The sequence below is a fragment of the Dysidea avara genome, chromosome 4 (genome assembly GCF_963678975.1).
Source record: "Dysidea avara chromosome 4, odDysAvar1.4, whole genome shotgun sequence".
NCBI classification, from domain to species: Eukaryota; Metazoa; Porifera; class Demospongiae; order Dictyoceratida; family Dysideidae; genus Dysidea; species Dysidea avara.
This window is the reverse complement of record NC_089275.1, coordinates 8,085,922-8,214,878: the sequence shown is the minus strand read 5'-3', so window position 1 is coordinate 8,214,878 and position 128,957 is coordinate 8,085,922. Positions and strand designations below refer to the sequence as shown.

The 128,957-nt window shown below is 38.1% G+C and overlaps 5 protein-coding genes, 1 long non-coding RNA gene and 1 other non-coding gene across 8 annotated transcripts; 1 reads left to right on the top strand and 6 right to left on the bottom strand.

Annotated features, from left to right (window-relative positions):
• Positions 1 to 14,576: 14,576 nt before the first annotated feature.
• On the bottom strand, positions 14,577 to 23,630 carry LOC136252136 (uncharacterized). 2 transcript variants are annotated; one of them, XM_066044523.1, is made up of 9 exons: positions 23,469 to 23,630; positions 22,493 to 23,413; positions 17,982 to 18,592; positions 17,481 to 17,516; positions 16,815 to 16,885; positions 16,702 to 16,759; positions 15,895 to 16,023; positions 15,743 to 15,847; positions 14,577 to 15,152 (listed from the first exon to the last, which is right to left on the bottom strand). In XM_066044523.1, the coding sequence occupies exons 2-9, from the start codon at positions 23,322 to 23,324 to the stop codon at positions 14,661 to 14,663; spliced, it is 2,334 nt and encodes a 777-aa protein (XP_065900595.1). In that variant the 5' UTR covers positions 23,325 to 23,413; positions 23,469 to 23,630; the 3' UTR covers positions 14,577 to 14,660. The 2 variants fall into 2 exon arrangements, with proteins under 2 accessions (XP_065900595.1, XP_065900596.1); XM_066044524.1 differs by having other exon boundaries at positions 17,982 to 18,580.
• Positions 23,631 to 34,437: 10,807 nt separating this feature from the next.
• On the bottom strand, positions 34,438 to 34,509 carry Trnam-cau (transfer RNA methionine (anticodon CAU)). The gene has a single exon. It is a non-coding gene; the product is annotated as a tRNA-Met (tRNA).
• Positions 34,510 to 41,278: 6,769 nt separating this feature from the next.
• On the bottom strand, positions 41,279 to 43,252 carry LOC136253955 (TNF receptor-associated factor 4-like). The gene is made up of 2 exons (XM_066046612.1): positions 43,178 to 43,252; positions 41,279 to 43,125 (listed from the first exon to the last, which is right to left on the bottom strand). The coding sequence occupies exon 2, from the start codon at positions 43,036 to 43,038 to the stop codon at positions 41,362 to 41,364; it is 1,677 nt and encodes a 558-aa protein (XP_065902684.1). The 5' UTR covers positions 43,039 to 43,125; positions 43,178 to 43,252; the 3' UTR covers positions 41,279 to 41,361.
• Positions 43,253 to 57,146: 13,894 nt separating this feature from the next.
• Positions 57,147 to 93,538, bottom strand: LOC136253511 (inositol 1,4,5-trisphosphate receptor type 2-like). The gene is made up of 45 exons (XM_066046181.1): positions 93,473 to 93,538; positions 93,105 to 93,422; positions 92,961 to 93,049; positions 92,812 to 92,917; positions 92,654 to 92,761; positions 92,465 to 92,601; positions 92,352 to 92,419; positions 92,134 to 92,296; positions 91,988 to 92,084; positions 91,803 to 91,934; positions 91,538 to 91,659; positions 91,320 to 91,470; positions 91,140 to 91,264; positions 90,820 to 91,087; positions 90,649 to 90,771; positions 90,473 to 90,598; positions 83,104 to 83,166; positions 82,921 to 83,050; positions 82,778 to 82,874; positions 82,369 to 82,473; positions 82,151 to 82,318; positions 82,042 to 82,105; positions 81,896 to 81,991; positions 81,698 to 81,844; positions 81,587 to 81,646; positions 81,383 to 81,523; positions 79,840 to 79,983; positions 79,727 to 79,789; positions 79,299 to 79,574; positions 75,625 to 75,726; positions 75,405 to 75,569; positions 59,719 to 59,821; positions 59,446 to 59,612; positions 59,272 to 59,394; positions 59,178 to 59,224; positions 59,045 to 59,131; positions 58,659 to 58,988; positions 58,535 to 58,604; positions 58,360 to 58,483; positions 58,114 to 58,310; positions 57,879 to 58,025; positions 57,743 to 57,820; positions 57,564 to 57,683; positions 57,382 to 57,516; positions 57,147 to 57,337 (listed from the first exon to the last, which is right to left on the bottom strand). Exons 1-45 carry the CDS (start codon positions 93,536 to 93,538, stop codon positions 57,260 to 57,262), a joined length of 5,826 nt encoding a protein of 1,941 aa, XP_065902253.1. The 3' UTR covers positions 57,147 to 57,259.
• A 130-nt stretch (positions 93,539 to 93,668) lies between these two features.
• LOC136253458 (uncharacterized) lies at positions 93,669 to 94,039 on the bottom strand. Its single transcript, XR_010700141.1, has 3 exons — positions 93,949 to 94,039; positions 93,848 to 93,892; positions 93,669 to 93,796 (listed from the first exon to the last, which is right to left on the bottom strand). It is a non-coding gene; the product is annotated as an uncharacterized lncRNA (long non-coding RNA).
• A 4,926-nt stretch (positions 94,040 to 98,965) lies between these two features.
• On the bottom strand, positions 98,966 to 115,837 carry LOC136253509 (inositol 1,4,5-trisphosphate receptor type 2-like). Its single transcript, XM_066046180.1, has 19 exons — positions 115,733 to 115,837; positions 115,586 to 115,685; positions 115,435 to 115,536; positions 101,238 to 101,329; positions 101,107 to 101,178; positions 100,979 to 101,057; positions 100,796 to 100,929; positions 100,669 to 100,743; positions 100,566 to 100,619; positions 100,377 to 100,516; positions 100,258 to 100,323; positions 100,099 to 100,203; positions 99,981 to 100,047; positions 99,864 to 99,933; positions 99,774 to 99,811; positions 99,588 to 99,716; positions 99,460 to 99,531; positions 99,375 to 99,410; positions 98,966 to 99,013 (listed from the first exon to the last, which is right to left on the bottom strand). The coding sequence occupies exons 1-19, from the start codon at positions 115,835 to 115,837 to the stop codon at positions 98,966 to 98,968; spliced, it is 1,584 nt and encodes a 527-aa protein (XP_065902252.1).
• Positions 115,838 to 121,821: 5,984 nt separating this feature from the next.
• LOC136253508 (uncharacterized) lies at positions 121,822 to 122,640 on the top strand. Its single transcript, XM_066046179.1, has one exon. It carries the CDS (start codon positions 121,822 to 121,824, stop codon positions 122,638 to 122,640), a length of 819 nt encoding a protein of 272 aa, XP_065902251.1.
• Positions 122,641 to 128,957: the final 6,317 nt, after the last annotated feature.

Genomic DNA, 128,957 nt, shown 5'->3' with positions numbered 1-128,957 from the left:
TAAGAACTCTGTATGGTTCAATTGTAAATTCATCGTCATACAGCGTAACTACTGTTTTATTTTATTTTGCAGAATTTTTGTATGTGATGTGAATTTAATACTTGCTACGGGTGCTACCATAGCATCAAATGATGCTGTACAAAAGCCGTCATTGTAACATCTAGGAGAGATGCTATTATAGCATCCGTTCATCTACGAGAGGTTCTACTAATAATGTGACTGCTAACACATCTGTTTTAACAGTACAAGCACAGTGGCAATCTCAGGAAACCAGCCATATGTCTACCTGTTTCAGCTAGTAGTGGGCATGCACCTCCATGCAACCATGGTCATTAAGCCAGCTACAACTGTTTCATAGGTATATATTTTTAAGTAGTGAGAGAGTGCCTAACTGTCAGTATAACTTGTTCAAACAGGAAAAAGTTCACATTAATAGCCACATACTTCAACTGGTGAGTGATGTTAAAATGGTAGCTAAAGCGTTTTGTGTTTAAACTGAGGTGTCGCATGGCTCAGTGCTTTTCCTGATGGCTCTCTTACCAAGAGTTCATGATATAAAATAGTGAGGGAGAGTGTCTAACTATGTAGGATTGCTAGGATACATTTCAGCAAAATTACATCCATATCTCAGTAGAGCAAAGGCTTTGACAACACATAATATACTACTTCTCAATCAGTTCTCAATTCCCATTAACAGTGTTAATTTATCAAAGATCAATTAACAGGTTTGTTCAATGATTCCCAGTCAGGCTGCATTGTGGGGCAGTTAGCTAGATGCACTCTCTCTCTGTGTTAATTATATAATAATGAACTCTTGATCAGGGGTGTCAGAGTAAAAGTTAGTGAATGGTGCATGCACACATTTATGCACAAGTACACTGTACATCATAAAGATTTACTCTGCATTGCATTGTAATGGTATCCCATCAAATAGACACAATATAAAGTTTGATCATAACTATAGATCTCAAAAAGTGTAAAGGATCTATGGTTGGGTATAAAAACAGCATAATATGTATATACTATAATTATAGAGTACGGAATACAACACTTTATAAAGTCAAGGTTCTTCAGAACAACAAGGTGAGCACTCCACACATAATATAATGATCATGAAACTAGCAGCAGTGGTCAGTCCAGCTCCTCTACCACGATTACCTTGAGGCTTAACAACACGCAATTATGATACTCCTCCTATATATAGCAATATAGGTTTGAACATGCATATACACTGCTTTCTAAAGATTTTTCATATGTAGCATCAAGAGTATATAATAATTTGTATGGGATAGAGTGTCTAACTGCAGTACATTCAACAAACACACTGCTGCAAGTTATACCTCAGACTTCTTTTAGAAGAAAGGCTAGACTTTATCAATACCAATCATCACTTATCAACAGTTCTTTGCCATCTGTAGAACAGGCTAGAGGTGTACATATGATCAAAAGTGAACTTGCAGCAGTGTTTTTGTACAGGCCATATTGGCAGTTAGACCACTGTGAAAAAAGAGGGATATAAGATGGTATTTCCAGTGGCTTATTGAATACAAAAAAGCTTGGTATAACCTGTATTATACTAACAATTTCATGTAAGGCTTTAGTTAATGTGTTAAACATACTGAAACCATATATGTGATGGTATGGTGTGGACATTATACTAGATATAAGCTAATTCAGGTAATGTGGTAAATAAACTGAAACCATATATGCAATAGTATAGTATGGATTATACTAAAGTATAACATGAGTATAATACAGGGTTTATATTAAGGCTTGTTTGTATTCAATAAGCCACTGGAAATACCATCTTATATCCCACCTTTTTCACAGTGGACACTCTATACCCCATACAAATATGACTTCAAAATATATAGCTATACTATAGCATCCACACTAACTAAAAGTCATAAACATTAAATATCGGCACCATGTATTCACACAGCATGCATGGCATGCTGTGTGATTTTAAAGTACATGAGCCTGCAAGTATTGCAGTACTGCTATAGTAATGTGTATACATATATCTTTACCACACAGATGTGTACATGTACCTGTCCTATATTACGCAGGCTGTAACATCATTCGACAGCTTTTAAACTCACTGACATCAAAAGAAATGACCATTGCATTGGTACCTGCCATACAGCTAATGCAGGACTTGCCATATTGTGCATGCATATGTTACAAATTAAACTTTAAATTGCCCTATGCATACCATCTCCACGTTAACTGTATAATTTTAATATAATGGGAACCAAGCATTAAAATTTTATGTATGCAGCTATGTAGTATGCATGGTGATGTCACATTATACTTGAGACTGCATCCTGAAATGATGTAACCACAATAATGAGCTTTATTTACAGCAGACCTATGTAGTTAAAGAACAGTACCACACAGACAATTTATAATAGTAGTACCTGTCATGCAGGCCATACATGTACAATAGCATTCTACATGGCTAACAGCAAAAAGAAATATGCGACCCGGTCTTGGGAAAACTGGTCTTACTGTCTATTTATAATGCCGGTTTTCAGTATTTTGTATTCGTTGAAGCTATGTGTACCAAATTTTCACACGTTTTACACCAATTCCTTACCCTCCAGAGCATCCAATGGTAGCCAGCAGCTAACCCAGTTTTTAAACCGAGGTTGAATGTATCAGGCGAGCTCTAAAAAGAGGCTGTTTGAAAAGTTGAAGAGGAAGGATACATATAGGGTCATAGGGATGAATTAGGCCAAGTTATGGGCCATCCATGTCTCAAAATTGGCTAAAATGATATGTAAGGAAATTTACAGCACAGGTCCTTATCCAACACTATGGAGTTGTACAGCCACCCTCAGGCTGACCAGAGCTCTATTAAGGCCCCAGACTGCATGTATGGATTGCCACTGTGCTATATAGGGAAAAGCAGCCAGCAAAAGCAGACCATGAAGTCTTGATTGTGAAATTTGATAGTTTGTTCTTGTAACTTTGATTTCTTGGTGAAAAATCAAATCTCCTGTCATGGGCGATAAGACCAGTTTTCCCAGACCCAGTCACATAGAACATAGCATCAGTATACCTGCACTACAGCAATGGTACGTACCTGCCTTGCAGGAGTTTCTCTATTAAGTATGGGGAGTGCAGCCCCCCAGAAGCTAAAGGCACTGTATATGTTTCAGGGCTGAAACTTTTGATGAAGAGCAGTTTGATGCACAAATATGTAAATATTAAATATAAAAGTATGCTTTCTTTCTAGTGATCTGCATTGATCAAGAGTTGTAGGCAGTCATAAGTAGTTCAGTTATGAACCAATTGTCATAATATACAATGGCATACAAAGGACCACATGCTTTTTATCTACAAATTCCTAACTAGCAATTAGTGGCTATATGTGCCCATGGGATGGTGCTACAGATGCCAGCTTTCATATATACTCAGTAACTGTGGAGGATTCTTAATAGTGTTGCATGTGGTGACTGTTCTATTAGAGTATTTGACTGACTGCTTTATTAGAGTATCTCAATCTTTGCTTGTAGTTTTTTGGGAGGAGGGCACATGTTCCCACTTGGGACATTTGGGACAGGCCTAAGGATGTCCACTTTGTCCTATATAGGACCGAAAGGATTGGTTGGATGGCCATGTAGGATTTAGGGAACACATGGGACAAATCTTGTCCCACAGTAGGACATCCTACATAGGATATGTACGGTGGAATCTGATGGCAAACTTGGACATGAATGGAGTAGGGACCCGCCGATTATGCTCATAATTTTACCTATTATGCTATGCTGCACTGCTAAAAAATTCACCTATTATGCTTAAATTAATGCTCAATATTTACCTATTATGCTCGATTATGCTCAATGTTCATGCCTTAGTTCATATTCTTTGCTACTAGTTTAACACTGTATAGAAAGAAAAAAATGAGTGGCTGGAACACAAATAATAAATTCTTGCTGCATGCCTGCATGTAAGAGACAAGATCGATATACTCTAATAGAACAGTCGGTTTGATGATTGTTCTATTAGAGTTACTGACTGCTCTATTAGAGTATATCGATCTTATTTTGCAATTGTCATTTTCCCAGCAAGAGTTTACACTATCGTACAAATATTTAACCTATTATGCTGGCATTATGCTCAATGCTTTTAGGTACCTATTATGCTCAAAATTATGCTAGCATAATCGGCGGGTCCCTAGAATGGAGTGATGAGGTATTCCTACTGTACATTTTCATTGTGGTATCTTAAGCATAGTAGGACTTCTTTGTGATTTAATATCGTGCACTACTCCAGCTTGTTATAGTACTTTTTTAATTTTCTATATTTGAAATTTTTTTGTATGCTTGTCAATTTAAAGTAGCATAAAAATGGGTGAACTTTGTACTCTTCTCCTAATAATCAGAGAAGGTTGAACACATTTAAAGCGCCACTCAAATGAATTACGCAAAAATCATTTTATGGAGGGTAATAATTATGCCAATCTCAGTGTAATACAGTGAATCATCATTGTTCTGCTTATAGAATACGTACATGACAAGTCTGGTGAAGTTGTATACACCAAACCACAGGTCCACAACTTATTAATTTCACCCAGAATTCAAAACAAAGTACATTGTCTTGAAGCTTATGCGAGGATATCTAATGAACCCCAGCGAACCCCATCATTTTTCAGTTTTGCATTGTGACTATTGAGGGTCACGTGAAATACCAAATAAAACAAATCAACTAAGAGTAATACATTTAGGTAGTGCTTAGAGCACGTCCAACCTCCTCTGCCTAATAATTAACCCACAGATAGTTACCAAGTTACAAGACACATTGGATAAATTATAAATTTGATATTTGGCAAAATTGTGGTGGAGGTGGTGGGTAGTCAGTAACTATGGATACGAGTAGAGCTGAGCAACCATTGTGATCTTTTGATTATCATGATAGTGAGTAACAATCATGATTATGATAGTATGCAATCATACTATAATTATAAATTATGCATATCCTGTGGTTAGTCAAAAAAGAAGCATGATATTGTTAAAGTTAAGGCAACTATGAAAGTCCAGTACAACATGCACAACAAAGATTACAACTGTAACAAGTATACACAATTTTTTTTTGTAATTTTCAACTAGAGTAGGGACCATAACACATCAATAAAAAGTACTGAAACAAGCTGGAGTAGAGCACAATATTAAACCACAGTAAAACAATAAGAAGTGTTATATCTCTACTGTGCTCAAGATACCATAATGGAAATGCACAGTAAGGATATAACTTCTTATTGTTTTACTGTGATATCCTCTAGCTAGTTTCAGTATTTTTTACTGATCTGTTATGGTCTCTACTCTAGTTAAAAACTCAAACATTTTGTGTACTTGTGTATTAATTTTTCTGTAAATAAAATTATTATGACTGGTGAACCCATGCATACTGCATCAAAAGAAAGAAAGGGTGCCATGCGATCCAGCTATCAATTATTGTCTGAAAAACGAAGTATCCATTATGCTTCATTGTCAGCCAATTACACAGCATTACAAATCAAGAACTGTTCAAAAAGCACCTCTGCATTCAAAGTAGCCACTATGAAAAATATGGACGATTTCTGTTACGGAGGGAAGCCATCATGTGCTACCACCAAATTGACACTTTTCGCTGTCAGCAAAGATGAATGGGACGCAAAGGAGGACACTGGTAAGTCCATGAAGAATGCATTTTACGTACTGCAGTATGCCAAAAGGCACCTCTCGGGCCAAAGCGACATCGAACAGTGAAAAACTCAAGCCCGTAGCTTTAGCCATTATTGAGTTACGCTTATCTGAAGACATCAGTCAGTTACTCAGCCAGTATAGAAAATTCCGTTAAATAAGATATTTTTAAAATTCTATAGCAACTTGTTGAAAGCATTTCAGGTTGATCTGAAAGCTTGTTTGGGCTTAGTTTACCCAACTAATGCTGCCTCATAGTCGTCAGGGAAAAGTGAGGCTGGTTTTTGTGTCATGTGTTTCATAGGCCATGCCTAAACCTTTGTGGTCCCTACTATACAGTACTATTGTACTGTTTATATACATAACAATTTTTACCAATGTTAGAAAAGCAGATACTTGGTATGTAATTGGATTATTCATGAGTCATATTTGTGAGGTTGAGTGTCTTTGATTACTGCTAGTAATATTGTGGTACTATCGCTATCATGATATAAAAATTACTATCAATCATGAATAGTGATAGTTATACTATCACTCAGCTTTAGATATAACACAAACTTTCATTCCTTGATCTATCAGAGGACAATACTATTTCTTGATGTGGTCCTAGAACTAAAGTTACATACGGTTCCAAAAAGTCACTATATCTACACAGTTTACTAACTTGGAGGAAGATACAATCATCCTTGAGATACTGACATGTGAGAATGACCTTGTGGAGACTTTTATAACCTGGCCTTCCCCAACCTTTAGTGGCTATGCTACCATCAGTGACTCTACCAGCCACAGGTACATGATCACTAAAACACACACTTGATGTATATACAGTGTCCACAGTCACTGATCTGGTTCAACAATTTCACTTCAACCTTTCCCCATGTCAGCTCATCATCATGTGGACCCTTCATAAGGTATAGGGACACTGACACACATCTTGTATCCCTTATCGTGACTGTACAAAGAGTCACTATACCAGTGTACCTGAGTATTCTTTCACTCATACCATTCTCACAACTACTCAGGGCCACCCAGAGAAATTAGGGGGCCCAGGGCAAAGAGTTAAAGAGGGGCCCCAGGGGCAAGAAGGGTTCCACTCTGAATCACAATTTCAGCCTAACTGTAAGTCGAAGACACCCCCCCCCCCCCCCCTCCCCCCCCCAAAAATGTCATTACATGCTAACAATGACAATAGCTACCTCTCACCAACCATATCTCCTTATTTATAAGCCTGCTGCACTCTTCTGAAGAATACTGTGACTGCTCAATTAGAGTATCTAGATCCTGACTGCTCTATTAGAGTATATCGATCTTTTAAACAGGTATTCAAGGGGCCCTCCTGGGGCCCCTTTCAGGCTGGAGCCCAGGAAAAATGCCCCAATTCTCCCCCAACCGTGGGAAGCCCTGCAACTACTGGACATATCTGATCACCAGATTTGGTCAAAATAGACTTTGTAGTTCACTTGGTCCATCTTTTTGTGAATGACAAATTGACAACCAATCCTAAAGATCACTATGGACACCCTTGTCTGCTCTAACAATAGAAACACACAAAGTACTGTCACGTTCATATTATATATATACCTCACCAATTCATATACAGTAAAGATTATCTAGCCTATAGTGGCCTGAACCACAAACACACACAGAGAATTTGAAAAGAATCTCTAACACCATTATCATGCAAGCAACAAACAAAAGATGCATCCATGCATTCAAATAATAAAATAAACATAGCAAGCTTTACTGAGCCTATACATATATTTACCACATTTCCTTGTATAATAGCTATATTCAAATAAACAACAGTCTCAATAATAAACCAGGAGCACATTTGGAAAATAAACAAATGTATGCCTGGATTAAAAATGGAGTCGACTCTACACTGTTTTAGTGCATGGCTCTAATTCTTTTCCTTGTTGCTGCTGTTTCTTCAAATTTATTAAATTTAGAGCCATCTGAGAGATGAAAGTGATTCAAGTAATCGTGCGAGTCAGATATGTAACATACCATATAGAAGGAAATTTTGGCGGGGGAAAACTTTGGTCAATTTGGCAATTTGCAACAAATTCACTGAAGTGTAACCCTCGTAGTGCCTCAGATTAGCATCTTTATAGCTAAACATTGAGCTTGAATTTGCCAAAGTTTATTTCGCCAAATGCAATTTGGCTTGCTATTCACCAAAGTTTACTCCAGTCAAAGTTTCCCTCTATACGGTACAATAGTTTTCCAATCATTTCAGGCCCTGACTACAATTCTTCGTATACAGTCAGCATACTGTATAAAGGTTCTCTAGCTTTTAGAGTAATAACATTCTATCACAATTCAAATTTGAGTGTCACTTCCAAAGGTGTCAAATCAAAGTACTGCTCATTTACAGGCTGGGTCAAAATTTTATAATCCCAGACTTTTCATGAGGAAATGCGGTACTCCTATAAAAGCCCAAAGACTTTGACAGGCTTATAGGTAGGCCACTGAATTAAATCCCTCATTTCTCAGGCCCAATGACCTTTTATTTTGTTAACACAAAATATTTATGTTCATCATGTGATCACCTTGTAAGTAGAGATAACACCATGAAAGGTTTGTAAGTATTCACTAAACCCATCAACTACATCAAACTATTTTGTTAGAATGCCTGCTTTGCGGAAGCATTTCTTGACAGTATCTGATGACACAATTTTCCATGCTTGAGCAATCCACCTGATGGACTTAAGAATGTTTACTGATTGTACAACATCATAAGCTGAGGAGCATTCCTCAACTTGAGAAAGTACATGGCGTAGCAAAAGCTTACGATAATATACTTTGAAAGTTTTGATCAAGAGGCTGAAGAACTACTGTCGTATTTGCAGGTAGAAATGCTATCTTGATCGATGTTGCTGTATTTGCCAACTAAATCCTCAGGATGACAATCAGCACTATCCATAAACAAAATAATCAAACAAGATTCCTGCTTCAAACTGCTAATTAACTTTTTGAGAATGGCTTGCATAATCTCTCCGCTCATCCATGCGTTGTTTTGATTAAAGTAAGTTACTGGTAAGTGTGCTTTGTTGATGTGTTTAAAACGTCGAGGGTTTGCTGATTTCCAGACCATGATAGGCTTTTCTGTATCACTAGCAGTTTCACAAATAAAGCCACAGTTACTCTTAGCTTACTTTTTTTCCTTCCGCGACAAGCTTTTCCTTTCTCAGTTAGTCCTTTTTCAGGAAAGACTCTCCAAAAGCACCATGTTTTATCAATCTTCCAAATATTTTTGGCTGTGTATCCCTCCAATATTTCAGGCAACCGTCCCTTCCATGACTCAATCGTTTTTCCTGACACTTCCCCTGATTCGCTGCAAATAACCATCTTCTTGATGTTATGTTTGGCTTTCCAATTTTCCAACCAACCATAAGATGCTTTAAAGTCAGTAATATTAAGATGCTCTACTTTCTCCATTAGTGTAGGACCATCAAGATAAATATTCTTGTGTACTGCAACTAAGTACCATTCATACAGTGCATCATTGACCTTTGAAAAAGGAGATTTCCTACTTCGCTGCACAGAATGGCAGGCACTAGCAGATGCATTACATTTGTATTGCTGAATAATTTCTTTCAAGATGCTGTACACTTGCGTTTTACCACAATCAAATTTTTCAGTCAGACTTCTTGCAATGCTTCTTGGATTCTTTTCAGCTTCCTTAACTAATTCATATCTAGTTTTCAATGTTAATTCATTTTACTTCTTTCTAACCTTCTTAACGTGTTCCATAGCAACCTTCAGTGACAGCTGTTGGCACACATGATTGAACTATTCTAATCCTAGCTGTGATGAGTCCGGTTCTTACAACAGGATGGCTAGCCAGGTTGATGGTATTGATTGTTATAAATTTTATTCATTTATTAGAGGATACCATGGTTACAAAGACCTTTGGGTCCCTAAAATTGGTGAAGTATTATTACTGAAATGGGAGCCTGAAAACAAAGTGGACAAGAATGCAGTTGCTGTGACCACCAGTAATGGGACACATTCCCTACAATTTAGCTCCGCTTTTGTCACAGTTCATTTGATGAGACTTTAACAAAGGCATATGTGAAATTACAGGTGACAAGCTTAACCAAGGAACTGGATATGGCATTGAGATACATTGCGTATATCGTCTATATGGTCCACCGGGCTTTCATCATTTGCTTAAAAATACGTGTGAAGAACTTACAGAATAAATCACTTGTAACATTGTAATGTAGCTAGTTATGTGTCCATTCTTAGAGGTGCATTTGTGCATTGTGAGAATCTATGAGAAATGCACGTGTGATTGTTTGCAATACAGAATAGAGAGGTTCCACTTTCAGAGGTTCTGTAATGTACAAATTGTATGGGAATAATTCGGGACCAAAGAAATTTGTCTGCATTACGGAGGTTTCCACAATTCAGGGAGTCTGTTAAGAGAGGTTCCACTATACTTTAATAAGTTATACGAGATGACCTTTCCAATAGGCTTTATTACCTATCTGAACACTCTAATACATCTTATTATAAGTCTAATGAACATGCACTATAATTGTTACCTTCTTTGGCCCAAGCAGCAATAACACTGTAGCTTTTTATTTTTAAAGTACAAAATCCAACTCACAAGATGGCATCAGTCAGATAGCCAATGAAAATTTCATGAACATGATTTTTAACACCCTTTTCATATGGTCAGGTTGAACCACCGGGTTAACGCGTTCACATGATCACCTTAACCAGGGTTGAACTCAGTTTATGGCTTCAAAAGCCAGTTGCATTTTTGGTGAATACATAGAAGAACAATTATCATCATGTGATGATTGCTTGTGAGCAGAAACTGGGTTGAATCAGGGTTGTTCAACCCACTTTTGGGTGTCCATGTGAAAATGGTGCAAGTAATATACATAAATGCAAAGTCAAAAGCCATTAATTTTAGTACTCAAACAAGTTGTCAGTGGTAACATAAAACAACACACCTTCCATTCCCCATTATAACATCATTGGCTCCTTCAATGATGATTTCTGGTCTCCTGCCCACTCCAGTCATTTAGCCATAGGAGTGAGTCAGCTCATACATGTTCAGTGATTGTTGTAGAGAGTGTATGTTAGCTGGTAATGAGCGATATAATGACTGGTTCAGCCTACCATGTGATACCTATGGAATAACATGTTATTATGCTAACTGAACCATATGTATATAGGAACATGTTGTATGTATAGTGAAGCCTTCCATCAAGTTCAGGCAATTACTACAAGTGGTTTGAAAAGGCGGTCAAGTTCAGACCACCAAATGTGAAGGATATCACCTTGGCCATTCCTAAGATATAAGATTTGGCTTTTCTTGTCTTTGCCCACTTTGTAAAAATAAACAAACAAGATCATGTTGTCTGATTGCACTGAACATCCAAAAGGGTCCAAAGACAAATTCCAGTAGCTACATAGTTCCATGCAAATGCGATAAACAGTTTTGGAGTTATGAACAATCATTCACATAAAAACTGTTACATCTGCAGGGTAAACGGCTTTAAGAAATGAATTGAAAATCAGATTGTAGCTATTGTTTCAATGACCTTTGATGGTTTGAAAGAAAAAGGTTATGGAGATACAACATGAAAACCAAACATGTGTAAGAGAAAGAGAACCACCATTATTAAATGAGGAAACATGTAAATGCATTTCAGTATGATGAGACCTCGGTCTCATGCGACCACAGCCAGACTCTTAAAAAAGATCTGTGTGGGCATGGCAAGGTTAAACAAACAAACAAACAAAAAACCCTAAACCTACATACAAAAATAGAAATATGTTACATTATTACACGTAAACTACACTGTCCACTCACCGCTATTCCTGGCCAAGAAAATTTTCTGTGAGCAGGATATGCACGCCTTAGTAGCATTGTCAAAAGTCTGTCGAATAGAAGACTTGTTGGTGGTGAAGGGTGGATGAAATCAACAAAATTCTTGAAATTCTGAATACAGCTGGGCTGATAGAGTCCTAGCACACTAATTTCAACTGTTCGTAATAGTTATCAATCTTCAAACGATCAAATTCTGCAAGTAGCTGTAAGTACTCTGTCTTATTTTGCTTCCTAGATCTAGCTGCTTCAATGTGATGTTCAGAGTCCAAGGGACAAGTCAGTTCCAGTAAAACTACAGAAGGTGCTTCAGAATTGTAAACAACAATAAATCATGTGATTAAATATTGTTAGCAATAAATATTTAAACGATAAATGATTAGTTACTAAACATAATAGGCAAGCTGAATGAGCTGAAAATTGGTAGATTAATCCCCATATAAAGGCATATCTGTAAAACCACTCTGTGAGGTATTGTATTATTCACACCCATTTTCACAGCTTGACTGTTTGAAATAGCTGGTCTTGTTTCAGGAATAAGAAAAGAGAAACTCTGAAGATTTGTATAGACCTGCTAAATTGCAAATTAATATGATTCCAGGAGCTCATAAGTACCACAAGGCACAAGGTGCACACCAATGCAGAAATATATGTAATGTTCAGCAGTAGACCCACCATAATGTCCTATCATGTGCAGGCTTGATCAGTCATGCCAGTGTGCATTTAGTAAAGCTTGCTAAAATAAGGCATGTGGGCACATAGCTAAAATCTTCACTCAGAACTTTTCACGACATTATACTACTGTCATGCATGGAGTTTTCAGCCTTTATTAAAAATCGTCTGTCTTTGTACTACTACTACAATGAAAATATTAAATATTCTCTCTAGTACTGTTTGTTATGTGACAGGGTGTAGTTTGTGCCCACATGCCCTGTTTAAGCAGGCCCGATCACATTTACAGAAATCAATTCAAGTTGCTCTATAGAAAAATAGTTCTATCAGAGGGCCTTTACACAAGGAGTAATACACGTACATGATGTCCAGTACGGATAGATAAATACTGGCAAACAAAAATATATTTAAGTGTATATAACTCTTTGCATGCTTGAGTAAAGTAACATAATTTTGATATCTCATAAGCAGTGAATTGCAGACATGTAGTATTATGATCAATAAGGATGTTTTTGTCTGAAGTTGCAACTCCCAGACAGCCATTTTATATCAATTTAAAAACAGATACAATGCGACATAAGAAATGATGGAACATTGGTAAACTCTAGCCTTGATCGACAACACATACATAAATTGCGTGTGAGGTCTTACCAACACATGCTACAGTTTTTTTCCTTAGATACAGAGGTCATCCCCACTACATTGTATCTGAGAATGAACATGTGAAACAGTTACAAATTAAACTTCCTGGCAACAAATGCTCCATTGTACACCATCATAATTCTATAGTCAACTTATATATTGATTGGATTGAAATATAACAGTCGTGTGATCTACAATACAGCTTTGACCAATGAGATTTTATGCTCTTACAAAACCAGAATTTACTGGCCTGCTCAGTGACAAAAGCATACAATGTAGTATACAACTTTATAAAAGCTGTATGTTACAACCACGTATGCATATCATCATGCGCTAAAACATTGACTGCTTGAAACAACTGATTAGCTATAATATTAGAAGAGAATGCCAAATGCAATGCTGGCTCAGTCACATTTTGTTATTTCTGGTTCGTGCAGTGCTTGTCGATAATTAGCTATACAGGTCTTTTAGTACCACCCTATGTTTATATTATAGTTGTTTGTGTAATAATGCTGATAACTACAGTATTAATTAGCTACGTACATGAAACAATTAAACCTGGCAAGACTAGCATATCAGTATAACTTAATAGTAAGTGTCCATAATTCATGATGGGCTTTTGGTAATACTTAAGTTAACTTAACTAGTACTGTTGTTCTAGAAATTGAAGAATAATTCTAAATGTCATGGTTCCTGAACTAGAACTAGAAAGGTTATTATTTTTTTTAGGTTGTATAATTATTATTATTATTAATGCTTTACACCACAAGTGCTGAAGGTCTGTAGGACACCTGGTCCTACAGCCTGCTCAAAGACTTTAGCTACATAAGGTGTGTTTGAAAAGTTGGAGAAAGGAGAGTTATGGTTCCAGAACTGGAACTAGAACTGCAATTCTAAAGGTTATGGTTCCAGAACTAGAACTGTAATTCTAAAGGTTATGGTTCCAGAACTAGAACTGGAACTGTAATTTCAAATAATATTAAGGTCCCAAAACTGGAACTATAGAACTGCAATAACTAGCTGATACTAGAACACTAAACACATACGTGGCACCCATCATACACCCTACAAAGTCCGTACTCCTCGGCATGCTACAGTGAATGAAACTAATTGTCACACTCTGGTGTCTGGAGATGCACCTACTGTTTTGGAGCCAGTCGGTGTGTGTCGTGATGATGATGGTAAAAGGCCGGATGAGATGTCATTGATTCCTTGGTCACGGGGCTGGCCCTTGCTCTGGGACTTTATCAGTTCAGACACTCTAGCCCCATCTAATTTGTCTACTTTTGCAAGTGGTGCCAGCTGACTGGCAAACTCTGCAGAGCCAGCTAAGATCAGGAAGTATTCTTCTCTAACTCCATCATTTTACTTCTCCCCTCTATGTGTTGAGACCCTGGGTGCTTGGGGATCATGTGCTCGTCCATTAGTGAGGCAGATAGGTTCCTGGGTAATGGAGCAGTCTGGTGATATTGAATAGGGCTATCCAGTTTTGATTCAGAAGGTTGCTATTGATGTTCAACGTGGTAATGCTGCATCTGTAATGGCAACAATTCCATCAACACAGGATTGGGCAGAGTTCGCCTCTCTGCCCAGTTTGAATGTGAAGACTTTCTTTTTTTATTGAAACGCTGTAGCTATTGCAACAACAAAAAGAGAAAACCCTACAAAGAGCCTCACTGGGTTGCTTCCGATAGCCATCACGACACCAGCTGCAATTACAAATGTATACTTATATATGCGAGCAGTTACTAACTTTATACACATTTACAATTACATAAAAATACATTATGCACTAAACAGAGAGAGTGTCAGGGTCTGTCCGTTGAAGGATTTGATTGAGGCATTCCCACTGGTTGATTTTGATATTGGCCTTGCTGCAAGCCCATTGGTTGTGCTGTCTGCATCTGTCCAGCTTGCTGAATTCCCATTGGCTGGCTATGGATCTGTATTGTTTGGCTTTGCATCTGCCTTCCTCCACCCATTGGCTGTATCATATTGCCTTGACCAATTATTCCCTTTGGCTGGCTGGCTTGCTGCAATCTCATTGGTTGGACCATAACTCCACCCCCTCCAACTGCAATCTGAGCTTGTTGTTGTTGGAATTGTCTCATTTGCTTCACCTTCTCAAGAATAATCTTCTGGTCTTCAGGTTTGAACCGTTCTAAAAGCTGCTGGATTTTGGGGGGCAAGTTACTGGGTAGTTGTAGTGAGGGGGGCAGCCCAGAGGAATGTGGTACCCCTCCAGAACCTCCTTGTTGTAACTCCTGTAGAATCTGTCTGAACACCATTAGGAACTTGTCCTGTAAACAACAACAACACAATGATAACACACTAGTAGTAGATAATGACACAATACTGCTGAATCCATGACTAAACCAAATTCATTAGATATATCTAACCAGGGCTATACATCATTATAACAAAAATAAATTCCAGGTTTTGGAAAACACCAGGCAGTAATAATTTCTAACAATTCCTTCTGAAGTGAAGAATGTTACAGAATTCATTTAAGGTTGAATCTGTGAAATAAACTTCAGGATAGTACATCGCTGAGGTGTGAAGTTGATTATAATAATGAGAATGTTAAACCTGTTTATAAATACCGATCACTGGTATTTAGCGACCAGTGTGAAAAGATGCTTGAAAGGAATAAACCAGGCCATAATATGAGACAATACAGATAAAGAGCATCTGAAAGCTAATCAGCAAAGTGTTTACCCGTTGAAGACTAACATTTTGTGGCTTGGAATGATTTCAATATTTACCTAGCCACCAACAATTGCTTGTCTAAACAATCTTGAAAGGTTTCATATACACTGGCTTTGTACCTTACTCAGTAAACACAGGTTGGACACATGAGAACAAGTGTATTATTATTATGCACACCTACTTGTTCAGAGGGAACATATCCCACAAATTGTTGATTATTCCATGATAGTACTATTGACTTCACTGGACACATTGGCTGGGTGCCTAGCAACTGCACTATACCTAACTGGAGTTCATGTGATTATCATCACCATGTGATTATGTGATGCTTACCTGTTGTTGTTCTGCTGATGCCAGCATTTTTAGTGTATTAAATGATGCCACAGGCTCTAAGAAATTGAATGTCACCATCGTCGTGGTAATGGGTATAGAACGACTCTTCAGTTGAGCAAGGACTGATTGCTATAAAAAATACACCCAGACACACCTGAATGTAAGATCAAGTTGCATGACATATGCTAAACGTAGAAATGATGGAAAAGGCCAAAGAGATGGGTCAGACAACTTTGGTAATGAAAGTTACACAATAAAGTTTGAAGCATACAAAAGTATGCATGTCATTCTGGGGCTGGGGAGAGGTAGAATCCCTGAGATGGTATTTTAGACTACTTTCACTCTCTTTTTACTGGCAAAATTACCTTCTTCATGAGATAAGTAAACATAACTACTAGAATAGTTGACTATTCTACTGATCTTTTTTCTTTTACAACCAATGACCAGTAACCCCTCCCTCCATCACCTATGACAAAATGTAAGCTACAAAATTAAAGTAAGTTCCTTTTTGACATAAATGTAAGCCATACAACAGAAGTTAACCACTACAAAATTTGTATATATGTAAAATTAAAACTTAATGTAAGCCGCAGAGCCACATAATTATAATCAGCAACTATTGAATGTAAACAATACAGGCAAACAGTACAATATAATGTTACCAATATCATAGTTTATGGTACACAACTTTAATGCACTTACACTAGTTCCCGGAGATTTCAAATATTTCATTTATTGATTTCTATCTCATCCACTAGTAACATACACCCATGCCCCTCCCACACACACACACACACACATACTCACATAAATGGTTCGGGGGTAGGGTTGTATGATTATCTTCGGTGGCCATAGCTCTGGCTTCCTGCAACAAAAGGGTGAATGGCTAGCCAGCCTACAGATGTGTTATCACCACTCACAGTATTGACTTGCTGGAGACTTTTGATACGATGGAACAACGTACTGTTCTCATCTCCCTCAGTCCATCTCTCTGTGGGTGTGTACAATAACACTATTAATGTACCAGCCACATAGCATAGAGAACCCTATGAACATATTGTATACCTCCCGTATGAAACCTGTGACCATCAGGTCAAAACTGTGTAATAAGGTCACTGTGTAATAAGGTCATCAACCAATTTGATAATCCCTAAATGTGTAAGTGACCTGCCTAATATAGCCAACAGTTTAATGCAATGGAATCTTATACACATTTAGTAGGTATTTACGTAGTAACACCACAACATTTATAATTAAAATACCGTGGTATGATATTGATCAATACTGCCCACCCCTACCTAATATGCTAGCATTATGCTGGCACAGCACTCCAGCCCAGAATGCTTTTTATTGTGCTGACATATTTGATGCAGGCCTAGTCAAGAGGATCAAGACTATCATTGATATGTAAGACTGAACCTTCTGAAATAGAAACTGACTAGTAACTATTCCTACAATAACAGTGTGTACCACTTGGAATCTGTTCTACATGATGAACAAAACTTAACTTTTTGCCTATGGTTACAGTAAGGTCAAAATATCAAGCTTACATTCCTTAATCCTATCACATGTGCCTCATCACTCACCATTTCAGACATCTCAATACTGCCAATCCAGATGATCTACATGGTAACCATGGTAACTATGATGTTACACTATTAGCCACATAACTAGTTTCTCATAACAAAGTGTGGGTCATTTTCCACATAGCTGAATTAAATACTGCAATTTTCTTTAGTTTGCTCTGGTTAGCTACTAACTTAAATGTTGCTCAATATTTGCATTCAGCCACTAAAGGCACCAAAAATCAATGAAATGGAAATGAAATGATTGGATGAGAAACTAAATTACACACGTACAATTTTCAAGGGACCTAAGTTTCATGGATTTCACAGCTGCTTGGCTGTCTGTGACTCACAAATTAATGACTTTCAAGATTAGTTCTAAGCTATAAAAATAGGTAACCTGAGTGAAAACAAGTAATTCTTAAAAATTAAACTGAAAATTGCCAATCTACAAAAATTGCATGTCTCAAAAGCTTGTACATATACGTATGGTAATAAATATTTCATGTGACGTGGCCTTACCTGAGTTTGTTGCGCATTCTGACCAACCACAGCAGATAATGGTGCCCCACCCACCCCAGATGAAGTGGGGTATATATCTGGTGGTTGCTGCATGCCTGTTGGCATGGAAATCGACGATGATGGACCCATACCAATTCCAGACATTGATGAAGGCATTCCTATTCCAGGGTTCATACCAGGAACTCTTGACTGAAATCCTCCTGACCCAGTGTTCATTCCAGAGCCCACTCCACCAGGACCAACCACAGAATTTATTCCAGTGTTTATTCCAAGGCCCATTCCACTGGTAGACATTCTTCCAGCATTGGCTCCAGTGTTCAGTCCAGTGTTGATGCCAGAAGGCATTTCAGAACTTGTTCCTGAGCTCATTTCCAAACCAGTTCCAGACATAACAGCTAGAGAAGTGTTCATCTCAGTCTCTACTTCAACACCACCCACACTAGTACTAGCAGCGGCACCACCAGTAGAGCTGGGACTGGTTGAGCCAACTGGACTAGTGTTAGCGATTTCTGTTAGTAGCTTGCTCATGATTGGTTGCATCCCCGGTGTTGTCGTTGACACCTTTCCTGTGATCGGCTGCTGTAGTGATGTCATCGGTCCTAATGATGGAGCTATATAAGATGACATTATATAGCATGTCTTTAGCTACGCATAAAATGAACATAGTATTCTTGGGGCTATAAAAAGTAACAAGTATAAGGAAAAATAAGAATTTTTAGTTTGATTAGATTCATGATTGAAGTAGGAATTAAATGTTACTGGTATATCTGCAGGTGTATTCGACCTCCTTTTAGTTTACTTCTTTTCCATGATACCTAATCGAACTTAAACTTCCTAATTTTTCCTTACACTTGTTTACTTTTTGTAACATTATTATTAAGAATGTTGAACCAGCACATACAGCATCAAAAGAAAGGATGGCGCCAGAGTTAATGTTTTTGTCTGAATGCACGCCTCAGCTATCATTTATTGGATCAAAAGTGAGGTGGTCATTACACTTTACTTTCAGTTATGCTAATCCCATTACATAGTGCTACTACAAGAGAAACCTTCTGTGAACAATCCAGCCAGCACGAAAAATATGGATGATTTGTGCACCCCAACTATCCAATGACGTAGCCAAGCCAGGGCATTGCCCTTCCATCAGACTACTTTGCCCCACCATCAGCCACCCAAGACAATTAAAAATGTGGGCTGGATTAAAGTTTGCTTATAGCCATATAACTTACACAATACTAACCGTGTTATTTTCACCAATGTTTTTCTTTCCAACTATATAGTTGATGGACAGAGGTGGGGTTATCCATGGGATTTTCCCTACGAGTGACTCGATTGTGTACAGATAATAGGAGGTAATAAATAGAAGCGAGATCACGTGATTACAAAAAACTGTGCAGCATTGTGACAAGGAGTGAAGGATAAGAACTGGTATTAACTCTTCCAGTATAATGGAATGGACAGTTATCATTTGGATCAACTTGTGCTATAAGTGTGGGATCAGAGAATAGAGGAGAGGTAATCAAGGTAGTGCTGTACACCGGTGTGCAATTGACCGGTTATTAACTAGGTCGGCCAATAACGGGATGGTATATTTAGTGGAATGGTGGAATTAGCAGAATCATAGCTTACAGATTATGGTCAGCCATCACCACTTAGCTGCTCACTGTTACATATATAAAAGCAGCTACATAGAACCAAGAGTTCATAATATAAAGTAGTAAGAGAGAGGGTCCAACAGGAGTACATCCCAGCAAATACACTGAGTAAGATAGAATATCAACACCTTGGTTTGTACAAAGGTTTCACCATCTCAACACATATCAACACTTGTCTTCCACCAGTAAATGTGTCAATTGGATCAAAACTTTCTGAGTTTACTTTTACTCAGTGTGTTTGTACAGACTATATTGGCAGTTTGACACTCTTCCTTAATATTATATATTATAGACTCTTGATAGAACTCACCACGATTAAAGCATATGGTCTATGTATCACTGATTTTCTGTCTTCTTGCAGCTTAACATCATCTGTAGCAATCAATTCTTAGAGTGTAGTCATATCTCAACCATCACACCCCATATATTATATTGAAGCACATGTTACTAGAAGTGCCTTCAAGGGGGATACTTATAATTGAAAATCTGTAATAGCCACCTCAAGAAAATAGCTAAGCCTGACCATTCAAAACCAGTTAAAGAACATTCTAGAATGCTCTCATCACATGTTTGGTAACTAGCTATAAGGCACTTCTAGTAGCATTCACTTTTAAAAATATGGTGTGTTAATTGGAAGGTGATGATCAATAAATCATTAAATTAACTGATGAGGCTCGAGATAAGACTAAAGTCTAAGAATGGATTGCCACAAATAACAGAAGACAGAAAATCGACGCTACAAAGACCATGCGCTTCAATTGTGGTAAGTTCTATATAGCTGTCTATATAGCTGTTCTATATGCAACAGTGAGGAACTAACTGGTAGTGGATGTTCTAAGACTGTCAATAATCTGTAAACGGCGATTCTGCTGTTTCCGCCATTCTGCTAAATATACCATCCCTAGTGAAGAAACATTTAAACTGGTTATTGCCCACCTACTTGGTAAACCAAAACTTACCCCTGCTGACAAGTGTTAACATCATAACATAACCTCAAAGCATGTGTAAATATGCATGTAATTGTATTAGCTGGCATTGCAAGACAGGATGTTGATGGGCACTTTGGTACCACCCTAAGCTTGTTGAGTACACATTATGTTTGCCAATATACATACAAACCAATAATAAAGGGGCTATACACTCTGTGAAGCCATGTAATATTTTGTGTAACATGAAATCATTGTTTGACCAATACTATTACATAATGTCAGCTTTATTCTGCTTATGTTTGTATTTTGCCAGCTGTAACATAAAGCTACACAATGCAACCACCTGTCCTGATAAGCATTGAGTGGCTTCTGTATACCAAAACATATGCAGCAGGTAAACAGCACATAGCCCCTTTAACCAGTTCAATTATTTGTAGGCAATTAACCAGTGACAAAATTCTTGTAGGTGTACAGCACTAAATCAAGGCATTAGCACCTGCCTAGCCATGTAGATACTACTTAGTGATAGTTTAAACGGTATGGAGTACTTGTTCAGTTAGCAGTTGTTTTCTTTTTTTTGTTTCTAGGCTGAATCTAGTGGCACTGGCAGGGCATAGTCATCATGTGATACAACACTAAAAGCACCTTGTTCTTTAATTCAGGTTTCTTCCTATCTGGTATTACAACACATACAGAGAGGTGTAGGCCGATAGCTAGCTAGCAGAGTAAGGTTGCAGTACATTAGTCATCTTGCATACAGTAGTGTAGATATACATAGTAATGCATACATTTAAAAAAAAAATGCTGTGTTGATGTCCATAATTATGAAGATGGGCACGTGTATGTATGTTGCATGGTTGAATGGCTTGCCTGTCCAATGCCCTGGCATGGCAAAAAGTCTGACTACGCCACTGCAACTATCAATTACTGACTTGTGGCTATTATGCTTCACTTTCACCTATTTTCAGCCCATTACACATAAATTACAAATGATGACACCTCTGCAATCAATCCAGTCACAATGGAAAATAACGTTTACAATGATGCGTGCATTTTACGTGCTGCGGACGAAGCAGTGTTGAACAGTGAAAAAAATCAAGCCTGTAGCCTTGGCCGTTATAGTTACATTTGTCTGAATGCATCAGGTGCAGGCAGGCAATAGAAAATTCCATTGAATAATTTTTCTTTAATTTTGTAGCTACCTATTGGAATCATACTGAAGGCACTTCGGAAGTTGGCTATACCTAACCAATACTGCCAAGGCACCAGGATGGTATTGTGAAGCTGGTTTCTGGGTTATATTTTTGTCATGGCCAGAAAAACCCAAGCCTCCATGATCACTATACAGTACTACCATACTGTATGATATCCAGTCTATAAAAAGGAATACAGCTATAGCCTGTCCCTTTGATTCAGCAAAATTTCAAATGGATGAGACTGAAGTGGACACTTTACCAAACTTATGACATTTTAATAACTGAAAATTCTACTTTTGTGAAAAGGGGTATTTAACGAGCCCATCAACCTGAACCGACTAAAGGTCAAACTCTGACAGGTCCTAATTTCAATTACATTTTTGTGACATTGTCATAATTTATGTTGCGCGCGTGCACACACACACACACACTCTCGCATGCATGCATACAGACACTATAAAAAACTTATTAGAGACCATAAACCAGCTATGTCCATTCACTGAGCAGTAAGTACAAGTACATAAATGTACAGAACCATCACCTATCAATTTAGTATGGCTGGTATCCATATATACAAAAGAGAAGTTTGGTTATCAAACATCCTACAATCTCAAAGCTCAAACTATTCAACCCAGATATGCTAATGTGTAAATTAGTAGCATATGTGACCAAGAACCCTTCCAGCCACCCCAACACAATACATGGCTTTCCAGTCAAGTATATTATCCCACCTGCACCACTGAAGTAACTGGTGAGTCCAAGTGCCTGATGTAATACTAAATTTAATGTATCAATTTTTTCCAAAGCACCAACAAGCTGTAATTTGGTATCAGCCACTTCTTGAGTCAGTGAATGTTTGGTCAATGACAAGTGTTCTTCCATCTTCTCCTCTTCATGTTCCCTCTTCCTCTTACGCATCATCCTCTCCTCACACCCCACATTGTGATACTCACACTGGATCATCTCAAGAGGACACTCCTTCCTGTGCGCTTCCATGTCTTCACGAAGGACACTCCCTATCTCACACTTGTTGGGACAGGATAGCGGAAGCTTGGGACACTGTTCTTTGTGTTCTCCCTCAATAAACTGATGTTCTCCTGTAATGTGGCAGTACTGACAGTCGACCTTACGATGTGCACACTCAGTCTCAACATGACTGGTCAGATATTGTCGTTGTAACATCTTCCCACACTCATTGGAACACTTCACATCCTCAAACTGACAACCATCACTGTTTCCAAGGTGATTGTATATGTCATTCAGTTCACCCTGCCACTCGCAACCTCTTTCTGTGTTAGTACAGGTCACATGAAGATTCCTAATCTCTCTATCAAGTTGCTTGTTGATATAAGCCACAAATTCTTTCTCACGGCAAACTGGACAAACACCTTTACTTACAGTAACTGGACTCTGGACATAGTCCAGACAAGACTTACAGAAAACATGTCCACAACACGTAGTGAGATAAGGATCTCGACTGGGAAGATAACAAATATTACAAACAAGACGATCTGGTGGAGTATTAACGAATTTGTAGTCATACCCGCCACTGAAAGTGGCCATACCGGTCGGGATACCGGTGATCTAATTGCTGCAAAGTGCTCAGGCTTGAAGTGACAACTCAAACCTCGACTCAAACTCAAATACGCCGACTATCAAAGAACAAGACACATTTGAATACGATGGTTGTCATGATAACTATCTAACCTGAAACGAAGCCACGACCCCGGCTTCTCAGCTCTGGTAATCTCGAATTGTGTTCAGTCAGCTCCCGCTCAGAACAGTCCGTTAGTCCCAAACGGTAGCCGTAAAGTAGCTCGCCATAAACTCTGCCATAAAGTAAGGGGGATCTCCAAACACGCTTAACGTCATAATGACGTAACCGGGGATTTCAGTTCCGTTTGAAAACAGTCTGGACTATGTCTTGTATGGACTATGTCCAGAGTCCAGAGACATCCGTACGTTTAGTCTGCAGAGCCGGCACCATCACGTGACTCTAGAAATTGTTATCGAGGGATTCTCGTGATACTTAACGTACGGATGTCTCCTGATACTTTGTCACTATAAGCATACTATCTATGCTATAAGTGATGGAAGAATCTCGCCCCGTTCATAGCACTAGTGGTAGTGACTCTATCGATAGTTTTTGCCTACTTCCAGAGTTGGATTCTTTTGAAGCCGTTTCGTTTTATGCCGGTTGGGCAACAGTTCTCATAATAGACTCTTTCCAAAACCACGCCCACTTTTCGGCCGCCATTTTGAATGGGGCTACTATGCCATCATAGATATTAGAGAGAACTCTAATATCTATGATGCCATGCGCATGGAGTATTCTCCGGCGTATTCAGTCTTTGCAGTGAAGTTGTTTCGTGTATTTTAAAGAAAAGAAGTAGGAAAAGGAAACCACAGATGCTTCTGACGAAATTTAAGACGATGGCCATGATTCTCGGATTCTCTCAAGTATAATTTCAGTCAAATTTCCACTCTCCATGGCTTTGTTTTGAGCATAAATTGTTACTCGTGACAATCATTGTGAGTAAGGACAAGGAGTGGAATGTACAGACCGTAGATACTACATTTTGTGAAGTTTCAATCTGGCTGATCAATTCAGTGCAACCCATCTGATCTTACTATTAAAGGATAGGGACGGAGACCGGGAGCTCACAAAGTCCGGAGCTCCTGATAAGACAGATGTTGAGTTGTGCTGTAAACTGAATTTCTGAGCATCATTAGAGGTGAAACTGCTGCCTCAGCAAACAGTATAGTGGGTACATCATTTCAGATAATATGGCTTGTTAAGTAACTAAGGCATTGTAACTAGTGTGCAGTGGTTAACTGTGCATTTGTAAGAACACATACAGAACTGGTAATCACTTTTCCATGTATGTAGCTTATATAATGTGGCATGATCACCTTATGTGACATCGTTATACATACAGTAATGTATGTTTGTGAAAGTTTCATACGTTAGTATGTATCTTCCAGTACAGTGGTGGCTGACTAACTAGACTCAGTTACTAGTGCTACAGACATAAAGTCCGATTAGACTGAACAGTTTAGATATCTTTTCTCTCTCAGAATGGATACCTGCATTGCACAAATTCTAACCATATAATTATGTTACTCAGTGTGAAGTTTAATCCAAAGAGATATCCAGTGATGTCATCCTTGATACAGTACCATATAGACCTTAAAAACATTTTGATGAGAAAACACTCCACTGGTATTATATTCTTTGATAATATGACTTACTGTGAGCTTGCATGAGTCAGTATGACCAGCATTATATACTTATAGCAGATTTGTAAAGTGTAGTATTTGATAGTTGTATAGCACACATATTTTAATTGGACATGTATCTAGCAGTCACATGTGAATGTTGTACTATACAGTGAAAATACTTGGATCTCATTGGCCGCAATTCTTTTCATATGAAGCACTAGGTGTGATCACATGAACACCTTGGGATGAACTGAATAGAATACAAATGGGACCATGGAAAGGTATCCTTAGTAGAGGGGTATCCTAATTTGTTGAGAGTTTAAATGTGTGTATATACAAATGGGAGTACTGGCAAACATTTTTTAGGTGATTGGTACCATTGTAATAGGTTGTACTTCCGCTTCAACAATTGTCCAGTGGAGTGTGGCGCTTGGCCAGTATCCGAGTGGCCTGCAGATCAAAGTCAGGCTAGGGATAGATTTTTAAAAACCCCTTCTATGTATTTGTCCCGTTTCACATTAATCAAAATTTTTTGTCTAGGTTCCCTGTCTCATGGTAAACACCTCGTACAGGCTTTGCCTCCAGTGCCTAACTGGTAAAGCAGATAAAAACAAACAATTGTTAAAAGTACTGTATAATAAGAAACCAAAGTTGGTTGATTCTGAAACTGTTGTTGCACACCCCTTATAATACTTCTGAAATGAGTGTGAATTAAAATTTTGCATTTTGACTATATGTTCAATAACCACATTACTATGGTCATAGATAGTATACCATAGACTATCTATGCTATGGTAGCTACTTGTATATCAGTAACTAGCTGAAACAGTATAAGCTGAAGACCCAAGTGAATTATATTAACCATTTATACTCCTCACTGACTCTTGTACTGATAATAGTGACTGTAGTGGCAGCTGATCATGCAAACTTGATTGTATGGGCTGACAACACCTCTGACAAAGCAATTACTGTTGTTGACTGCTGTCGATGTCTCATGCCTTGTTCAGCTATGATAACCAGCTGCCTTTAACCAGAAACACTAATTCTGCCACCCCAAAGGTATTGATGGGTTGTTCCTCAACAATACGGCTCTGTTCAAGCTGCTGCTAACACCAGATTTCAATGGAGCGCAATCGAGATTATTTACCGTGGCCCCATTCAAAATGGCGGAAAGGTGTTGCCATAGCAATGACGTACTTTTGGAAAGAGTCTATTCGAGGATATAAAGCAGCATTTAAAACTTTATGAAGAACAACAGTTTGTAAAGTTTTGTAGAGACTCCAGGACCATTGAAGCAGCCCAATAGAGAGTGAATAAGCCTATTAGAGACCAACTCAGTGAAGTGCTATAAAATCACAGCTGCATACATGACCGGCGGGAAGAAAGTTAAGGCAAGGGGAGAAGGAAAACGATGTACTTCGTGAGTCCAATTTTTATTTGTATGGCCACATAACTTAATTATTGGTTTCTCATCCTCCTGTGCTCAAAATAGCAGTGCAGGAGTAGTCTCGTATGGCCAGACCCTTTCCACACAGCCACTTATCTAAACTATAAGCGCCCCTCTACAAGGGTCCGGAATAGTTCGTGAGCTTAAAAATTTTCAACACATTATTAGTGATGAGTGATTGACTGGGTAACACCTAAGATACAAAGGTACAAATGCAATGGATCTTCTCTTGAATCTTCAGTCTGTTCTGATCGGCAAACTGCTCAAAATCTTTTGTCTACTTTCTCTGTGAATCCAAATGAACTCAGCCTGGTCTATATTCAACCATACTTGTTGAAGATTCAGTGGTAGGTAGAAGGCAAAACCCACACTGGTCCATAGTCATCATCCCCAGAGGCCCTCTTCACCTCATTCTTTAGTAATTACACTACTTTGGTGATTAAGAGATAGCCAAAGTAGCTCAAATATATGTCTCAGTGCAGTCATTATTTTTAACATTTTCGAGCGTTGTTATAAATGATGAAGTGAAGAGCATTTTATAGAGTTCCTTGTAAGCTTGAATCTGTGAAATATGCTGAAAGAAACATCAAGGAGAGTCCAGGAGAGTACAACACCAAGGTATGAAGTTGACTCGTGAATGCTGACCAGGTAAATAAAACCACATAATAACGAACTGCATCTAATTCTGGACACTCCTACCCATGCACTGTAGCTACATTGGGTATCTATTTGCAGTGTGGGTGGGAGATAACACCTAATTGTCTAGCTAATAATCATGCATGATGCAGCACTATAGTGTCGACAAGTATAACTTATTAGAGCCTTAGCTCACATAAAAATTGCTTATTAAAAAGCTAAGGCAATGGTTGTACAGATTGGAGTGAGCTGGCAGACCTAAGAAGATTGATTTAGCCAATTGAAGCAAAGAAAACAATACCTGTGACATTTAGGAGCAGGAGTCTTTATAGAATTGCAATCAACCCTGCATGTGATTAGCTAGCTAATGCACTTGTGATTTGAATTTTGTAGCAGCTACTAATAAGTATGCATTATGAAATCTTTCTTATTAAAATGTGTCATTGATGACTTCAAATGCCATAACATACCATTTACCAAAGTTATGCACTGGAATTTGTGCATTTTGTAGCTGGCTATAGTCTGTGTATTGAGGGTTAGCTACTTGGCACCTTTATGACTGCATTAAAGAGGGAGAGAGGGGCTGACTACTCGTTGCCACCTACAGGGGCTGACTACATAGAATGATGTGCATGGACTGCAGCTGACATGTATAATTAGCTAAAAGGATAACGTGTGGAAGTAATTCCTTTGCTGTCCAGCATATGCATCACTCCTTAAGCTTTGTTAATTGATGGTCCGGAAGGCTTCGAAAAGTGCAGCTCTCTAATCCACAGTGGCTGTGCTATGCTCCTGATTTTTATGCAAGAACAAGTAATGCAAGTACTTCAAAGTAGTACATTCAATTGCAGCTAATAGTCTAGTCCAGCTGATATAACGATATGGTGTCTGTTGTGTGACCAGTTACTATAAATGCCGGTCTCGTATAGTTGTCAGTCTCGTTTAGTAGCCGGGGATAAAAAGTTGCTTGAAAGAAATAAACGCCCGGGCTGTAATTCGAGACAATACAGTATAAGTGTTGCTATTGTGTGAGAAACTATGATTTAACAAAGACAAAAGTTCACAGTGTGTCCTGTTCCATGATAGTTCCAGATTTTGGAAACCTGAAGTTTCAATTTCTTGATGCTTCAAGTAGTGTGTAAAATCCAAAGGGGTTTCCTGAAACCCCCCTCGGTATGCCCCTGCCTTGGCAGTTACCTCAGTACTTTAGGTGGTTGTCAAACATAATCCCAAGATCTTTGTGGGATGTTATAGCTAGAACACCATTAACTTCATGATTTGGTTGGTTATATAGCTTTCAAAAGATTGTCATAACTCAGGGGCGTAGCCAGGGGGGGTTCAAAGGGTTCGGACGAACCCCCTTTTCAGAGTTAAGTTTTTTAAATCGTGATACTGGTTAACTAGAACTGAATTAACTTACACAAATCCATTGAAATGGGTAGCTACAGGTCTTCAGGCAGAGGAATTCAAGTACCTCTACTCGCTATTGCGAATGAATTTATAAGAATACACGTGTACACGTGTTTACATGTGCACACCTACGAAATAAATGAAGCGTAAAAGTGCTACCTCAGGTGGCATTCTAAATTTTTTTTCGAAAAGAATCCATGCAGAATCTAGAAGGCCAGATTCTAGTAAGTTGTAGCACATAGGCATATTTCTGTACTTAGGGCAGAATCCCCCTTTTGGAAATCCTGCCTACGCCCCTGTAACTCTGTATGCAGGTGAAGAGGATTTAGTGGTTTTGGGACACTGTATTAGCTGTTTTATAAGGCTAAAGGCAATAAGCACAGTGTATTCAACAGTGTAATAAACTTCTCTATTTTTATAAGGCTATACAGATAGGCACACTCCATTGGCCCAGTGTGAATACAAAATGGTCCACACACCTGCTCTATTTTTCTCATACTAGTTCAGTTTTGTGGAATACACTTTAAATGGTTGGCCAAGTGGTATGCTACTGGTGGAGCGGTATAGATGTCTGGGTTTGGCCAGTTTGGCAGAGATCTAGAGCTTGAATACTTATCAAAACCCTAGCAAACCACATTATGAACCACTACTGTCAGTGGTGTTATATATTTGTACAATGTGCTTTGCAATTTAGCAACGATAATTGGCACCAACCTACAGTATCTTACTGGACACCATCCACTCAGTAAGGCATGGCGTTTCTCACTTATCACAGCAACTTTTGGCTCCATTTTCAAGTTCAAATGCATCTCACATGCAACTTAAGAGAGTTCATGGGTACTTCCAATGGATTTTCCCCTCACAGTCATTATTAATCATGTCAAATAACTTGTTTAAGCCTTGTTGCATGCATATTGAACCAGTAGCTATAAGTTATATGTAATAAATTTGTCACAGTGTTAGGTTGTTTGTGTATTCGCTAGCTACTTTTAGTCTTGCATAGAAATAGGCTGGCACATTTTGGGCAAAACTGTTGGTAATGGTTAATCGATTTATTAATTTATGAATTATCATCTCAGTGGCTGGCAATTGGTTGTAAAGTTCCATATATTTCCATATTCGCAGCATCACGTATGCTACATCCAGCAACCCCACAAGTTTTCAGAGAAATTGAGAAAAGATTCCACGTATTTCCATATACTATGTATCACGTGATGCTACTATTCTGGAATCTTGAAATCTTGCTATAAATTACTTGAAATCTTGCAGATTTTTGAATCTCATACAGGATTTTTCAGAGTTACAGACCCACCGCATTAAACAACTGCCAAGTCTGAGACATGTGTTCTGTGCGTGGGCATTTAACTGATCTGGAGAGTGCATTAATAAAAGTAGTTAACCAGCTAATTAAGAAATTAAGTCAATAAGAAAGAGAGGCATAGCTAGGGTAGGGCATGGGTGTGCGTGGGCACTCAAAATTACTAGTTTCCCAGCCATCCTAATGATTTTAGGGGTCATGTAATATTTTTTTTTCAATCATCTTTAATTTTCCTTCAGTAAAGTTGTCACATTTGTTTTCATGTGTTTTGTTTTATACGTAGTTGTGCCCATGTAATTGCTTTGTATCCATTTGTTAAGTTTTGTATTTGATATTTGTCTGTATATTGTATGCTGCTCTGGCAAGGAAGAACAGTTAGTCATCGCCGTCAACTCAAACAGAGCCTTTCACCACCTGATTCATGAGCATTCAGCACAAAAACCATGACATTGCATTATGGCCATGTCCAGTGACAATAGCAGTTGCTCGAGCGGATATGACTACAAATTTGCTGGTGCTCTGCCAGATCATCTTGTTTGTAATATTTATCACCTTCCCAGTCGGGATCCTTACCTTACTACGTATTGTGGACATGTTTTCTGTAAGTCTTGTCTGGATTTCGTTAAGAAACCCATTGCTGTAAGCAATGTCTGCCTGATTTGCCATGAGAAAGAGTTTGTGGCTTATATCAACAAGCAACTTGTTAGAAAAGTTAGGAGTCTTCATGTGATGTGTACTAACAAGGAGAGAGGTTGTGAGTGGCGGGGTGAACTGAATCACATCAACAATCACCTTGGAAACAGTGATGGTTGTCAGTTTGAGGATGTGAAGTGTTCCAATGAGTGTGGGAAGATGTTACAACGACAATATCTGACCAGTCATGTTGAGACTGAGTGTCCATGTTATAAGATTGACTGTCAATACTGTCACATTACAGGAGAACATCAGTTTATTGAGGGAGAACATAATTAAGAAGCAGTGCCTCAAGTTTCCTTTACGTTATCCTAGCAGTTGTACACTTAGTTGTCCTTATTCATTTCACAAATGACGTGCACATACACACCCTTATGCCAAAGCAGTGATTCGATGTATTCCTCATGAACACATGGCAGAGCACAAGAAAGAGTGTCCTCTTCAGGAAGTTGAGTGCTCACATAAATGTGGGAAGATGTTACAACGACAATATCTGACCAGTCATGTTGAGACTGAGCGTCCATGTTATAAGGTTGACTGTCAGTATTGCCACATTACAGGAGAACATCAGTTTATTGAGGGAGAACACAAGGAACAGTGTCCCAAGCTCCCCATGTCCTGTCTGAACAAGTGTAGAGTTGGAAGTCTCCCTCGTGAAAAAATGGAAGTACACAGGAAGGTGTGTCCTCTTGAGATGGTCCAGTGTGACTATCGCAATGTGGGGTGTGAGGAGAGGATGATGCGTAAGAACTTGGAGTTTCACAAGAAAGAGAAAATGGAGAAACATTTATCACTAACTTCATCTTAACTGACTGCAGTAATGATGGCACTACATCCAATTGTTACACAAGCAAAGTATTATTACAGAGACACGCATTCAGCATCAGTCATTTTAACAGCACAGTGGTCTCTCAATTTAATGGCTGGGAAAGCAGTGGTGAAATCAGATGATCAGGTGTGCCCAGTAATTGTGTGTATTGGTGATATTCATAAAGGGAAGCCCATATTATGCATTTTGTTCTCATGATAAGGGATACAAGATGTGCCTACATGTTAATCCTGCTGGTAATAATGATGGTAAGGATACTCACCTGTCAGTGTTCCTTTACCTCATGAAGGGTCATTATGATGATGAGCTAACATGGCCACTGAGGGGAAAGTTTGAAGTGAAATTTTTGAACCAGATCAGTGACTGTAAGCATCATTCATGGACTATGATCTATGATGATAGTACCACAGATGTTCATGCTGGTAGAATCACCAATGGTTACAAAGGTAGAGAGGTTGAGGAAGACCACAGTTTATTGAAGACTTCTACAAGGTCACTCCCACATGTCAGTATCTCAAAGATGATTGTATCTTCTTCCAAGTTAGTAAACTATAGACATTTTGGAACTATATATATAGCATATAGTTTATTTATTATGCTGTTCAAAGTTGTATTGTATTGTTCTCTCACAGTTCAAGCATGTACACTTCAATCACAATGTTGTTTTATTAAGGTTGTATCCATGGTTACTAAAACCACTGTTATCTTGTCCAGAGAAAATGATTATCGTATGAGTGCATAGTGTTGTGCAAACTTTAATTGCAAACTGTTTGCAGTTTCAAAAGTAAGGTTTTAGATTTAACATGCCAAGTTAACTGCAGTCTAAAGCAACCTGCAGCAGAGATGTCAGCTTTCCAGGGTGAAAACCATACAACAGACAGTTTCATAAGCACGTATTGCATGATTTCTCTAACTTAACAGTCTCTAAATTTACATTGTACTGAAAGTGTTGGACATAAATGCTTAGCTTTCACCTAGCTACAAAGATTGAGTAGTTGGTAGAGAAGATAACTAGTTACTCATGCAGTTTAGAACACACAGGGTTACACTGATTAATAGGCCTGCTGTATGCTACAAGAACATGAGCAAAAATGTTAATACTATGATATATGTATACAGTCTCGTGTGGCCAGACCGCCTTTTTCTTTTTGTCAATGGGTAGGAAGAAAATCTCATCCAGTGTTGTTTTATCTTTCTATATATTTGTGACTTTTAGCTACCTAAACTCTATAAAATCTATACCATAACTTTGAATGGTTTAATTTAAAATACAAATTAAAGCCATAGCTAAGCTTGCTGCAGGAAATTATCTTCACAATCAATTACACACATAGACTATGTGTGTAATTGATTGTGAAGATAATTTCCTGCATCTGAAAAAGTGAGCCTGGTGGTATTACTATGTCATAGTAATACCACCAGGCTCACTTTTTCAGATGAAAATGGTACGTTGTCCCTTTAAACTATAGTTAAATCATGTGCAGATCGTGACGGGTAGACAAGATTTGTACCAAGTTCATGATGACGGTAAAGCTCCTCTCCTAAAATGGGGTTCAGATCATTTCACCTACACATGGTGTGCTCAATAGTATGAATACATTGTGACACGAGAGCTCCATATGGTGACATGTGACTTCACAGCTATATGTGACTGGGCCTGTGAAAACAGGGCATGTGGGCACATAAGATTTGCCTACTTTTCCAAACTTTCATGTTACTTGATGTAGAGCTGGGCAATAGTTGAAAAATATCGAGTATCATGATATTAATTTTCAAGCCATCTATGGGAACAAGTTGTATCATTATAATTATTTAGCCTCTACACTATCGTGATGGATGTAACACTTATAAATGACTACTAGTAGTTCTATTCATGAACCATATTCTTGTCGTTTCACAATAAAGGAGCAATGATTAGGTGTAAACGATGTATACAATTAGCAAGTTTGTTCCCACACAATTCTCAATTGTACAAGCAGCTAACTACTGATCTCTCATTTAGATACTATCATGACACCTATCGTTGTGATATTTTCATTACTACTGATTATCTTGTGAAAATTTTGTAATTGCCCAACACTAACTTGATGCTGAAATCCATGTCCTGTTAGAAGAATTACATACCTGTGGTGAACTAACAATACATTCTTTTAGTTTAGTCAGTTTTTTATTTATTTTCTTTTAGTCAGTTTATAATTTAGTTTTAGGTTCCCATAGATGGCTTAGATGCTTCACTTAGACACCAGTTATCTTAAAAATGTGTAACGATTGCTCTATTAGAGCATTTTAATGTTCCTGTAAAATCACTGGTTGCTCTATTAGAGTAACTTACATTTTTACTTGTGCTTCAAAAAGTTCACTGTGGAGTTTTTACAATTGTACACCAAGTGGCCCCAGAAGTGTAAATTCTTATAATGATGCATTGTAAACCTGAAAAATAACCCAGTTACTGTAACTCATACTGCAGCTGGCATAATATATTATTGCTCGTTCTACAGCTAATCAATGTCAGTAGTGATGGATGAGGCTACTGGGGTTGTGAGGAGTGATGTGAAACTGCCAGAGGGTACCAAGTTGGGGAAGGAGATTTTGGAAAAGTTTGCTACTGAACAAGATTTGCTTCACTTTGTGTCACTGTTAGAGGCAATGGGGGAAGAAGTGGTTGCTGGGATAAAGTCAATCAGTGACTGAAGAAGATCAACTAATGACAGAGAATAGAGAACACAGAAATAGTTTTGTATTGTGTAAAATTTTGTTTTTTTACCTAATTGCTTATATATTTTGATTACTGTTTGAAATGCGTTGTCACTACATCAGGTGCTAAAAATATTAAAGGGATATTACTTGCTTCTATTTCAGATTAGGACCGGTGCTAGCCAGTTCATCATTAGTGGCTTTGTAATTCACTCATCAAGTAGCTAGGGTAGTTTACTCTCACCCAGTAAACAACTCCAATAAAGCAGTCAGGTTCTGTATGAATATACAATACAAACCATAGATAATACGAACTGACAAAACAGCAGATGATGTACATTACAGTCACCTTGTAAACTATCCTAATAAAACAGTAGGATACCTGTAAAAAGGTTTTACAAAAAGTGCTCTAGTACGAAAAAGAAACTAGCAGAGGATGGTTTCGATCCATCGACCTCTGGGTTATGGGCCCAGCACGCTCCCACTGCGCCACTCTGCTACACTTGCATGCTAATGGTGCTTTTAATGTATTAATTAAAAAAAACAACAATCACACAGGTACCTGTAAACTACCCTAATAAAACAGCCAGGTACCTTTCCTGTAAAATGCTTTTACTTTAGTACGAAAAAAAACTGAATTAGCAGAGGATAATTTCGATCCATCGACCTCTGGGATATGGGCCCAACACGCTCCCACTGCGCCACTCTACTACACTTGTATATGCTGTTACAGAGGTTTTCAGGTTGGTTATCAACGAATGAAGTATGACTGTAAATTCGTTTACGAATTACTGTAATTCTACAGGAATTCGTTGCACATGCGCGGACAACCAACCTGAAAACCTCTGTACTAGTAGCACTTTTGTATTTGAAGTCCAGGGCCGGCCGGACCACTTTTCAGCCATTTGAATTTGAAAAAAGATCGAGATACTCTAATAGAGCAATCATCGCAATATACTCTAATAGAACAGTCATCGTGATACTCTAATAGAGCATTCAGTATAGAATATCATTGCTCTTATTACACTGGTTGGTCTAAGCCATTACATTCAGTCTTCAAATTACATCCAGTGAGCCATCTGCATATAGCATAACTGCAATAATTGATAATGAATATCATACATTAGCTAGTAATTACAATCAAAATTATCTCAAAATAACTAAACAAAATTAGTATCATGAAAGTACAATTTATAATTAGTTTCTTGTGTTTGTATTGTTTGAGTAATTAGTTTCTTGTGTCTGTATGTTTTTGTTTTTGTACTCTGTTGTATGTATGTGTGCTCCAGTAGGGAAGAACAGCTCTGCTGACTACTGTGAGGATAAACAATAAATTATATCAATCAAATCAAATCAATTAGCTACTAGCTATACATGAAACTGAATTAATTGGTATACAGTAGCACAAAGTTATCTTGATATATTCTTGATATATTCTTGATATATTCTTGATATATTCTTGATATATTCTTGATATATTCTTGATATATTCTTGGTGTTGACAGAAAAGCAGAAAGAGACTGTGCATATAAAATAGCTTTCAGATGCTATTTCAGAACATGTATTTTCAAAAATTTTCTCCGGGAGCATGCCCCAGACTTCCCTAGCTTAGCATGCTGTAGCTAACACATGCAAATGAAAGTAGTTAGTATTATCATCTCTACACAATAAAACTGATTAAATATCACATCAGATCAATAAAAAGTATTGTGCATGACTATGACTTCCATTGCAGTCCATGGATGGCCTGACCACTCAAAATCTCTGGGCTCCGGCCCTGATTTGAACTATCACCCAGTGAACTAGCTACTCTAATAAAACAGTCAAGTGCTTGTAAAAAAGTCAGGTTTTACAAAAGTACAAAGTACAAGAGATTAAAGTTAGCACAGGATGCTTTCAATCCATTGACCTCTGGGCCGGGTTATGGCCTCAGCACGCTTCCACTGTTCAATTACATGATGCCAGCACTTAAATGTATTTGAACACTCAGATTATCACCCATTATGGACTACCCTAATAAAGCAGTCAAATACTGCGGATATAAAAAGGTAGCCACCAGTATGAAAAACTGAATAACACAGAGGGTGCCTATGATTACGGGTCCAGCTCACTCCCCTTCACTGCCAGCATATATATATAGGCCTATCTATGATTGGATTTTTTATTTCTTATAAAAATGATCAGAGTATTGAATTCCTAGTCTCCTACAGGTACTTATGTTTGTAAGTTCTATTCAGTGTTGTGTTAGCTTTCCTGAAGACTGTCTTATCAAAATTTGACCCATTTTTTGAACTTTGAAGCTTTTTTATCATTGTTTACATCCAAGTAAAAGACTGTCGGTACTTTGATGTAACTATATGATTATGTGACCAAATTTGCAAAAAGGTACACTCAGTGTACCTTGCACACATTTTACAAGCTAACAAACAAAATGGTGCATGTAACACTCCACTCATTATACTTGCTCTTGGTTTGCAAAATGCAGTCAGATACTTTAGCTGCACTCATGGAAAATTTCAGGCAGTTATATATGTCACAGCAGTTGAAGATTCTGAATATCTTAGTTATTAACTCAGCTTTGCTTCAGCTGGACTCGTGTCAATAACTAAGATATTCTACTTCTGCTGTGATATAACTATAACTTATAATAATATTTTACTTAACTGGCCAAAAACTTGGTTATTATCTTTTAATGTACATTATTTGTAATGCATACACTGGCAGCTATATGCTTTAAGAACAAAATCAACTGGAGCTATATAATCTCCAAGATCTTGGTATACAAACTGATTCAAAACTAAAATTTTATATCCACACAGACACAGTAGTTAAAAGGCTTGTTGAGTTCTGCAAGTCATTTGACTGTGAAGACTCTGATCACGATGTCATGGAAAGTTGTACACAATCCTTCTCCACCCAATTGTAGAATATAGTAATGTCTTATGGGGACCTTCTTCCTTACTTGACACAATCAAAAAGATTGAAAAATACAGCCTAACTAGTATATGGATCACATGATCCTTCACACCACACCACACTTCTACTAGACTACATGCTAACACAACTGATAGGATAGTTGTGTCTTTCTACATTGCTAGATTGTGTCTCTTTACCCATCTATTAGCCATTTTCACCATTTACAAAGGGTCATTTGATCTATAGCTAGCTACCTTTATCAGATTCTTAAGTTCAACTATAATATCCAAATATTTTAACAAGAAGTCACACACTGGCTGAAGTATTCAAGCATCACACAAACTCATACACAAGATCTAATTTTTAATCACTGAGTGATGGCACTTCATTAATATACAAAGAGTACAATAACAGCCCAAGCATAAAGCCCTGGTGGACACCACTGAAAATCTGTGCCTATACATAGATAATAAAGTACCATTAACTTTTTCATATTGACATTTACCTATAACTATCAAATCAATTTAAAAGTTGATCATACACTTGAAGTTTCAGTAAAAGTCTGGTGTGAGAGTAAGCTTAGGTGTTATGTGACTGGATTTCCAGTACACTGCTTTTTAATAAAGATTTTTCATATGTAATATCAAGAGTTCATACTCCCACCTCAAATATTCCCAAGACTCCCACCTCAAAGTTGTGTAATTTACTGCAAGCACACCTACACTCCAGCAGAACTATACATCCTGCACCTGTAAGTGTAATAAACCTGCCCTATATACCTAGGATTTCATTGCCTCATATAGTTACATTACTTCAAATGACTACCAATGGTAAGGATGCTAATTCTAAATGTATAATAATGCTAAAACAGTATCTACTCTAGATCTATAGACACAGTATAGTCTCATGCATGCATTTCTATAGCTATAGCTCACCAAAAGTATCCTTATTTTCTAAAATAAATGGCACACATTCCAAAAAGAATGTTGCACAAATAAGATTCAGAATCAGCATTACATGAAAAGTTGTTATGATATAAGAAAAAGATTGCACTAATAAGAAGGTTGCTAAAGTGAAAATACTTCACCACCTGGAATTGAACCTGGACCTTAGGTTTATATTATAAAACATGTGCCTTGACCACTTATAGCTAAACCTCTAAGGGTATTAAAAACTGTCTTGTATGCATTGACTGGTATAGGTGCTTACTTGCAGTTTGCAGAAAGAATTCGAGTAAGTTTTGTCTACACTCTTGGATTAACGGTGTTGTAAACAACAAATGATGGTAGTTAGAAGCTTCATTTAAAAGTGAGGTGATTTTAAATAATGAACACTTCAATTGGCACAAAAACTGTTTTGTGTGTGGCAGCTGGCAAGAAAAGTGGGTGACACAGAAAGAATGTAGACAGTCAGACAGCTTTATAACTACATAGATGATTGGAACTATAACTGCATTAGAGTGTTTGGCTAAGTATATAAAGTCAATGTATGCATGCATTTTAACTCTCTTTTACAGTGTATTACAGCAAAAGTACATACTTAATCTCTTCAGATAGCCATTTTCTATTATTTTTGTGGTTCAGTATTGATTAAAAATTGATAACCGATAGTTACAACCACTATTTAATTTTCTTTTTAAATAAAATCTGACAAAACAATAGTTTATTTGAAAAATTGGCTTGTTGCTTGAAGACCAAGGCAAGGAGAAGACGCTACCACACGAGGAAGGGAAGGACAGGGGCCCAGGGAGAGGAAGAGGGTGTGCCATGATCCAAAGGGGTAGAGACTTCAAACATAATGAGCAGCACCATGACACACATTTTACACTATAATTATGTATAAATTTTTACTACCTTGCATGGCCAGACCACTTTTTCTCAGCACGACACTTATAATTGATAAGCGGCGTGCCAAGAAAAAGTGGTCTGGCCACGTGAGACTAACTGTCACAAATGCATTTTGCATACCAATTGATTGAAAGAAGCATGCAAATCATATCATACTGTTACACAAACTGCTCTAAAGATAACTGAAAATTACTGTATAGTGTTAACTTGCATACATTAATACCAAGGGCCATTGCATGATCACTGACTGAGTTAAATAGCTAGCTACCTCACAGTTGTTTAAAGAATACATCAAGTCTGTCACATGAAGTGTCATAATAGTGATTTTCCATAGTTTGAAACTTTGTATTTTGTGCTTTAATATAAGAAAAGTTCTCAAGAATCACAGTACTACACATTGTGGACTCATTATTTACGGGTAGGCTAAATCACAATTACCTTCAATTCCTGATTGGACTGAGTAGCAGTTAAAGTGAAGTAGAACGTCTGTAGCCACTATCACAAATGAAGGCATTAGTGTGATCAATACAATTATCTCTTGTATGTATGCATGTTACATCATGCCTTTTACTAGTCTCCACCATGTCCTATATGAGACCACACGAATAGGATGGACAATTGAGGTGTATTGGTGGGACAGTCCTTAGGAAGGACGTCCACATATCTGGACATATGGGACAGTCCTAAGGATGTCCACCATGTCCTATGTAGGACCGAAAGGATAGGACAGACAAGTAGGACTGAGCTGTCGACACCTTGTCCTATATGGGGCCAAAAGGATAGAATTGACAACTAGTATTGATTAAGATGTATTGCAGGGACGGAGCCAGGGTTCAACAAGAGGTGGTGCACTAGGTAGTAAACATATAGAGTATGGGGTCTGGGGGGAGGGGGAGGAGTGCAGCCCCTCAGAAGCTAAAGGCACTTTATATGTTTCAGGACTAAACTTTTTGATGTAGAGCAGTAATATATAAATAATACGCTTCTTTCTAGTGATCTGCATTAATCAAGATGTTGTAGACAGTCATAAGTAGTTCAGCTATGAACCAATTGTCATAATATACAATAACATACGAAGGACCACATGCTTTTTATCTACAAAATTCTTAGCTAGCTATTAGTGGCTATATGTGCCCATGGGATGGTGCTACAGATGCCAGTTTTATACATATATACTGAACAACTGTGGAAGATTCATAGTAGTGTTACAAGTGGTAACTGCTCTATCAGAGTATTTGACTGACTGTTTTATCAGAGTACCTCGATCTTTGCTTGTACTGTTTTTGGGAGGAGGGCACGTGTTCCCACTTGGATCCACCACTCTATTGGTGGGACATTTGGGTCAGGCCTAAGGATGACCACTCTGTCCTATATAAGACTAAAAAGATTGATTGGATTGACATGTTGGATTTAGTGAACACATGGGACAAATCTTAGGATCACGGTAAACTTGGACATGAATGGAGCATTGCACTGTGCATTTTCATTATGGTATCTTAGGTACAGTAGGGGTTCTTATTGTATAACTGTGATTTAATATTGTGCACTTGTTTCAGTACTTTTTATTGATTTACTATAGTTAAAATTTTCTAATGTTGTATTCTTGTCAATTTTAAGGAGCATATAAAATGAGTGAGCTTTGTAGTTGTCTCCTAATAATCAGAGGAGGTTGGACATGATTCAAGCACCACTAAAACAAATTATTTTATTTAGGAGGGTAATACGTTGATCTCAGTGTAATACAGTGAATCATTATTGCTCCCTCGTTTACAGAATACATATGTGACAAGTCTGGTGAAGTTGTATACACCAAACTACAACTTATTCCAGAATTCAAACGCTTTTTACAAAACAAAATACATTGCCTTGAAGCTTATGTGAAGCCCGTTCTGAATATCTAATGAACCCCAGCGAACCCCATAATTTACCAGTTTTGTATTGTGACTATTGAAGGTCACGTGATATAACAAATAAATAAATGCAACTAAGAGTAATATATTTAGGTAGCACTTAGAGCATGTCCAATCTCCTCTGCCTAATAACTAACCTATAGATAGTTACCAAGTTACAAGACACATTGGATAAATTATAAATTTGACAAAATTGTGGTGGTGGTGGGCAGTCAGTAACTATGGATATGACACAAACCTTCATTCCCTGTATAAGAGAACAATTCTATTACTTGATGTGGTCCTAGAACTAAAACTACATATACAGGGGAGTAGTTCCAAAGTAGTGATGTGCAATATAATTGGTTATATCGATTATCATGATAATTATATCAATTTTTATATCGTGATCATGATAAAAAATTAATATCGTTATATCGTGATATATCATGGTGTAGCAATTTCATCAGAAAATGATGTTTAAGACAGTATTAATTTCTTTATATACAGATTTACTTCCAGAGGAAAGTGCATGTTAGGGACTATTTTACATGGTTGCTAGCAAATTATTACCATGACTTCATGCAATTTGTGTATTGTGATAATTTATCGTATCGTGATAAAAGAAAGACCAATAATTGTGATAGGCAATATACAAAATTTGCCATATCGCACAACACTATTCCGAAGTCACTACATCTACAGTTTACTAACTTGGAGGAAGATACAATCATCTCTGAGATACTGACATGTGGGTGTGACATCGTGGAGACTCTTGCTAGAAATAAATTTTTGTCTTCCCCGACCTTTAGTAGCTATAGTACCATCAGTGACTCTACCAGCCACAGTTACATGATCACTAAAACACACAGTTGATTTACGGTGTTCACAGTCACTGATCTGGTTCAACAGTTTCACTTCAAACTTTTCCCTCAGTGGCCATGTTAGCTCATCATCATGTGGACCCTTCATGAGGAACAGGGACATTGACAGGTGAGTACCTTTTCCATGATTATGACCAGCAGCATCAACACGCATACACATTTTGTATCCCTTATCGTGACTATAGAAAGAGTGACTGTACCAGTGTACCTGATTATTCTTCTTTTCCCTCATAGCAGTTATTCTCACAACTACTGGGCATATCTGATCACCAGACTTGGTCAACATAGACTTTGTAGTTAACTCGGTCCATCTTTTTGTGAATGAAAAATTTGATACTGCACCACTGAAGTAACTGGTGAGTCCAAGTGCCTGATGTAATACTAAATTTAATGTATCAATTTTCTCCAAAGCACCAGCAAGCTGTAATTTGGTATCAGCCACTTCTTGAGTCAGTGAATGTTTAGTCAACGACAAGTGCTCTTCCATCTTCTCCTCTTCATGTTCCCTCTTCCTCTTACGCATCATCCTCTCCTCACACCCCACATTGTGATACTCACACTGGACCACCTCAAGAGGACACTCTTTCCTGTGTGCTTCCATGTCTTCACGAAGGACACTCTCTACCTCACATCTATTGGGACAGGATAAGGGAAATTTGGGACACTGTTCCTTGTGCTCTCCCTCAATAAACTGATGTTCTCCTTTAATGTGGCAGTACTGACAGTCAACTTTACGACAGGGACACTCAGTTTCAACATGACTGGTCAGATTTTGTCGCTGCAAAACCTTTCCACATTTATGTGGGCATTTAACTTCCTGAAGAGGACACTCTTTCTTATGCCCTTCCATATTTTCACGAGGAATGCATTGAATAACGCTTCTAGCAGCACGTGCATGTCTTCTATTACGATTGCGGATTGAATAAGGACAACTAGCTGCATCACTAACCATACAACTGTTAGGACAAGGTAAAGGAAGCTTGGGACACTGCTCCTTGTGTTCTCCCTCAATAAACCAATTTCCTCCCGTAATGTGACAGTATTGACAGTCAATCTTATAACATGGACATTCAGTCTCAACATGACTGGCCAGATATCGTCGTTGTAACATTTTCCCACACTCATTGGAACACTTCACATCCTCAAATTGACAACCATCACTGTTTCCAAGGTGATTGTTGATGTGATTCAGTTCACCCTGCCACTCGCAACCTCTTTCCGTATTAGTACAGGTCACATGAAGATTCCTAATCTCTCTATCAAGTTGCTTGTTGACATAAGCCGAAAATTCTTCCTCACGGCAAACTGGACAAACACTTTTACTTACAGTAACCGGATTCTTGACACAGTCCAGACAAAACTTACAGAAAACATGTCCACAACACGTAGTGAGGTAAGGGTCTCGACTAGGAAGGTGACAAATATTACAAACAAGACGATCTGGTGGTGTATTAACGAATTTGTAGTCATACCCGCCCCTGGAAGTGGCCATACCGGTAATCTGATTGCTGCGAAGTCACGTGCTCAGGGGTCTACTGAAACGACTCCTGAAAACTCAACTCTAACTCAAATACGCCGACTATCAAGAACAAGACACATTACGCTGGTTGTCATGATAATAACCATCTAACCTGAAACGAATCCACGATCCCGGCCTCTGGTAATCCTGAATTGTCATAGATAGTATATTCTCCGGTACGGAGAATATACTATCTATGGTTGTGTTCACTCAGCTCTCGCCGAGGCTCCCGCTCAGAGTTGGTTCCGCAGAACAGTAGGATCCCAAATAACGTCACGAATTGCAAAAATGGACGGGCTCTTTTCTGGGGGCACCCTATCATCTATTTTTATTTATTTATTATTAACTGTTCAACACACAGAATTACAATTACAGTTTATATTTTATAGGTTGCACATTCTAAGTGTGTTGAAGGTCCAGCAGTATCCTATATAGCTAGCTACTACATGCACGTGGCCAAGTTAAGTAGCTAGCTATAGCTGCATAGCTAATATAAAAAAATATATCGAATTAGCTAACAAGTAATCAAATTTGGCACAGTTGGTGATTTATTACATCTACTACATGAGCATAAAAGAGTACATACACGGATCATGTGATTAGAAAATCTTATTCAAAGTACATGGTCATAAAAATATAATAATGAAAATTTATATTTGATTGTAGCAGGGCATAACAGTTCTTAGTAATGCATTCCAGAGGCGTGGTAATCTATAAAATAAAAATTGCGGCTGTGTTTATCTGATTTTCTTATATGTTGTAGCTAATTGGTTGCTGGTAAAGTACCAACTTAAAAATTTCCTAGCTATCAGCTCTTAAATATTAAAAGACCATGTAGCTACACTTCACAATTGGATTCACCCACCCATCCAGCAACTAGCCAAGAATATGACGATAAAGTGGTTCCCATGATAAGTTTAATGGCTGAATCTGAGTTATATTCCACAATACTCACTATTTTTATGTAGTGACGTTCACTACTAATTTTGTAGTGAACCTCACTACATTGACCACCAAGTAGTGACATTCACTACAAAATGTAGTGACGTTCACTACTTAAAAGTAGTGAGTATTGTGGCAGAGCAATTCACTACTAAATTTTTACAGTGTGGGGCTAATAAGAACCAATTGACCCAATGAGGGATGCTGTTGCTGTTGCACATTATAGCTAGAGGTGTACTGATATGGGTTTTTGGCATTTACTGATATCCAGATCAATATCCAGCTAGATCAATAGGTCAATTTTTCAAAATTTCCTCACAGACTTCATACATGCATGGGTGGGGCAAGGAAAGAAAAAAAGATTAGCTATTACAACAATTAAAGATGATAGAGCTTTTGCATGAAAAATCTACATTACACATGGGTCCAGTTATTTAGGCCAAATAAATTCTCTGTTTCCCATCCACTGCCTGCATCTCTTCACTGTTCCATTATTCTGTATTCTTCCACTTTCCTTTATATGTACTGTACTAGGCTAAGTGAAAAATAATCTTGTAAGGGTGTCAGCTTGCATGTCAGTGTGCTATCAAGTTCACACAAATTCACCTTTGTGCAACCTTAAGTATGCCCTTAAGTAGCTATAAATTATATGCTTTCATGCAGCTTGTTATGGTTTAAGTTATTTAAGTTAATTGATTTTAGTTGTATAGTGATTTACCAGTTTTAAGAGTAGCTAACACAATAGGTGGATCTATGGTAATACTGGACAAAAGATGTCATCACTTTTGTCTATATGTGAAAGGTAGGTGCTGCATGCATGCATGTGTTAGGGTCCTCATGCATGTGTTAAACACTTGGAAAGGAGTTGTTATAAGAGCATGTATAGAGGTTGCCATCGATACCTATACATCTAATAGCTGGAAATGCATGTTTTTATTATGTTTCTTGTATAATTCCAAAATGCTTTCATATTCTCCTTAACATTGTTGCATGGCAATCTCTCTTAACTCTCTTGTAAGAGTATGCAAGGTATTATGAGCTTGAACAGGGGAGTACCGGCTTCAGGAAACCCCTTTAGATTTTATGCACTACTTGAGTCACTGAGAAATTAAAACTTTAGGTTCCAGAATCTGGAATCTGGAATGGAACAGGACACATTTTAAACTTTTATCCTATAGTTTCTCTAATGATAGTAACACTTGTAGCTTTGACCTGCTTTATTCTGAACAATAATGTTGGTGAAAAGATCGAGATACATGCTATAATAAAGCAGTCTACTTTAAAATTTAGCTAATATAACAGCCACTTACGTAGCTGTAATGGAAACCCCCTTTAAAAAGTCCTGCATATGCCCCTGTTTAGTGTAAGCTATTTAACCATTGCATGTCATCTGCATGGTATATCTTTTCCACAGATGGTTTCTTTCTTGAGTGATATAGCTATAAGATTTTGGAACTGCCATATAATGGGAACACATTTTTTATGGACACATTAAAAGTAATTCCATGCAGACACTATTAATATCAAGGTCCCTTAGGGCCTCTTCCCAAACAAGTGAATGAGGTAAACTTGTTGAAGGGATTGGTCTGTTACACCTCTACAAATAGCACGAGTCCTTAAAAATTCAAGGCAATTAAACATGATCACTAAGACCAAGACCTGGTTGATATAATATATATTGTTGATCATGTGCTCTGCATTAGTGATAACGAAGATGTTACATATAGAAGAAAAGATCGTTGTTTATCAACAACCTCTTGGGTGCGACCTATATGCCGTTGGTTAAATTGATGGTAGCATAAATAAAGTCATGATCACCTCAGTTTAACCGGTGAGATTTAGCTGCTGCACTAAGTAAGCCAAACAGGGATTTTGTATGTACAGGCAGCCAAATTAGTTGTAGGACTTCTGCAATGCATCCATTTCTCAGTGAGTCATTATACAGTAAGCCAACCACAGTTAGTCTTGATATTTTGGTAACATTTATGACAGTTTGAAGATCTGAGATTGTAAAGGGCTGGGTTTAAATTAATTTTAAGAAAACTAAAATACTTCATCAATGAGTTATATAGGAACGACTTCAGTGATTAAAATAATATAAAAGACAGAGCACTCTACTAAGGCTGTACCGATACTGCATTTTACAGCTGATCTGATATTTATTGTCTATTTCCGATGTTTTCTAATAAACTGATGTAAAACATTCAGCCAATCAGTACTTAATAATAATTATTGTAACCGATATGTATTATTAAATTGAGATTTAGCATAATAAGATTACATAGCATAATCACTATGGCTGCGTTGAATTTACTAAAATTCATTGTTCACAAAGTGTTTCCATCCAAAATTGTCTGTTTTTGGTTAGTGTAATGTCAGAGTAGTATCATACAACAAAAATGTATTACCAAAAATGTGGTACAAAAAACCCTCAAAAACGAAAAAAACAACAAAACAAACGAACAAACACACACACACACACTTGAAGAATTGGACCCAGGATAACTCACAGTGTCGTCTAGGATCTTACCACTTGTCTATAATTATACAATGTCACCTGTGTAAGAGAAGAATTTTTAATAGTTCTTATAGTACTTTTACTAGTACTTAACACTACTCCACTGAAGTATCTGTACTATAGACTTACAATTGATTGATAACGATACTTGTAATATTGCTACCGATATAATATCGGTATCGGTACAGCCCTACACTCGAAAAGCTTCTAAAAACTGAAAGCTGTCATTTTAAAAACTGTAATTCGCCATCTTATGAAGACAACACATGTAAAGGACTTTTCATAATAAGTTGTAGTAGTATATAGTCAAAGTGATTTTGTCCCCTTTGAGCACCTAGTTATACTGAAAATTCTTAAGGATAATTCGTTAATTCATTTGTAATTTGAAAATTTAATATTTGTTTCACCCCTAAATTATATAGCATTTTATTTGTATCAAAAATGTATAATCAGAACTAGCACTCTTGAAGAGACTAGATGAGTGAATAATGCATAGGCGGCGGAAAGGGGGGGCTAGGGTGGTCTCACCTTACCAAACTATTATAGAAATAAGTCTGGGTCAGCCCAGCCCCCCCTCATATCAACTACTTGCTCCGCCGCTGGAATAATGATGGCACTGAAATACCCATACTCCTACTATCACAAAAGAAAGGGAGGCTAACAGTGACCTTCTCATCAGTGGCGTAGCCAAGGGTGGGCATGAGCGGGCATTTGCCCAACCATCACAAACTTTTGCCCAACCATCACAAGTAGCTTAAGATTCACGCGAGGATTCACAGCAGCACACAAAACCACCCTACTTTGATACTGTAAAGCGTAAACATGTACCTCATTTCTTGAACCATGACCTCAGAAGAGATCGAGATGGCATATCACGTGATCCATTACGTGGAAAATCCCTTGGGAAGTCCCTATAAAAGACGCACGTGCCACGCTCCTTGGCGCAGTTTAAATTCGAAATTTAAAATGGAGTCAAAGCGTGGTACACTACAGTCGTGGTACTGTATCTCTGAGTCACAGCGAGCGATAATCGTCAGTAGGATTCAGTGTGGATGGTGCTGGCAGCAGAAGATTTCGTTTCAGTGGATTTGTCAAGCGTATTTTTTTGATAAGGAAAGTACCGTATAGCCTACCTTACTGCTGATGAAAGAAAACAGGAAAACGTGACTCTTCTAGATAACAATAATAGCATATGCAAATGGAGCTGGAAATGGAGAAAAGGTCAAGTCATTATAAAGTGTCACGTGCACAAATTGTACTGATTAACGGAGTTGTGGTTTACACCAGATTCATGCAAAATGTACATTGGCTGCTGTAAGTCTGGGACGAAGTTTTCTTGGCATGCTGATATTTGTGTTATAGTTCATAAATTAGCGCCCCCGGCCTTCGTTTGGGACCATGTGGCGTTTAATTGAAAAGCATTTCATATAGCTGTGTAGTCTGGCGCCGCCCGCCCCTTCGCAAAAAGTAAGGGTCTGGTGAAATACAGATACTAAATCATTTCTAGCGCCCAGATTTGGCGCTAGCCAATTAGTGCATGCCAATGACGTTCATACAGAAATCGCCTTGGCAACACAATGCTTTTGTTCGAATTGAAGTGCAATCATCTGACGTAACAAGCATTACGTGCGCTGTCTAATTGAATTCCTTTTGAAATGATTAGGTATTTGTATTTTTCCAGACCCTTACTTTATGCGAAGGGGCGGGCGGCGCCAGACTAATAGCTGTGGTGGTTGGTCTGTAAACTATACTGCCAGTTGATTGTGGTAAATATGTGATGAACTGTTTACATTGTTGGTTCTTGTAGGTTCAGCAGTTTGACAGTGGCGTAGCCAAGGGTGGGCATGGGCGGGCATTTGCCCAACCGTCACAGTTTCTTGCCCAACCATCACAAACTTTTGCCCAACCATCACAAGTAGCTTAAGATTCACGCGAGGATTTACAGCAGCACACAAAACAACCCTACTTTAATACTGTAAAGTGTAAACGTGTACCTTATTTGTTGAACCGTAGATAATAGACACCCCATACAGTTGAACCATTGACTTCGAAGAAGGGATCGAGATAAATGGTGTATCACGTGATCATTGCGCGGAAAATCCCTTGGAAAGTCCCTATAATTACAGTCGTGTAGACGCACGTGCCACGCTCCTTGGCGCGGTTTAAATTCGAATTTTAAAATGGAGTCGAAGCGTGGTACTGTACCTCTAAATCATAGTTAGTGATAATTGTCAGTAGGATTCAGTGCGGATGGTGCTGGCAGCAAAAGATTTCGTTTCAGTGGACTTGCTAGGCGTATTTTTTGATAAGGAAAACACCATAATATAGCCTAACTTACTACTGATGAAAGAAAACGGGAAAACGTACTCTTCTAGATAACAGTAATAGCATAATTATGCAAATGGAGTTGGAAATGGAGAAAAGGTCAAGTCATTATAAAGTGTCACGTACACAATTTGTACTGATTAACCGAGTTGTGGTTTACACCAGATACATGATACATGCAAAATGTACATTGGCTGCTATAAGTCTGGGACGAAGCTTTCTTGGCATGCTGATATTTGTGATTATCTATGGACTCATTATAATTCATAAATTAGCGCCCCCGGCCTTCAATTGGGGCCATGTGGCGTTTACTTGAAAAGCATTGCATATCGCTGTGGTGGTTGGTCTGTAAGCTATACTGCCAGTTGATTATTTACGTTGTTGGTTCTTGGAGGTTCAGCAGTTTGATGTCACGTGATGCTCAGCTACGACGATCGTCAGTAGTCTCGTGCCCAGACCGCTTTTTTTCTTTTTGTGTGGGGGCGGAGAAAAAAAGGGTCTGGTGGATCTCCAATACATTTTTTGTGCAGCCGGATCTACAACTTTTGGGGATAGTTGATTAGTTGTGATGAATAGCAAAGGCTTGTTAACGAAGCGACAATAGTAAATAAGGCGCGCGTACCCAAGGATGCAGCCTTGCCAAGCAAACGCGCGCCGTGTTTCCTATTGTCGCTTCGTTAACAAGCCTTTGCTATTCATCACCACTAATCAACGATCCCCAAAAGTTGTAGATCCGGCTGCACAAAAAATGTATTGGAGATCCACCAGACCCTTTTTTTTTCTCCGCCCCCACACACACACACAAAAAAAAGCGGTCTGGGCACGAGACTAGATCGTCAGTGGATGCATACCCTACAAGTAATAGAATAGCATAGCTATAGCTAGTAAAATGTTTGCATGCATGCAAGCAACATTTGTTTACACTATAGCATAGGTAGCTGTAGGCCTTGTGTGCATACACTTTTCATATTTTTCTTTGATAAAGTCTCACATGAAAGTGAGCGTGTTTGTTGTGTGTGTGTGTGTGTGTGTAGTTAAGTTGATGATGTTATGCCCAACCATCAAATATTGGCTGGCTACGCCCCTGTTTGATGTCACGTGATACTCAGCTACGGCGATCGTCGGTGGATGCCTGCCCTACAAGTTTAATAGATAGCATATAGCTAGTAAATGTTTGCATGCATGCAAGCAGCATTTATTTACACTATAGTATAGGTAGCTGTAGGCCTTGTGTGCATACACTTTTTTATTTTTCTTTGATAATGTCTCACATGAAAGTGAGCGTGTTTCTTGTGTGTAGTTAAGTTGATGTTTAATATGCCCAACCATCAAATATTGGCTGGCTACGCCCCTGCTTCTCATATCTACTATACTAAGCAACCTATAATTTGTACACCTACCAATCTTTATTGGATAATTTGTTACTATACTGCCTCTACCAAAACTGTACAAACTTTGCATAACTAGTGAAATCTGTGTACAGAAAAAATTACACACACTAATGTAAAATTAATACATTTAAAAGAATCAATTGAATTACTTCACAATTTCTTCAGGGATTCTAAGAACTTGGAAGAGTTTTTCTGCAAGACATTAGTGTCGACATTGCTGTGCTTTGCAGTGGTTACAGGTTATTGAAGACTATATATAGAACATAAGTAGTTTAATTGATATCCCTTTCTTTTATAAGATCCCCTATTTGAGAGCATCAATAGGAAAGGATTCAGAGAAAACGAGTGCTAACAGGAACAATAGTTTTATATGGGGAGGCAAAGAAGAGAATCAATTGGTTGATAGTATGTAGAACATATAGGGGTCTGGGGACATGCTCCCACAGGAAAAAAAATTCCTTCTGAGATTGAATTTGGTAATAATTTTGACAGAACTTTATTGGATAAGCATAAACACTGTTGTGATCATTGTATGCAGTAGTGGCAATACTACTTCAAAGCTGCCATACAAGGGTACATCCAGGATAAAATAATGCAGTATATGGTTTAACTTTATTTAAAGTTAAATATTAGCTGTATAATTTTATTAATTTGAATTGATGCTAAAAGTGGCAAACCAGCCACAAATGTCTCTGCAGATATAGCAGATGATATGAAGGTTTTTCCCAGGTAGGGCAAACCATAGAATCACTAACTCATTCATGTTGCAGTTGTATTTACGAGCATATCCTTCGGAATTTTGTAATGTTAAACAATATCATGTACTTTACGGTTGCTGAAAAGACAAGCAGAAGGAAGACTCAAATGAAATAGAAGAAGTAATAATGTATATAGAAAGAAAACTAAATAATTATAATGCATGGAGCTCAGTGGATGAAGCGTAGAATCTCTGGTAGCAGGGGACTCGAGGCACAACCCCCAGAGTTGTTGCCTTTAAGAATGTCTATTTTAGTACAGAGTTAATGTTTTAGTTGCAAAATGGACACAAGTATCAAGTTTGTGTCTACCGGTAGAGAAGCTAGTTATATGCCAGACTGGTCTATCTTTTATGAGCACCAATAAAGAATTGATTGTTTATGCAAACAAGGATCAAATTTAAGCATTGGACAGGTATTGAGGATGTTTGGCACAATGGTGAGATATAGCAGTGTTCTGCATACAAAGATGTCTCACACACTTTCCCCCTTTGAGTTTAATGAAATCATATTGGATGTTCTATTAGAGTAGCTGACTGCTCTATTAGAGTAGTTCAATTATTTAGTTTTAAAATAATCTAATTTTGACTAGCTATCTCTCATTAATGCAATTACACCTGTAGTCTCCTAAATAGCTGATAGCACATATAGTAGTTAGACATTATAGAGTCAGTGGTATATAGCCAGTGATGGATGGGCATACATGATGCCCTGTATACAGCTCACATTAGTGAGAGGCGCTATCAATAAGAATCATATAAAGTGTATGCACAACACAAAACATACAGCTGACTTTGCTATATAGAACAAAATGATACTGCATACAAATAACAAATGACTATATAGCTAAACTACATGTAGCTGTGTTTTTCTATACTTGCAGGTTTCCTGGATCCAATCCAACAATACCCATAGTAGCTAGCAGACAATCATGTGACTTCAAGTCGGCCTGCCACAAGAAACAACTATTTAACACATCACTTCAAACTACAATCACTAGCCATAACAGTACACATACAGCCCATATTCACGAGTAGTCTGGCGCGGCCGCCCCTTCGCACAAAGAGGAAGGGTCTGGTCACTCTAGCATACAAAATTTGTAGCCTGTTACCGAAAACAGGTAACACCAATCAGATCGCGTTGTTGGTAATTACTGAATTTTTGAGACGTTTGTTTAGAAGTTACCATAGATACTATGGAATTACGTAATGAGTGAAAGAAATTATCGCGAAGTTTCATGAAGATGAGATAATGATTGAGGCCGCTGGTAGTCCTCTATACGGTGTAACTGAGATCTGCTTACTTTGTATGGTCGTCAGATGTGTTATTCTTGTTGCCATTGTTGTGATGTCATTGTTTAATTACATTCCACCGCTACAAATTTGTAATGCTAGAGTGACCAGACCCTTCCTCTTTATGCGAAGGGGCGGCCGCGCCAGACTAATTCACGAGCAGTGTTGGGCAAGTTACTTTGTAAAAGTAACTAGTTACATATTACTTGCAGCTGATCTATTTAGTTACAGGTACATATTACCCATGAAATAAAGTAACTGTAATAATAATCGCCACAGGAAATCATTCCTTCAACACACCTTATCGTCCTGACCTCATTCTCTATAATTCCCATTCTTCTTTGATGGGTATTATTGAATTAACCTGTCCTCTTGACTCACAACAGCATCTTGAGTCTGCTCACTGTCGAAAGCAACAAAAGCCTGAATATTTGCAGCTGCTTGCAGAGTTGGACCGTTTGAATATCGCTAATAATTACAGTACTGTTGAAGTTAGCGTCTTGGGTCACTACCTTCCTGATTCAGTCAATGCACTTAAAGATGTTTTTTTCATGGATCAAGATTTGTTGTTTTCAAAAGCCAGTGTTAGAGCTGTTTTGAATGAAATGGCTGGGGCATCAATTTCTGCATCTCAGAGGATCTTTTTTGGGAGGAACTGTAAAGAATGGACTATCGACCCAGACTGATTGAACTAGATTTTGTAGTTACCTTATAGGACTTTTTCTTATTGTATGTATGTATGTATGCATGTAGTTACACTTTTTCTTTCCTTGCCATGCCCACAACTGACTACTGTGTAGATCAGATCTGTGGTCGCATGTTAGTCCGAGGATTCACATACTTGTATCTTTTTTTTTGTTGTTATTGTTGTACACATTCATCATAATCATGATGGTCTTCTCTCTTTTGCATAATATTATTATGTTACTTTGTGTTCACAACCTTAAGCTGTCACGTGTGAGACTGTCACCTTATCACGTGACACGATTGCGTTGTTGGACAATGTGCAAATCTTGATTATAAGTAAGAAGCACGTGAATAAGCCTCATTCAGTAGGCTTCATTACTTGGTTGTCACTAGGCGTTATTCAGTAGATTACTAACGAGATTAGTAACTTCGTTACTTGTAGTAGGCATTCCAGTATCCGAGATTTTTTAATAAAAAAATTCTCCGTATATTCCCCAATAGAACCCTGGCACAAAATGACAACTCGTGTTGAACTTGGGATTGCTCCGTCGTTCGAGCTCCAATGAGGGTGAAAATCGCTGTGGGGTTTGTCCACACGCTGATCATCATGAAAATCTTAGTTTTATCGTGCGCGTTACATATAAGTAAGTTTTGTGTTGTTTTGTAATCTTTTCAAGCCTTGTAATGTATGTAGAATACTTTAAAACTTTAAAAAACGTACGGTCGGGTGGAAGGTAGTCACTGGTGCTTACTTTAAAGTGCGTAATTACTTCGCTCGGGTTAGCGATTTTCAGCTCCAGAGCAATTTTCTGATGGTTGTGTCATCAGCTCAAAAGTATAAACCACTTCAAAGTCGGCATAACAATGCCATAATTGAAACCACAACTCCACCTTAAGTATTGTTGCATCATTGTGGCACCTCCACTTTAGTTGTTTACCTTTATAAGTTGTTAACTTGATGTTTTTACCAACTTGAGATAGCCACTTGCCTATGGGCATACACCATTGTATTGAGAAGTGTGCAGTAGGTGAAACATATTTGCTCACCACAAAGCATACAAAGATCGCTGAGATCCAATAAGACCTGAAGTTACTCTCATTACATGTACAAACTTACAGCTAGAAGCAACTACAGTTTCAAGATAGTCCAGATTGCTAAATGGCTTCCTGATTCAATTGTACCATCTTCCCGTGTAAAATGTATGGGAAGCCCTGGAGAAAAAATGTACCTTTTTTCAGTTTTTAAGCACTGTGCATGCCAAAGTAGCTAATTCCAACTCAGCAAACTATATATTTCAGAGATCGGCAATCAATACTCTATCTATTGAGCATATAAAAAGCCAAAATTTTAAAATCAGTCTGGAATGCCTACTTGTAGTAATAATATTATGTAATATTAGATTCGTTACAGTAAATAATATTGCTTAAGTAACGTGTTACATTTGTAAGTAAAGTAACTTAGTTATATTACCTGTTTTTATAGCGTATTTCGTTATATTACTTAGTTACTACAAAAGTAATAATATTACATAACACGTTACATAAGTAACGCATTACTCCTAACACTGTTCACGAGCATATTCAAATAAAAGCCAGTTTCAGGCTTAATTGTAAACTGGGGTGCTAACTGGGTCAACAGTACAGCCTATCGAGAGCATGAGAAGATGACAACTCAATTATTACTCATTCTGAACTGATGGTAAGGAGAAAACTAGAAGCAGATCTGCAGGGAATTCATGTTTGATAGCTAGACAACACTACAGATGTCTCAGTAAAGTATTGACAGTACCACATGTAAACTATACTAGACCATAGAAAGGTATTTGTCCACTTAATATGCTAGGCTTCATTGCTTTTAATTTGACTTTTTGGCATTTTGCACCTTTTGACATGCACTTTCCTTTGCACCTTCTCTGTTTCAGACTCTGCAAGCCATCTATTTGCACCATCCTATCTTACTGGATACTATCCACATCAGTTCTCAGTACAGCATGGCATTTCTCACTTGTCACACATATGGAACAATTTATTACAAAAAGTGACAGACTGCTTTATTAGAATGTTTGAAAGTCTTTCTATCATGTAACAGAGATAGCTATACTGAGAGATGATTGATGTATACAAATGTCTTTAGTTGTTGATCAGTTACCTATCTAACCAATGAAGTCCCCACAAGTGCTAATTATATTCATATGGCATTATGTGACAGTAAGCCTTTTCTATGTTGCATTTAACATGATTCATTATTGAAGGGAATTTATTAGCTCATACAGTGCACATAATAATTGTCCTCAAGGCAAACTTTCAATTTTTCGTCAAGTGATCACTGTTTACTGAAAAAAGAAAATTAATCCAAACCTGGCCGACTGTTTTATTAGACAACTTCAAAATAATTGTTATAGAAATAATCGTACTTAAAATCATTTGCTCTGTATTGCCTTCTTTAGTGTTCAGCTACTTACTTATTCAGGTAATGAAATCCTTACAATTGTTAAGTATATTCATACCACTCAATGAGACAGGTATGACATATTTGGTTGCTTAAATGTTTTTCATTATTAAAGCAAATTCATTGGTCCATATGATGTATATAGCACTTTACTAAGTGTCTATATATGATTATGATTATGATGTGATTTGGGTTGAGGCTTAGAAGCCTGTACACCCATTCAATTACATACATACACGTACATAAATTAGATGCAATAAACAAAAATTAACTATGAATATAATTATTACATTAACATAAATCTAAAGTCATAAAAGTAGTTATCTATAGGTGATTTAAAATTATTTAATGAAGAATTACCTACAATATCACTTGTAAGATTGTTCCAGTCATTAATTACTCTAGTACCAAAATAGTTGACCCGACATGAATGGTGGGAACAATAGCAACAGCCTTATTAGTTTCTCATCCACCGCCCGCATCCGTCTCAGGTTACCGCATGGTAAGCCATTATTATTATTCTGTGCATGCTCAGGAGAACACGTGATACCAAACCGTAATAATTTGTATAACACGATGACGTTTTAATTAACGTTACAGTGTGCCAGGAGTATTGTCGTTTCCTTGGAAAATTACTGCAGTGGATTCTATTTTTGACTGTTTTTTCAAGCTGCTAGCTCGATAGAGCACGATTGCAACTAAAAACCATAGTTAATTTGTGGGAGGAAAGAAGGAGAATTTGGACAAGGTCTGTACATTAGTGTATAAATAATATAATGGCCTAATAGGCTAATGGTAATGCCCTCCCGCCCGCATCATAATCAGTAATTAGAAAGACTGGATGAGAAACTAATAATCACCAAATAGGGGCCTTAACAGTAGGAAGATCTGCAAATTGCACAATTCCATTAAAAAATCGAGATACTCTAATAGAGCAGTCAAAAACTCTAATAGAGCAGTCACTGAATATTATTTACTTTAATAAAGCAGTCACATTGAAATGAAATACTCTAATACAGCAACCAGCTAAAGAATTCAAGACTATTTGAAGCTTAAACATCAATGAAAATGGTCTGATACAGCAATAAACTGGCATTATAGCCAATTATGGTGGCATAATTTTGGGAATAATGGGCAATTCTCAAAAGCATAATAGGTGATTTTTTGAGCACTGCTCAAAAGCATAATGCTCAATTTTTGGAGCATAATAGCCTCATGCCTATCACTGGTAAGACTGTTAGTGATAAGTGGTGGGTGCTACGGTGAGATATATAGTAACGTGTACATGGCCGATCACAGTTAGCTAATATGGGTACCAGCTATGCATACTTTCTGCATACCTGGAAGTTTCTGAAAGCACGTATCTTTTCCTTCCTTTGAATACAGGAAAATCACATCTCCAATGCGCAGCGACTGCTGCTGCACTTGCTGTCGCGAAGCAGACATGATTTGTACGCAGTTTGAAAGCAGGCGGTACACTGTTTAAAATTCATTAAATGCAAAGGTGATTGGTTGTATAACGTTATGCATGGTTGTGCAACGGTGACACACCCATCTTGTACCCTTATTTAACCTCATCAGTGTAGGTCACGTTAAAAGATAAACCACATGGAAATTAGTAGCCACGCCCCATGCATTTTTTAAATGTATGAAAGGCAAAAGCCTGCCAAGTCCCGATCCTAAGATTTTACGCAAAGTACAGTTAATTGAAAACAAGTCAGTGTAGTTCATATAATAAAGAAACATTGTGCATGTGGTTGTGAAGATGTTTGATCAAACAAAATGTGGTGCAAGAAAAAATTCTGAAACGAAAAAACTAGAGGTCATTATAAACTTCATTGATCTTCAGCAATGTGCTCTTTTTCCCACTGTGCTTGCTCCTCGTGTTTTCTACGCAAGGCTGCAACCCTTTCCTGTTTAAATATTGCATAGTCAAAACAGTAAAATGTTACCGTACCTCATGATTGAAGCGCTCCATGATTTCAGCTACCATTTCCTTTAACTCGGCAAGTTGTGTTAAGGTTTCATTAGGAGTATCTCTTAAACTTTTTGCTTGGAACAATGGGAAAAAGTCAGTCTTGCCTTCCCTGATCTACAATAAATACTAGCAACTGACACAAACTTCATATGATGGATTACCTGTTGATGTACAAAGCTCTCTATAGCATTGTGGTCACTAACATCAATCCTCTCCAGGTGCAAGTAAAAGTAAATGTAGTGCCACATGCAGTGCTCATGTTTGACGTGATGGTCAAATCCCTACAGTACAACAAACCTTATACTCATCTACAATGGACACTATAGATTACATACTGTACCTGTGATCTTCTTTCAAAATCATAGCTAGCAATGCTACAAATGAAGCAGCTTCCCTTCTTATCTTCTTCTATGCGCCACTGCATAACAATAATACACTGTAACTCACTGATTTGTAACTATAACCCTCATATTTACCCTTTCATCTCTCAGTTCAGAGAATGTATCCACAATGATACCAAACACAATGTTCAGACCAATAGTGGTCACAATGATGAAGAAGGTTAGATCAAAGAAGACAGTTCTGAGGGCAGCATCTTTAAATGTCATTGGCAAATCAGCAGTCTATATAAATACGCCATATTAAAAAGTTAGGCATGATAAAAGTTTGTGTAGATAATTATTTAACAATTACTCTTCTAGGTTGACTTACCAGTCCCAAGGTGTCCAGTAAACCATATTCCAACACACTGATAAAACATTGAATGAGAGATCGACAAAATCTAACATTATCGCCATCTTCTTCGGGATCTGGTTCATGAAATTCATTGGCCAAAAATGCGAATGTAGCCACACTGTAAATATACATCACTACCAGACCAAGTGCACCAACCCAGAGCAATGAAGTGCCTGCAATTTGTGATTGATATAAATACCAAAAAGCTTGTAACAAATTTACCATTCTTAATAATGGATCTCAACACTCGTTGGAGAATGTCATTATCAATCACAATGTGTAGTAGACAAGCACAATAGAAGTATCCATAAAATGGTAATGACAGTGCTGAACATGCCACAAACATCTACACCACATAAATATACACAACATAACTCATCCATACACATTGTCTTACTATGTGATAAAATGATCTCAATCCCAGTAATGGTTCATCTGAATAAGATGGATTTCTTCCTTTCCGAAGCCTACACAAACAGATATCAGTAACTATTGTACTTTACTGTACACAGATTACATACACGTATCTATGGAAAAAATCTGGCAGGACAAAATTTGATGAGTTGATAAGGAAGTAAGACATGACCATTGCAATACTCATCAGAAGGTGAATGCCACCTCCAATATAAAGAGCATAGCCAAAAAACCAATGACTTCTACCATCATCCTCAGGTATAGATGGAGTGAGAGACTTTTCTATTGCACATAGATCACGAGTACAATCATTAGCTGAAAAATTAGCGCTTAATATGTTGTTGTTGTAACAGGAAGTTTCCAAACAATAGGTATGCAGTGCCATTTCATCAGCTGATAATTCTGTTCCTTCATCTGGAGCGTTGTAAGTATACCCACTGGATAGACAACACACATAGTAAATTTAAATTGTGTCAAGGATTAAACCACTTACAATTTGAGGTTAACATCACTCCAAGCAATCACCAACATTATGTTCATCACCAGTGTCCAAAGTATGAGTAAGTAATTTCTCATTTTTCTGTTATAAAATTTATTGCATTGATGGATATATCTGGATAACTTACAGGTTGTATACAAACATGTTAGTGTACCATTTTCCACGTAGAACAGTCTGAAATAAAATATTACATACAATGTCAACGATAGTATTTAAAATACCAAATGGTGGATTTCTTTCTTTACAGACATCATCCATTCTAGAAAATCTCGAGTTTTGTCCTCAGGGGATTCACGATTTACCTGATATTTTACCTTTTCAATTATTTCTTCTGGAAGTTCATCCTAATGGTCACCATTTATTAAACACATCTTCACATTACTGTGTACACTTACAGCAGGATAAGATCTAAAATGAACTTTGGCCAACACTTTCTGGTCCTCTTTATAGTGATAGAACACCTCTATACTTTTGGACCACTTTTTGCAGTGATTCCAAGCCTCCATAAGATCAGAATGGTGTTTAGATTGCTCAGGATCCTTTGGCTCAACACAGGCTGATTCTGAGTAAAATTAGAGTCATGTCAAGGGTACCAAACCTCAAGTCATAAAATGACTACTACACTATGAGTAATATCAACATTTCCATGCACATATCAATATACTTACCCACATCGCTCAGTGAAATTCCCTCAAAGTCTGCCATGTGTACTAATGCATGGTAGGTCCTAAAAGCTGCTCTTTCTGCATCGTCATCCTTTTCCATATCTTTCTAAATAATCACATATCACAAAGAGTTAAACAATGTTCTAGGCAATCACCAGTTCATAAGTTCTTGTTAAATCATGATTATTACTATTACTAGGCCTGGGGGAATATACAAGTACAATCACCAACCGAACAACCTACACGTACAGTGCATAGCTAGCACAGTGTGTGTGTCTGCATTTCGCACTGCCTTGATTGAATCTGCTGGTAGTGTGTTAGGTTATGAGAAGTAACACCAGCCAGATTGGTTTAGAGAGCCTTTTGCTGCTTTAAACCCATTCCTCCAACATAGAAATGAACTGTACAAGATCATGTAAAATTTAAACAAGCAATGCAAGAAGAGCAGTTAGGAAGGCAAAGAATGATAGGTTTGTAGCTAAAGCAAGTGAGATTAAACGAGGGAGTTTTGGTGGAGTAGAAGCATGGAGAGGTATTAGAGACCTACAATATGGAAGAAGGGCCATCTAGAGTAGTGACCATGCATTGATGATGAGAATGAAAATCCGTGTAGTAATTTGGGTCTCTCAGCAGGCTTGTTGGAGAAGACACTTCACATCAGTACTTAACATTTGTAGCGATTTTGATCCTTGTGAGTTGGAATTTGTGGAGCAGAGGCCAGTGTTTGAGAAGACTGCTGCAATTCCATCTAACAAGGGTGTTGCTGCTGCTCTTGCTAAAGTGAAGAATGGGAAAGCTCTGGGTAGCGTAGGAATCTTACCTGAGATGATTTAAGGTGGGAATTAATAATGGTGAGTTTTGTGGTTTGTTAACCAACTTACTGAGAGTTGTGTGGAAGGAAGAGTGGGTCCCACAAGAATGGGTTTGCCATCTTGACCCCCATTCCCAAGAAGGGAAATCTGAAGTGCTGTGATAACTGGAGAGGGATTTCTTTTTTGGAGGTGGTTGGCAAAGTAGTAGCTAGAGTTGTACAGAACTGGTTGCAAAACTTGCTGAGAATTTGCTCCCTGAATCACAGTGTGGTTTCAGGAAGGGTAGGGGCTGTAATGATATGATATTCACCATCAGTCAAATTTCAGAGAAAGCTGTTGAAAATCGGGCAAAGCAATTTTTAAAATATTCATGGATTTAAAGAAAGCTTATGACTCAGTGCCCCATAAGGCTCTTTGGAAGGTGCTTGGGAAACTTGGAGTACTGGAAGTGCTGATTAACATCATGAGGTGGTTTCATGAGAACATGACTGCTCAGATTAGATTGATGATAGGGAATTGATGTGAACAATGGCTTGAGGTAGGGATGCACCATTGCCCCAACATTTTTTAATCTGTATTCTTGTGCTGTTACTGAAAGATGGTTTTCACGAATAAGGAATGTAAAGGGTGTAGGCACTACATTGTTGTATAAGTTAGACCGACAGCTTTTCTGCAGATCCACCAGTGGGGCAGAGGAATTTGATACTGACAAGTGTCAGTTTGCTGATGATGTGGCATTATTAGCCACATCAGCTGAAGAAGGCCATTAGAGCATATCATTCTACTGCAGCTGGTCTTGGATTGTCAATTAGTTTTATCAAGTTCTAGGTAGCTGGGCATGGTATAACAGGGGAAGATAAACAACCAGTAGTAGCATCTGGAGGAAATGTGGAGTGTGTGCCTGAATTTGTAAATCATATATGGTTCCCAGATAACATCTGATGGGAAGCTGGACACAGAGGTAGAAAACGTATAGCTCCTCATCCAGAGTATTTGGCGCACTACTCCATGCAATTTTTCAAGATAGAATGCTGTCAGTTACAACTAAAAGACTTGTGTATCAGGCATGTGTAGTAAAAACTAAGTGTACAATTGTACAGAAGGGAGTGTTGGACACCATACAAGCGACATCTTGTTCATCTGAACCATTTTCACCATCGGTGTATTAGAACTTGGGATAAGCAGGAGGAAGCAGCATATTACTTCTGAGACAATTCGTCTGATGTGGGGTGATTCTGAGACCATTCATCACTGCGAAACTGGTTAGGCATTGATTGGAGTGGTTGGGACATTTAGCAAGGATGGGAGACCACAGGACCCCTAAGAGAACACTGCTTGGATGGTTTCCCAAGAAGTGACCACCTGGTTTGCCATGAAAGAGATGGAGAGATGTTGTAAAGGCAGACCTTAAGATGACTGAACTATTGGATACTTGGTGTACCTCAGCACTTCACAGAAGTCAGTGGGGCAATCTGTATAATGAAAGGATGTGCGACAGTCAGCATCCATCTAGAGCAGCTTTACCATCAGTGCAGTGTACAGTGTGTAGCAGGACTTTTCGTAGGAACAAGACAAAGCAAGACATAAATGTACTGAAGAGAGAGCACCAACAACAGGGTGCACTACAGTGTACTGCTTGTGGAAGGTGGTTTAGGAGTAAGGGTGGTCTTGCTGTACATAGCTGTCATGAATATAATTTAATCAACTGTAATATTTCATAGCATGTGCTAACTTCAGCAATGGATAATAGAGTGCATTGTTCTATATGTGAATGATCATTTAACCGGCCTAGCAATCTGAAATGACACAAGTGTCTGGCACAAAGACCACTACCAGTAGAAGAACAACAAGGAGCTATTAAATGTCCATTGTGTCACCGATGGTTCCATAGCAAAGGGGGACTAGCTGTTCACAAGTGCAAAACTGCCAAGTTGATATGTTGAGCATCTTCGTACAGCTGTATGAATACCACATGACCTTTATGGTAGTGGAGAGGAGGAGGTGTGTGTGTGTACGTGTGAGGGGAAAGATAAACATTTACAGTAACACAGTTACGGCATATAAACATGGAGGATACTCAGTATTCTGAGGAACTGCTGTATAAAAGTGATTGCTCCCTTGTACTTGTCAACGGTCATGTCTCCTGTAGGATTCTCAGAATTTAAGATGCAATCTCACCCTCTCACACCCATCTCATGCCTAAGCAATGAAGCTTAAACTTTCAAGAGACACTAAATAAACTCTGTAAAGTTTTGAATATTTATGGATCTGTACACAGTTTGTATCAAGTGATCCTTCTCACATGATACTGGGGTGAGCTGTATCAGAACACTGGATTTAGCAGATTAAGACATGGCTGGAATTGCCAAGAGCAGACCACAGTTAGATTTGGGAAGTATTTCAACTGTCAGTAACATACAACTGTTATCTCCAAGTTATATTTACTAGTATTTTAAAAAATGGTCAATTAAAAAAAAAATGATGTAGGGATCTATGCAATAAAAAGTAGTGAAACAAGATATGATATGATGGTGTTGCAGCATAGCCCTGTTATAGTAGCATCGGGACTGAAGCGCTTCTGAAATCCAGCTCTGAAATAATTCTGTAGCATCTAAATATACTGCAGAAAGAAAGTGTTGATATGGAAAATTAATGCCTCGATATGGTTTCGTTGGATGAAGAAGACAAGCAGCCTGATTGAAAATAAAAGAAAGACAAGGTGCAGAGAGCCTACACTTGTCGGAACCCCAAAAGGCACATCCCACTGGTGAGTTTGCTATTGTGGCATAAAATGGTGGCCGTGCGCTGCTTTGTTTGGCCTCTAGCCTTGCAACTGTGGTCAGGCAGTGAGGCAGTAAGGCAGTCATGAGATAAAATCTGAGTTTCGACAATTTAAAAAAAATTCTATATCCGGCCACCTGTAAGTGTTTTGTTATATATTATGTATTATATGGACTAGTACTATTCCATAAAGGCGATTTTCATCACGTAAAATGTGATTTTTGAAGGCAGAAGTTTGGGTGCCATGCAAAATTTTCAAGGGGATTCCTACTTAAACGGTGCTACTGCACTGTTTGATACTTTTACGCTTGGGCCATGTGTCCTAAAGTGATTATGTGATGCCATGTAAGACAAGCTTTGGAGAACAAGTGGCTGTGGCTGATCATTTTGAAAGATACCAGTGCCTTCAGAGTCAAAGAATAAAAATGCATTACCAGAGTTCAATATAGTGGACACAATAATACAAGTACAAGTACACAGAAAAGTTTGGAATTTTCAACTAGAGTAGGGACCATAGCACATTGAAAAAAAGTACTGAAACAAGTTGGAGTAGTGCACGATATTAAATCACAGTAAAACAATAAGAAGTGTTATATCCCTACTGTGCTCAAGATACCATAATGGAAATGCACAGTAGGGATATAACACTTCTTACTGTTTTACTGTGATTTAATATTGTGCACTACTCCAGCTTGTTTCAGTACTTTTTATCGATGTGCTATGGTCCCTACCTTAGTTGAAAATTCCAAATTTTTCTGTGTACTTGTTTGTTAACTTTTTTTTTGTAAACAATTATTATGACTTGGTGAACCCACGCATAATGGCACCGCGTGCCCCAATTATCGTCTGAAAAGTGAAGTATCCATTACACTTTGTTGTCAGCTATTTCCAACCCGTTACACAGCATTTCGGATCAAGATCTGTTCGAAAAGCACCTCTGCAATCCATGCATACCGAAAGAAAGAAATGGTGCCGCGTGCCCCAGCTATATCAGTTATCGTCTGAAAAGTGAAGTATCCATTACACTTCGTTGTCGGCTATGTTCAACCCGTTACACAGCAGTACGAATCAAGAACTGCTCGAAAAGCACCTCTGCAATCAGAGTAGCCACTATGAAAAATACGGACGATTTCCGTTTCAAAGGGAAGCCATCATGTGCTACTGCCAAATGCATCAGTCAGTTACTTACTTACTTACTCAGTCAGTCAGTAGAAAATTCTGTTAAATAATTTAAAAAAAAATCCGTAGCAACTTATTGAAAGTTTTTCTGGTCGATCTGACAGCTTGTTTGGGCTTAGTTTTACCTAACCAATACTGTCTCATCGTCATCTGGGAAAATTGAGGCTGGTTTTTGGGTAATATTATTTCGTGAGCCACACCTACTCTTTTGTGGTTCCTACTATACAGTACTATCGTACTGTATGATACAGAAAAATTAGAAACTTTAAGTTCAATTACGAAAAAAGTATGGAAACAAGGGAGGTTGCCTACACCTGCAGATATACTAGTGAACATTTAATCCCTACTTCAATAAGAGAGATTAAATGTTCACTAGTATATCTGCAGGTGTAGCCAACCTCCCTTGTTTCCCTACTCTTTTTTCTATGATTCTCAATCGAACTTAAAATTCCTACTTTTTGTTTGTTTACTTTGTTGTAACATAATTATGACTGGTGAATTTGTGCATACCACATCAAAGAAAAGGATGGTACCAGAGTTAATGTTTTCATCTGAAGGCGTGCCCCAGCTATCAATTACTGACTTGAAAGTGAAGTGGTTACTACGCTTCGCTTTCAGCTATGCTCAGCCTGTTACCCAATGCTACAAACGAAGAACAGTAGGAGAATTGCCTCTGCAATCAATCCAGTCACCACGAAAAATATGGATGATTTGCATGCCCCAACTATAAATTACTGACTCAAAACTGAAGTGGCTGTTGTGCTTTGCTTTCACCTATTTTCAGCCCGTTACACAGCATTACAAATGAAGAACAGCATCAGATGTGCCTCTGCAATCATCCAGTCACCACAGAAAGTACAAACAATTTCTATTTACAAATGTAAGGAAGCCATGCATTGTGTTACTACAAATTGACACCTTGGGTTGTCAGCAAAAAGAAATGAAAGACAAAGGTAAGTCCATGATGCGTGCATTGTACATGCTGTGGTATGCCAAAAGGTACGTCTCGGGACAAAGTGACATCAAACAGTGAAAAACTCAAGCCCATCGCTTTAGCTGTTATCAAGTTGCACTTGCCTGAAGGTATCAAGCAGGCAGGCAGGCAGTCAGTAGAAACTTTTATTAAATAATTTTTTTTAATAATTGTAACAATCTATTGGAAGCATTTAGGGTTGTATTGAAGGCACTTTTAGGTTTGGTTATACCTAACCAATACTGCCAATGCACCAGGATGGTATTGTGAAGTTGGTTTTTGGTGATTTTTTTTGGCCTGAAAGACCCAAACCTCCTAATATAAAGTACAATACTCAATAGCAATTTAAGCTGCATTAATAGCAGTATATAATATTTTATATAGGTAAATATTGATAGAAAGCATAGGTCCATAACTACACAGCAATTCAGCCTAAGGGCACATTTAAGTATGTTGTGTTTGTTCTCTCCATCAGGATGCATGGATACATGGCAGTGGATATACATTCAGGTTGAGAGTTATACATTATCACACAAATTTCCTAGCTGGAAACTGCGCCTTCTTTGCATGACAGCCTGGCTGTATACCTTTCCCTCATCATCCCACCCAAACTACAGTCTGGCTACACAAGGACTAGCGGCCACCTGGAATGACTCTGTTAAGCAAATACAAACTATAATCTTAAACAATAATGCACCTATCCCCCTATCTATTCCCATCCTGGGACATAACAAGGGGATTACATAAAAATTTATGCTTTGGTTGTGGGGGTTTAGGTGATGCTTATAACAAAGGATCAAGATATTCAATAGGAGTAAGGAACAGATTAGACCTATCAGTCTATAGCAGGAATTATACTTAGAGTTGGGTCAAATCTCCTCCTATTCCCCTTCCTTACTAACATGGGGGTAGGTGGGGCAAAACTTTGATAGAGTGTGACTTTGTAGTGACTTTCAATCAATTTTGCTCATTAGGTGGGTGTGGTCACCAATCAAAAGTCTGGCACATGAGGCTATCACGGTGTCTACCTGTAAAACATTCAAATAACACACTAACTTGCTCTTACACCAGATAAAAGACAAGTTGCCATATCCATGTGAATGGTCAATATAGTGGTTGACACACATGCCATATTTGATCAGCATTAAATGAAAATCTAAACCAAAACAGCTAAGCTGTAAAAAAAAAGAGTGCGGACCCCCAAAAAGGCCAGGGTGAAAAAAGATGTGAAATCAAAGGTGGTGGCCAAGGAATGGCTGTGATGGTAGGTTAATGGCAAAAATTTTAATAATGACAATTCAGGTGAATTTGCGTTGCCTCCTCCAAGTTTCACTAAAATTCGGCACAAAATTCACCTGAATTGTCGTTATTAAAATTTTTGCCATTAACCTACCATCACAGCCATTTCTTGGCTGCCACCTTTGACTTCACATCTTTTTTCACCCTGGTCTTTTTGGGGGCCACACACTTTTTTTACAGCTTGGCTGTTTTGGTTTAGATATCACTTCTTTTTGTTTTGCAAGCCACAAAGCCAGCCATAAACTGGTTTTGGTGCTTCCCTTTTAACTTGTTTTTTTTCTTCACTGCAGGAATTGTGGAACAAAAGAAGCAATTGTGTGTATACCTTTTTGTCAGATTAAATATTTATATATTTAACACTGAATGGTATTCACATAGGTAATAAGGTGACTTCTTACGGAACTGAACTGTAGCTGAAACTCTCATTTCATTGTTTGTAGTTGAACTCTTTTTAAGGGTGACTTGTTTCTAGCTGAACTCTCTACATGATTGTAAGCATTCGAGCGTAAATTGGATGGCTGCAGGTTTGAGGCTGCCTAGGTCCAGTCATGGATTTTTTTCTCCTTTCTGCAACTTTTCAAACACACCTTATGTAGCTAAAGTCTTTGAGCAGGCTGTAAGACCAGGTGTCCTACAGACCTTCAGCACTTGTGCTGTAAAACATTAATAAATAAATTTTAAAAATGATGATTTGTTTCCAGCGCATATTTCTACAGGATGATTGATCTCTTTATAGGATAACTTGTTTCTAGCTGATATCTACACAGGGTGACTTATTTCCAGCTGATCTTTCTACAGGGTGATTTGTTTGTAGCTGATCTCTCTATAGGATGACTTGTTAGTAGCTGAACTCTCTTCAGGGTGACTGCCCTATTAGGATGACTGCTCTATTAGAGTATCTTGATCTCGCACTTGCTATACCAAGTTGGATTTCATGTTATAGCTCTGTGGCTTTAAGTCTGATTCTTCTGCACCATTGAAGAGCCTTTCTAAGATAATTACTCCATTTGTACAGCAATTTTCAAAGCGTTACTCCAAGTGGTTTTTCTGGTAGGCATGGCAAGTAGTAGTTTTTTACTAGCCAATCTCGATTGCATAATTGTTACACACTGTTGGTCTTTTCATTGTATCTTCGTGATTTTTAGCTCGATTTCTTTCATATTACAAAGGGTTTGAGGTTCAATAGTTAACCTATTCATGCACCAATTTTCAGCTTCTTCCCTTGAGTGGTTTACCCTGTAGGCGTGACAACATATTCATGTTATTGTTTGTGAATAATTGCTAATAACTCTTTGCCTGTTTATCATATTCCAACCAAACGTGGTACTAAGATGTGCCTTTATATCCCCCTTCTGTGTGCCAAATTGCAAGGCAATCGGATATGCCGTTCACATTTTCGGCAATTTTTGTAAATGTACGAAAAGATGAAGAGAAAGAAGAAAAAATGAAGAAACTAAGCCAATTTTTGAAGTAGCATATCTTGGGAATGGTTGAAGTGATTTTGCTCAAATTTGGTGTGTGGAATACTGCAGTTGGTGGGCACGTCCACAGCAAAATTTGTCTTGTTTTATAAGGGTAGCACAGAGCTACAGTGCGAAAATTGCATTTTCTTTATTCCTGTCAATATACTCATGGTGTTTTGCGCCGGCTTCTTGGGCTGCATAACACACTACCGTGTGTCTTGATACCACATATATAGTTTCGACCACGAGCACAATAAATCTCCTTTATTGTTAGTTTGCCTTTTCATTCATTGCTGGTCGAATATCCAGTTAGCACATCTTCGTATATAGGCCTTGTAGTTTTCGTATACATTAATTCAGTATCTAGACACACGGTAGTGTGTTGTGTGGCCCAAGAGGCTGGTGTGCCACACCGTCAGTATATTAACAAGAAAAAAAAATGCAATTTTCACACATATGTAGCTCTATGATCCCTTATCCAATGGAAATCAAATTTACTACAGATGTGCCCACCAGGAAGGGAAGTCAGCACACCAAAATTGGAAGAAAATAGCCTCAGCTCATTCCGAGATACGAGCAACCAAAAGTTTGTTTTAATTTCTTCATTTTTTCTTCTACTTTTTGCACACTTTGCAAAATCTGCCGTAAAACACTAATGTGTGCTCCAATCGATCTGAAATTTGGCACATGTAAAGGGTTCATTATAGTGGATCTCAGTACCAAATTTGGTAGGAATCCAATGAATATTCATGGTATTATGACTGCTTATTCGCATAAAATAAGGTTGAACTTCTGTCACACCCACAGGGTAAAACCCTTGGAGGTATAAGTTGAAAATTGCTATGTAGATGGACCAACCATCGCAGGAGTGCCTTGTTGTGGTTTGAAAGGAATCGAGATAAAGACCAAGGAGATATGACACAAAATCCAACCTGTGTCACAATTACACGATTAAGTTTTTTGAATAAAAAAAAACTATTAATTTTCACTCCTACCAGGTAAAATGCTTAGAAGAGTGAATTGAAAACCATATGTAGATGGAGTAATCATCATAGAAAGCCCATGGAGTAGCATAGAAGAATCAGAGTAAAAGCCACCGAGTTATAATGCGAGATCCAAGTACATGTAGCAAGTGGGCAATCAAGATACTCTAATAGTACAGTCACCCTATTAGAGCATTCAGTATGTATGCAGTTCAACTTACTTACAAAAATAATATAGTCACTTATTGTGTTATTCTTATTCATTTGATGCTGTACTTTTGTTGAAGAAAAAATCACAGGACTTCATAGCTACCAGCAACTAACTATATACACTGTAGATTAACTGGATGCTGCCTGAATGGAGAGTTCAGCTACAGACAAGTCACACTGTCAGGAGTTCATCTAACCCATGAGAATTCAGTTACATACCAATCATCTGGTTAGATAAACAAGTCACACAGTAGAGAGTTCAGCTACAAACAAGTCATCCAGTAGAGAATTCAGCCACAAAAATTCACACTATAGAAAACTTAGCTACAAATCAATCACCCTGAGGAGATTCAATTACAAATAAGCCACCCTGTAGAGAGTTCAGCACATGCATCTTGTATTATAGAGAAATCAGCTAGAAATAAGTTACCTGTACAGAGCTCAGCTACAAACAAGTCATACAGTAGTAAGAGAGTTTGGCTACAGAAAGTACACTGTAGAGAGTTCAGCTACCAATGAGTCATTCTGTATGGAGTTCAGCTACAAACAAATCCCCCTCTAGAGAGTTCAGCTACAAAAATGTTATCTGTAGAGAGTTCAGCTACAAACAAGTTATCCAGTACAGAGTTCAGCTAACATGTAGAGAGCTCAGCTGCAAATAGGTCACCCAGTAGAAAGTTCAGGTCACCCAGTAGAAAGTTCAGCTTCAAACAAATCACCCTGTAGAAAGTTCAGCTACAAGCTAGTCACCCGGTAGAAAATTCAGCTACAAACAACTTACCCAGTAGAGGGTTCAGCTACAAACAAACCAGCTCAGCTACAAACAAATTACCCTCTAGAAAATTCAGCTACCAATAAATCACTTTGTACAGAGTTCACCTACATACAAATCACCCTATATACGTAATTGGATTTTGGAAAAACAATCCAAATTGCACATTGGAAGTTTCGAGATAAACTGTTTTAAAGAATTCTAGTCAGCATAACTTTTCAAGGATAGCAAGCACGCGTATGAAATTCACACAACAGATGCATCAATCTATTACCTTTCAGACCACTTTCAGTACTTGTAGCTGCTTGTAGAGTTTCCCGCCAAATAAGATAGAGCAGTTGGACGAGTGAAGTAGTATCATGAGTGCTCAAAAAGGGGTGGAGGGTGGGAGGTGGTGGGGAGGGCAAGAGATAAATTTCAAAATGGAGGCAGACCACGATTGGAGTCCAGACATGAGTTTACAGGGCTGTTCTGGCTCGTCAGTGGCTGATATGTAGCAAAATAACAGAAAAAATGTCTGGCCAACATTATCAGGCTGTCCACCAGTAAACCACTGATTCTTGCCAAGCCAGGACCTTCACAAGGCCATTCGAGCACTCCACACCACCCAGAAAAGACATCTGTTAATAAAACCAGCCTAAAGTAGTTTGAGTAGTACTGAGGGTCAAAACTAGTAGTACAATAGCATAGCTATCCACTGGTGGTGTTAGTTTGATTTTGCCTGATGTGCAATTTGGATCGGTTTTGTAAAATCTGGTGACATATGAAGAATTCAGCTGCAAAAAAACAACAAACCATTGTGTAGAGAAATCAGCTATGAACAAACCACGTTGTGAAGAGCTCAACTACAAACAAATCACCTGTATGGAGTTCATTTACAAAAAATCACCGAGTAGAGTGTTCAGCTCCAAATAAATTAACTGCAGAGAGTTCAGCTACAAACAAGCTACCCAGTAGAGAGAGTTCAGCTACAAATAAACTTCCCAGTAGAGACACTACAAACAAGTCACCCAGTAAAGAGTACAGCTACACCCTGTGTAGAGTTCAGCTACAAACAAATCACCCTATAGAAAGTTCAGCCATAAGCTAGTCACCCAGCAGAGAATTCAGCTACAAACAAGTGATATAGTAGAGAGTTCAGCTACAAACAAATCACCCTATAGAAAGTTCAGCCATAAGCTAGTCACCCAGCAGAGAATTCAGCTACAAACAAGTGATATAGTAGAGAGTTCAGCTACAAACAAATCACCCTATAGAAAGTTCAGCCATAAGCTAGTCACCCAGCAGAGAATTCAGCTACAAACAAGTGATATAGTAGAGAGTTCAGCTACTTCTGTAACTAAGTTATGCAGTAGAGTAAAGTAACTATAGCAATATAACTAGTTACATAGTAATTTGTAACAAGGATTAACTGTCCAAAATTGCAACAAGTTGGATCTGTTGAGAAAAGTTCATTATATAAAAAATCGTACAATTATAAAAAAATGTATGTTTAACTTTATTTACATAAGACAGGTAAAAAGAAGCTCCAAAGCTGGCCTATACAAATAAAAAATAGTGATATCTAATCCAAAACAGCCAAGCTGTAAAAAAAGGTACGGTCCCCAAAAATCCATGGTGAAAAAAGATGTGAAATCCAAGTTGGCACCAAGAAATGGCTGTGATGGTAGGTAAATGATAAAAATTTTAATAACGACAATTCAGGTGAATTTGTTGCCGAGTCCTAGTTAAACTTACTACAAATTCACCTGGATTGTTGTTATTAAAGTTTTTTCCATATACCTACTATCACAGCCATTTCTTGGCTGCCAACTTGGATTTCACGTCTTTTTTCACCATGGCATTTGGGGAGCTGCACCTTTTTTTACAGCTTGGCTGTTTTGGATTAGATATATTTATGATGAAATAGGGGAGTTTAGTATAAGCATTTGGGAATGCAATTAGCAGTAATTGCTTATTGTGAAACCACTGGATGCTTTGGATGCCCATAGAAATGTATTGAAGCCATTAGGAGAACAATGATAACTGACAATATAAAACCTCTGTTGCTTACAAAGTATACAGTATGTTCCAATTTTCTGTACATAGATAGGAACTACATTGATTTTCCTTTTGTTTCGTGGTTGTCTGCTGTTAATAAGATAAAGGGTTAGCGAGTTATGGAGCCGTAAAGTTCAAGATTTTACAAAACAATGCTTTTCAAGGTTGATACTTGTGAGTTTCTACTTGAAAACCACTCAGAACTGATTGGCATCCAGGTGATCATATTGCTTGTTCTTGTGTTGTTCTTCAATCAAAACATAGAAACTAAGCATCTGTTTACATTCCTTGTTACCAGAACACTTTTTCACCAGGAATTTTAACTTCAGTAGCTTGTAAATAGCCAACCACATAACCTATTATGATGAGCAAACAACGACCAAAGTATGTAGAAATCAATGTAGATTCCAGTGCTGTTTACAAGACTGGTGTTTCTCCTTTTGTTTTTGTATAACAAAGGTTTTAGTGTCCGTGGTCATCAGTTTTCCAATGGTTTCTGTACATTTTTATGGCTATAACCACAGCTTCCAGTGGTTGTGCAACAGCAATCAAGACACACAGTAGTGTGTTATGCAATCAAGAAGCCAGCACGCAACACCCGTGAGTATATTGACAGGAAGAAAGAAAATGCAATTTTCACACCTCTGTAGCTCTGTGCTGCCTTTACGAAACAAGACAAATTTTGTTGTGCACACGTCTGCCAATTTCAGTACTCCACATACCAAATTTGAGCAAAATTGCTTCAAGCATTCCTGAGATATGCAACTTCAAAAATTGGGAGTTAGTAGCAATTATTCACGAAAAATAACACCAATATGTTGTCACGCCTACAGGGTAAACCACATATGGGAAGAAGTTGAAAATCAGTGGGTGAATAGGTTAACTATTGAACCTCAAACCTTTTGTGGTTTGAAAGAAATCAAGCTAAAAACCACGAAGATACAATGAAAAAACCAACAATTATGCAATCGAAATTGGCTAATAAAAAACACGAATACTTGCCACGCCTACCAGAAGAACTGCTAGAGTAATGCTTTGAAAATTGCTATACAGATGGAGTAATCATCTTAGAAAGGCTCTTCAATGGTGTAGAAGAATCAGACTTAAAGCCACAAAGTTACAACATGAAATCCAACTTGGTGTAGCAAGTGCGACATTGAGATACTCTAATAGAGCAATCACCCTGAAGAGAGAATCAGCTAGAAACAAGTAGCCCGTATTGAGAACAGCTAGAAACAAATCACTTTGTAGAGAGATCAGCTAGAACAAGTCACCCTGTAGAGATATCAGCTAAATACAAGTTACCCTATAGAGATCAGCTTCACCCAGTATATGTGCTGGAAACAAATCACCATGTAGAGAGATCTGTTAGGAATAAGTCGCCCAGTAGAGAGTTCAGCTAGAAACAAGTCACCCTGTAGAGAGATCAGCTACAAACAAATCACCCTGTAGAGAGATCAGCTAGAAACAAGTCACCCTGTAGAGATATCAGCTAGATACAAGTTACCCTATAGAGATTAGATACAAACAAATCACCCTGTAGAAATATGTGTTGGAAACAAATCACCATGTAGAGAGTTCAGCTAGAAACAAGTCACCCTGAAAAGAGTTCAGCTAGAAACAATGAGAGTTTCAGCTACAGTTCAATTATGTATAATAAGTCACCTTATTACCTACAGTATGTGATTATCATTCATTGTTAAATATACAAATATTTTTAATCATACAAAAAGCTATACACCAAATTGCTTCTTTTGTTCCACAATTCCTGCAGAAAAGAAAGAAAGAAAAAAAAGAAAAAAAACAAGTTAAAAGGAAGCACCAAAGCCAGTTTATGACCGCCTTTTTGGTTTGCAATACAAAAAAGTAGTGATATCTAAACCAAGACAGCCAAGCAGTAAAAAAAGAGTGCAGCCCCCAAAAAGGCCAGGGTGAAAAAAGATGTGAAATCAAAGGTAGCGGCCAAGAAATGGCTGTGATGGTAGGCTAATGGCAAAAATTTTAATTACGGCAATTCAGGTGAATTTGGTGGACAATTCAGGTGAACTTGTTACCGAATCCTAGTGAAACTTGGAGGAGGCAATGCAAATTCACCTGAATTGTAGTAATTAAAATTTTTGCCATTAACCTACCATCACAGCCATTTCTTGGTCACCACCTTGGATTTCACATCATTTTTCACCCTGGCCTTTTTGGGGCCACACTCTTTTTTTACAGCTTGGCTGTTTTGGTTTAGATAATATTCACCACTTATGCTAAACTCCCCTATTTCATGAGTGTTCTTATTATTTGGTTGTCAGTGTTGGGAGTAACGTGTTACATAATATTACTTTTGTGGTAACTAAGTAATATAACGAAATACACTATAAAATCAGGTAATATAACTCAAGTTACTTTACCTACAAATGTAACGCGTTACCTAAGTAATATAGTTACTGTAACAAATCTAATATTACATAATGTTATTACTACAAGTAACGAAGTTACTAATCTCGTTAGTAATCCACTGAGTAACACCTAGCCACAACGAAGTAATGAAACCTACTGAATGAAGCTTATTCACCAGCTTCTTACTTATAACCAAGATTTGCAAATTGTCCAACAACACAATCATGTCACATGATAAGGTGGTAGTTTCACACGTGACAGCTTAAGGCTGTGGACACAAAGTAATTATAATATGTATAGTTACTTTTTTATGGGTAATATGTAACTGTAACTAAATAGTTCAGTTGCAAGTAATATGTAATATGTAACTAGTTACTTTTGAAAAGTAACTTTCCCAACACTGTTGGATGTATAACGAGGCCTGGGACACATAAAGCCAAGTACAATCACCAACTGGACAACCTACTAATAGGGCATGTACATACAGTACTACGCATAGCCAGCACAGTTTGTGTGGGAGGAAAGATAACTTATAATCAACTCTAGGTAGTAATTGTGTAAGGCATGTGTGGTTAGTTAAGTAGAGTTGTAGCTAAGACAGTTGGTGTTCCAAGAGTGGCCTTTCAGCTATTTCACACCATACAGTGCTGTATGGCTGTACAATTAAAAGGAAATACAAGAGTTACATTCGCCCATCTCACTATAATAATTAACTTCAGGCCCCCTCAAATTGCATGAACATATTAGGGCCATTGAATGATACTGACAAATGGTTATTAATTTCCTTACCATTGATTGATCTTGACTAAGTTTGTAAAAATAAACCAAAGTACGTTGAAGAGCCTCAATATCAATTCCTTTAAATATGCTCTTTACAAGTCTTCCTGACCCTGGATCTGTTTCCTCACACATAGCTTCTAGCAGTTCAATAGCTGTTTGTTTTAACTCAAGAACCTACAGTGCATTAGCATAATTATAATGTTTAACAGTGATATGATGTCTCACGTACATCTGTTAAGGAGCACTGCTGAATTACTGAAGTTTGCATGATGCGATTAATAGTATCCACAATTTGATGATTAAACAGGACTTGTTGATTAGCAAAATTTCCCTAGAAAGACAATCATAGCAATAAAAAATACATATTGAAATAAGAAATTGTGCATACACCAAGTTAGTTACATGCAGCATTCAACTGTCAGCAATATAACATATACAGGTGCTAATTTTTGCCATTTAATAATGATTTGATTTTATGATTTTCAAATGGACCTTGAGCATAGCCTTCTGCGAAACCTCTGCATAACCTTTACGAGTTGTGAAGCAAATATCTCTATATGTAACACTTTCACACCTTGGATCAAAGGTGCCGCCCGAGTTACAACTGGGCAGCAATTATATAGATGTTGAGGCCGAAATCAATTGTGGAGATTGATTAATACTCACATGATTAGGATGCACAATTTACATTTCGCCATGAAAACCACTCAGACAGAGAGTGTTTTGTTATCCTCACCATCCTATGAGTTGAAAAACGTTGGGATAAGGTGAGAACTAGTTCTATATCTTATTCACCAACCATTTCCACACATTTTCAAATATGGACACGCCCCATCACAAAGCTACAACTCTGCATGGAGTAACCACTCTACAAGCAAGCTTACCTATCTAGGCCTTTAGTGAACTCTGTACTTATTTCATAAGCGATTCAATAGCTCTGGTTAAAACATTAAACTTGCGTACCGAAATTCTCTGTGATATTTCTAGGATATGTCCATTCATTGCAACTGAACATAACCAGAACGTACTAGCTGTTGACCCATGATCAAAAGTTTTAGGTATGCATATATAATATCTAATCCAAAACAGCCAAGCTGTAAAAAAAGTGTGCGGCCCTCAAAAAGGCTATGGTGAAAAAAGATGTGAAATCCAAGGTGGCGGCCAAGAAATGGCTGTGATGGTAGGTTAATGGTAAAAATTTTAATAACAACAATTCAGGTGAATTTTTGTGCCGCTTGGTCTTGGCACAAAATTCACCTGAATTGTCATTATTAAAATTTTTACCATTAACCTACCATCACAGCCATTTCTTGGCCGCCACCTTGAATTTCACATCTTTTTTCACCATAGCCTTTTTGAGGGCCGCACACTTTTTTTACAGCTTGGCTGTTTTGGATTAGATTTTATTTCTTTTTGTATTTGTATACCCCAATAGGCCGGCTTTGGGACTTTTTTAACCTATGTTTTTTTCTTTACCACAGGAAGAAGGAAAGACGAAGTAGATGTACTTTAAAAATTTTATCAGTAAATGTATAAATTATATATATACGTAATACATATATTGATTACAGAAATCTCCATGGTGCTTACTTTGTAACTGAACACTCTACAAGGTGACTTCTTTTAGATGCTCTCTCTACAGGGAGAATTGTTTGTAGCTGAACGATCTACAAGGTAACTTCTTCTAGCTGATCTCTCTACAGGGTGATTTGTTTGTAGCTGAATTCTGTACAGGTGATTTGTTTGCAGCTGAGCTCTTTACAGAATGGTTTCTTTGTAGCTGAACTCTCTAAAAGGTAACTTCTTCTAACTGATCTTTCTACAGGGAAATTTGTTTGTGGCTGAATTTTCTACAGGGTGATGTCTTTGCAGCTGAACTCTCTACATGGTGGTTTCTTTGTAGCTGAACTCTCTACAAGGTAATTTCTTCTAGCTGATCTCTCTACAGGGAGATTTGTTTGAAGCTGAACTCTCTACATGATGGTTTCTTTGTAGCTGAACTCTCTACATGATGGTTTCTTTGTAGCTGAACTCTCTGCAAGGTAACTTCTTCTATTGATCTCTCTACAGGGCGATTTGTTTGTAGCTGAACTCTCTACATGGTGGTTTCTTTGTAGCTGAACTCTACAAGGTGATTTCTTCTAGCTGAACTATCTCTTTCCATAGTTGCATGAACTCCCTACAAGGTAACTTCTTCTAGCTGATCTCTCTACAGGGTGACTTGTGTGTAGCTGATCTCTATACAGGTTTCTTGTTTTTAGCTGATCTCTTGAATTCTCTTCAGGGTGACTGCTCTATTAGGATGACTGCTCTATTAGAGTATCTCGATCTCGCACTTGCTGCACCAAGTTGGATTTCGTGTTATAACTCCGTGGCTTTAAGTCTGATTCTTCTACACCATTGATGAGCCTTTCTAAGATGATTACTCCATCTGTACAACGATTTTCAAAGCATTACCCCAAGCGGCTTATCTGGTAGGCGTGGCAAGTAGTCGTTTTTTTATTAGCTAATCTTGATTGCATAATTGTTACACACTGTTGGTTTTTTCGTTGTATCTTCCTGGTTTTTAGCTCGATTTCTTTCAAACTACAAAAGGTTTGAGGTTCAATAGTTAACCTATTCACCCACCGATTTTCAGCTTCTTCCCATACGCGGTTTACCCTGCAGGCATGACAACATATTGGTGTTATTTTTCGTGAATAATCGCTCATAGTTCTTTGCCTATTTATCGTATTCCAGCCAAAGTTGGTACCGAGATGCGCCTTTATACCCCCCTTCTGTGTGCTAAATTTCAAGGCAATCAAATATGGCGTTCGCGTTTTATAGCAGTTTTTGTAAGTGTGCGACAAGAGGAAGAAAAATAAGAAGGAAAAAAAAACGAAGAAACTAAGCCAATTTTTGAAGCCGCATATCTCAGGAACGCGTGAAGCGATTTCACTCAAATTTGGAATGTAGAGTGCTGAAGTTGGAGGGCATGTCCACAGCAAAAATCGTCGTGTTTCATCAAGGAAACACAGAGCTACGGAGGTGCGAAAATTGCGTTTTCTTTCTTCCTGTCAATATACTCACGGGTGTTACGCGCCGGCTTCTTGGGCCGCACGACACACTACCGTGTGTCTTGATATCCAGTGGCTGGACTCATATTGGCTTGGGTGATTAATTGCCCTGTACAGGTTATCAGCCTGATAAGTGTTACATATTAGTTGTAACATGAGGCATTCGGGCTTTGCCTGATATGTATGCCCTCTGCCCTCAGGCCACACAGCCACTTGATATATTGTATAAGTGGCCCGAGGGCAGAGGGCATACATATCAGGCAAAGCCCTCATGTTCGTGTTACAACTATTACATGTCGCTAGAAGGTCATAATAATATTCAATAATTATAATAAGGCTTTAACATGCTGATTGGTATGGCAAAACCCCAGGCAGTGTGCACTTGGCAGGTTCGAGCAGTGCATACCCCCGGGTGCAATCACCTCTTACCATGGATTTAATATATGTGCACACATAATTATACAGAAACACAGAATGATTATATCATATTTTCCTAGCTATACACACCACCCTTCCACCATACCTAGCTCTATGCCTACTTTTGACCTAATTCTAGCCACATAACATTTTCCACAAGGCATGAAGCATACACAATCAACTAAACACTTGTGCTATGTATACACAAATTACTTTGGAGAAAGGCTTTCAAAATGGGCTTCAAAACTGGACACCACATGGTGTAGAGCTATAGTCTATGAGTAAGCCACTTTGCAAGGCCTCATAAAATTCCCTGGCTACAATGATTAGCTACTGAACATTCAAGTGCTTACATAGCAAGATAGAAAACTTAACCCATTCAAAAGATGTCACTTCACAAACAAACATCAACTGTACGACTGAAACATACCACACTCATCTCAATCATAGTCTTAAGGACTTGCGTAATAAGCACAATATTATCCTTTGTGACATCAACATAAAATGACGATAGAAATATACAGGTTTCGGATACAAGATTGATAGTTTTTATGGTATCTGGTTGCTCTCTGAGGTAGTTTTGCATTGGCCGATATTGACCATCACAGAGTAAACCAAGAACTCTAAGTGCTAGTTCAATATAGGATGTATCCTTGAATTGGAGTGAACTGGATTTCTTTGTAACTTCACCAGTGCTTTTCTTGTCCTGAACAAAAATGATTTCATATATAGCATCCATTTGACACAAAAATCATTCACTAAGGCATAGTTTTTACTAGTATTAAATCTAGCTTGGCTATACAGTTAGAATAATCTCAGAGAACATAATAGTTTTAATGGTAGTAGTAAACAACATACATATTCTTCATATATTTTCTGCAGCTGAATTTCATTCTCTGCTAATCCAGCTTCTGCTAACAGCTAATAAATAAACTGCAATCAAAAGTTGTATGTAACTTTATAATTATTACCTCAGACGCATTCATTTGGTCTAGTCGCTTTTTCCTCTTCTTAACACTGGGATCAGAGATAGTCAGACGACCACTATGATGACCACTTGTAGGAGGAGCAGAGCCATGTACAGGGGACAGCTGCTGCATTTCATAGGCTTCACCCTTTCAAGATTATTAGTAATTTATTAGGTTACCACAATAGTATGGATTCTCATGAAGTTGGCACATTAAATACTACCTTGAATCATCCCAATACAACGTGCAAAATGCTAAATGTAATAAAAGATTTTAGTTTGTATTGCTGTGTAGACAAACCAGAAATGGTTGTTTTGTTTATCTACGTACTATGACAGCTGTCTAAACAGTGGATTCAGTACACTTGATATTCAAATGGTAGCTCTTGAATCTTGACAATAGTGTGTACTTGCCTTCAGGCGGCTACTTGCTGTATTTCGCTTTCTACCATTGTTACTAGTTACTAGTATCATTTTTAATTTTAAAAATGAAGTAGGGATCTAAACGATAAAAACTAATGAGACAAGAGATGAATAATGGCATCACAATACAGCTCTGTGGGAAAATCCCTACATTGGCATCTCATAACAAATTATCTTGTCCAATGCCAAAGTAGGGATTTTTCCACAGAGCAAGTGGTCTAGGGCCTTAATGGAGGTCTGGCTAGCCTGGGGATGGTTGTATGTGACTATAAAGTGTGGTGTTAAGATTAAGGCCAGTGCTGTAAATTTCCTTTCATTTTAGCCAGTTTTGAAACCTGAATGATCCATAATAATAGGGCTTACTTCATCCCTACACATTCCTCTATCATTTTGTCAACAACCTCTTGCCAAGCTTGCCTGATACAGTCAAACTCGAATTCAAAACTATCTAAAAGGAGTGGAAACTTAGGTACTGGCTACTTATAAAGTGGATGCTCTGGAAGCTAAGAAATTGGTATAAAACGTGTGAAAATTTGGTACATGTAACTTCAACCATTGGCAAGCTACAACACGCTAATTATTTAAAACCCACATTTCTCAATACATTTAAACAGGCGATCAGACCGGTTTTCCCACATATATTATGTACATCATAAATCAGTCAAAAAAATTATGTCAACAGTTTGGAATGTTGTGAGTTGCTCTAAATGCACTTTTGGCTTGATAATACCTAATCAATGTTGCTAAAAGGTGTCATGAAAGTATTGCGAGGCTGTTTTTGTGGGAAGGTGCAAACCTTCATGATCCCTACCACACAGTACTACTGTACTGAAAACTTGCCACACTTAAGAGCTCCCTATACTATAAAATGCTGTCCTTAAGTAACCTCATCAATTTTTGATACTAGACTATAATATAGCTATGGTATTTAACAAGGTATGTAAAGATATTGAAAGGTTTTTTGTTGTGGGGATTCATGGAGGTTCAATGCAATGGCTAAAAGTACTGCTAGTACATCACGACAATTTCTAGTACTACATATAAGCAGTGATCACCAGGTACCACAGACAAATGGTCCTTCTTGAGTGTACAATGGCCATTGCAGGCACAATATATTTACTAACTCGTACTGATACAAGTAACTTTTTAGTAGCTACACCCATCGTATCTTCAGCCCACATAGAAGGCTTCCTTAAACCTCCAACCTGATCTGGGCACTCTGTGCTCTCAGACATGCCTACATCACCACCAAGACTAAATGCTTCCTAAAGGAAATAATGAAATATTTTTAACACAGTACACGACACAAAGCATATATATATATATACCTGGGCAGTTCGTCGAGTGGTTCTCCCATCACGAGCAGAATGAGTGACAAATGTGTCCCTCTGTAAACACATGATGCAAACCATTGCCCATGTGAGTAATAAACCACTCACCAAAACTTTTTGTGCCTCCTCACGTGATTCAAGCTGGGCTAGAAGTGTCCTTCTTTCACGGTCATTTATGGCAGCTTGTTGTAAACGCTGTTGCATACTAACAAAAAGCTTTTCTTCTCTTGTGTGTATCAGATAGCTAAACCCTTTCTGTATTCATTAAACTTAGTCATTGATACTTTTGTTATGTAGAAGACAAACCTGAACGGTTTTATTTCCAGTGTACAGCAGGATTGATAAGAAAGCTAAAACTTCTGCAGCAATTTTTTCATTAGGATGAGAGAGCAATTTTACAATCTAAAAATAATAATGTAAACAACCAGTTTCCATTGACAGCAAAAACATACTCTTTCAACAGTATTCCCAAGTGATTGAATTTGATTTTGAACTGACACCACTCTTTCAGATAACCTGCACACACCATAAGCACAACACATGTTAGAAAAGCTAATTCACCTTCTAAACTTAACAGGATCTTGTCCTTCTTCCCTGAGGTCAGGATCAACAAACATGATCTCATTATGAATGATAGTTCGAAGTACATATAAATATCTGATATCATTTCTGTCTTGTTTTTGTCGTTCTTTCTCATCATCGATGTCAGCCAAATTGTTGTATGATGATCTAAGAATACACATTAGCTACCGTTACACTTATGTTACAGTTCAACTTACTCAAGGCAATCGACTATTCTTTTAGCATATGGTTTAACTTTACTTTCAGACACACCACGACTGGACACACCATGACTGGACACACCACGACTGGACACACCACGACTGCAATGATAACATATGTGAGTGGTTCAAGTAAAATCCAAGTATTATTGCCATATTTTAAAAACTTATTTTTTAAAATACAATTATATAATTTAGTCTGTGAGGAATGTCGTATCAACATAATAACTTATTTTGATAAATTTTGTGCATGGTGAAGTCATAATGATGATGTCATGATGATGACATCATAATGCTAAATTTTAATCTGCATTTTTAAAAGATTTGTTTAAAAGAAATAAAATTTGGATTTTACTTGAACCTCTCACATATATATCTTATGTCCTAAACAAAAGCTATTTCTTACTCAACATAAAGAGCAACATGTTGCTGGAAAGATGGTCCTAAAGGAAGCCACTCGTCACCTTTGTTGTCTAGCAATTCGTCTTCGAATTCACTGTAATCTGTACAAAACTAAACATAATCTACCATTGTATCAAATGTATTTACCAATTTTGTATGGTGATCCAATCTGACGTTGTGCAGTATTAGGACCCCAGTAAGCCAACTCGTAGTTTCTAACAAAATTGTTAAATTCATCATTAAGTGATCTTTCCCGTTGATAGACTTTTTCGTAATTCTAAATATAAATATTTGAATGTTAATCTTCTATTTATCTTTACAGTTACATACCTCAACAGATGGATTCTTAGCAGTCACATTGTATGTGACACTACCTTCAAACCTTACTCGTACCTATTCAATGGATACCACACATAATAAAGAATTGCATTTTGTGAGATTCACTGTATGTAACACTGATATACATATATATATATATTTTGCAAACACACAAAAACTGCAATTTGTAGCTCTATTACACTCTATAAAAGGAAAATATTTTATTAATACAATCAATTTTCCATAATTGTAGCAACCACCAAGTCTTTCCACTGCTGCACAGTGTACCTATATAGCTTGTGAAGAGATGGCAAGCTATGTGGTAGATGAAAATACTTTTGAAAAACCTTCCAGTAGACCAACAGATGTTGATGATGTCCTGAAGGATCTGACCATTTCCAATGTTTCTGCCTTGAATCTGGCACATTCACAACAGCTTACATCGACTTCTGAAGACCAAGGGACCAAGAAGGATACCAAATTTGACAGAGATTTTGTCAAGCATTTAGATGGTATGGAGCATATTCATGGAATTTCATCCCACAGTAGATGCTTCAACTACATGGACCCTGTTGGAGACGATGATTAGTTTCTTTCAGAAACACTTCAACTGCTGCCTGACAGCAAAAGGGATGAGATTCTAAATAACATAACATTCCAGTCCTCAATGCTAGATAAGGATGTTGTAGAACAACTTATGAACAAACGAAGAGAGCCTCATTTTGGCAAGGAAAGAGCTTTTTTTTCAAGCTACAGGAGGCACTACAAAGACACATGAGATGTGCCTGGACCTTTCATGTGTCTGAACCTTTCATGTATCTCTGGGCAGACATAACTCCTCTACCAAAGTATCTAACTTTGTTGCTTACCCAGCGTGCGCCATAGCGTGCCCTAGCTTGTCCTCCTTAGAAGTGCTGTAAACCTAGAGTGAAGAAGTAGTGGCCAAAACCATCCCCAGCCAAGATTAGTTTGTGTGCAGAATATTCCTGGTCACAAAAAGAAACAGCTCCTAAGGCTACTCAACTGCTTTACATTCAAAAGTATCACTTCAAGATGGAGGGGACTGTGATATACTCTCCGACACTCACAAGTTTACCCTCTTGCCCTTCATAGTGACCAGTGCCCCAAGGAATCTCAAGTTAAGAGATGTAATTCCTTAGTTTCCAAGTGGACTTAGTGACCATGAATTAAGCTATTAGTTGCAGCAGATTGTTCCAGATGTCCCAGAGTCTTTTGTCAAAACAGACAGTCTTCTACAGAAGCCTCTCTCAACTACCAGTAAAGATGCAAGCTACTACCTGGCAGTGCTTCTTAGAGCACTATGGTACCAGAGCCTTCAGCAACTGAATAATTACTCACTCAGATGGTTGTCACCTGGTGACCCTAGACCCACCCTATATAGAAGAATCGATGTGGTGGAGCACTCAACTACCCTGTGGAATGGAAGAGATACCTGTCTTAAAGTACCAGACATGATGATGTCTAGACACAGATGCTTCCCTGACAAATTGGGGAACAGCCTTGTGCGGAGGGGGATTGTGGTCCCCAGAAGAGAGGAGGCTCCACATCAACTATGTGGAACTCTTAGTGGGCTACTTTGCAGTGCAGTCCTTTACAAAGGACAAGAACAACATAAATGTCTACCTTCAGCAGGACAACAGACCTGCCACCCAAATCTAATACAGCAAGCCTGCCACTTATGACAATGGTGTCTGCAGATTGACACAACCTTGTCGGCAGAGTATGCAACTGGGACAAGCAACTAGGTAGCAAACTGGGAGTCGCACATGGTACAGACATCTGTAGAATGGAAGCTAAATGAAAAAAAGTGTTTGAAAATGTGTGCCAGATTCTTGGGCTATGTCAATTGATGCATTACAGGCCAGCTAGTTAGATCAGCCTGGCTACGCCTTCCCTCCATTTACTGATACGTCATTGCCTTCAAAAGATCAGAACAGAAAGGTGTACAGTGTTGCTAATAGCTTCATGCCGGAGAACTCAATCTTGGCTGCTGAGCTCTCAGTGGATTCTTAATTCCTTCTGCCCACGCACATGTACTTACTGAGGGATCCATACAACCAACCACATCCTCAGAAAACTCTTTGTCTTGCTGTTTGTAAAGTATCCGGAAAAAACCCCAGTTTTTGACAAGATGCAGAATTTCTGGCTGCAGACTGGAACAAAGGTACCAACACAGCCTATCCACTGGAAACGTTGGTATAGCTGGTGCCATTCAAGGGAAATTCATCCCAAACATTACGGCATTCAATACTTTCTATGGACTTGAGTACCAGTCGAGAAATTTCGCATAAGCTATCTCCCATTAATGTCACAAGATTTACAAATCCAGAAGCACATGGGACATAAGACATCTCAAAGATCGATTTTTCTCTCAAGACACTGTCCACAAAACTAATTCTGTTAGTTTTAATGTTGGCTAGTAGAACATCAGAATTGCAGGCATTGGACCTATCACCCAGCTATAAGGTTTGTTATGTAGCTAGGCCCTGATGTCATGAGGCACCAATGCTAGACATGGATAAAACAGTTTGCTACAAATATAATTATTATTTTATGCATGTTTTAATTTCTTTAGTGAATAGTGAAACATGACTCAAATTATATACCATTGGTATTTGCCTCTTCATGGAAAGCTTTGTTTCTTTTCTGTACTATTAAGCAAACATGAATTACAGTATGTATGTTCATTTACATTGCTGTAAAATGTAACACTATCACACCTCATATCAAAGGAGCCGCCCAGCTACATCTGAATGTAGACCAGACTACAACTGGGCAGTGATTATATACATCTTTAGGCAGAAATTGATTGTGGGGATCAATTAATACTCATGTGATTAGTATATACAGCTTGGGTTTCACCATGAAAACCACTTAGATGGAGAGCGTTTGTTATCATTAGTTGAAACATGTTGGGCTAAGATGAGAACTAGTGCTATAGCTTATTCGCCAATCATTTCTGCAGGTTTCCGAATATGGACCACACACCCATTATAAAGTTACCACTCTGCACAAAGGAACCACTCTACAAGCAAGCTTGCCTCAGTAAACTCTGTAATTATTATATAAATGATTCAATAGCACACTAAATCTCTAAGATTTGTCCATTCATTGTAACTGAATGTAACCAGAACATACTATGGCTGCTGACTCATATCAAAGCTTTTAGGCATGCATATATAATATATCCAGTGGTTACATTTGGGTGATTGATTGCCCTGTGCAGGTTATCAGCCTGATATGAATGGGAAGTATTACCAAGAGTTCATAATATATATACCGAGGAGAATATCCTACTCTCATATACCCCTGTAGAAGGGCGTATCATGAAGTTATGACATAATGACAAAATTTTGTGGTTTGTGATGTACGGGCAGCCATAAAAGTGCAAGAATCATTAGTACCATTCCACACTCACGACACTCAGGATAGCCGTAATCTCGAATCGCTTAGCAAGAAATGCCTATGAAGTGGTCTGAACCCACGAAGGAACGATTTAGTTTGGTGAGAAGTTGCTAGCAACATCGTTGTTAGGCATGCGTTCAATCGATATCATGTTTAACTAATGACATCATTCATTATACAAAGAAAAACATGCGAACTCAGAAGTGTTACATCATAACTTCATGATATGCCCTTTTACAGGGGTATATGAGAGTAGGATACTCTTCTCAGTATATATATGTGACTAGATTTTGGAAAAACGATCCAAATCGCTCATTAGAAGTTTCGAGATAAATGGTTTTAAAGAATTCATGTCAGCATAACTTGCCAAGAATAGCAAGCATGCGTATGAAATTTACACAAAAGATGCATCAATCTATTACCTTTCAGGCCACTTCCAGTACTTGTAGCTGCTTGTAGAGTTTCCCGCCAAATAAGATAGAAAATCTGAGTAGTTGGACGAGCGAAGTAATATCACGAGTGCTCACAAAGAGGTGGAGGGTGGGGGTGGCGGGATGGGCAAGGGATAGACTTCAAAATGGAGGTAAACCACGATTGGAGTCCAGACATGAGATTACAGGGCTGTGCTGGCTCCTTAGTGGCTGATATGTAGCAAAATCAACACAAAAAACATCTGGCCAACATTACAAGGCTGTCCACCAGTAAACCAGTGATCCTTGCCAAGCCAGATCCTTCACAAGACCGGAAACCACCATTTGAGCTACAGAAACGACGTCTGTTGAAACCAGCCTCGAGTAGTTTGAGTAGTAGTGAGGGTCAAAACTATTAGTAGAATAGTGTATTATCCACTGGAGGTGTTAGTTTGACTTTGCCTGATGTGCAATTTGGATCGGTTTTGTAAAATCTGGTCACATATTATGAACTCTTGGTATTACATTATAACACAGGGTATTCAGGCTATTACCTTAAATGTATGCCCTTGGGCCTGCGGCCCTTGGGCAGTCAAGCATATATTTCAGGCAAAGCCTTCATGCCCATGTTATAACTATTACATTTATCTTCATAGTTCCCATTTCTAAGCTTGAATAGGCTTCTTACTTGTAAGCATGGATGAATATAGGTAAAACTATACCTTGATGAATTCATGGTGAACATCCTAACTTCATAGACTGTTGCACTTCTGACTTTTGACCAAATATATAAGCATAGCTACTGTGCACATCGATTGTTTTGATGTTCCTACCAGAACTTATGATAACGTCCGGACACCGGACAAAATCCAGTCAAATTGCATAGATGTCTGACCATAATGCAATTTGTCTGGACACAGTGTCCCATCAAAGCACAAGGAAGGAGCCTAAGGGCTGAGCTGGCAGGGTAGTTGGAAAAGGTGGATACAGTTGGACACGGACACGGATATTTTTAAAATACACTTTACATTTACAAAACAGTTATTTTTCATACCTAACATTGTTTTTACAGCAGCATTCGTTTCCAGACCCAGGCATCGATCTTGTCATGGTGCTTATCCATTTATAAGTGCATGTGCAAAGGATAGACTAGCACTCTAAAGACCATATAGTGTTGTACACGTGCTCTAGAAATCTAATTCAGAGTCATAGAGAGATTAAGCTGGCATGTGGCAACCTAATCTCATAGGCCAGGTCCTTGAAACCCTCAACACTTGGTATAAGTGCCTGCACCTTATACTAAAAGGTGTAAGATTGTGGATTTGGCCTGCAAAGTTAAGTTGCATGGGGCATACAGGCTAATCTCTACAATTATATAACTCTGTATTAGACTTTAGAGCATGTGTGCAACACTATATGGTCTTTGGAATGCTGGTCTAGTCCTTCGCATGTGTGCTTACAAATGGATAAGCGCTATGACAAGATTGACGCCCGGATCTGGAAGCAACGACTGCTGTAAAAACAACGTTAGGTATGAACAATAACTGTTATATAATGTAAAAGTGCTTTTTGAAAATGTCCGTGTCCGATTGTATCCGCCTTTTCCAACTACCCTGAGCTGGCATGCTATCAACAATAACAGTCACTTGGTTGCCAGGAGATAGTATACATTCTTACAACCCAAGGGAGTGACCACAAATGTACCCTCTGGTGTACTGTAATCACAAAACAGCTGCAGCAAGGCATGTGACATCTTACCACTATAATGTTCATTTGCTATGCTACAGTGGACATATTGGGCATTCATCTTCCATGTGTTCAATCAATTTTGGCAATTGTCCGGCCAATTTTGGTTTGCCAGAACATTGTGGCAGGGCAACAGAGAATTCTTATCGTAAGCTCTGTCCTACTCTCTATTGTTATAACTCCAAGAAATACAGTTAAAAATGGGTGTCACTATTCATTGGACTGGACTACTGGATTGGAACACTGGACTGGACTACTGGACTGACATATTTTTGGTTTTGCACATTCTATGGTTGGATTTACGGAGTCTTGCTAGTAAGCACCCTTAGGGCACCTGTAGCCTACTTTTAAACACTGAAAACGAACAGTGGAATATGCGAAAACTGTGTCTTAATAATTTTGCTACAGTCCATTGTGCCACTACACAACACTTATTCCTTATCCTGGTGTGTAATAATGCTGCAGGGCAGGCAGTGCAGGAAATTGATTGTGACAGCAATAGTTAACCAGCAATCAACTTGCCAGTAGACAACATTCTTCGAGATATCCTTAGAGGAGCAAGCTAGTCTCGCTGCCAGACTTCTGTTTCAGTGCAGGAGCTTATCAATTAAAGATTATTAGTGCCCATGCTGAAAAATCTCTAATTGGTAAGTCCCTACACTGAACTAGAGGCGAGTCTAGAGGTCTGGCCACTCCGGCAATCCTCAAGCTTGCCTCTAAGCATATCTTGAAGGATATCGTCTACTGGCAAGTTGATTGCTGGTTAACTACTGCTGTCACATTCAATTCCCTGCACTGCCTGCCCTGCAGCATTACTACACACCAGGGTAAGGAATAAGTGTTGTATAGTGGCATACCATAAACTCCGGTTAGTAGGTGTATACGTTGGTTATCAAGCGCATATTGCTCATATTGAATACTTGCCTTAAACACTTCCTGTTAAACGCATATAGTTGAATCACTCCTGCAAGCTAGTACAATGTAGAATGGTAGTCAAATACCAATAGAACATTTAAGCCAGAAGTGTCACAGTACATTCGATACTTTGCCAGGCATGTGTCTAGCAGATACCACCGCCTGTTTTAATGATAGCTGCACCTGACTTTTCAGAACTGTTGATTCCTCTACTGAAGTAAGCTATTTGACTGAACACTAGTAACTAAATTGCTAGAAAAACGTGGTGGGCATGACTAATACTCTCCTAGTAGACACCCGTTACAATCACTTATTAAGCGCATGCATGCGTTTAACAAGCATAGTGTATTTCTCAAATAATTCCTCTGAAAATTATAAGTGCATGTGCTTAATAACCGGAGTCTATGGTAATGAACAGTGGCAAAATTATTAAGAGACAGTTTTCGCATATTCCACTGTTCATCTTCAGTGTTTAGAAGTGGGCTGCAAGTGCCCCGGTAAAGGTGCTTACTAGCAAGACTCCACAAATCCAACCCTAGAATATGCAAAAACCAAAAATGTGTCAGTCCAGTCTAGTGTTCCAGTCCAGTACACTCCACTGAACAGTATTGCCTGTTAAAAATTTCAACTGCCCTTTGATTAAACAACAAAGGTGATTTCATAGTAATATGAGAATAATATAAACTATATGGATTATTGCTTAGTGTGTCATGATTTTATCAACTGCAATGTAAATTGGAAGTTTTACTATGTAGCTCATAGTAATTCAACTGTGGAAAACAAATGATTCTAATAAACAAATTAGGTAGCTATGCTTAAGGTCCAAAAACAGAGAGTACGGGAATATGGACCAAGAGATTCAAATATTGATACACAGCACATACTTCAGGATCAACATTAATCATTTCTTCCTTAAAACAGCCACGATTAAGGATAGTAAGAATGGTTGTACGCAGTAGATCCCACTGCTCTTGTGAGCTCAGAAAGTTTTTGATACAATCAGCCAAATACTAAAACAACAACAATGACATTATAACCAATATACATTTCACGTACTCACCAATAGTGCACTGGCAATTTCAGCAGAAATCTGAATTTCCCTATCAGAAGATATTCTTTCATCTGAATCACCAGTTGTTTCAGCGGATGTGTTGAAAGGACGAAAATATTCAGCATAAAAGACCTAACATATAATGTACATGATATTATTTCAGAAATACTATTCCACTACCTTGAGCATAGGAACAATTCCTTCCATTAAATAAATAAGAAGACCTGGCACTAATTCACCCTCTTTATTTGTTACAAAAGGAACATTCGTTACTGCAGACATGGTGCTAACTCTCTTCCTTTGGCCATCTCTTCTACGTTTGAGTTTTAAAGATCGAGCAGTGAGACTTGACCTAGCTGCTACCACTTCACTTTCAGGCAGGCCTTTTAATGCTCTAACAATTCCATCCAACAGTATCCTGATGTGCTCCAAAAAGGCCCAGACTTTCCTACAATACAAATAAGTTAATACATAATGCAGAGAAAAAATTACATAAATACCCATCATGGAATAGTAAAATAGAGCCAGTCTGCATCTTGTCACCTCCAGTGTTCATGTATACCCACAGCAAGAAGCGTACAAATGGTTTCTTTCGAGGTGGACTAAGATCATGGAATGAAAGGATCTGCATAGAAACAAAGTGTGTAGCTACAAAACATACAATATTAATCATCAAATACTTTCAATAGCTCATTGATGCTCATTATATTCTGACAGATGGACTCTATGAACAGATTTTCTCCTTCAGAACAAGAAGCTAGAAGGTCAATCAGTTTTAACAACATCATCAAATCTGGATCCTCATCTATTGCATTAACTAGCAATTGCTCCCTATCCATAACAATGACACACAACATCTTTTATGCACATATAACTCATGTATAGTAATTTCAATCACCTTCTTTTAACTTTCTCTTCTTCTAGACCTAGCAATTCATTGCAAAACTTATCTCTCATCTTACCAAAGTACTTCATTATGTAAGCTTGATTACGCTTCAGAGGAAGGTCCAAATGTTCAACCTATCAAAAATTGCTTCATGGACACACACGCACATATATGCATGAATCACTATAAGTGACTGGATTTTGGAAAATTGATCCAAATCACATATCAGCCTGATGGGATATTTAGATTGGCTTGTAAAATCTGGTCACATATATACCTTTACGGCTGCTTGTAATGTCCCCAACAATTCAGCACGGCCTACTTCACCACCATATGCAATCAAATAAAACACTTGCTCTACTTGTTGCTCTTTTAATTTAAGACATATTTCCTGTCCACCAGTGAAAATCTGTAGTGGCAACGTAAAGAAATCACTTAAACATTATTATAGTAGGTACCAACCTCAGTAAGCACTTCAGCCATGTCTGGAATAGCAACATCAAGTTTTAGTAGATCATCCATATGATCAAACAACCGTTCTTGAACAGTTTGATTGTTTCTATTAAAATTATGATCACATCATGTGTCATTGGATTACTGCACATTACTTAGCTAGTAGCCTCAAAAACTTTAAACACTTTGACAAAATTTCCTCCCTCTGCTTCATGTCAGAAGAGTCAACCTGGGTTGCAATTTCAACTTTTCCATCACTACTAATCTGTCGAGTTGATTTATCCCAAAAAATCAGGTTCAACACATCTGCAAACACTCCTATGTAGTTGAAATTTGTCATCAATGTTGAAGACCACAGTAGCTAGTAGCTAACCTGTGTTATACAATATTGTCTGGTTTTGTTTGTGTGGCTCATTTTCATCTCCTTCCAAGTGACATAATCTATTAAAGTTATACAATAAGTTGAACATGCAAACTACAACATACGAAGTCAGTTCCTCTAGTATATCAACCAATTCCTGGCATTGTTTTTCATCTACATCGATTACTGCAAGGTGACGAAGTGTAGGAAGTAAACTGGATATTCTACTGTACACTGTTTCTGATTCAGAAGTTATCAATAGCTGAAAATACAAGCAGCTAAATATTAAATATTAATGTAATACTAATATGTACCTGGGTCTGAATAGCTTTCTCAAATAAATTTTCTTCAGCAGAATAAAACCTCCCCAGTAAATGAAGACATTCATGCAGTAACTCATCATCTTTATATTTGGACAAGTCCTGTAAAGGAATTATGCTTTGTGTTACTAAACATAGCGATAACTACTGACTATCAAGATATCATGAAACCGTTGTCCATTCTCAACAGGCCCATCACACTTGTAAAAACTCAGTGAAAATATTTTCTTCAGTCGCTGTGCAACAAGATCCATCAATCTGCACACAACAATGAAGTAATGAAATTTACACTACATAATACCTATCATTGTTGTAAACTTTAAGCTCATGAGCATGTTGTTGAAAGGCTTTAAGCTCATCAGGAGGTTGTGTATACTGTTCAGCACCACCCTATGAACACAAGACAATGTGGACTAAAACTAAGTATTATCCAATAAACACGTACGTGTAACCCTCTTTGAATCAAATCGCTTGTTAATTGTGTCACTTGTTGTGTTACATTCGATACTTGACGTGTCACTTGTTGCTTCACGTTTGTTACTTGGTGAGTGACTTGGTGAGTGACATTGGTAACTTGTTGTGTTATCCCACTTGTTAACTGCTGTAATGGAGCAGGAGTTGGAAGAAATCGTACAAATCCTCTTGAATGCTTCTCTGTTGTTGCCTGTTCTTCTTTTTCTTCTCCGTCATCTGATTCTTGTCCAATTATTTCATTAGGATCAACATCTTCTCCTTTCAGTAGTCTGTAATCATATATAAAATGCTAAGAGAGAAGCAGTGATTATTACACTCTCTATGAAACACGACTCTAACCTGTAATCTTAAATAAAAACGAAAATTAAAAAACAAGTCCATCACTTTCAGTGCCTTAACTTTCATTTTAAAGATTGCTCTGTTTTCATTATTGTCTTCAAATCTTTCTTCCTTTATTACAATAAAATATTAACAGAAAAATAAAATAAAAACTAAAGTCTTACTTACCATTGTGAACTGTTTATTTTCATCTGGAGTGGCATCTGGATACAACTTGTCATTCTTACCATTTAACATTGACACTAGTGGAACTATCAGAGCATTGATATCATCAATGGCAGCATAATATCCATATTTGACCAGCAAGTACAAAAGATCCAATATCTATACATGATTGAAATGCATCCATTTTGTAAATTGAATTTAACAGCTTACTTCAGCATTAAGGTTGTTCACCTCAACTGATGATGCAATAACAGACTACAAAAACAAACACCATTACTACATTGATGCATATACACTAATAATTTCCCAACCGTGTTGTCTGTAACATATTGCAGTATCCAGTCCTTGATTTTTGGAAAATGTTCATTTTTCACTTCAGTCAAAGCTTTTGTAGGATCTTCTGCAGCTGATTTATAAGGATCGGCTACTATTTTCTTGTATATCTACATACACAAATGTTAAAACAAGAGCTGTACTAGGTAAATGTCAACCTACAAAAGACAGTGGAAGGTTGTCCAAAAGTGCTCTATTCTTTCCAACATCAACATACAACACTGTCGTTATATAACTGAATGAAAATCATTGCACAAACATTTGGCAATACATACCAACTATCAGCTCTACATATTTGGAGCGAAGGGATGGATGGAGCATATCATCTTTGGCACCAGTAAGTGCTTCATTGAAAGTCAAATAATTTAACTCCTACACACAATGCAAAACAGGCAGCTGTCACTCTCCATCAATGTTGGGGGGTAACACATTACTTATGTAATGAGTTGCATATTATTTACTTTTGTGGTAACTAAGTAATATAACAAAATATGCTATAAAAGCTAGTAATATAACTCAAGTTAATTTACTTGCAAATGTAACATGTTACCTAAGTAATAAAGTTACTGTAACGAATCTAATATTAAGTAATTTTATTACTACAAGTAAAGAAGTTACTAATCTTGTTACCAATCCATTGAGTAATGCCTAGACACAACAAAGTAATGAAGCCCACCTCAAATTAATGAATGAACCTTATTGACCAGTTTCTTGTCTCTTGAATACAATTACATTTCGGAAGACTCTGTCTCAATATCAACATGTAATGAGCATAATTACCCACTACCACAGCAATTTAAAGAGTTCACAAAAAAATGATGTCATCTTCTGGTATCAGGACTATATAAACTGCCACGTGTCTCCTCTAACCCGGCTTTTTATTTGCTGTGACAGCAATTCATTTCTACTCAGTACTCATCAAACAATGTCAAACCTTGGCGACAACTCTACTGAGAGACTACTACAGGAACTGCTCACCAAAGTTAATACCTTGACGAATGACATTAATGTACTGAAGGAAAAGGATGGCGAAAGAACCTGCCCCAGAAATGCCGCTGCGATGGTGGCAGCAAGGGAAACAGTGGTATACCATAGATTGTGATGGTGATCTCTCAGATGGAGAAAAAATTGAGGAGACCGGAAGCGATGGCTCCCATACCACCCGATTTCCACTTTCTGAGTGAGGCAAGGCTTTCTTGGAGGCCACCTTTGACTCTTGCCTGGACTATAAAGGCAGGAAGGCCTGGATTGCTAAATACAGCAAGCCTGATTGAAAGTGGACGACCTGTCCCAAGATATCTCTGGTAGTGGTGGTAACCCTCCCCAATACCGCCATTAAGGATGACAAGTTGGCCTTTCGAACCCAAGAGATGTACATGGAGGCCATTGCTCCGCTTACAGCTCTATTGGAGAACACGTATGATGAATCCTTCACCTTCAAGGAAGCCATTCCCATGATACAGTTGGCTATTCAACTGCTAGGAGATGCTTCCCAACATCATTCATCCCAGAGGAGGAAAGCTATTACGCAACATCTGAACTCCCAGCTGCAGACACTGATGAAGGACGAGGATTTTAAAGGATCTCAGCCCCTTTTGTTCGGAGAGGACTTTGGAGAAAAGGTCAAGGCAAGGATAGAAGCGGTGGCTGCCCTGAAGAAAGTTGTGAACCCCCTGGGAGACAAAGGGAAACACAAAGGTTTTCAAAAAAGCCACCCTCAACGAAACAGCTGGGACCACCAGGGTGGCAAACCAAAACCCTATGGCCCTACAAGCAAGCCAAAGAAGTAGTGTTGTAATTGTTAAACAATAACTAAATCAAAATTAGTTTTTGTAGTAGCTTAAAAATTGTTGTTAACAATAACTAATAATATTTTAATCCAACACAACGATTAACAACAATAACAAGAATTCTAAAATCTTTTTTGTAACATTAGGAAAACTATTACACTGGCAGTGAATTTATAACAACTCGCTTTTGACATATTTACAACAGAATACCAGATCATAAATAAAGATCATATGGGATGCTTAAGTTCAAATTCAGCCTTATACACAAAAGCTGCACAAGACCTATAACAGTCCTTTGTGCATTGCAATTCATGACAAGCAGCTTCTCTCATCATTAAAATCAATGTCAAACATTTAAAATATCTCCTATATAAATGGTGACCAAATTGTCACATTTATAGAATCTTGCATGCACTGAACACAGAAAAAATCTATTAGAAAACAATGCCACTTTATTAACATGCGCATCTCACTTATTTTAGCCTTAGATGAAAGTGTACATACAATGTATATGTACCTGCAGATTAAGAATCTGAAGCCATGCAGAGCAGAGTTTAATGAGAAATTTACTATAACACCAGAGTCAATTATTACTGCCTGACATAGGCCATTTGTCAGACAAATATCATGTATGGCCAACCACAATGGAACCTGCCTGACAAAATGTCAGATCAAAATACAAGGAAGTAGTCCAAGGTTGTATAGCTTTTTTTAGTGCATAAGTAAATAGCGAACACAACAATGATTGTACCATTATACATACTAAGGCTAAGTAAATCTATTGGTGTATTTCCTAAATGCCAAATTATGTAAAGCAGTAGTTCAGGTAAAGCTATAGTTCGCCTGACATTTTCACTGGGGTTTAAAAAAAATTATAATTGTCTCTGTATAACACTGAAGTAATTGACGCTACAGTACTTATTAGAGATTATGTTTTACAAACTAATTCTTGCATGCCAATGCTACATAATACAAAAAACAATAACAGTAACAAATAACAATAGTACACAACAATAACAACAACTTTATAGGTTGACTTATTGTTAACAGCTAATAACTATAACTAATTTAATTTTTGGAACCCCACAATAACAATAACTGTAACTAAAATGAAAATGCCTTACAATTACAACACTACAAAGAAGGAAGCAGGAACAAAGACCACACAAGGGAGGTCTTGACTAGAACTTTGATTGTGTCAACACCACATGTTACAATTTTAATACAATTGTAAACCCTACCCCATTGTCAGCACAGGTGGCTTCTCCAAAGCATCACCTGGTGGTGTTGATGAGTCTGATGGACTTAACCATTACCAGCCCCATGTTGGCTGGAAGGCTGGCCCAGTTCATAACAAACTGGTAATGCAAGACCAATGGGTCCTGCAAGCCATAAGGGGATACCAACTATCAAACACCATGGCAGCTGAGGCCTATGCCAGCAATAAACTGCTCTATAGAGCAAAGGGAACCAAGGAGATCAGAGAATTATTGGCCAAGGGTGTAGTGGTGGAGACCACCTCTTCCCAGGAAGGCTTTGTGTCACAGATCTTCCTGTTAGCAAAGAAGGATGGGGGACAGAGGCTGATGATAAACCTGAAGGCACTCAACATGTTTGTGAAACACAAAATGGAGGGATTACATATCCTTCCCAACCTCATCCAACCAGAGGATTGAATGATAAAGTTGGATCTGAAGGATGCTTACCTTCAGATACCAATCCAGGTAGAGCACCAACACCTCCTCCAGTTCCAATGGGAACTCAAAACCTACCAGTTTCAGTGCCTCCCATTCGGGTTGACATTGGCCCCATGGGTTTTCTCCAAAGTAACAAAACTGGTGGTGGGAGTACTCCGGCACATGGATTTCATCTATTCATATATCTGGATGATATTTTACTGCTACACCAGTCGAAAGAGGAGCTGGTTCAGTTGACTCCACTGATTTGCCAGCTGTTTAAGGCTCTGGAGCTGGTCGTGAATCAGAAGTCAATACTGACTCCAGACCAGAAACTGGAATTTTGGGGTTTTCAGTCAGACTCCAGCTGATCTTCCCAGCCGAGAAGCTGAGGAAAATAAAGCAGCTAGCCCAAAACCTCCTTCACCAACAGAGTGTTATGGTGAGAGACATATTGAGGTTTGTTGGAAAGGCCTCAGCATCGACATGAGCTGTAAGACAAGCTCCCCTTCACTACAGTTCTCAACCAACTCGGTGTCTTGGGAGAATCACTCCATGGAGGCCATGTGAAATTCAGTGCCAGCCTGAGCTTAAAACACAGAGGCCCAGAACAATCTGGTGGTGTGCTCTGGACAGGAAAGTCCAACTGAAGTCTCCCCTCCTGCCCCGGGTGCCATCCATGACCATAGAGTCAGACGCTTCCAACATGAGATGGGGAGCCTGACAAGGCCACCACCAGACAGGTAGGAAATGATCCCTAGAGGAAGCCATTCACCATATAAACTATCTAGAACTACTAGCTGCATTTCTAACACTATAGTGCTTTGCCAAGCCCAGCAGTGGGGCACAAGTTGGACCATGTCACAGCAGTGACATACATCAACAAATTAGGGGGAATGCACTCCCAGATACTTTGTTAGCTTGCAGTGAAGATATGGGACTGGTGCATTCAGAGGGACATCTTCTGGTAACAGAACACCTGCCAGGGAAGGACAATATAACAGCAGATTGGGAGTCACGCTCAATGAAGGATCGCTACAACTGGATGCTAAATCCTCAGATCCTCAATCAAATACAACGGCAGATTGGCCCCCTGCAGATAGACTTGTTTGCATCCCCACTGACGAAGCAACTGCCCAACTTCTACAGTTGGAGACCAAACCTGGAAGCGGTTACAACAGATACTTTCAACCAAGATTCGGCTCATGCGAGGGGATTCATCAACCCCCTGTGGTCTTGATAGCACCTGAGCCAGATAAAGAGACAGATGGCAAGAGTGGTGATAATCACCCCCTTGTGGTCATCACAATCATGGTACCCAACAATTCTGGGAATGCTAGAGGATTACCCCAGAGAGTTTTACCAGTGAGGGAGGACCTAGTGATACTCCCAACGGGTCAGGAGTTCATAATGAGCCAAGGAGTTCCGGAGTAAGTGGCATGGCCTATATCCGGAAATCCTTTGCATCACAAAGGATTTCTTCAGAGGCTTTAGCCCTCCTCCTTGCATCATGGAGACCCAAAACGCAGTCAACTACAACACAACACATGGGACAGACAGACATCAGTTAGCTTGCTCTATGAAAAAATAATGTATCACAAGACACATGCTAAAAGTACCATGAGCAAAAATAGTAAGCACGAAAACGCTTGGAGCCTGTATGCTCAATAGTCAGACAAATGCATGCAGTACATGGTTTGACAGTACACAAACCAAAATCAAAGTCTTTCTGTGACAACTGGACCCTTTAGTGTTTGCTTCATTTCCAAGCAGGAATCATTGTGCAGTCAAGTGAGTAATCACTATTACAGTTAGACAAATTTCATTCTCTTAGCATATTCTCTACTACCATATTCTATGGTTTGGGTAACCAAGTGGGAACTGGCCCCCGTGAGTTATATATTTACAACCAGTACCATGAAAACCACAGTGATGTACCTCATCTATGATTCTAACTGCTTCAGTGTTGTTTCCCTGTAACAATAAACACATAATATGACTAATTTAAAAAATACACACATACTTTGCATAGTTTTCCAAACAGATCCAACTGAGCCACCAAAAATTGATACTCAGGTGTGTGTGTGGGTTTATCCTGTGTGTATGCATACATACATGAATATTGACATGCATAAGCAATTACAAGTATACTTTGGCAGCAATCTCAACAAGTGAGTACCATCTTTGAGACTTGGGTGGATAATACTGTATCTCTCTTTTGGGCTCAGCACCATATAGACGACCTTGGACATCACGAACTTCAGTTAGGTAAAACAATTCCTAACATTTGTCAATACATTACTATACATACAGGTATAGAAACAAAGGAACTGGTACCTCTCCATAATGCAGAACTAGCTTTTTAATAATCATGTCTGCAACACCAAAATTACATTATAAAATATCCACAAAAATATATTTACATACCTTGATTTTCAGGAATGGGACGATCATTACAAACACACAAAACACCAAGGTAGTCAAAAAAGCGATGATCCTAGTGTTATGTAGTTGGATAATAATTTAAATTGTTCTAGTCTGTACCTTGCTGTCAATCAGTTTTTTGATAATAGCATCCACTTCTTTTTCATCAAATTTTGATACAATCAAGCTAACACACCAGTGTTCGACTATGTACAACTAAATGACTACAGCTACTTACCTGTTGTCTCTAACCAATTCTGTTAACATTTGTTCAGCATTAAGGCCCATTCCTATTTGCTGCTCAAAGAAACTGATAAACCGTGCAAGATAGTTTTCATTCTTGCTGTACACATTAAGATGCTAAACACTGCTACATACTAACCTATATAGCACATACCGACTTTGTCCTAGCAAGTACACCTCTATCACTCTGTAGCATGCCTGACAGACTGACTGATGGTTACTAAATGTAAAAATATTTAAACATGAGAATTTTAAAAGTAGACTCACACATACCGAGCATCAGATGCTTTAGGATCATACCCTTCCAGGATTTGTACAATCAGTTCAATAATCATTAAATTTCTTAACAGCTTTTGATGATCCTTCATGCGTGGGTGTGCATATTGCATGAAATCTGCTAATTCACCAAGGGCCTAATTACACAACAAATGATTAATTCATTGCTGATCAACGATAACATACTTTACGCATTGCAGATGACTTTTTAACTCCAATTTTGTCATTTTGCGAACTTTTCTATAGCATTCCACTCAGTACTATAACCAATGTGGGAATTACTCCTAACCTCTTTAATGTATGCTTGAAAGACAGGGACAACACCAGCAATGTATGTAAATTTCTGTATCAAATTATCGTCAACCTATTAGGATATACAATTAATATTAAGCAATTTATTAATCTTTTTTATTGACCTGTTCTGTTGCAAAAGCATCATCATAACTCATTTGGTTTTGGACACCAATTTGTAATAGTTCAGCTGAATCCCACTGTAAGCTAGCTAGTCCTGGGGCATCAGGGTCAAACGCTTGACGTGTGTAACGTTCTCCTGAATCATAACTTAACCATCTGCCTTTACTAACTGTACAAAGTTATACCTTTTCTAGCTACCAGCCAAGTTTTAGTGTGAGGGTGATTAATCCTAGCATAAGAGTCAAATTGTATTCCTGTGTCTTCCTATTTCAACATGTATTTGTCAAACAAATAAATAAAACTGATTACTGACTTCAATAACAGGAAATAACCTAAACACTGTATCAAGATCAGTTTTACCCAGCTCCCGTCTTTTCAATGTCACCTGTATTAATTTACACACATACATAACACAAATTATGAGCTATACAAGTTGCTACATACTGTATAGCCATTTTTTTCTTTGACGATTGCCAGATACAATCTTGTTGGTAAGTGTTTGATTCTGCAACGTTCTCCCCAACTGACCACTTGACCTACATTGGTCAGGTTCATAGCGCAACAGTAAATATATGTGCAGCGATTATAACGCACCCATAAGATCTGCATCTGATTTTTTAGTAACCTGGACCAGAGTGTTTACAAATCAGATACAGACCAAATGAGTGTGTTAAATCTGTTTTTTTGGTGTTAGTGTGTGAACAAATAAAAAGCACACACTGATGGCCACCAATGATACAAATTCAACTGCTTGTAGTGCAGGCCATGAATTAATGAAGCTAAGACAATTATCTACTTTCAAACATTACTGGAGATGCAATATCAAGACTAATTTAGCTGCAAGATTTACATTCATTCATCAAGAATTTCTAGATTTATAAATGGTTTGAAATCCTGGTAGTAGTTTAAACTACCCACTTGTATTGTTGTTATAGGGAATAGGCAGATAATAGATCCAAGAGTATGCATTCTGTACATACAATTGAATGATTAGTAATGCTGTCTTCTGGTTTTGGTATCTTTAGGCCTTTTCACATTTAATGTGCATTGAATGCGGATCCAGCTGTGATCAGACTGAGAGTGGATCGAATGCACATCAATCCATTTCACATTACATGTGCAGCAACTGAATTCAATTACATAGTACGTTAATTAATTACCCGATTATGTAATGAAAATTTAAATGGCGTCAGTCATTGTACTACTTTCTTCATATTCCTTGGAGTCAGAAAATTATTCACAGTAGTGTTGTTCCAGTTCTCAGTAATGGAAATAAAATAATTCCAGTTCCAGTGGTATTTATTCCAGTTTCAACTAGAACTGGAACTGGAACAATAATTTTGCTTTCCTTAAGACTGGAACTGGAACTAGAATTATAATTTTGCTCTCCTCAAAACTGGAACTAGAACTAGAACTATAAAGAAAATTTATCAAGTACTGGAACTAATACTGGAACTGGAATTGGTCATAACCATACAGCTTTTTCCAATGAGATTTTATGCTCTTACAAGACCAGAATTTCTCTGCAGACAAAAGCACTTAATGTAGTATATAACTTCATAAAAGCTGTATGTATTACAACCATGTATGCATCAGTGTGCTAAAAAACTGCTTGAAACAACTGAGTAGCTATAGTATTAGAAGAGAATGCTAAATGCAATGCTGGCTCAGTCACATTGTTATGTCTGGTTCAGTATAATAATTAGCTACAGGTCTTTTAGTACCACCCTATATAGTGTTAGTACTATAGTTAGCTGCATACATGAAACAATTAAACCTGCATATATAACTTAACGGTGAGTGTCCATAATTCATTATGGGCTTTTGGTAATACTTTAGTTAAAAATAAGTCTTGTTTTAGAAATTGAAGAATAATTCTGAACATCATGGTTCCTGAACTGGAACTAAAACTGTAATTCTAAAGGTTATGGTTCTAGAACTGGAACTAGAACTGTGATTCTAAAGGCTATGGTTTTAGAACTGGAACTAGAACTGTAATTCTAAAGGTTATGGTTCCAGAACTAGAACTGGAACTGTAATTTTAAAGATTATGGTTCCAAAACTGGAACTAGAACTGTAATAACTAGGTGATACTGAAACAACACTAATTCACAACAAAGAATATTGTTAGTACACTTACAAAATGTTTGGTGCCAAGAAGCTAGTAAATTCTTAGGAGGAAACCTGTATCAGGCACGATGTTTTCAGAATTGTATGCTATTCCGTTGACACTTACTAATGGTTACTGTATCACTTCCATAAGCCGAGTATAACACTAGGTATGCCATTGCTTTAGTCTTGGAGCAATAGCCATGCTTTGCACGAGATATTTGGAAGCGGCACCCCCTTGCTAGTTGAGCTAATGCGCATTAAGTCTGGCCAATTTATCTGTCGACATGGATTGACTTGAAGCCGGATTGAATGCACACTTCAGTGTGAAAAGGCCTTTAGGTTACATCAATATCTCCATATGCGATATCACCACAAAATAGTATTCCATATATTTGGGCACAGTTTATTGCAACAATAAGACAAGCAATGATAGCTTTTAATCAGTTTAGTTGCCAAGCCAATGGCTATTAAAAACCTAAAACCAGATGTTGCATAAGAAAATATGCATGCATAGATTAGCTATGCAGGCATCCCATAAGTTAGCATTGTCCCTGGCAGTTGGTTTATACTTGTGAGGGAGTTTCACATACCGTATGGCTCCAAATTTTCGTAGTATAAAAATTTCGTAAAAAGCCATGTTTTCATCAATAAGTAAACTTTCGTAAAAATAAATTCGTAATTTCAAGCCCTTTCGTAATTAAAAAAAATCGTGATGTTGCACGTACGTGCTTTTACGGTAATATGTGGAACACGAGTTACATCGTCGCGAAGTAGAATACTTGTGAAGACAAAACTAGAAGCACGGATGCTTAATGGATGGATGAATACTGAGAAAAAAGCATCATACTTGTGTCAGAGGTTATTAAGTGTACCAAAAACGACTGGACAGGTAGTACGCCGAGCATTATTTTAAGGTCGAAGAGTAATAATAATAATAATAATAGTAAATTTCATGTGATAGTAGCCTACTTGGAGATGGTATTTAACAAACTCCATTTACACCAACACTATCTATAGCTAAACCCTCACAAGCCTCGTGCTTTAACTATCGGTGGCTCGATTTCAATGCACATGAAAATTTCATAATAAAAATTTTCGTAATTACAGTGCAATTACGAAAAATACAAAATTTTTTTGCTACGAAAATTTGGAGCCATACAGTATATAGAATCTAATCCAAAACAGCCAAGCTGTAAAAAAGTGTGCGGCCCTCAGAAAGGCTATGGTGAAAAAAGATGTGAAATCCAAGGTGGCGGCCAAGAAATGGCTGTGATGGTAGGTTAATGGTAAAAATTTTAATAACGACAATTCAGGTGAATTTTTGTGCCGCTTCACAAAATTTACCTAAATTGTCATTATTAAAATTTTTACCATTAACCTACCATCACAGCCATTTCTTGGCCGCCACCTTGGATTTCACATCTTTTTTCACCATAGCCTTTCTGAGAGCCGCACACTTTTTTTACAGCTTAGCTGTTTTGGATTAGATTTCATTTCTTTTTGTATTTGTATACCCCAAAGCCGGCCTATGGCCAGCTTTGGGACTTTTTTAACCTATGTTTTTTTCTTTACTACAGGAAGAAGAAAAGATGAAGTAGATGTACTTTAAATATTTTATCAGTAAATGTACAAATTATATATACTGTATAATACATATGTGACCGGATTTGCGAAAAGGGGTCTTCCACACACATCCAATTTGCCAACTTTGACAATTGATAACTTCAGATTGGAAAGAGCTATTGCCTTGATATTTGGGCAGTGGTGAGCACCACTATAGCTGAATACATGGTGAAATTTTCAGGTTAATATGTTACTTGAATACTGAGTTATGGTCTCCAACATTTACGGAATTGGATGTGTGTGGAAGACCCCTTTTCGCAAATCCGGTCACATAATTATATTGATTACAGAAATCTCCATGGTGGTTTCTTTGTAACTGAACACTCTACAAGGTGACTTCTTCTAATTGCTCTCTCTACAGGGTGAATTGTTTGTAGCTGAACGATCTACAAGGTAACTTCTTCTAGCTGATCTCTCTATAGGGTGATGTGTTTGTAGCTGAATTTTGTATAGGTGATTTGTTTGCAGCTGAGCTCTTTACAGAATGGTTTCTTTGTAGCTGAATTCTATAAAAGGTAACTTCTTCTAACTGATCTTTCTACAGGGCAATTTGTTTCTGGCAGAATTTTCTACAGGGTGATTTCTTTGCAGCTGAACTCTCTACATGGTGGTTTCTTTGTAGCTGAACTCTCTATAAGGTAATTTCTTCTAGCTGATCTCTCTACAGGGAGATTTGTTTGTAGCTGAACTATCTACAAGGTAACTTCTTATAGCTGATCTCTCTACAGGGTGATTTGTTTGTAGTTGAATTCTGTACAGGTGATTTGTTTGCAGCTGAGCTCTTTACAAAATGGTTTCTTTGTAGCTGAACTTTCTCCAAGGTAACTTCTCCTAACTGATCTTTCTACAGGGTGATTTGTTTGTAGCTGAACTATCTACAAGGTAATTTCTTCTAGCTGATCTCTCTACAGGGTGATTTGTTTGTAGCTGAATTCTGTACAAGTGATTTGTTTGCAGCTGAGCTCTTTACAGAATGGTTTCGTTGTAGCTAAACTCTCTACAGGGTGATTTGTTTGTAGCTGAAATCCCTACAAGGTAACTTCTTCTAGCTGATCTCTCTACAGGGTGATTTGTTTGTAGCTGAACTCTCTACAAGGCAATATTTCTAGGTGATCTCTCTACAGGATTCCTTGTTTCTAATTGAACTCTCAACAGGGTGATCTGTTCATAGCTGAACTTTCTACTGGGTGATTTGTTTGCAGCTGAACTCTCTAAATGGTGGTTTCTTTGTAGCTGAACTCTCTACAATGTGACTTCTTCTAGCTGAACTCTCTACAAGGTGACTTGTTTCTAGCTGATCTCTCTACAGGGTGACTTGTTTGTAGCTGAACTCTCTACAGGTGATTTGTTTGTAGCTGAACTCTCTACATGGTGGTTTCGTTGTAGCTGAACTCTCTACAAGGTAACTTCTTCTAGCTGATCTTTTTACACTGCATATTTGTTTGTAGCTGAGTTCTCTACAGGGTGATTTGTTTGCAGCTGAACTGTCTACATGGGAGTTTCATTGTAGCTGAACTGTCTACAATGTGACTTCTTCTAGCTGAACTCTCTACAGGGTGACTTGTTTCTAGCTGAACTCTCTACAGGTGATTTGTTTGCAGCTGAACTCTCTACATGGTGGTTTCTTTGTAGCTGAACTCTCTACAAGGTAACTTCTTCTAGCCGATCTTTCTACAAGGTGATTGAGTTTTTTGCAGCTTAACTCTTTACATGGTGGTTGCTTTGTAGCTGAACTCTCTAAAAGTTGACTTCTTCTAGCTGAACTCTCTACAGGATGATTTGTTTGCAGCTGAACTCTCTACGTGGTAGTTTCTTTGTAGCTGAACTCTCTACAATGTGACTTCTTCTAGCTGAACTCTCTACAGGGTGACTTGTTTTTAGCTGATCTCTCTACAGGGTGACTTGTTTTTAGCTGAACTCTCTACAGGTGATTTGTTTGCAGCTGAACTCTCTACATGGTGGTTTCTTTGTAGCTGAACTCTCTACAAGGTAACTTCTTCTAGCTGATCTTTCTACAGGGTGATTTGTTTGTAGCTTAATTCTCTACAGGGTGATTTATTTGCAGCTTAACTCTCTACAAGGTGACTTCTTCTAGCTGAACTCTCTACAGAGTGATTGATTTTTTTTGCAGCTGAACTCTCTACATGGTGGTTTCTTTGTAACTTAACTCTCTACAGGGTGATTTGTTTGTAGCTGAACTCTCTACAGGGTGATCTGTTCATAGCTCAACTCCCTATAAGGTAACTTCTTCTAGCTAATCTTTCTACAGGGCGATTTGTTTGTGGCTGAGTTCTCTACATGGTGATTTGTTTGCAGCTGAACTCTACATGGTAGTTTCTTTGTAGCTCTACAATGTGACTTCTTCTAGCTGAACTCTCTACAAGGTGACTTGTTTCTAGCTGATCTCTGCACAGGGTGACTTGTTTCTAGCTGAATTCTCTACAGGTGATTTGTTTGCAGCTGAACTCTCTACATAGTTTATTTCTGTAACTGAACTCCCTGCAAGGTGACTTCTTCTAGCTGATCTCTCTACAGGGAGATTTGTTTGTAGCTTAACTCTCTACAGGTGATTTGTTTGCAGCTGAACTCTCTACATGATGGTTTCTTTGTAGCTGAACTCTCTACAAGGTAATTTCTTCTAGCTGATCTCTCTACAGGCCGATTTGTTTGTAGCTGAACTCTCTACATGATGGTTTCTTTGTAGCTGAACTCTCTACAAGGTGATTTTTTCTAGCTGATCTCTCTACAGGCCGATTTGTTTCTAGCTGAACTCTCTACATGATGGTTTCTTTGTAGCTGAACTCTCTACAAGGTGATTTCTTCTATAGCTGATCTTTCTACAGGGTGATTTGTTTGTAGTTGAACTCTCTACATGATAGATTCTTTGTAGCTGAACTCTCTACAAGGTGATTTCTTCTATAGCTGATCTTTCTACAGGGTGATTTGTTTGTACCTGAACTATCTACATGATGGTTTCTTTGTAGCTGAACTCTCTACAAGGTAACTTCTTCTAGCTGATCTCTCTACAGGACAATTTGTTTGTACCTGAACTCTCACATGATTGTTTCTTTGAAGCTGAACTCTCTACAAGGTGCTTTCTTCTAGCTGATCTTTCTACAGGGTGATTTGTTTGTAGCAGAACTCTCTACAAGGAAACTTCTTCTAGCTGATCTCTCTACAGGGAGATTTGTTTGTAGCTGAACTCTCTATACATGATTTGTTTGCGGCTGAATTCTCTACATGATGGTTTCTTTGTAGCTGAACTCTCTACAAGGTAACTTCTTCTAGCTGATCTCTTTGCAGGTTGAATTGTTTGTAGCTGAACGATCTACAAGGTAACTTCTTCTTACTTATCTCTCTATAGGGTGATTTGTTGATAGCTGAACTTTCTACAAGGAAACCTCTTTTAACTGAGCTCTGTACAGGGTGAATTATTTGTAGCTGAACTATCTACAAGGTAACTTCTTCTAGCTGATCTCTCTAAAGGATGATTTGTTTGTAGCTGAACTATCTACAAGGTAACTTCTTCTAGCTGATCTCTCTACAGGGTGATTTGTTTGTAGCTGAATTCTGTATAGGTGATTTGTTTGCAGCTGAGCTCTTTACAGAATGGTTTCTTTGTAGCTGAACTCTCTACAAGGTAACTTCTTCTAGCTGATGTATCTACAGGGTCACTAGTTTGTAGCTGAATTCTCTACATGGTGGTTTCTTTGTAACTGAACTATCTACAAGGTGACATCTTCTAGCTGATCTTTCAACAGGGTGATTTGTTTGTAACTGAACTCTCTACAAGAAAACTTCTTCTAACTGATGTCTGAACACGGTGAATTGTTTGTAGCTGAACTCTCTACAGGGTGATTTGTTTGTAGCTGATCTCTATACAGGTTACTTATTTCTAACTGATCTCTTTAATTCTGTTCAGGGTGACTGCTCTATTAGGATGACTGCTCTATTAGAGTATCTCGATCTCGCACTTGCTACACCAAGTTGGATTTCGTGTTATAACTCCGTGGCTTTAAGTCTGATTCTTCTACACCATTGAAGAGCCTTTCTAAGATGATAACTCCATCTGTACAGCGATTTTCAAAGCATTACCCCAAGTGGTTTATCTGGTAGGCGTGGCAAGCATAATAATAATAATAATAATAATAATATAATTTAAAAAATTAAAAATTAGCTAATCTCGATTGCGTAATTGTTACACACTGTTGATTTTTTCGCTGTATCTTCCTGGTTTTTAGCTCGATTTCTTTCAAACCACAAAAGGTTTGAGGTTCAATAGTTAACCTATTCACCCACCGATTTTCAGCTTCTTCCCATACGCGGTTTACCCTGTAGGCGTGACAACATATTGGTGTTATTTTTCGTGCATAATCGCTCATAACTCTTTGCCTGTTTATGGTATTCCAGCCAAAGTTGGTACCGAGATGCGCCTTTATATCCCCCTTCTGTGTGCCAAATTTCAAGGAAATCGGATAAGGCGTTCGCGTTTTATAGCAGTTTTTGTAAGTGTGCGACAAGAAAAAGAAAAATAAGAAGAAAAAAAAAACGAAGAAACTGAGCCAATTTTTGAAGTCGCATATCTCGGGAACGCGTGAAGCGATTTCGCTCAAATTTGGAATGTGGAGTGCTGAAGGTGGAGGGCATGTCCACAGCAAAAATCGTCTTGTTTCATCAAGGCAGCACAGAGCTACGGAGGTGCGAAAATTGCGTTTTCTTTCTTCCTGTCAATATACTCACGGGTGTTACGCGCCGGCTTCTTGGGCCGCACGACACACTACCGTGTGTCTTGATACAAGCACTTGTAAAATAGAAACTCCCACAGAAGGCTGTGTCAAACATGCCATGTAACGTTTGCATTGACTAAATAACTTGCACAATTGAGTACATGTTCAACCACTTTTCCCACAACTTCCCATCGTAATAGGCCAAATTTTTGAATGCCATAGATTAATTTAATTAACCCCTCACCGCCAAATTTGTAGAGGTGTCCAATCTACTGTTTCTAAAATGCTATAACTAACACACCATACCATATAATCCTATAAAATTATACTCGCTTTAGAACAAGGAATTCGATTATCGAGTTGTTGTTTACACAAGAGTAACCAAAAAGCCATTATATAACTTCAAAGTGCAAAAATCGGTCTAAGTGAAACCAAACTTGAAATTTCACTACTTTACAGGCAAGGACTGTTTATAATAACACAATAAACATCACTAACTTGTTTACAGTTGAAGCGATGATCACAAAGCCTGGTTTTCCAGCACTTGAGCAAGTGCGCATGCGCATACAGACACGAGGTAACTGTTTCGAGGCGTAAAGAAGTAGCAACACGCCACTCCAACCTATATAATCCTTCTCCTTATTGTTTCTCTTCATTAGTAGTGCCTTTGTCATTCGAAGAATCGTCTACAATGCTTGTTATCGACACTCCAAAAGTACGCAATTGCATCATCTAACTGCTCAATAGTGCGCGAGAGCCATGTTCCCATTTACTTAAGGGCATGGCCACTACAGGATAGAATAAAGTATCAATTATTGGACAATACGATGTTCAGACAGCTACCACTTACTTCCTGGAAATCCTGCAGTTTAGGTTATTGTACCAAAAGGTAGGCTACACCAAACAATGATTATCCTCTGATAATCAGCTATGCGTGATTAATAGCTTAAGGTTACGGGATACTGTAAACCCAAATGTAGAGTAAGCCACCAATGTTCTACCACCATCAGTTCGGACGTGATTTTTCTTTAAACTAGCAAAGAAAATTTCTGCTCTTGCTATGCCTTTGGAGAGGTCTAGGCCATAAACTCTTGCATGCAAAATTTCAGACCTGCAACTTTCTTCATCTGGCTGCAGGAGCTGCAAAAGTGACCTGTCCGAATGTTCTCAATTCTCAGACAAAAATATGTATTATCGGTCGAGTGGCACTGCTCATAATGCTTATGATTATGATTAAATATGGGTAAAGGCGAAGCCTGTATACCCAATCAATGCATTATACAAAAGTAAATCTAAAATCTAAAAAATAATTATCTAACAGCGATTTAAAAGTGTTAATTGAAGTACTTTCTACAACAGAGGTAGGTAAACTGTTCCAATCATTAATCACTCTGTTCATAAAATAATTAGATCTGCATAACAATCTTGAATGTTGCTTGAACAATTTAAACTGGTGTCCCCTGGTAGAAGTAGTGGAGTAGGTGTATAGATTAGTAAAGTCAGAGCTGAAGTAGTCGTTAAGAATTTTGTATAGAAAAATTAAATCACCCCTCTGGCGTCTATACAACATTGATGGTAGGGATAGTATTGACAGCCTCTCAGTATAGGATTTGTCATGTAATGATGGGAGGAGACGGGTAGCTTGACGTTGTACCTTTTCAACCTTTCTCTGATCAAGGGTAAATAGTGGTCCCCAAATGGCATTACTGTATTCCAAGGTGGGTCGAACTAGTGTGGTAAACAACTTAGACAACATACCTGAGTCGAGATATTCAAAAGATTTCTTGATCATGCCAAGTATTCGATTAGCTTTGGTTGTAACTTTAGTGGTATGATTATGAAACTTAAGCTTGTCATCAAAGAGAATTCCGAGATCATTGTGGGATGTAACTGTGTCAATTGGAGTTCCACTGCTTGAAGCTGATCAAGTCTTTCTGTGCTTGATATGAAAGGACAACTCTTATACTCTCCAAATATATGCAGATATTTGGCTTAGTCCTTATTGGCTGTGAATTACAAAGATTCAAAGTCACCTCTGTCGTGCAATCTTAAATTCGGCCACATGTGAAGCTCGTACAAATCAAATAGTTAATTCAAAGCTATTTTTATGAACATTGAGAGCATCAGCTACCGTTCAATAGTAAATAGATACATGCACAATGGCCGCACCTTGATTTTTGCCCAAATAACTACATTGCATTTAGGCTTCTCTGACAGTAGCAGCCTAGCTACTGCACCCAGCACACATATACACAATCCAAATCCACTTAAATGGGGTTTTGACTATCCCCCTGTCTTAAAAATGTCAAACTTTTCTCTTCAAAATGTCCAGGACATTAGCCAGATCAAAATACTCTAATAGAGCAGTCAATTACTCTAATATAATGATCAACCAATGTATCATCACATGTAATCAGTATTTGTGACTGTCTCTGGGAATACCGGTCTTATCGCCCATTTAAAAGTATCGAGAAATGTTGGTTTTAAATATTCAGAGTGTTGTAGTTGACCAATGGTGGTAGCTACGCATACCAAATTTTCACATGTTTCACAGCAATTTCTTACCTTCCTGGTCATCCACTGAACAAGTAACCAACAGCTAAGTTTCCTGCCATTTTAGATAGTTTTAAAACCGAGGCTGTCTGTATCAGGCGAGCTCCAGAAGGGTGGGAGGCGGGGGCCCTGGTGGGCAAGATGGTATTCAAAGATTGAAAAGAAATGTGTTGGGATGAATTAGGCCAAGTTATGGGCCATTCAGACCTCAGAACTGGCTAAAATGAAAGGAAATTTACAGCACAGGTCATTGTCCAGCACCACGGAGCTGTACAACCACACACAGCCATCTCCTGGTTGGCCAGCGTTCCATCAAGACCCCAGACCACTTGTACGGCTCGCCACTGTGGTTTTAAAAAGCAGCCAGTAAAAGCAGATCACTTTACTCTGGTCAACTGTGGCAGTGAAACTTGATAGTGCATTCATTAAGCTTTGTGTTTGTGAGAAAAAATCAAACTTCCTGTCTTGGGCGATAAGAACGGTTTTCGTAAATCCAGTCACATTTAAGCATTGTAATCAACGAAATTAACATATTATAATAGTCTTATTGAAGTGAATATTCCTGGGTGTGGCCCTCAGGTTTTCTGACTGCTCCAATTGTATAATAGGTGACTGTTCTATTAGAGTGTTTCGATCTGGCTAATGTCCTGGACATTTTGGAGAAAAAGGTTTGAGATTTTTAAGATAGGGGTTAGTCAAAACCCCATTTAAGTGGATTTGGATTGTGCTGGGTGCAGTAGCCAGGCTGCTACCATCAGAGAAGTCTAAATGCAATGTAGCTATTCAGGCATAAATCAAGGTGCGATCATTGTGCATGTATCTATTTACTATTGAACGGTAGCTGATGCTCTCAATGTTCATAAAAGTAGCTTTGAATTTGATATAGGTAACTATTTGATTTGTACGAGCTTCACATGTGGCCGAATTTAAGATTGCACGACAGAGGTGAATTTGGAGCTTTGTAATTCACGCCGATAAGGACTAAGCCAAATATCTATATATATTTGGAGAGTATAAGAGTTGCTCTTTCATATCAAGCACAGAAAGACTTGATCAGCTTCAAGCATTAAGAGCAGTGCCACTCGACCGATAATACATATTTTTGTCTGAGAATTGAGAACATTCGGACAGGTCACTTTTGCAGCTCCTGCAGCCAGACGAAGAAAGCTGCAGGTCTGAAATTTTGCATGCAAGAGTTTATGGCCTAGACCTCTCCAAAGGTATAGCAAGAGCAGTAATTTTCTTTGCGGGTTTAAAGAAAAATCGTGTCCGAACCGATGGTGGTCGAACATTGGTGGCTTACTCTACACTATCAATCATTTTTCATGATGTAGGGTTTTGATTTTTCATAATCTATTAATTGTTGACAAATATTTATGTGTTCTTAACTTTTCATTAATCGACATGGAAGTCAAATGTTGTTATGGAAACATGAGTTGTCCCCATGCCAATTAGTGAAAACTGTGAGCCAAAAATCAGACCAATGAAGAACCATGAGAAATCACTAACAATTCTAAGGTTTGGAGAACATCACTTGTGAGGGACTGACAAGAGGATTTTTGAATAATGTGTATAGTTCTGAAATATGGCTACAATAATCAATATGGCCTAAAGCAAGACACCGTGGTCACAAAATTAATTTTTAAATTCATATCACAAGCACTAGAAACATTATTTCTAACAAATGGCTCCATCAACCCCTAGACAAGAAGCCAAACTAGTAATCTGTTTATACAAAATGTTAACAACTTGTTCGACAGTCTTGATTTTTGGTTCAGGAAAATATCGCCATTAGTCAGCAAAACTACACATGCGCTTACAGGTGCACCAGTTGCTAAGTGTGTTGTATCTATGTTATTTTGTACAGTTACATGTGTTTTCTTGTACCTTGTAACTGTCCAGTCAGCACGCTATTATTCTCTCAACAATTTCAGCCTGTTACGAACTGATATACAACACAGCAATACCAAGCCCACCTGAATTATGTAATAAAATTTTTGTTTTACAGTTGTTCACTATCCCGTAACCTTAAGAGTAACAGATATTCAGGATATTTCCATTGGAACGCAGTATTTTTGGCTCCTAAATGAAGGAGATGCACGTGAGGTGGAAAAATGAAGTTACGAGAAGCAACTTTCTGACCAGCTACAGGTACATTTGTTAGTTTTGGTGCCTCAATTGCAAATACCACCTAGAAATGGAAAGATATTCCATTTTCTACCTTCCATGGATGCACAAAGCAACATTATTGTTCTTTTTGTTTCATCCATATAAGGTAGAGAAAGAAAAGCCTTTCAATTTCCGTTGTGATAAGACACCAAGACTAGCTTATGTAGGTGGTCAGGAGGTGGTTTCGCATAACTTCATTTTTCCACCTTGCATGCATTTAGGAGCCAAAAATGCTGCGTTCCAATGGAAATATCCTGAATATCAATTTTAAAGCACACCTCTACTCTTGAAAGATATTTACTTACCTTCTTCTGTGGTTTAGCACCGGTGCATTTGTTGCAAAAGCATGAACTCTGTTGGTGGGCATGGCTAAATTAAAGCGGAGGGCGTCTGACAATACCGCTAAAATTGTGAGGCTCGTACTCCCTCTATGCTAAAGATAACAAAACCATTTTTGGCCATTAATAGCTAATGAGTACAGGTATATTGCATACAAATTTGAAATAAATTGGACATTGTTTACTGGTAGTAAAAATCAAAGTCTGAAAACAGATAGTTTTGTCCGAACATAGAATTTGTTGGACTAAGCATACTATTGCCTGTAACTCTTAAGCTATTAATCACGCATAGCTCATTATTGGAGGATAATCATTGCTTGGTGTAGCCTACCTTTTGGTACAATAACCTAAGCTGCAGGATTTCCAGGAAGTGAGTGGCAGCTGTCCAAACATCGTATTGTCCAATAATTGATACTTTACTCTAAGCGCAGGAGCTACTAAAATGCTCATCTGAAGTTACAGAGTACTTAGAATGTGATGCTATGGGCATTTATATATCGAAACCACCTGGCAGTGAGAGGGTTAATTAATAATGGTTTTCATCACACTGTAGGTAGGCATTTTAGTAGTAGAGTTGATTTTCCAAGCTTATAGTGTGTGTGCTTTAGTGCCAGTGATGAATACATAGGAATATGAAGACAGCTAAAAATCACTGTTTATCAAAATGAGGAGTGGTTATCACTTTGCATTCATTTGTGCAAATCACATTTTAAAACCATCTTATCAAAGAGAAAAGTCTTCTTCATGCTGCAGTATATGCTTATGCATCATTATACTTAGCTGTTCTTCTGAGCTCCATGAACAAATAGACATACAGCTTAAAAATCAATTATAACTACTTGACCACCACCTCAATAATGTGCATAAGCCATAGTTATAGTGATGGTACAGTGATGTTATAGTGATGATATAGTGATGGTATAGTGATGGTATAGTGATGGTAATGTTGTCATAAAACAATACTAGTAATAAAATTTGATCCACTATTCACAATGCATCATCCTTGATTTGCCTATTTCACTTCACTTTTAATATAGCCATTTCTAAGATGAGCATTTTTTTTACAATTAGGTGTTTACTGTACAGAAACATTTACAATATATAATGCAAATACCCTACCACTCAAAGGTTCCTTATCCTTTTCAATTTGCCAGTAAGTAATTGCAGAGGTTGATGAAGCTTTCAACTTTCCATGCTCAGACTTCCGTTTCCGTAAATGCACTATATTATATCATTTTATTTAGTGTAAACATGTTATACAGATACGTACCTTCTTCTATGACCACCTTATCTTTCTCATTTGCAAATGATCCTTCTGCCACCAAATAGGATTCTAGCTCACGATGGAACAGACGGACAATACTACCACCCTACAAGTGAACACATGACTAAATAACATGCACAAAGTAGTCATCACCTTAATAGAACTTTCTTCATTGGGCATTGAACGATAATGGGACTTGACGGTGTATCCTGATTCAGTTGCTGAAGCATTGACCTCATAGCTGTATGGGAATGTCATTGTTCCTAATACATAACATTTATATATTTTCTTGATGGTCTAACCAATTTTCATGTAGGAAAATTCCAACTTGACGAAATACTCTACCACTTGTATGAATGAATTGTCCTTCTGTTTTTTCACTTGAGAAGGTTACCTGGTCTTCCATTCGAACCTGCAAAAAATTAGCACTGGAATACACAATTTTAGCCTTGCTAAAACATTACCTCATCTCCTACTGATCTAACTTTGTAACGAGGCAATATTCTAAACAAGCAATTCTCAGAGTCATGAGAAAGAAGATGCATCTGTAAAGAAAAACAAAACAGTGATAATACATTAACAGTGATTGCTTTTGGGAGGTATGTACACTGTGCGTGATAATGATAGAATCAACCCTTATGCTACTCAATAGCTCAAGCAAAGTCGGTTACGATGGCGGCAGATATCTTTATATATAATAATCAAAGTTAACAAGATGCTACCTAGATAAAAGCCTGCTCTTGATAATGATAGTAGTGGCAATCATTACAGAATGTGCAGCAAGCGATTCACAAAGCCTAGAACACTACACTAAGGTGCTGGCTAAAACACATGCACACACACTTATTAGATCTACTGAGGCCATTCTGCTGGCAGCACACTAAACTGAACATTTTTGTAGATAATAATGTGTGTTACCCTAAAACAACTCACTGATCACTGTGTTGGGTTACTACTCATCACATACCTGCATGTTAGTGTTCTCTGTCTTTGATGTTTGTACTGTACTAATAGTAACATACTTGTTGCTGTATATGTGTAAAAGCTACACAAAAGGACAGAATAATGATGACTATCAAAATCACATTGGAGGTTACTTGAATGACAGATCCATATAAAACTGGTGTTCCCTTTTGACGTTCCTGTTCTAACTCATTATTTTTCAACTCAATTTTAGCATTTTTCTGAATAATGCATCAAGCATCACATATACAATAGTAATGCTAGATAATAACCTCAGCAGTCTGTGTCTCCATACCATCACCATGCTTGTTCTCACGACTATAAATAAATAAAATTTCATGATAACACAGCAACTAATAAACATAGCAGTGGTGTGACCAAACCAACCCAGAAGTCAACATTTAACTCACTCTCTGTTTCTGCAGTACGTGGCAAGCATGCATTGTACAATTCTCATCGTGCAACTGTCAAATGATCAGATGCAGTAGATATGATACTCTCACACACTAACACCCTTAATATATGTGTGGCTACTTACATCCACGTGTTATACTCAAATGTTTGTAATCAAGAACATAACCTTAATTATTAAATTGGAAATAAATGTTAACTAGATATATACCACAGTATATAAGTAAATGGGCTTTGAGTAGTTAATAAACCAAAGAGAACTATAGTGTTGTAGTTGAGTAAACCACACAATGACAAGGTATAGCTTTAGTTGCCGTAGCGAAGTATTTCAATGTAGGTAAGTATGATCACAAATTGAAGCAGCTGATCAACAGTTTATAATATAGGAAAGGAGAATATCTGATACCATCTAGTTCTGCATTGAACCACTTCCTTTCTGCGAAATAGAGTGTTCAGTTAGCTGCATGGTGATGAATGTGTGAAAATGTTCTAAGACAATCAGCCAAGGATATAATATGGACAGTACTATACACTTCGAGGGTTTCCTTGTTTCTGATGATGCTACAGTTGATGGTAATATACCGTGGTCTTACTGTCCTTTAATCCATAAGTTCTGGACTGCTCCCTCATCATGTCTCGTACCACAGAACCATCGCTCTACACAAGTATATATGCTCAGGTTGATCACCCATCACTGGAGTTTCCAATTGTTTGTTCCTCAGACATGGTTCTTAAGGATCTTGGAATTGTCATCCATCTATTATGCTCTTGACAATGGTCCTGCTCTTGTTGATACACCTTTGCTTGATGTCATCATGAGTACACATCGATTCTCATGTCTGGCTGGGATCACTACATGAGGGCCCTTTGAGAACCTGCAGTCCACTGAATACAAACATTGGAATATGCAAAAACTGTCTTAATGATTATGTTTGCTACGCATTGTTTGTCAAGCCATTATACTGACAGCACTTACCCTGGTGTATAATAATGCTGCAGGGAAGTGATGGTTAGCTTAGCGATCAACAAGTTGATGATAATTTATACTCGTAGAGCAAATTTGAGAAGCAAGATAGTCTGGTATGGCCAGACCTATATTTCAGTGCAGGGGCATATCAATTAGATTATAAGTGCCCTTGCTGAAAAATCTCAGCCCTATGCTGAAATGGAAGACTGGCACCATGCGAGATTAGCTTGCTACTCATGATCAAGCATGACAAATGGGACAAAAGAGGACATAGGTAGGTCCATGAAGCATGCATTGTACATACTGAGGTATGCCAAAAGGCATCTGTCAGGCTGAAGCGACATCAAATAATGAAAAAAATCAAACCCATAGCCTTATCCATTATCAAGTTATGCTTGTCTAAAGGCATCAGTCAGACAGTCAGTAGAAATTTCACTGAAAATATAGTGTACTGTATATTAGGGATCATGAAGAACTGGGCTTTTCCAGCCAAAAAATACACCCTAAAACCAGCCTCAATATCCCTTTGTGACAGCTTGGCAGCATTGGTTAGGCACGGTCAAGGTCAAAAATGCCTACAGACCAACCCCAAACTCTTCCAAAACGTTTCTATGGTAGCTATTTTAAAGTTTTTCTAATTAACAAAATTTAAATGTTGACTGACAAACTGATGCCTCCAGCCAAGCATAACTTGACAATAAAACCTATAGGTCTGATTTCTTCACTGCTAGACCCTGAGGTATGCCTTTTCATCAACCAGAGTGCATACAATACACATACCATGGACTTGCTTTTGTCCTCCTTTGTATTCCAGTTCTTTTCGCTGACAACACAAGGTGTTGATTCGTGATAGCGTGATGAGGCTTTCCTGTGGCTGTATTATGCTTATCGCCCATATTTCCATAGCGACTGGATTAATTGCAGAGAAGCTTCTTGTACTATTCTTTGTTTGTACTGTGTAAAGTGCTGTGTAAAGGGCGGAGAATAGCTGAAAATAAAGCGTAATGGTCACCTCCCTTTCCGTAATTGATTGTTGGGGTGCATGTTCTGATGCAAAATTACATTTATGGCATTCCTTTTTTTAATGTTGGTTCATTTGTCATAATTATGCTACAAAAAGTAAACAAACAAGAAGAAAAAAATTAGGAATTTTACATTGGATTAGGGATCAAAGAAAAAAAGTAGTGAAACAAGGGAATACCGTATAGTGGGAAATTTTCGAAAGGTTTAATTTTCAAAAATGTAGTTTTGGGTAAAGAACTGGACAAACATGTGGAGATGTTCTTGCCTTCTCGGCGGCAGTTGTGAATGAATGGTGTGTTGATAAACACAGCTATAGTGATGGCTACTAGTGATGGCTACAGCAGAAGGTATTGTCCGTAACAAGGATAGCAATCTATACTGGCAAAAATGGTGGTCCCATTCTGATTACCAAGTACTGGGCAAAGTCTCTGTTGATACAGATGAACTTTGTAAAAAGTAAAGCCACAACAAAGGAAAAATATCAAATGTAAATTTTGAAGAAAACAAGACACAATTTGTCTATGACGTGAAGGCAATCATGGAGCTTGAGGAGATTCCAGATTACTTGGTTATAAGTTGGGACCATTATGGAATCCATTACATTCCTGTTAGTAACTGTACCATGGAGGCAGATGGAAGCAAAAGAGTTGCAATTGCAGGCAAAGATGATAAGAGACAAATTACTGCAGTTTTAAGTGTCACCATGTATGGCCATTTTTTGCCACCACAAATCATTTACAAAAGAACCACAAAACATTTACAAAGGAACCACAAGAAGATCTCTTCCCACTGTTAAAGGGGAACTGAAGTGGAAATTAAAATACAATGCTATTATGATAAATTAGTTTATAATATAATCTATAATCCATATATATGTAATACTTAAAATCGTAGAAAATTTCTCCTTCGTAAGTTATTTGTAAGAAACTGAACTATACACTGTATATAGAATACTTGCACTTGCACACACTTGTAACAGTAGGTATGAGCACTGCATGAATGTATTAGTGTACCACGTATGATCATGTGATTATTAGTTATCACCTTGTGCTGTTCCTACATGGTGCTGCGAGCAGTAACACTGTAACCTACATTGGAAAGACATTTATCTGAACCCACTAAGTGATTCCCAGTGCCGGTTGAGGCACACATCAAGGTTACACACCGATTCGCTGACATTATCTCTGTTGTACTTTGCCCTCTAGGCTAGTAGAATCCCGGAGATGCCATACGTCTTCAGACAGTCGGATTTACCCAAGCTCGACATCCAAGTAGATTGCGGTGCTGATTTTGAGGCATGGAGGGCACAGTGAACGTCCTACTAGCACACCGTTGCTCCTTCTCACCAAAGTGGCAGCACTCTTCACAGGAGACAGATCAGCAGGCAAGCGACACCTTACATCAATCAGAGAAGTTCTATAACACCCATGCACACCCACTCACAGATATTGAAGTTGTATCCACAGTTGCAATGCAAAACCAGCAGACTAAACATTGGGACATCTACGGCAAAGTTGTTGCCATTGGACCTTACAGAAAGTATCACATTAGAACACAGAGTGGACAGGTCCTAGTACGGAACAGACGTTTCTTGCGGCATAGATCTGCTTCCTGTGTTCCCAAAGCACCAAGTCAGCAGAACCTACCCACAAATCTACCAAGTCAACCAGCTATACATGCCCCTCCCAGGAGACATCTGTTCAACCCCCACATCAGCAGCGTCGCTCAAAATGACCCCACAGAACACCTGTACATCTGATTGAGTACCCCAGTTGGCCATAACATTGTGTGTACCCCTCCACACCAATGCCGGGGAGGGAGATGTAGGAAAATGAACTATATACTGTATATAGAATACTTGCACTTGCACACACTTGTAACAGTAGGTATAAGTATGAGCACCACATGAATGTATTAGTGTACCATGTATGATCACATGATTATTAGTTATCATCTCATGCTGTTCCTACATTATTAAACGTGAAAGTTGGGTGACACACCACCTTTCGGTCACCATGATATTTGTGGCTTTGACGTCACTGGATCTGAATGCAAAGAATTTCCCATAACAGTAATCCCATTGGATCGCACTGGATTGATTAGTACATTAATGTTTCGTGCAGAATGGTTCTCTACTACATCGCCAAAGACTGCAACAACAGCCAGCGCTGTGCTCCTAAGGGTACTAGCTTTCATTGTTTACTGTTATTAGAGCCTGCCCTGTTGAAACAAGTAAGATTTTTCATGAATGTTAGTGCCCACGTTAATGAGCATATTCTTGCAGTGGCTTGAAAAACTGAAATGGGTGAATCTACCTATCGAAGACCCAAATGCTCATGTTTGTAGCCACCATTACAAGGAGGATGACTTTGTTAAGAAGCCTAAACTGGAGGAAGCTAGAGTTGAACGATGATGCTGTACCAACACTGTTTTCATTTTGCACACCTCCCAAGTGTAGGAAGTTCAGTGAGGCTAGAGCAAATAAACATCATGCCATAATAGATGAGCTGTTACCTGGTCCTAGCAGCTTGAGCAGTCCAAAGCCCTCTACAAAGAATACGAAAGTTAAGAGTGGTGAGAACTAATTAATGCTTAGTGTTTATCATCCTATTAAATCTGACACTTCAGATTTGCCAGTTTTATCTTAGACAAAACCAGTGTTTGTCAATATATACCCTGAGCCAGTACCAGTAATGGATGTTGGCATGCAAGCTGATATGTTCTTGAGTGTTTCTTCCCCCATCCCACCAGTGTCACCTGCACAGGTCACTTTTAGTTTTGGTGATGATGATTATGATGCAATGTAAGACTCCTTGCATTATTACGTGTATGCCAACTATTGACTTTTTAGGGCACAAGAGCAAGATGAGTTGACAGTATGAGAGACCCCATTCAGGAGAATGAGGATGGCGTAGCTGGAGACAGAAAATTCATAGTTTTTGAGTCTCAACTGCTATCTTTGTTTCAACGGTGCCATAGTTGTGGTCTAGAGGTAGTGTTGAAGACTTCCACTGTAGGTATAATGCTGGTAGTTGAAGGTATGCGCCCTGATGGACACGTACTGCACTGGCAGTCACAACCAACAGTAAATCGTACCCCAGCTGGTAACCTGCTGTTGGCTGCAACTATACTTCTCTGTGGTCTGACCTTCACAAGCATTGCTAATTTGGCAGATGTGTTAAATTTAGCAATGTTTTGTGAAAAGCGATATTATGATTTTCAGAATAAGTATATGTATCCTGTTGTGCACACCACCTACACAAGGCAACAGGAGGCCATAGTTGAATACTTAAGAGGGAGCCAGCTACACCTGTCTGGTGATGGTTGTTGTGACAGTCCTGGTTATAGTGCTAAATATTGCACGTATACCCTCATGGACTCTGCCACGGACTTAATCCTAGACTACAGTCTACTGCAGTGCACTGACACTACTAGTTCAGTAGCTATGGAAAAAGAAGGATTGCGACAGTGCCTTGATAAGTTGATGGTACAATATGTCAATATCTCTACTATAGCTACAGACAGGCACACTGGTGTAAAATCCCTGATGAAAACAGATTATCTCCATATTGACCTTCAATATGATGTGTGGCACTTGCCTAAAAGTGTCACAAAGAAATTAGGTAAGAAGGCCAAGACAAAGCATTGTGGTCAGGTCTTCCCATGGATCCAGCCTATTTCTAACCTGCACCTGTGATGGTCTGCGCAAACATATAATGGTGATGAACAACTACTCATGGAGAAATGGAAATCTATTGTACACCATATATCCAATGTCCACGAGTGGGACAATGACCCTAATGCATTGTTCCCAAAATTTGTGCATCCAACACTGTCTCCAGAAGAGGAGTGCACTAAGAAATGGCTGTGACCCGGAAGTGTTGTACACATTGCTTTTCATAAGGTAGTACTACAGGATACACTGCTGCGGGACATTAAAAAATTAACTGGTTTCCATCATACCGGCTTGCTGGAAGTCTTCCATTCCTTGCTGCTGAAATACTGTCCTAAGTGGCAGCATTTTTGGTATAATGGAATGCGAGCTTGTGTTAAACTTGCTATTCTAGACCACAACTATAACACACACCGTAAACAAGCAATTACAAAATCAGGTATTTTGAAATTTGTTAGATATCATTGTAATTTGTGTATTTGTGTTACAGACAAAGCCAGATATAAAATTGCATTTCCTAAGGGGAGGAATACATGGGTAGCAATACATGGGTAGCTAAGCCAATATTAGAAGACAAAGACTACACACACCTCACTCACATGTTACAAGATACATTGTACTTACGGACTCACAGACAACAGGACATGCAGAATTATGAAAAGCCAGACACAATACCTAAGAACATTGCAGTGATGGAGTGACCACCAAAGGATGAAGTTATTGCAAAACACTTATCTAGATTTCCCACCCAGACATTAGACCAACAGATTTCACAGTAATTAAACAAACTTTTCTACAAATCTGAGCTATTTTAAATCCAGTGTAAATATTGCTTGCTTCAGGAAATGTTTCTCTTATAGCCACAACAACACAGGAGGGTATAACTCTACGTATTCCTTTACTCACAGTGCTTGAAGTCCTAAAGGACAACAATATCCTTATCACTTTAGTGCCAGCTAACTGTACCGATAGACTACAATCACTGGATGTCAGTGTCAATAAATCTGTAAAAGAATTCCTAAGGGGTCAATTTCACTATTGGTATGCAGGTGAAGTTTGTTCACAGCTTCATGAATGCAATAAAGTGCAGGCTGTCGATCTCTCCCTCTCTGTGGTGAAGCCTCTGAGAGCCATTTGGTTAATTAACTTAGGATTATTTACATTCACACCCTGAAATAGCTAGAAATGGCTTCTGGAAAGCTGGTTTACTTTAAATTTAAACCTGTACATTAACATTATACAGCTACATTTTTTTAACTATGATTATAATTTGAAGTAGCTAGCTACTGTATATAATTAATGCATTATGAGTATGAGTGTGTCACACAGAATACAAATTAATTACATGCTAATTACATACAGGGAAACATTGTTAGAGACTGTTTTTCAAAACATTCGCAAAGGTGGAGCCTCATTTCTTCCTCCTTAAACACCAAATACATGCATCCTGGCCATTTAAAATGGCTGTAGCCACTGCCATTGCAAACAGACCACAATTATTGGAGTTAGCTATTTGCCTTTGTGGGTTAAAAAGCTCTATCCTTAAGGCATGTCCACACGACAAAAATAATGTGCATTGAATGTGCATTGATTCGAATTATTCGCGTCCACACGGAATGCGCATTAGGGTGATTCGAATTGAAAGTGGATTACACGAATCCACCTCCACAGGTGGTTTGAATACGAATTGGCTGCGAATCGGGATGCTACGTCATAATAATGCAGCACGTGAGGGCTTGACACGTTTGCGCGTGACCTTTGTAAACAACACAGGATAGAAATACAGAAGCGCTCGGTGTGATAAAAGTGCAGGGATGTATTGAAGCAGTGTTTCATTATCATATCTAGCCCTTAGAGTTTGAAAGAACAACAGTTCCATACCCATCACGCACCATCAGCAGTTTTTCGTACTCTATTCGTAGAAATCCTTCCGGTACATTATAAACAAAAGTATAAGCGTTACTACGAGCTATTCCTTTCAGTCTGTCGGTAAACTCACTGTTCTCTTGGTTGGCACAAATGAGTGTTTTCTCAACCGTTTAATTATCCGTTTATCACACTAGTAAATTCAATAATGCTCATTACGCGATAATGCATGTGGACACATTCAATTTGGATTCAATATGCATTGCCTGAATTCGTTTTGCATCCGGTTCCTAATTCGAATTCGTGTGGACATGCCTTTAATGGTCTAGAGTCTGTGGAACAGAAAATATTCTTGATCACTGTTGAAACATTGAGCTGATCCAAAGAAGTATATACAGAATCAAATACTTTTATTATGTTGGTGTCCTTGTCTTCCTTGTAGACAGTAACCCAGTGACACCCATTGTAATGAACGATCTGCAATCCCATTGTCATTTTTACTGGAAATACTTTACATTGTAACAAAGTGGATTGTAGGCCAACTGCATTGCTGAACTGTCTCTTTAAAAGAGTATGAACAGCATTTATATGCTTGTCATTGAGCGAGTGGCCGTAAGTCAACACTCTTTGTCAGAATTTAGTAATGCACATTTTCCAATGCACATCCACAGGGGATCATGATTCAGCTCTTCTTGTCCCTCATTTACCTCTTCAACAAGGGAAATGGGTGCACTGCAGCCAACAAAGAATTCTGACGAAGATAATGGGGCTCCAGAAATCGCAACTGGATTCACAGCTGGAGTAGAATTGGTGACTAATCCGGGTGCCTTTTGTAGCAATGCCACACTTTTATCAAACAACTTATCTCTGGTGGAAAAAATCAGTTTACAGGGAACCTCCAACCCACCTTGAGGAAGATCAGCAGAATATTGGCAACTATTAGTAACGTGGGAAGCTATTACGCTACCTTTTCTCAAAAACAAGTGATAAACCATTGAAATTTGTCTAGGGAGATGACCTACAACAGCATTTCGCCCACGTAACTCTTTGATCACTGCAACAGCATACATATCGTGTACATTACCATCTTCTCTTTGGCATGACAGTTCTTCGCCAATGAAACTGGTCCATATCTCTTTGTAGACATGGTGTCCTCGAACAACAGTCTCCATTGAATATGTTGTACTGCCGCTGTCCACCCCGTGACCTAATGACCAAATGTGACCAAATGGTGACCAAATGAGTATAGCGTATTAGCTAATTAGTGTTAGCTAATAGGTAATCAACACAACCACTTAGCTACAGCTTTGAGTGACTTCACAAATCCTTACTAGCTAATCATTGAAGCCTAGTTTCGAAACTTGCTGTCAAGCATCATTTTTCGAAAATTTAACCTTAAAATTTCCCGCTATACAGTAGTTAAAATGTAGGGAAACAAGGAAGGTTGCCTACACCTGCAGATATACTAGTGGACATTAAATCCCTAAACTCAGTCTGCAAACCACACGGCTCAATTAGCTATTCCCGTGTTTCACTACTTTTTTTCTTTGATCCCTATTCCAATATAAAATTCCTAATTTTTCCTTCTACTTATATGTGACCCGCTGAGCGAAAACCTGACTTGTGTGCATAATTCTGTTTATACTTTGGGTAAAATAGTGTGCTACATAAATAATTTTATGCAACATTTTAATTGCTTTAATAAACAGCGAAGGACTTGAAGACTTGAATTGAACAATTTAATATAGCAGTGGATTCGCCTCTTCATGGAGAGTAGGAATATCTTTGTTTCGTTTCTGTACCCAATGGAGCAAACATGAATTATGTGTGTTTGTTTACATTACAGTAAAACATAACTTTATTGTTGCCATTTTTAAGCTTGAACAGCCGTCTTGCTTGATAGCATGGGTGCATTTAAGTTGAAAACTATACCTTGATGAATGTCCCAGTTTATGGTGAATAGAAAGGCACAAGTCCCAACTCTGTACCCTCACTGCAGTCAAGAGATAATTATGATCAATTAAACGAGTGCCTGCTGAAACTTTAACAGTCCATTGGTTTTTCCCTCTAGACAACAAAAAAGTCATAAAACAAACAATTAAGCCTGGGTTTTTGCTCAGCAGGTCACATATATATTAATTTTGTAGCAACCTATTGAAAATGTTTCAAGTTGTACTGTAGGCATTTTTGGGCTTGATTATACTTAACCAATACTGCCAAGATGCCATGAAGGTATTATGAGGCTGTTTTCAAACTTACAATCCTCTCAACGTTTGTCTTGTATAGTAGAATAGTCTTATTATGCCATTGCTAGCTTATTTGGCTGTAACACTACAATTAACAAATCACCATTAAAGAGAGTTTTTATATACTTTGGAAATGCAAACTATAACTGATAAGCTTACATACACTGCTACAACACTTAGTTATGTGCTTGTAACAAGTGTACCAGCAGCTCTTACAAACTCATGCTTCATAATTTTAATCTTGTGCCCAACCTGGCCCATATAGCGCAAGCACCATAATATGGTGTTTGCGCTATATGGGCCAGGTTGGGAACTTAATAGTGACCATGATTGACTTTATCTTGGCGATCCAGCCTAAATATTGACTGGCCAATGAGAATTGAGGAATAGTGTAATCATTTAACAAGAAACTCACCAGACTGTGTCTGCCAATAGCAACATTAGTGTGGCCTGTTCAAAATTATTTCCTTGTTCAAAATTATTTCCTTTTTTTATGGTAGTAAATAATTCACTGTAAGTTACCACAAAGCTATTCAAGCGTATAAAGTAACTGTGCTTTCAGCCTGGTTTCTGGTTTAGATTATATAATGTTCATTTGCTCCATTACAGAAGTGTAAAATTCAAGCATAATGTCCCTCAGTCTGTCAATAGTGAACGACACTACTGGTAGGAATCCTTATCAAGCATCAAGCTTGCTGTAGACAAATTTAGTAATAATAGCAGTAAATGGCTAAAAAATGTTCTTGTTAGTCAAAAGTCTTTGTTATGTAGTGTATCCAAGTGCTCAAAACTTAGTTGTCCTACAAACATGATGAATCCACATGTAATAGCACCTAATTCTATCGCAAGCATGCTGAATTCAACTGCCAAGGTAATGAATTCTAATTCTACAAATTCTATTACAAATGGGACAAAGTCAATTGCAATTACAATTTAGTAAAATAGTTTTTGTTGCTGTAGATGACTATTCATCAAGTTGAAAATTGGCTAGTAACTAGTAAAGAGGTGCATATTCCATAATCTTGTGCCCAGTCTGGCCCATATAGCACAAGCACCATTATAGCGACAATGTTTGACTTTTTCTTGGGTCTGGTAGTGCGATCCAGCCAAAATATATTGACTGGCCAATGATAATTGAGGAATAGTGTAATCATTTAACAAGAAACTCACCAGGCCGTATCTGCTTACACCAATAGCACCATTAGTGTGGCATGTTCAAAATTATTTCCTTGTTCAAAATTATTTCCTTTTTTTATGATAGTAATTAATTCACTGTAAGTTACCACAAAGCTATTCAAGAGTATAAAGTAACTGTGCTTTCAACCTGGTTTCTGGTTTAGATTTTATAATGTTCATTTGCTCAAATTACAGAAGTGTAAAATTCAAGCATAATGTCCCTCATAAAAAAAAGGAAATAATTTTGAACAAGGAAATAATTTTGAACAGGCCTCACTAATGGTGCTATTGGTGTAAGCAGACACGGTCTGGTGAGTTTCTTGTTAAATGATTACACTACTCCTCAATTCTCATTGGCCAGTTCATTTGCTCCATTACAGAAGTGTAAAATTCAAGTATATGTCTCTAGGGACATGAATTTTACGCTTCTGTAATGGAGCAAATAAACATTATAAAATCTAAACCAGAAACCAGGTTGAAAGCACAGTTACTTTATACTCTTGTGGTACTCACGGTGAATTATTTACTACCATAGAAAAGGAAATAATTTTGAACAAGGAAATAATAGCTCAGTCTGTCAATAGTGAATGATACTACTGGTAGGAATCCTTATCATGCATCAAGCTTGCTGTAGACCAATTTAGTACTGATAGCAGTAAATGGCTAAAAAAGTTCTTGTTAGTCAAAAGTCTTTGTTATGTAGTGTGTCCAGGTACTCAAAGATTAGTTGTCCTACAAACATGATGAATCCTAATGTTGACTGTTAATCCTATTGACTGGCCAATGAGAATTGAGGAATAGTGTAATCATTTAGCAAGAACTTGCCAAACCGTGTCTACTTACACCAATAGCACCATTAGTGTGGCCTGTTCAAAATAATTTCCTTTTTTATGGTAGTAAATAATTCACCGTAAGTTACCACAAAGCTATTCAAGCTGAATCAAGCGTATAAAGTGACTGTGCTTTCAGCCTGGTTTAGATTTTATAATGTTCATTTGCTCCATTACAGAAGTGTAAAATTCAAGCATAATGTCCCTCAGTCTGTCAATAGTG

Excerpts from the sequence above, each read along its gene's own strand:
- LOC136253955 (XM_066046612.1), bottom strand. The coding sequence starts at position 43,038 with ATGGCCACTTCCAGGGGCGGGTATGACTACAAATTCGTTAATACACCA.
- LOC136253511 (XM_066046181.1), bottom strand. The coding sequence starts at position 93,538 with ATGAAAGTTAAGGCACTGAAAGTGATGGACTTGTTTTTTAATTTTCGT. Across the intron at positions 82,875-82,920 it reads TGGATCACCATACAAAATTG|ATTACAGTGAATTCGAAGAC; the intron begins GTAAATACATTT and ends AGTTTTGTACAG. Across the intron at positions 57,338-57,381 it reads TGGAGCGCTTCAATCATGAG|GAAAGGGTTGCAGCCTTGCG; the intron begins GTACGGTAACAT and ends ATATTTAAACAG.
- LOC136253508 (XM_066046179.1), top strand. The coding sequence starts at position 121,822 with ATGAGAGACCCCATTCAGGAGAATGAGGATGGCGTAGCTGGAGACAGA.
- LOC136253509 (XM_066046180.1), bottom strand. The coding sequence starts at position 115,837 with ATGACATTCCCATACAGCTATGAGGTCAATGCTTCAGCAACTGAATCA. Across the intron at positions 100,744-100,795 it reads ATGCTTTTGCAACAGAACAG|GTTGACGATAATTTGATACA; the intron begins GTCAATAAAAAA and ends ATATCCTAATAG. Across the intron at positions 100,204-100,257 it reads TACTTGCTAGGACAAAGTCG|CAAGAATGAAAACTATCTTG; the intron begins GTATGTGCTATA and ends TAATGTGTACAG.
- LOC136252136 (XM_066044523.1), bottom strand. The coding sequence starts at position 23,324 with ATGGCCACTTTCAGTGGCGGGTATGACTACAAATTCGTTAATACTCCA. Across the intron at positions 18,593-22,492 it reads CAGTTACTTCAGTGGTGCAG|CTCCATCATTAGGACCGATG; the intron begins GTGGGATAATAT and ends CATCTTATATAG. Across the intron at positions 16,760-16,814 it reads GTCTCCAGCAAGTCAATACT|GAAGCCAGAGCTATGGCCAC; the intron begins GTGAGTGGTGAT and ends CTTTTGTTGCAG.